This window comes from Microcaecilia unicolor, chromosome 11 (assembly GCF_901765095.1).
Source record: "Microcaecilia unicolor chromosome 11, aMicUni1.1, whole genome shotgun sequence".
In the NCBI taxonomy this organism is placed as follows: domain Eukaryota; kingdom Metazoa; phylum Chordata; class Amphibia; order Gymnophiona; family Siphonopidae; genus Microcaecilia; species Microcaecilia unicolor.
The window spans coordinates 196,413,634-196,524,308 of record NC_044041.1 but is presented as its reverse complement, the minus strand read 5'-3'; the positions used below and the strand labels follow the sequence as shown (position 1 = coordinate 196,524,308).

General features: G+C 45.0%; 2 protein-coding genes across 9 annotated transcripts; both read left to right on the top strand.

Annotated features, from left to right (window-relative positions):
- The first annotated feature begins 12,850 nt into the window (after window positions 1-12,850).
- Window positions 12,851-55,691, top strand: NCMAP (non-compact myelin associated protein). Of its 2 annotated transcripts, none has more exons than XM_030218560.1 (4): window positions 12,851-13,216; window positions 50,307-50,394; window positions 53,539-53,623; window positions 54,988-55,691. In XM_030218560.1, exons 2-4 carry the CDS (start codon window positions 50,319-50,321, stop codon window positions 55,127-55,129), a joined length of 303 nt encoding a protein of 100 aa, XP_030074420.1. In that variant the 5' UTR covers window positions 12,851-13,216; window positions 50,307-50,318; the 3' UTR covers window positions 55,130-55,691. The 2 variants fall into 2 exon arrangements, with proteins under 2 accessions (XP_030074420.1, XP_030074421.1); XM_030218561.1 differs by lacking the exon at window positions 12,851-13,216 and adding an exon at window positions 44,319-44,494.
- Window positions 55,692-58,094: 2,403 nt separating this feature from the next.
- On the top strand, window positions 58,095-103,299 carry SRRM1 (serine and arginine repetitive matrix 1). Of its 7 annotated transcripts, XM_030219331.1 has the most exons (19): window positions 58,095-58,158; window positions 62,444-62,533; window positions 68,628-68,750; window positions 77,613-77,783; window positions 79,390-79,502; window positions 80,192-80,389; window positions 82,114-82,308; window positions 83,844-83,963; window positions 85,528-85,802; window positions 87,696-87,773; window positions 91,386-91,472; window positions 92,813-92,951; window positions 93,871-93,912; window positions 94,822-94,923; window positions 95,676-96,149; window positions 97,537-97,744; window positions 99,288-99,497; window positions 101,688-101,835; window positions 102,143-103,299. In XM_030219331.1, exons 1-18 carry the CDS (start codon window positions 58,138-58,140, stop codon window positions 101,790-101,792), a joined length of 2,751 nt encoding a protein of 916 aa, XP_030075191.1. In that variant the 5' UTR covers window positions 58,095-58,137; the 3' UTR covers window positions 101,793-101,835; window positions 102,143-103,299. The 7 variants fall into 7 exon arrangements, with proteins under 7 accessions (XP_030075191.1, XP_030075192.1, XP_030075190.1 ...); XM_030219332.1 differs by having other exon boundaries at window positions 85,531-85,802; window positions 101,688-103,299; XM_030219330.1 differs by having other exon boundaries at window positions 101,688-103,299.
- Window positions 103,300-110,675: the final 7,376 nt, after the last annotated feature.

The window sequence follows — 110,675 nt, the reverse complement described above, 5'->3', positions numbered from 1 at the left end:
TCAAGCTCCCTACAGTAGCGAGTAAGTGCCCCCCTCCCCCACAGTTTATTCAGGATTTCTGGAGTGCTGCAGATAGTACATAACCTGTATTGTCTGTTCTGGATAATACAGAGGTTGAATAAGTATTTCCTGTTAATGATTTACTTTGGTTTAGAAGTTATTGAACTACCTGGTGGACATCAGTTAGAAGAGCTACTTTATGTTTCATCTGAAGAGGCGAGAGCAGATTCGGGAATGTTGTACCCTCATACCACTGTCTCTGCTCTTCACCTTGGATTAATGCTGGAGTTGGCTTGAGCAATAAGTTCCAGTTAAGTCTATAAACTTTGAGGAAATTAGTTCTGTCTGTAAGAAGAGCAGCTGCCTCTTAATCTACACATTGTCTGGAAAAAAAACGGGACCTCCAACATTTTTCCAAATAACCCAAAAACAAATGTGCTATTATTAAAGACTTATTACTATTGCTGACAGGTGTTACTACAAGATGCTGCAAAACCTGGATGATCCCTGTTTTCAAAATGATCTTATTCAGAAAGTGACAGCTAAGATCATAAGAACTTAAGAGTAGCCATACTGGGTCAGACAAAATGTCCATCTAGCCCAATATCCTGCTTCCAACAGTGGCCAATTCAGGTCAGAAGTGCCTGGCAGAAGCCCAAATAGTAGCAACGTTCCATGCTACCAATTCTGGGGCAAGAAGTGGCTTCCCCCAAGTCCACCTCAATAGCAGACTGTGGACTTTTCCTCCAGGAATTTGTCCAAAACTTTTTTTTTATACCCAGCTATTCTTTGGAGTTCTACATGGAATGTTGCTACTCTTTGAGATTCTGCATGGAATCTTGTCACTCTTTAGGATTCCAGAATCTTGCTATTCTTTGGGGTTCTACATGGAGTGTTGCTACTCTTTGAGATTCTGCATGGAATCTTGTCACTCTTTAGGATTCCAGAATCTTGCTATTCTTTGGGGTTCTACATGGAATGTTGCCACGATTTGGGTTTCTGCCAGGTACTTGTGACCTGGCTTGGCCACTGTTTGGAAAACAGGATACTGGGCTAGATGGACCATTGGTCTGATCCAGTATGGCTACTCATGTAAATATGGAGGACAGGTAGCTTAAGAGCGCCAAAGCAACATCAACTAGGCAAAGCAGATCCAGCCTAGAAAGGTCAGTTTTCAATCCAGACCAAATTGAAGAATACACAAACTGGGCTAGCATAACCTCAACCAGTATCTAAACTGGTCTACTTTAATCCACAATAAATATACGGACATAGCCCTAGCTAGGAGAGGCACAGCTGTATTGCAGACTTTGCCTCATCTGTTATCTTACCTCTCTGATCTGTTATCAATACTGTGGCCTTGAACTATGTCACCAGGACAAGACTGCTGTTGATTGCACCAATAAATTCAGATTTGTCACTTTCACTGCTGCCAAATAATCTTCCTGTTTCTTTCAAGGCTCAAGAGTTGAGATAGCCATCAAAGTCCAGGTCCCTGTTAGACTTTCTGAACTAGCAACAAGCCAAATTGGGACCCAGAGCCCAGGCTCTATTTCTCCCCTTGGGCGTCTGAAAATGAGACCCTTGGCAATCCTGATTAATCTGCAGTGCCACAGCACTTCATGCAGCTCTGCTATCAACCTTAAAGTTCAAAGATCTAGTGAGTCTTGAAGCAGTTTAATCTACCCCACCATTCAACTCTCTCTCTCTCTCTCTCTGCATCAAGATAAACTGGGGTATAGTGCCTCTAAAAGAGGCAGGTAGCTCAGGAGAGCAGAGATTCTGCCCCCCCCCCCTTCTCCCCCCACACACGCCCCTTCACTCCTCATTCTTACAGTCTAGAGGAATATCAGCAACACAAATGTATTAGGCAAATCTATTTTCTATGAAAGGTAGTTTTAAAAGAACAACAACCCCCCCCCCCCCCTTTATTACTACTTTAAAATAACATTAGCTATGAGACCCTGAAAGATGAATTCAGGCATCTCTGTCTGAAGCAGCCTGTCTGAGCACTGAGGGAGCAGAGTGCTGTAATTCTTACAAGTGTGGCCAGTCTGATTCCTTCAGCCTCCCTCTCTGCAAATGATTGTGAAAGAATTTCTCCATGCTTGATAGGTAAACCAGGCAAGCTGGAGCCCAGAACCTAGCCTGGCTGGCTTGCTACCCACTGTCAGGGAGACAGCCAAGTGACTTGGCAAAATGTCACCGGGGCAGTAGCTTCAGGGCAGAACCCTATCACTAATTGCAACTACCTGCGTCACACTGCCCAGCAGGTGCATTTTATCCTGAAGAGTGGACGGTCAGATCATCTGCCCTTTGTTTGCATTTTGACTCAGAGTTGTCACAAATTTCCTGGTTTAAGAGAGAAGTGCTTTCATCCTAGAAAAAGATAAGACGTGGGGTTTTCTTCTTCCTCATGCCTGACATCTTAGCAGGAGAACTCGGGTAAAGGATTCTGGGGCACAGTGGACCAGTAAACTGCGACATGCAAAACTTGAGATCCATATTCGAATCTCGGCATACTGTGTGACCTTGAGAAAAGGTCACTTAACTTCCTTGTTCTCTCTATCCTGTGACTTTATTTCCCAGGGCCAGGTTGCATGTGACTTTTATGTGGGACTAGCTGGGATTTTCCCCACATTTAAACTTGTCTCCTCTCTAAATATGTGCAATTAGCGTGCCTTAAAATATTTAGGGATCCTTTTACTAAGCCATGGTAATGAATGGCCTTAGTGTGCCTTTGTGTGGGTCATTCCCATGCACTAAAGCCATTTTTACTGCATCCATAAAAACCCAGTTTTCTATTTATTTCATTCATGGCTGTGTGCTAATGTTACCACCTATTTTGTACATGGTAAGGATGACCATGTTATCTGTGCACTAACCAGTTAGCGTGCGGTAATGTGGATGTGCTAACTGGTTACCACAGGAACACCCACTCTCCACCTCTGACACACCCACTTAAAAATACAAAAACTTAATTAGCGCGCAATTAATTATTTGTTGCATTTGTATCCCACATTTCCCCACCTATTTGCAGGCTCAATGTAGCTTACAGAGTACCATGATGGCGATCGCCAATTCCGGTATGACAGATACAGAGTGGTATTGTGTTAAAGTTCATGAGTGATAGAGAACACATTAGGTAATCAAGGAGGGAGAGTTGGGTTTTGTCCAGTTTTAGTATTAGTTTCATTGTGTAGCAGGGTTCAGGCGTTTAGGTTGGATCATTAGGGTATGCCTTCTTGAAAAGGCTGGTTTTTAATGATTTCCGGAAGTTTGTTAGGTCGTGCAGTGTTTTCAAGACATTTGGTAGTGCGTTCCATAGTTGCGCGCTTATGTAGGAGAAGCTAGATGCATAGGTTGATTTATTTTTTAGACCTTTGCAGCTTGGATAATGGAGATTTAGGTATGTGCGTGCTGATCTTTTCGTGTTTCTAGTTGGTAAGTCTATGAGGTCTGCCATGTATACCGGAGCCTTGCCGTGAATAATTTTATGAACCAGGGCGCAGATTTTGAACGCAATTCGATCTTTGATTGGGAGCCAGTGCAGTTTTTCTCGTAAGGGTTTGGCACTTTCGAATCTCGTTTTTCCAAATATAAGTCTGGCTGCTGTGTTTTGAGCCATTTGGAGTTTCTTAATGATTTGTTCTTTGCATCCCGCATAGATTCCATTGCAGTAGTCTAGGTGACTTAGTACCATTGATTGTACCAGGTTACGGAATATTTCCCTCGGGAAGAAGGGTTTTACTCGTTTGAGTTTCCACATTGAGTGGAACATTTTCTTTGTTGTAGTTTTTGCTTGGCTTTCTAGCGTTAGGTTTCGGTCGATTGTAACTCCGAGAATTTTCAGGTTGTCTGAAACAGGACGGGTGTAATCTGGGGTGTTTATATTGGTGGATTTGTTTGTGTTGTATTGAGATGAGACAATGTGTTTTTTCTGCGTTGAGTTTTAGTTGAAATGCATCCGCCTATGAGTTCATGATTTGCAGGCTGAGTTTGATTTCGTTGGTGATTTCTGTTATATTGCGTTTGTACGGGATGTATATTGTGACATCATCTGCGTAGATGTAGGGGTTAAGACCATGGTTGGATAAGGATTTGGCTAGTGGGGTCATCATTAGGTTGAAAAGGGTCGGTGATAGCGGTGATCCTTGGGGTACTCCACATTCTGGTTTCCATGGTGCTCCTATGTTTGAGTTTGATATCACGTGGTACGTTCTTGTGGTTAGGAAACCCTTGATCCAGCTGAGCACATTTCCGCCAATCCCAAAGTATTCTAGGATGTTCAGTAATATATTGTGGTTTACCATGTCAAATGCACTAGACATGTCGAATTGTAGGAGAAGTATGCTTTTGGCAGTTGCAATTAGCTTGTACACATCCCAAAACGAGTGCAGAATGCAGTAGCATGTCCTGTGTTAGTTTTTTTTTTTGCATGTTAGCGCCTAACGCAGCTTAGTAAAAGAAAGCCCTAAGAGAGAAGCTACACTGGCTCCCACTCAAAGAACGCATCACGTTCAAAGTATGTACCCTAGTTCACAAAATCATCCATGACGATGCCCCAGCCTATATGTCAGACCTGATAGACCTACCACCCAGGAATGCTAAAAAATCATCTCGCACATTCCTTAATCTCCATTTCCCCAACTGTAAAGGTCTAAAATACAAATTAATGCATGCATCGACCTTTTCCTATATGAGCACGCAATTCTGGAACGCATTGCCACGCAACCTAAAAGCGATCTACGAACTGACCAACTTCCGAAAACAACTGAAGACCCATCTCTTTGACAAGATATACCACAGAGGTCAACACATGTGAAACTCCCCACATATATCCAGAAATGTTTAACAATGCCTACTGTTATATTACTATCATGTATTCTATTACCATGCAACCCAAAATCCATCTGTAATACCAAATATCCATTCTCTTCTTATTTCCACTATCCATGATGTATCGTAAGCCACATTGAGCCTGCAAAGAGGTGGGAAAATGTGGGATACAAATGCAATAAATAAACCCCTTCGTGCCCTCGAAGTCAGTTTAGTACATATTTACCTAATGTGCATTAAAAAGTTTTATAACACAAAGCTAGAAAAAAAAAGTCCAAAATGACCCCCAATTTTGTTTCTCTGCACATCCTTACTCCCCCCCCCCCCCCCCCCCATATCTAAGTGAGCCACTGTAGTGACAGTCTTCAACCACAGATCACAGCTCCTTCCAGGATCTGGGACATCATTCACTGTGAGTTTGGCCAGCAGGTGTCACTGTTATGCAACCTCTAGGACCCCCTCCATCCAGGGGCTGTGAACATTAAGGATGAGCAGGGCAAAAATGTTGTTCTGTTTAGCTTCCTATGTTTTGGTTTGTTTTTTAAAAATATTTGTTTTGGGGCCATGTCATTAATAGCGTGTACTATTCCTGAAGAGAGTATGCTATTAAGGACTGAGAAAAAAACTTGAAATGGTGATGATGGGATGGGAGGGGGGGGAGGTCAGCCTAAAATGTAGGCAAAGCTCCCATGTTGTTTCTAATAAGGAGGACCTTGCGAGACTGGGAGAATGGGCGTGCAAGTGGCAGATGAAGTTCAATGTTGACAAGTGCAAAGTGATGCATGTGGGTAAGAGGAACCCGAATTATAGCTACGTCTTGCAAGGTTCCACGTTAGGAGTTACGGATCAAGAAAGGGATCTGGGTGTCGTCGTCGATGATACGCTGAAACCTTCTGCTCAGTGTGCTGCTGCGGCTAGGAAAGCGAATAGAATGTTGGGTGTTATTAGGAAGGGTATGGAGTCCAGGTGTGCGGATGTTATAATGCCGTTGTATCGCTCCATGGTGCGACCGCACCTGGAGTATTGTGTTCAGTACTGGTCTCCGTATCTCAAAAAAGATATAGTAGAATTGGAAAAGGTACAGCGAAGGGCGACGAAAATGATAGTGGGGATGGGACGACTTTCCTATGAAGAGAGGCTGAGAAGGCTAGGGCTTTTCAGCTTGGAGAAGAGACGGCTGAGGGGAGATATGATAGAAGTGTATGAAATAATGAGTGGAATGGATCGGGTGGATGTGAAGCGACTGTTCACGCTATCCAAAAATACTAGGACTAGAGGGCATGAGTTGAAGCTACAGTGTGGTAAATTTAAAACGAATCGGAGAAAATGTTTCTTCACCCAACGTGTAATTAGACTCTGGAATTCGTTGCCGGAGAACGTGGTACGGGCGGTTAGCTTGACGGAGTTTAAAAAGGGGTTAGATAGATTCCTAAAGGACAAGTCCATAGACCGCTATTAAATGGACTTGGAAAAATTCCGCATTTTTAGGTATAACTTGTCTGGAATGTTTTTACGTTTGGGGAGCGTGCCAGGTGCCCTTGACCTGGATTGGCCACTGTCGGTGACAGGATGCTGGGCTAGATGGACCTTTGGTCTTTCCCAGTATGGCACTACTTATGTACTTATAAATGCACATCCCTAGCGAATATTCCCTCCATGGGCTACCTAGAGGTAGCTGTCCAGATTTGAAGTTTCCATACCTACTAACCCAACTTAAATACCTGAACTCTGTAACACAGCAAAACTAACGTACGTAATGGACATAATGCAACTCTTCCGCTTTACGATTCCCTAGTGTGACCGTTCCACATGAACCTTATCTTACTACAACATCATTTATGTATTTGTTCACAGCGGAGTCTGCGAAGGCCTCTCCGGTATTATGTAAGCCACATTGAGCCTGCAAATAGCTGGTAAAATGTGGGATACAAAGTCAAATCGTCAAGATCCTACCTAAACCTACACTACCCAAATTGCAAAGGACTGAAATACAGAACAACCTACGCATCGGGCTTCTCCTGCATAAGCGCAAAACTATGGAATGGCCTCCCAAAAGCTGTGAAAACAATCCACAACCACCTGAACTTCAGGAAATCACTAAAAACCAACCTCTTCAAAACGGCCTACCCCAACGACCCCACGTAACCCTCTTCACCCAGCAACACAGCATGACTATGATCGGACTGGACAACACGCAATCTTCATCCCTTGTGACCCTCCACTTATAACTCATACGATCACTATACAACCTTGTATCTGTTATCAACCGACTGGGCAAATACCTTGACGGCAGTGGTGTACCAAAGGGGGGGGGGCGGTGGGGGCGGTCTGCCATGGGTGCACGCCGCTGGGGGGGTGCCGCGTGCCTGTTGGCTCTTCGTTTTCATGCTCCCTTTGCCCCGAAACAGGTTACTTCCTGTTGCGGGGCAGAGGGAGCATGAAAACGAAGAGCCGGCAGGCGCGCGGCACCCCGCCCAGCGGCATGCACCAGGGGGGTTCTTTCGCCGGGGGATCTGGGGTTCTTTCGCCGGAGGGGGAGCATCACGCTGTTCCGGGGGTTGGGGGGCACTGCGCCCGGGGGGCGGGGCGCATCGGCGATCTGCCCCGGGTGTCAGCCCCCCTAGGAACGCCACTGCTTGACAGTACTATGTAAGCCACATTGAGCCTGCAAATAGGTGGGAAAATATGTGGTACAAATGCAATAAATAAATAACAAATAAATAAATAAATGTTTAATCTTCCCTACTGTCTTCTGTTTTTTGTTGAACACTGCGATGCCCTTACTGGTAAATTATCTCTGTGCTGTGCTTTTCCTCCCCTTTTGTTTCAGTTCTGTTTTGTTAAGGTGTTGTACAAATGTTCTGTCGCTTATGACTCACTGACCTAGACACCACTGTCATCATGTGGTTTATCAAATATCCAAAATAAATAAATAACTAAGCAAAACCTAGCTCAGGAGCTGACCTGGACCTCCCACGTCGCAATGGGCGACACTGAGAAAGCAGGCTCCCAGCCTAAGGATATTCAGGGAAGTGAGAATTTCGAACATTTTATTGGTTATTCTGATTGCGGAGGTGGGGGTATGAGTGCTGAGTGCCAACTGCTGTTTTAAGATTGTTACTACATACCAACACCAGAACAGCAAAGTACATGACGGCAGATAAAGACCTGAACGGTCCATCCAGTCTGCCCAACAGTCACACTCATTAGCAATTCACGATTAAACCAACAATTAAATGTGGTATTAAATACCTGATCCTGCTCTTGTTTTGCCATTTCTGAAACAGAGACTATAGAAGTCCACCTGCCACTGTCCTTGTCTTTCAACTACTGGAGCTGCTTTTGAAGCCCTCTCCAGCCTATCCAAATCCATCTTGAGCTCCTTCAGAGGTACTTTGGGTTTTGCAGCGGGGGGGGGGGGGGGGGGGTGAGGGGAAGAAGATAACCTGGACAGTTGCCCTTGGCCCCGACACCATGGGAGGTCCCAAATCTACCTGAAACAAAGGAGACACATCCTAAATATGGGCTTTGGGGTTCCCTTCCCAGTGTCTACCCCGGGCCCCAGCATGTTTTTTTTTTGTTACATTTGTACCCCGTGCTTTCCCACTCATGGCAGGCTCAATGCGGCTTACATGGGGCAATGGAGGGTTAAGTGACTTGCCCAGAGTCACAAGGAGCTGCCTGTGCCTGAAGTGGGAATCGAACAGTTCCTCAGGACCAAAGTCCACCACCCTATCCACTAGCAACATTCCATGTAGAAGTCAGCCCTTATAGATCACCAATGTGGCCGCACAGGCTTCTGCTTCTGTGAGTCTGACGTCCTGTACGTACATGCACGACGTCAGACTCACAGAAACAGAAGCCTGTGCATCCTTCTACATGGAATGTTGCTAGTGGAATAGCAACATTCCATGTAGAATCTCCAATAGTATCTATTTTATTTTTGTTACATTTGTACCCCCCGCTTTCCCACTCATGGCAGACTCAATGCGGCTTACATGGGGCAATGGAGGGTTAAGTGACTTGCCCAGAGTCACAAGGAGCTGCCTGTGCCTGAAGTGGGAATCGAACTCAGTTCCTCAGTTCCCCAGGACCAAAGTCCACCACCCTAACCACTAGACCACTCCTCCACTTTAACACCAGCTTTGGCAGTGCCCAGCTAGGGCTGTGTCAGGGACATAGCCAGACAGCAGATTTTGGGTGGGCCAAGGCAAGAAGTGGGTGGGCACCAAATGTTCTCTCCCCCACCCCCACATCAAAAAAATATCTCAGCTGGTGGGAAAATGCTTCTCTCCAGTCTCCACCTTGGTAGTCGGCAGCAGGCAGGCGCTGAAAACTGAGCATGCGAAGGTGCCAGTATTGTGGGGAGCAGCATTTTCATTAGGCCTGAGCCCTAAGTGGGTGGGCCCCGGCCCACCCAGGCCCACCTGTGGCTACGCCACTGGGCTGTGTATCTTCCTAAAGGGTTAGCAGATGTGAAAAATATGACAAAACTGTCTGCCGTTACCCTTTATGGCGCTCCCTGAAGCAAACTTCCACAGAGCTGTCTCTTTTTGCTGTTGTCATGTTTTGGGCCCGTGATAAATGATTTTATGAAAACCTCAGGCTAAGGCTGCCAACCGGATCCAGATTCAAAGGACAGGGTTGAGCCAGTCCTGGGTTTACCCCAGTGCATGTTGGGACTTGCAGTCTTCCTTTTCTTAGAAAATGCAATGGGGGAAATCAGAACTACAAGTGCCTGCATGCAGCGGGGTAAACCCAAGACTGGCTGAACCCTGTCCTGCGAATCTGGATCCAGTTGGCAGCCTTACCTTAGGCCTACATTTAAAATTTTTTAATTGCAATCAAAATGTTTTAATCTTGCTATTAAAAGATCAATATCAGAGGCAAGCATCTCCCACCCGCAACTAACCAGGGGCGTAGCCAGACCTCGGCGGGAGGAGGGAGGGTCCAGAGCACAAGGTGCGGGGGGCACATTTTAGCCCACCTCCCCCAGCTGCTGACCCCACCCCCCACCACCACCACTTTCGACCCACCACTGCCGCCGCCAGCCTTAGTCTTCTTCAGCACCAGTCTCTGGCACTGAAGAAGACTAAGGCTGGTGGGGGTTAGGGACCCCCGCCAGCAAAGGTACCTGGTGAAGGTGGAGGGAGGGGGGTCAAAAGTGGCAGGGGGAATCGAAAGTAGAGGGGGCCTGGGCTAATTCTGTGGGGGCCCATGCCCCCGTGGCCCCACATAGCTGCGCCCATGCAACTAGCATATTCCCATGATGATTCCACCATTCCCAGCATCCCCCTTCCCATCCCTTGTAGCATCACATCTGCCTATCCTTTCTCCTTCACCCACCAGCATCTCCCTGTCCAATCTCTCTTCCCTCCCCCTCCCCCCCCCCCCCACCAATTTCAAGGGCAAAGACAGTGATGATGTCAGCTGAGATATTTATTTTTCAGAATATCTCAGAGAATACCTTCACTGTCTTTGAGCTTGGAAAAGAGGTCACTTAATCCTGTATTACCCCGAGAGAATTATGTTAGAATGCAGACACACACACAATTGGTGTGAAGATAAAACCTTCAGGGGTCCTGGCCTGAGTGATGTACACTGTCCAGTCCTTGAAAACACTGGTCATAATCACATTTATAGCTCTTGCTCAGAGGAAGGGAAAAAAAAAAACCCTTGGGTTTTCCTCAGCCTTTCACTAGCAGACTTTCAGCTGAGAAGTCATATAATAGAGTCTGTACAGGCTGAGAGAACATTTTAGAACAATTGACTCTCTGAATCAGCCCAGCTGAAGGACTCCTTTCTTTTTCTTTTCTCCCATCAGGAATCATAAGCCAGTGGTTTGCAGCCCCTGAGCCCCCTCCCCCCAGCCATCTCTAATAAGAGCCCACTGCCAAGTTTCAGAGGTGCCCCCCTCCTTCTCAAAAGATGAAATAGTGGCTCTGGATACTAATAAAGAGATGAACTTTACTGATTGGAGCGGGGGGGGGGGGGGGGGGCTGAGAACCAAAAGACGCCAGGGTTCTGACTTTGGGCAAATCACTCAAGGGACCTTTTACGGCAATTGAGCACAAAATATTGTTCAGAAGGAATGGATCCTCAGAAGCTTAGCAGAGATTGGGAGGCAGCACCGCTGATGGGAGGCGGGGCTAGGAGTTGGGAGGCGGGGCTAGTACTGGGCAGACTTCTACGGTCTGTGCCCTGAAAATGGCAGATACAAATCAAGGTCAGGTATAGACAAAAAGTAGCACATATGAGTTTGTCTTGTTGGGCAGACTGGATGGACCATGCAGGTCTTTCTCTGCCGTCATGTACTATGAAAAGGGATTCTTTTACTAAGCGGCGGTAAGCCCGCTTGTTAAACCAGAAGTACCGTCGGGTTACCACAGCAGCCTGGCAGTATTTCCCACCCCCAGCGTGTGCCATTTCCCGGTAGTAATCACTGCCCGGTTACCATCGGGTTAACGCGGGAGCCCTTACCACCACCTCAGTGGGTGGCAGTAAGTGCCCCCCCCCCAAAAAAAAATGGCCATGCAGCAAGTGCTTCACTTGCTGCATGGCCAGTTCTTTTTATTTTTTCTTTAAAACAACCTTTTACTCATTGCAGTAAAAGGGGGCCTCAGTGAGCACCAAAAACACGCACCGATGCCAGCGCAGGCCCCCATTTTGCCGCAGCTTAGTAAAAGGACCCTTAACAGAATTAGCGCATGCTAGATTCTAGGAAGCCAATGGGCTTCTTAGCACACGCTAATGTTCATTAGCAAATGCTAAGCTTTAGTAAAGCGGCCCCCAGTGGCGTACCAAGGTGGGGGCGGTCCGCCCCGGGTGCACGCCTCTGGGGGGGGTGCCGCGCGCCTGTCGGCTCTTCGTTTCCATGCTCTCTTTGCCCTGGAACAGGTTACTTCCTGTTCCGGGGCAGAGGGAGCATGAAAACGAAGAGCCGGCAGGCGTGCGGCACCCCCCCAGCGGCATGCCCCCGGGGGGGGGCATCGCACTGTTCCAGGGGGGCGCTGCACCCGGGGGGCGGGGCGCATCGGCGATCCGCCCCGGGTGTCAGCCCCCCTAGGAACGCCACTGGCGGCCCCTTAATCTGGGTCTGCGGCCTGTGTATTTTATAGGGAATCGTTTCACCTCTGTTTTGAGACCGAAGTAACAAAGTAGATGACGGCAGAGAAAGACCTGCACGGTCCATCCAGTCTTGCATGATTTATTGCAACATTTTGTGATTATATCCATAAGAGCACTTTGACCCCTGAGGCAGGCGCTTTCGCATCGAAACATGGCCCCTGTCAGGTCACTTCTCTAATAAAAGAACTGAATTTATCTGCAGCCTAAAGGCCCAGTGACAGTTGCTTTTTCTTGTTTCTGTTCAAAATAAATGCACATCTCTTTCAGTTAACGCTCCATTGACTCAGGGACAAATTACTGAGAGCCCCTGAATGTGAGAAAAAAAAATTATATATATATATATATATATATATATATATATATATAAGGCACTAAAAATGTTCCACTTGCCCCTTTGATTTAAAGTCAACTTGCAGCATTATTAATGGCAAATTTCAATACATTTTCACATAGAGGGCTTTATGCAAAAAATGTAATCCAACGAAATGACTTTGCAAAAAACCCACTTCAGTGAAAGTAGCGTAAAACGCCTGAAATTTGACACTTTAGCAAGTTTCTTGCGTTCTGTTTGTATTTTTGCTGTACTTTTCACGTTTCCTTGTCTGTTTTAATTATTTTGCTCTACTTTTCCGCAAAGCACGCGTTTACCGAGTCTTTTTAGTACATGGGGCCCTAAATCGGGCACGTAGAAACGATTCTCAGACCTTTTGCGGCTTTTCCTTTGGCCTTTATTTCGGAATATTGCCAGGCGGGCAATTTTCGTGGGGGGTGGGTGGGGGGGTAGGAATAAAGGTGCTTCCTGCACTGCTGAAGGCAATAAGGGCTGGATTTTCTTTTTTTGTTAGCACAGTGACACGATTGCTCTCCTCCTCCTCTCTTGGCTGGTTCAGAGGAGGGAACTGCAGCCGAGAACCTCCCAGTCCCAGCCGAGAGTCTGGAGAAACCAGAAAAGAAATATTACAAAGAATAAGATCAGATTCGGTCACCTGCACAAGGCTAGGAGTGGCCGAGCCGGTAAAACAGGATTCCACAGAGTTTACAAAAAAAAAACAAAACATAAAAGCGGCGATCTGTGCGCGGTGGATTCCGTCCTCCTGAAACCGCGGGATAATGCGCGCTACGGCCAGGAGGAAGAAGCGGTGCTGAGGTCGCTGATCGCTCGGATCCCGCCGGACGACAGGTGGAGAAGGATCGAGGGCAGCTCCGGCGCTTGGAGCGCGCGTTAGATTCCGCGCTTCCTTTCCGCCAGGTAAGGTTTTCGCGAGTTGTCATTGTTAAGCGGGTGATTTTGAACTCAGATTCCACTGTCCTGTGTACAGTAAGGGGGGGGGGGGGGGTGATCAGGTGTGTTAAGCGTAACTGAAAGACTCTTCTCGCCTTTACCCTCCCACCGGTAACTCATTTTACCTGTAAGCAAAGGACAGAAATCAAAGGAAGCTCGGAGCCCTTCCTTCCCCTGGGGTGTCTTTCGGACTCACCTCCATGCTGTGCTTGGGTGGGAGACCCTGGCCTATGGGAGTGGTCGTGTGTTGTGGTACCCCAGTCTTATCATTCCTAAATCCACTTCAAAATAGAGCTACACTTAACTTTTGCCTTGAGTCCCTGGAGGTCCATCTCTCCAGTATTTTAATGTACTTTGTAAATGCAGGTCGGTGCTGAACACCCCAAATATTGAACAAGCTCCTTCATTGTGCCCAAAGGAGGGGGTGATTTTATTGTGTTTGCACCCCCAATTTGAAATGTTGGCATCTACCAACCCCTACCTGCTCAGTTTTCTCACTAATACGCCCCCCAACTACTGCACAGAAGAACTGGAATCGAAAGTTAAAGCAGTGTTCTGTGTTTAGCTGATATTGTAAAGGGAACAAGACAGCTTGGGGGAGGGTTAATTCTGTAAGCGGGTACTTTAGCATACAAAGTATTTCTTATGGAATACTGAATAGAAGAGTAGGTACCATACTGTGATGGTCTGTAATTTGGCAGTGGGCATGTGAATGGGTGGCATTTGGGCAGAGAATGGGCAGTGCACAGATCTATCCGCATAAATTATAGAATAGTATGATTTATGCAAATTCCAGCATGCGTCTAGCCATATGCATGTATAGCACATAAGCACCGCCATACTGGGAAAAGACCAAGGGTCCATCGAGCCCAGCATCCTGTCCACGACAGCGGCCAATCCAGGCCAAGGGCACCTGGCGAGCTTCCCAAACGTACAAACATTCTATACATGTTATTCCTGGAATTGTGGATTTTTCCCAAGTCCATTTAGTAGCGGTTTATGGACTTGTCCTTTAGGAAACCGTCTAAACCCTTTTTAAACTCTGCCAAGCTAACCGCCCGCCACGTTCTCAGGCAACGAATTCCAGAGTTTTAATTACGCATCAAGCCCAGCATCCTGTCTCTGACAGCGGCCAATCCAGGCTTCAAGAACCTGGCAACCCCCCCCCCCCCCCCCCCAATAAAAAAATTAATAATGTTCAATGGACTTTTCCTTCAGGAATCTGTCCAAACCCCCCTTAAACTCCGTAAGCCCAGCCGCTGCCACCACATTCTCCGGAAACGAGTTCCAGAGTCCAACTACACGCTGAGTAAAGAAAAACTTTCTCCTATTTTTTTTTTTTTTAAATCTACCGTATTCTAGCAGTTATAGGACTGGTGTAAATGGTCATGTACAGATGTTCGAGTGTCCCTGCTACTTCTGCCAGTATTATATAGAGGAATAGGTACCTATATAGACTTAAAATAGGTGCCATAACCAGGGCCTATACGATGCACCCTATTATAGAAGTATCCTCTTATCAGTTAATGAGGTCTGCTAAAATGTCTGACAATCAGCCATAGGGGGGGAAAAACACATCCTGATCTTTGTGTTCTAGTTCCAATCTGCAGTAAATCCTATGTTATAAAGTGATTCTGAAAAGTGCTGTAGCTGGTTGCCTCTGGCCACAAACTGTTGCTACAAGTGGTTGAGTCAGATGATGGGGAAATGAAGATTCAGGACACTGAGGGCCAGTAGAGACAAGTTTCAACTAAACTGATGGGGAAAACTGGTGGGGAAAAGAAATCATATATATATATATTTTCTTTTTGTAAACCTCAGACCGGCCAGAGGTGGTCTGGAAGTCTCAGAGCAGGCCTACAAAAGGAATTCCCATTATCTTGACCTTACCTTCATTTTCATACAGCGATACCTCAGAAGGCAAGCCATGTGCACAATGTCAAAGATTTTGTGATAGGAAAGGGGGGAAAAATGTTTATGGCACTGATAAGCTATGGGTTAAGCTTATGGCCCTCTTGTAGAAAGAGGGATCCCCAAAAGCATGCATCCTTTAGGTGTCACAGGGAGCTCTTCTTTCCATGAAATACCAATTTCAGAGACCCAGACCCCAGAGCTATTGGCTGACAGGCAGAGAGCATTTATGACTGGGAAACCGGAAGTCGTGGCTTTTCAAGTGAGGCTGTGCACGGCAGAGTGTGAGATGGCAGGAAAGCATATTGGGGAATGTTTTCGCTAGAGGGTTATAAACAAAATATAGGGCCCTGTGTATTAATCCTTTTTCTTATAGATGCAAAGAGGCTAATGTGATAAGCCATGGTTAGAACTGTGATCTGAACCTCACCACATAGCTTCATAATGCACACATTAAAAAAAAAATATATATATATAATTTTTTTTTTCTTACATTTGTACCCCACACTTTCCCACTCATAGCAGGTTCAATGCGGCTTACATATTATATACAGGTACTTATTTGTACCTGGGGCAATGGAGGGTTAAGTGACTTGCCCAGAGAGTCACAAGGAGCAGCCTGTGCCTGAAGTGGGAATTGAACCCAGTTCCCCAGCACCAAGGTCCACCACTCTAACCACTAGGCCACTCAATGTGGCCGCGCAGGCTTCTGTTTCTGTGAGGTACGTGCAGGACGTCAGACTCACAGAAACAGAAGCCTGCGCGGCCACGCTGCTGATCTGCAAGGGCAGGCTTCTACATGGAATGTTGCTAGTGGAATAGCAACATTAACATTCCATCTAGAATCTCCAATAGTAGCAACATTCCATGTTGTTGTTACATTTGTACCCTGCACTTTCCCACTCATGGCAGGCTCAATGCGGCTTACATATTATATATACAGGTACTTATTTGTACCTGGGGCAATGGAGGGTTAAGTGACTTGCCCAGTCACAAGGAGCTGCCTATGCCTGAAGTGGGAATTGAACCCAGTTCCCCAGGACCAAAGTTCACCACACTAACCACTAGGCCACTCCTCCACTATGTCCAATTAGGGCTTTTTTTCAGGAGGTATTTGGTGATGCTGAGTACCAGCACCTTTTTCCATTCCTTGCTAAAACTGAACCATGGTCCCCAAGTGTTAATGAAAGAGCCCAGTCTCTGCACGCCCTAAGTGTGCCCCCCTCTCCCCTCAAGGGAGAAGCAGTGTCTTCAGCCAATCCCCACAGGCTTTATGGGAAATGTATATTTGCACGTTATGTGCTCTAAGGTCTGGCGCCTTTGTTGTTTGCTGCGCTAGACCCCCTCAGATCATTCTGCGCTGGTAAACATGGGCGTTAATGGGCTCCAGCGCCCGCGTTTACTTTTGATCGTCGGCACCTAAGTGCAGATTCTGTGGAGCAGCGTGAACTTTTTTTTTTTGCAATGGGCCCAAAAAAGGCTGTCGGTAAGGACATAAATGAGCTGAGAACTTCGAAAAGTTCCAGGCGATCTTGGGACTGCAGTAACTGGATAAAAACTGCGGAGGCTAACACAGAGGTGGACAACTTCAGTCCCCGAGGGCCGTCACCCAGTCAGGTTTTCAGGAGTTCTGCAATGAATATGCACTGCCTCCGTTGTATGCAAATTGATCTCATGAATATTGATTGTGGATATCATGAAACCTGACTGACTGGGAATCACTGTGCTAGAGAATTAAGGAAAAATGGTTTGGCGTAGTTGGTAGAAATTGGTGACATAAGTCATTTTCTCTGATCACAAGCTTTTAATCCACCTTGAGCTTACTCAGGAAATGAAGCCAAAACTGCTGTACAAAAGGAAAATGTTGCCATTTTTTTTTGTTACATTTGTACCCCGTGCTTTCCCACTCATGGCGGCAATGGAGGGTTAAGTGACTTGCCTAGAGTCACAAGGAGCTGCCTGTGCCTGAAGTGGGAATGAAACTCAGTTCAGTTCCCCAGGACCAAAGTCCACCACCCTAACCACTAGGCCACTCCTCCACTCCTGCCTTTTCTGCCTTGCCCTTGGTTAAGGTTGCCATATTTGCTCCCCGCCCCTGTCACATACCACCCCGCCCCCCCATCACATCCCCTAAGGGTGTCCTATCCTCTCCTCCCCTTACTGTTCTGCCCTGGTGGTCTAGTGACTTCTTCGGGGCAGGAAAGAGCTCCCTCTCTCCTGCCCGGAGTGGCTGCAGACTGTCTTGCTGCCTCCCCTACCAGGGCCAATTCAAAATGGCTGCCGAGAATGACCTTGCAAGACTTCTGCGGAAGTCTCGCGAGGCCGCCGCTTGAACTCTCGGTGGCCATTTTGAATCAGCACCGGGAGCTGGATGTAGCAAGAGACAGTCTGCAGCCGCTCTGGGTAGGAAAGAGGGGGCTCTTTCCTGCCCTGAAGAGGTCAGTAGACCACCAGGGCAGAACAGTAAGGGGAGGATAGGACACCTCTAGCCAGCCTGCCTGTTTGTTCGCAAATCCGGACAAACGGGCAGGCTGGTAAAACCCGCCTGGTTGCCCGGCCGTGTCCTCAGAAGGAGCACATGTCCGGGTAAAACTGGACCTATGATAACCCTACCTTGGTCAGTTCTTCAACTTTAGATGGGGTGACCTGAACGGGATGCAGAGAGATGAGTCTGCATAATAACTGAAATGTGTACCAAATGCAAAGATGCCCTTAAACGCACACTTAAAGCAAGAAAAAGGCTTCCTGCAAAATGCTCTGAAGTGTCGCCTGTCAGCAGGCGCTAATCGCACGCTATTTATTTAAAAAAAACATTTTTCAGGAGAGGGTGTGTCACAGGCAGGTAATGGGTGTGGAATTGTTAACCAAATAGTGCATTCACGTTAGTGCGTGCTAACTGGCTGGTGCAGACCTAACGTGGAAGTATTTAGCACTACTGCTTTAATTTCCCACGCCCTAAGGGAAATCTTAGCATGGGATCTGCAAAAGAGAAAGAAATCCCTATTAAAGGGACAACGCTAGAAATGGGCTTAGCACACGGGAAAGTCCCACATTAGCATGCGCTGAACGGACACATCTTACTTTCTACCCTAGCTGAGATAATATTTAACCATTTCTCTGACTTCATGTAGAGGAGTGTGGTAGCCGTGTTAGTCCACTCTTAAGGTTATCAATAGAAATCAAACAAAATAAAACATGGAAAAGAAAATAAGATGATACCTTTTTTTATTGGACATAACTTAATACATTTCTTGATTAGCTTTTGAAGGTTGCTCTTCTTCGTCAGATCGGAAATAAGCAAATGTGCTAGCTGACAGTGTATATAAGTGAAAACATTCAAGCATTACTATGACAGTCTGACAGGGTGGGAGGATGGGGGTGGGTAGGAGGTATGCATGGGGACATCAAAGCATATCATTGATATTCTAACAGGATGGGTGTGGATAGGTGAGGGGTGGAGAGAAATACAGCTTTATGGTTTATAATGGGCTAGGACCCCCAGATCCTTGTTAAGTCCTTTCTGTTGGGTGTTAAAATATTCAATCATTCTGACTTCAAAGGTCTTACGTTCTTGTATGGTTTTAAAGTTACCTTTCAGGATTCTCACTGTGAAGTCACTGGTACAGTGTCCTGGTCCTGTAAAATGCTGACCAACAGGGGTGGGAGCCCTACTGGCACCAGTATTGTTCATGTGATGTCTATGTAAATTGAATCTTGTCTTAAGCATCTGGCCTGTTTCTCCAATATAGCATCCTTCGTTACATTTTTTACACTGAATGATATATACCACATTGGAAGATGAGCAAGTGAAAGATCCCTTTATGCTGAATATCTTTCCTTTGTGGATGACTTTGGGGTCCTGTGAAATGTTTTGGCATAGTTTGCAACTGGATAAATTACAGGGAAGTGTGCCCTTCTGTTCCTTTTCAGTCTGTGATGGAAGTTTACTTCTGATTAGCTTGTGTTTTAAGTTGGATCTGACTTCATGTGCAACTTTCTTTAAATCAATCACCTTACTTTCTAACTCTTCCTACTTTCTTACCTAGCTGTATGCTACATCTTTGCTTTACCCTTCGCTATCAATTATAATGTTCTAGTACATATTGTGTTGTCATTGCAAGTAGTCTACTATGCCATACTTTGTATTGTTGTTCGAATATTTTTACTGCTCTAATTGCCTATTGCTCATGTTTGATCTATTCTTAACTGTACACCGCCTTGAGTGAATTCCTTCAAAAAAGCGGTAAATAAATCCTAATAAATAAATAACTAAAATAAGGGGCCCCCCCATAGTTTCTCGACGGTAGGGCCAGCCATGACAGCAAGATTATACGCTGTTTTATACAAATCTGGGACACACGTCTGCCTCTTTAGAGAACTGTTACTGTATATGTGAAGTTTTTTTTTTCTCTCTCTTTATGCAACTTGCTCTTTAGAATATTAAAGAAACATGATCCAGCCACCCAGAACAAGGTGCTTTGTTGTTGCCAAATTCTCAGATTCACAATCTCCCTTGCCTTCTGCTTCATTTAAAAATCACCGAGCTTTAAAATTTGAAACTGAGCTGCTGTGTGACCTTTTCTCTTGGGATGAAGCTTCGAAGGTAAACTTGTTAGAGATTAAAAAAAAAAAAGAAAAAGAAAACTCCTATTCATTACAGGTGACAATGACGTTACACACATCGCATTTTGTGTTTTACTTCCCATTTTTGTAAGTGGGGCATGAGTGAAAATCTTTTCATAGCCACAGAGTAATCACAAGATCATCCCGCAAACTTCTCAACCTACACTTCCCCAGCTGTAAAGGACTAAAATACAAGCAGACGCGCACGCCACCACCTTCTCCTACATAAGCACGCAATTATGGAATGCATTGCCTACAGACCTGAGAACAAATGACCAAACAACTGTCTTCCGCAAATCTCTGAAGAACTATCTCTTCAACAAAGCCTACAATGAGAACCGATAGCCACATTAGTCACCCCACCAACCCACTCAGTTAAAAAAAAATCCCACCGCCTATAATTACCCTAATCACCCCCTTCCTCCTTCTTTCTTCCCTCACTTAATTTCTACACAATACTAAATGTATCTGCTATCCTGTAATGACAATGTTTACAAAACTATGTGAGCCACATTGAGCCTGCAAATAGGTGGGATAATGTGGGATACAAATGCAATAAAATAAAAATAAATAAATAAATATTTACCAATGTTTACATTGGCAGAGGAGAGAGGATTGAAAAAGGAGTTCAGTTGTACGGGCCGTTTCTGCTTATGGGACTTTGCGGGGCAGTAATTCAGCTTTAGACCTTTGGAATACAATTGACCAGTGGCGTAGCAAGGGTGGGGCGGTGGGGGCGGTCCGCCCTGGGTGTCAACGGGTGGGGGGGTGCTCCGTCCACCCCCCCCCCGGCGCAGCGCCTCTCACTCCCCCCGACAGCTCCGGCCGGCACCTCCAATCTGCAGCGCTGCTGACTTTAAATGAAGAAAACCGTCTCTCGTCGTTGACCCTTCACTCACTGAGTCCCGCCCTCGAGGAAATAGGAAGTTATATCAGAGGGCGGGACTGCACTGCACTGCACCCCGGGGGGGCGGGGGTGCGCGCAGCGGCAATCTGCCCCGGGTGTCAGCCAAGCACGGAACGCCACTGCAATTGACTGCCCCACTGAGTGATTGAGTAGAACTCCATCAAGCTTTGGTACCCCCCCTTCCCCTCCCCCAAACATATCCAAGATTCCTGGCATAAAGGCTGATACAATGGCAATAGAAATACAATACCGCTGGATATGCCCTCTAACCGCTAAAGCCAAAACCGTCTTTTGTGTGGTTTGTCCGGATGATGGAGCTGAGGAAGAGCTGACACTTAGCCAGATAATTGCTGATATTAAGTTCTTAACCAGTTAAGGGGCCCTTTTACTAAGCCACGTGGAGGGGCATAATCGAACGGGGCCGGCCATCTATAAGGGCGGCCATATCTAATGACGGCCCCGCAAAACGGCATTCCGGACTGTATTATCGAAAGAAGATGAACGGCCATCTTTCGTTTCGATAATTCGGTCGGGGCCGGCCAAATCTCAACATTTGGGCTGCCCTTAGAGATCGCCAGCGTTAGAGATGGCCGCCATTGGTTTTCGCCAATAATGGAAACTAATGGCAGCCATCTCAAAACCGACCAAATCCAAGCCATTTGGTTGTGGGAGGAGCCAGCATTTGTAGTGCACTGCCCCCCCCCCTCACATCCCAGGACACCAACCGGGAACCCTAGGGGGCACTGCAGTGGACTTCACAAATTGCTCCCAGGTGCATAGCTCCCTAACCTTGTGTGCTGAGCCCCCCAAAACCCCCCCACAACTGTACAACACTACCATAGCCCTTAAAGGGTAACAGGGGGCACCTAGATGTGGGTACAGTGGGTTTCGGGTGGGTTTTGGAGGGCTCCCATTTACCACCACAAGTGTAACAGGTAGGGTGGGATGGGCCTGGGTCCGCCTGCCTGAAGTGCACTGCAGTACCCACTAAAAACTGCTCCAGGGACCTGCATACTGCTGTCGTGGAGCTGGGTATGACATTTGAGGCTGGCATGGAGGCTGGAAAAAAATGTGTTTTAATTTGTTTTTTTGGGTGGGAGGGGGTTGGTGACCACCGGGGGAGTAAGAGGAGGTGATCCCCGATTCCCTCCGGTGGTCATCTGGTCACTTCAGGCACCTTTTCAAGGCTTGGTCATGAACAAAAAGGGACCAATTAAAGCCGGCCAAATGTCCATCAGGGCCGGCCTTTTTTCCATTATCGGCCAAGGCTGGCCATCTCTTGACCACTCCCCCGTCCCACCATTGGTATACTGCCGACACGCCCCATGTGAACTTTGGCTGGCCCTGTGACGGAAAGCATGCCAATTCTGAACTAACGCCTGGCTACCGCGTAACCCAGTCCGTAATTTCATTTTTTACATGCGCTCACTATGCGTGCTACAAAATATATATTTTTTTTCCGGCGGGCGGTGCTAACTGGGAGGTAATCGGCATTGTACGTGTGCTGACGATTACTGCTCAGTTAACACGTGAGACTTTACCGCTAAGTGAATGGGTGGCGGTAAAGGTCTCAGGCCCAAAATGGACACGCGCCAATTTTCATTATTGCCACATGCCCATTTTCAGCCAAAAAAAGGCCTTTTTTTGCAGGTGCGCTGAAAAATGGTCCTGCGCGCGTCCAATACACGTGTCTACACCAGCGCAGGCCACTTTTCGCTGCACCTTAGTAAAAGGACCCCTAAGTTAACTAGCAGTCCAGTCCTTTAGCCAGTTTAACTTAACTGGTTGAAGATTGAATATTGGCTCTTATCCAAAGTACCAGCTGTCCGCACATACCCAGATATTTAATGCTGCTACCTGGATATGGACTGACATTGATCTGGGAATGATTTCAGCAGTGGGAATCAGCATTTAAAAAAAAAAAAAAAAAACACTGACCACTTTTGGCTGAATATTGACCAGTAGCTGTAGATCAGGGTTATCCAACTTCAGTCCTCGAGAGTCTCAATCCAGTCGGGTTTTCAGGATTACCCCAATGAGTATGCATGAGATCTGTTGGTATGCACTGTCTCCGTTGTATCCAAATAGATCTCATGCCATATTCATTGGGGAAATCCTGAAAACCCAACTTGGCAAGGGGCTGAGATTGGAAACCTCTGCTCTACTCCTAGATGGTTTAAAAAAAAAAAAAAAAAAAGATACAAATAAAAATCAGAAGATAGGTACAGTCCATCAATATTAACCAAAAAATTAGATTACATATTTATGGAATAACCAAGTTTTCAGTAGCTTGTGAGACCTGAGAGAATCTTGTTCAAGGGAAAGAGTTTCAGAAGCCAGCGTTAAACAGCAATTTCTTCAACTTCGACAACAGACACTTCAAGTAGGTGGTACATTTTTCCTTAAGTACCCGTGCAAATGTTTGGTCGGTTACCGGTCACAGAAATTTGTTTTTTACGAACCCTCTCAGTTGTTATCATTTGTTACAGCAAGACAAGAAGGAACTAAAGACACTTAGAAGCTCTAATATGAATAAACCGTCACATGTCCAGTTATTATATCATTTAAACGATCTTTTTTTTTTTTCTTAAGATCTTTATCCGCAAACTCTCCATAACGTCATCTTGGGATCCCAAATGAGGACTTATGAGAATTAAGAATAACAATTAATATTTTCTTTGAATTATATGTTTCCTTTAACCTTTTTGTATTAATTTCTCTTTTCTGTGCAAGTATTTTTGCTTGTAATTATTGAAAGAAATGGATAAATAAATAATTAAAAAAAAAAAAAAAAAAAAAATAACAAACTCATAAGGGAAGTGGCTAAAAAGTAAGCTTAATCAAAACGTGACACTAGGATTCAAACCTGCTTCTTCCACACAGGCACCTTGCGATCTTGGGAACTCACTTCACCTTCCTTTGCTTCAGGTTCTCCGCTTTGACAGGGAAATAACTTGTCTACTTGAACTTTAACCCACCTTTAGCTTACATTTGGAAAAGGCAAGTAATAAATCTGAAATCCAAATCTGTGTCAGAGGGGATGGAAAACCTTAAGGTAAGGAGTCCTCAAATCCAGTCCTCAAGGTCCACAACCCAGCCTGGTTTTCTGGATTTGCATTCGCTGCTTCCATTGCATACAAATAGATCTCATACATATTCATTGTGGAAATCCTGAAAACCAGGCTGGATTGTAGACCTCGGACTGAACTGGAGGACCCCTGCCTTAAGGTTTGATTCACCCAGATCCAGAGCTTAGGTCGGAGAAGGGGGTTCTCAACCGAGTCCTCGGGGCACACCAGTCAGAGTTTTCAGGGTATCCACAATGAATACACATGAGATACATTTGCACGACCCACCTCCATTGTATGCAGATCTATCTCATGCATATTCATTATGGGCATCCTGAAAACCTGACCGGCTAGATGTGGCCTAAGGACTGGGTTGAGAACCACTGGACTAGAGGGAGGAAGGGAGCAAGAAGCAGGATTCCACATATTAGAGGAAGCATTTGGACAGATGACTGTCCGAGCTCCTTCGTGTTCACCTGGGCCCTCTTCACTCAACATGTTCCCACTAGGTACATTAGTACGTAGATCCAATTCCTTTGGCGCAAGGGATTGTGACATATACTATGCTAAATGTTGCTCTTGTGCTCCCTCCCCACCTTTGGCATCAGTGCCTCTCCATTGGCATCGGCAACTGCTCTACCTTTTACAGTGCTGACAGCATGTCACTGTACCCTCACTTCTATACTCCGTGCTCGACTGTCAGCATCACCCCAGGTAACAAAAGCGAGAACAGGAAGTATCTGTTCTCGCAGTTATACCTATGGTGGAACCGGTGACTGTATAGAAAAGAGAACACAGTGATGAGAGCTGAAGCAGTGAGGCAGTCTTTTGGCCTCCTTTAGCATTGACACCCTCAGCCGCTGCCTCAGCTGGCTCGCTCCTTGAGCTGGCCCTGGTCTGTAGGGCTCAATGATAAACGAGGTGTCTGATCATGCTGTCCACGCTGCCCAATCTAAAAAGCAGCTGTTACACCATTTGGCCATATTGCTCAAAAGATTTCCCTGCCTTCTAGTCTTGCTTGGAACAGAGTTCAATATCTTTGCTTATAGTCATAGGAGTGGGGGAGTGGCCTAGTGGTTAGGGTGGTGGACTTTGGTCCTGAGGAACTGAGTTCAATTCCCACTTCAGGCACAGGCCACTCCTTGTGACTCGGGGCAAGTCACTTAACCCTCCATTGCCCCATGTAAGCCGCATTGAGCCAGCCATGAGTGGGAAAGCGCGGGGTACAAATGAAACAAAAATAAAATAGATACTATTGGAGATTCTACATGGAATGTTGCTATTCCACTAGCAACATTCCATGTAGAAGCTGCGCAGGCTTCTGTTTCTGTGAGTCTGATGTCCTGCACGTACGTGCAGGACGTCAGACTCGCAGAAGCCTGCGCGGCCACATTGGTGATCTGCAAGGGCCCACTTCTACATGGAATGTTGCTAGTGGAATAGCAACATTCCATGTAGAATTTCAAATAGTAGCAACAGTGGAGGAGTGGCCTAGTGGTTAGGGTGGTTGACTTTGGTCCTGGGGATTCCCACTTCAGGCACAGGCAGCTCCTTGTGACTCTGGGCAAGTCACTTAACCCTCCATTGCCTCATGTAAGCCGCATTGAGCCTGCCACGAGTGGGACAGCGCGGGGTACAAATGTAAACAAAAAATATATACGTTTCACTGTGCTTTCCAATAGCAATGCTACAGAAATAGTTGCATACAAGAAAGCAGATACGTCATCTTGTTTTTGCTTTCCTGTGTCTTGATTTCTGGCTCCTGTTCGTGGCTGGTCTGTAATTGTTCCCTCAAGATAATGTGGTCATCTGTGTACAGCTTCATGTTAAGAGAGTTTAAAATGTAATGGAGTGTTCTCTGAATAATGAACTCAGCCCTCCAGCCCTAGAGGTGGCAGGCTCTGTATCCTTGTACCTATCTCCCAGCAGCTAAAAATGCATCGGCGATTTGCCCCGGGTGTTAGCCGACCTAGGATCATCATTGTTGATAATAAAAATGTTTTTAGCTGCTTTTTAAAGCTAAGCAATGTTTCACCTCTATGCATTTCCACTGGCCAGGTATTTTTTTTTGTGTGTGTTACATTTGTACCCCGTGCTTTCCCACTCATGGCAGGCTCAATGCGGCTTACATGGGGCAATGGAGGGTTAAGTGACTTGCCCAGAGTCACAAGGAGCTGCCTGTGCCTGAAGTGGGAATTGAACCCAGTTCTCCAGGATCAAAGTCCACCACTGTAACCACTAGGCCACTCCTCCACTGTTGCTACTATTTGAGATTCTACATGGTGGAATGTTGCTATTCCACTGGCAATATTCCATGTAGAGGTCTGCCCTTGCAGATCACCAGTCGGCCCTTGCAGATCACCAATGTGGCCGCGCAGGCTTCTACATGGAATGTTGCTAGTGGAATAGCAACATTCCATGTAGAATCTCCAATAGTAGCAACATTCCATGTAGAATGTCCAATAGTATCTATTTTATTTTTGTTACATTTGTACCCTGCACTTTCCCACTCATGGCAGGCTCAATGCGGCTTACATGGGGCAATGGAGGGTTAAGTGACTTGCCCAGAGTCACAAGGAGCTGCCTGTGCCTGAAGTGGGAATCGAACTCAGTTCCTCAGTTCCCCAGGACCAAAGTCCACCACCCTAACCACTAGGCCACTCCTCCAGAGCTTAGCCTCCACAATTTGAAAAATCATAGCCTGAAGATCTAATAAGCTGACAGATTGAAAACCTGGGACATCGAGCAAACACTTATTCTCAGACCTTACAAAATGAGTAGGACCTGCGCCTTGCCAGAACCAGGGACGTAGCCAGACTTCGGCGGGAGGGGGTCCAGAGCCCGAGATGAGGGGACACATTTTAGCTTCCCCCCACCCCGCCATTGCCGACCCTCTCGACCCCCCCTCCCGCAGCCAACCCGCCGTCGCCTACCTTAGCTGGCGGGGGACCCGAACCCCCGCCAGCCGAGATCCTCTTCTTCTCGCAAAAGGCTTCCTTCTGTTTCTGACATCTGCCTTTTGCGAGAAGAAGAGGATCTCGGCTGGCGGGGTTTGGGGTCCCCCGCAAGCAAAGGCAGACGACGGTGACGATGGGCTGGCGGCGGGAGGAGGGGTCGGTCAGGTCGTCGGCAGAGGGGTCCAGGCCCCCCCTGGCCCCATGTAGCTATGACACTGGTCAGACCTGATGCCAGCCAAGGGGAACCTGCATTTCTCAGTGGCCCTTTTACCAAGCTGGGGTAAAAAAAAAAAAAAAAGTGCCCCGCGGTAGCAGCAGCGGCCATTCTTGCTGTGCATGGAGGTCTTGTTTACAGCAGTGGCTAAAGACCGAAAAAGAAATGGCCATACGGTAAGATTGCTCTTATCGCATCGCCTGCATTGAGGTGGCGGTAAGGGCTCCTGCACTGTCCGATTACTGCCGGGTAAACACCCTGCAGAAATATTTTTCAAATATTTCCACTAGCACCGGAAGTTCTGCATGCTGGGGGGGGGGGGGGGGGGGGGGGGAGGTGGAAATACCACCAGTGCCCATGCTGGGCCGGCAGTAGCTCCAAATCTGCGCATGGTAAGCCCGCGGTGGGCTAACTGCCACTTCGTAAAAGGGCCCTACCATGCTTTAAAAAAAAATCAAGCTAAGTACCTTAAATTCAATCCTGTACGCAATCTGTAACCAGTGTAGTGATGCCAAAGCAGCTGTAATATGTTCCCTAACTGAGGGCCCCTTTTAGCAAGCGGAGCTGAGCCCAATGTGGGCTTACCACTCGCTAAACAGCCCTGCGGAACTTCCCACCCCTAGTGCGCCATCATATCCGGTGCTACAGAAATATATTAATTTGTTGTAGCGCTGGAGTGTACCCGGTGCTAATCGAGCACTGCCGCCCCTGAAATGGCCGCCTGGCAAGTGCTTTACTTGCCTCATGGCCATTTCCTGCAGGAAAGCGAGACTTACCTTTTACCTGCTGCGGTAAAAGGGGGGCCTCGGCGTGCATGAAAAACACACGCCACCGCAGGCCCCCTTTTGCCGCAGTTTAGTAAAAATGGGCCTTGATTTACCTACAAGCAGGGGCATAGCCAGATGGCCAACTTTAGGTGGGCCTGAGCCCAAGGTGGGTGGGCATGGAATTCACCCCCCGGTCCCCCTCCAGTTTGCTCTTCTCGCCACCCCTCCCTGCCCACAGACCCCAAATATTAAATACTTGAGCTAGTGGGGATCCCCAAACCCTACCAGCTGAAGATTTCCTCCTCCTCCTCCTTGATGAGCCATCACTCTTCCAAACGGCAGCCGGCAGGACATGCGTGCTCAGTGCTTTTGCATGTGCGAAAACTGAGCATGTGCAGAAGGGCCGGTCTCAGCGTCGGCTCAAGGCAAGTGCTGCTGGCTGACATTTGGAAGAGCGCTGGCTGCCTAAGGAGAGAAAATCTTCAGCTGGCAAAGTTTGGGGATCCCCACAAGCCACAGCAAGAGTGCCACAATTTTGGGTGGGCCTGAGTCCAAAGTGGGTGGGCCCTGGTCTACCCAGGCCCACCTGTGGCTACGCTACTGCCTACAAGCACCCAAGTCACCACATTTTGAGCAACCTGGAGTGTCTGCAACATATATCCAGGCAAAGCAATCAACAGTGCATTGCAATGAAGCTACAATGTAGTAAATTTAAAATGAATCAGAGAAATTTTTTCTTCACTCAACGTGTAATTAAACTCTGGAATTCGTTGCCAGAGAATGTGGTAAAGGTGGTTAGCTTAGCGGAGTTTAAAAAAGGTTTGGCTGGCTTCCTAAAGGAAAAGTCCATAGACCGTTATTAAATGGACTTGGGGAAAATCCACAATTTCTGGGGTAAGCAGTATAAAATGTGTTGTACGTTTTTGGGATCTTGCCCGGTATTTATGACCTGGATTGGCCACTGTTGGAAACAGGATGCTGGGCTCGATGGACCTTTGGTCTTTCCCAGTATGGCAAAACTTATGTACTTATCAAAATGTGGAAAAACCATGGCTTGCAAAACTGACTGAAAATTCCCAGGTGAAAGCGAATCCCCCAGCCTGCGTAATAATCTCAGTTTGAAAAACACCGTCTTAATAACATAGCCAGTATGACTCTTCACCAACCAAACCCCTGAATACTTAGGGCCCTGTTTACTAAGCCGTGCTGTAGGTGCGCTAACGTTTTTAGTGCACACTAAATGGGGTACCCTAGGGGGCACTGCAGTGGACTTCAAAAACATACTCCCAGGTACACATCTCACTGTTGCTCCCTTATCTTGTCTGCTGAGCCCCCCAAAACCCATTGCCCATAACTGTACACCACTACCATAGCCCTTATGGTTGAAAGGGGCACCTATATGTGGGTACAGTGGGTTTCTGGTGAGTTTTGGAGGGCTCACAGTTTCCACCACAAATGTGACAGGAAACTGTGAGCCCTCCAAAACTCATCAGAAACCCACTGTACCCACATATAGGGGACCAAATAAAGTGGACCAAATTCTCGCCATGGACGCCCTTCTTTTTTCCATTATCGGCCGAGGGCGCCCATCTCTTAACCACGCCCCTGTCCCGCCTTCGCTACCGTTCCGACACGCCCCCGGGAACTTCGGCCATCCCGGCGACGGAAAGCAATTGGGGACGCCCAAAATCGGCTTCCGATTATGCCGATTCTGACGCCCCTGAGAGAAGGGCGCCCATCTCCCGAAAGATGGGGCGCCCTTCTCTTTCGAAAATGAGCTGGATAGTAACCCATGGAACTTTGTAAGTCTAAGTGCTTTGAAAATGAGCCTGAATGTGCCGTAAGATTAGCAAGGATTAAGCCACTCTCTTGCATGAGTTTCTTATGATTATTATTGTAGAGGTGGAGTTTCAGCTAATCTTGAATGTCTGGTTGGGACACATAATATCAAATGGTCTTAGGATACCTTAGCTAATAGTAGATGACTCACAGGTATTTCACAGACAGAAGTAAAACACCAGGAAGTTTCGTGCAAGTTGTCACACTGGAGCTGCAGTAGGTTAGTGCCAATTTGCTACTGGTATGAGAGAGTGCGGCATCCAAGAACTGAGGCCTGGGTCTCTCTGATACATTTTAGGGCTTGCATTGCACTTTGTAATCGCTTTGCATAGTGGAGATTTTGTGAAAGAAGAAAAGGCCGGGTCCACCCCTTGCCACTGGCCTTAGATATCCTGAGTGTGCTGATGACTAGCCTTGATTTTCAAGGTTTTATGAAGCATTCATATTAGATTTCTGGGAGCCCAGTATAGGCAACTTTTGACTTAAGTGCTGTCTTTTAAGGAGTGATACAAGTCCTCGCAATAGTATTTAACTGTGCCCCTGATGCAACCATTCTACTGCCGAAACGTGCTGAGCATCGATTAAAACAACTAAACGCTAGGACGACATTGACACACAGGGCCGCCGAGAGACTGGGCCGGGCCCGGGACAAGGCTGCCGCCCCCCCCGAGGGGGGCCCGGCGCCACAGTCCCACCCGCCTCCGGTCCGGGCCCCTTCCACCCAAACCCCCGCCAGCAGAAGTGCTGTATTCTGACTCCGGGGGGGTGGGGGGGGGCGGCCCACACAGACGCGCTCCTCTCAGCTGATCTTCACTGTACTCTGCAGGGTAGTGGTACAGTTGGGTACAGTAGGTTTTTTGTGGGTTTTTGAGGGCTCACCATATAATATAAGAAGTTAATGGTGAGTTGTGTACCGTCTGTGTGGCAATCTACTAAAAATGATGGCTCCTCCTACATCCCGTTGGCTTGATTTTGTGTGTTTTTCACTTTGCCTTTATTTTTTTAATGGTCCAAAAAGATAGACGCATGTGCAGGACGTCAGACGCACAGAAGCCCTACAGAGTACAGCGAAGATCAGCTGAGAGGAGCGCGTCTGTGTGGGCCACTCATGCCGGAGTCAGAAGACAGCATTTCTGCTGGCGAGGGTTCGGGTGGAAGGGGCCCGGTGGCGGTGGCGGGTGGGACTGCAGCGCTGGGCCCCCCCCTGGAGGCCCGGGCCTCGGGAATTTTGTCCCCCCTGTCCCCCCCTCTCGGCGGCCCTGTTGACACACACCAATATCAGAGGTTGCTTTTTTAAAGAAAGTTACATCCATGTACAGCCACCGGTTGGTTTGTGTTGCTGCTTCTGTTCCCGGACCTGTGATTTGCTGCAACTAGATGTGTCCCATAGAAAGGTGTGAGGGAACTGAAATTGCATTCCATTTCATCCTGCAGAATGTGCTGGTTCTTTTTATTTTCTTTGGCGCTGTGACCCTCAGGCAGAGGGTCACTGGTGAAACGGCAGCGTGTACAGAATTCAGTTGCATAACTTTTATCATCTTTCAACGTTAAGACCATGTAACTCCTCTCAAATCATCTGATTGGCACCGCATTCTGCTTCTGATTCTCTTGCTTACAAATTCCTTCACTCTGCACCTCCTCATTATCGCTCCTCTCTTCTCTTTCCCTGCACCCTTCCTCCTGAACTCCACGCGTCATCAGGTTTCTCTGATCTGTAGCCCTCTCCACCGCCAACTCCTTGACTTCGCTTGCTCCTTCCAATTGCTATGCCCGTGTGCCACCAACTCAGGAAGTCTGTCCCAGGATCAAGCTCACTCAACTTTCCATGTTCAAATCCGGTCTAAAAACTCACCTGTCTGCGGAGGAGTGGCCTAGTGGTTAGGGTGGCAGACTTTGGTCCTGGGGAACTGAGGAACTGAGTTCAGTTCCCACTTCAGGCACAGGCAGCTCCTTGTGACTCTGGGCAAGTCACTTAACCCTCCATTGCCCCATGTAAGCCGCATTGAGCCTGCCATGAGTGGGAAAGCGCAGGGTACAAATGTAACAAAAATAAAATAGATACTATTGGAGATTCTACATGGAATGTTGCTACTATTGGAGATTCTACATGGAATGTTGCTATTCCACTAGCAACATTCCATGTAGAAGGCTGCGCAGGCTTCTGTTTCTGTGAGTCTGACGTCCTGCACGTACGTGCAGGATGTCAGACTCACAGAAGCAGAAGCCTGCGCGGCCATATTGATGATCTGCAAGGGCCGACTTCTACATGGAATGCTGCTACTGGAATAGCAACATTCCATGTAGACTCTCAAACAGTGGAGGAGTGGCCTAGTGGTTAGGGTGGTGGACTTTGGTCCTGAGGAACTGAGTTCGATTCTTACTTCAGGCACAGGCAGCTCCTTGTGACTCTGGGCAAGTCACTTAACCCTCCATTGCCCCATGTAAGCCGCATTGAGCCTGCCATGAGTGGGAAAGCGCAGGGTACAAATGTAACAAAAATAAAATAGATACTATTGGAGATTCTACATGGAATGTTGCTACTATTGGAGATTCTACATGGAATGTTGCTATTCCATGTAGAAGGCTGCGCAGGCTTCTGTTTCTGGGAGTCTGCCGTCCTGCACATACGTGCAGGACGTCAGACTCACAGAAGCAGAAGCCTGCGCGGCCACATTGGTGATCTGCAAGGGCTGACTTCTACATGGAATGTTGCTAGTGGAATAGCAACATTCCATGTAGAATCTCAAATAGTAGCAACAGTGGAGGAGTGGCCTAGTGGTTAGGGTGGTGGACTTTGGTCCTGAGGAACTGCGTTCGATTCCCACTTCATGCACAGGCAGCTCCTTGTGACTCAGGACCAAAGTCCACCACTAGGCCACTCCTCCACTATTGCTACTATTTGAGATTCTACATGGAATGTTGCTATTCCACTAGCAACATTCCATGTAGAAGTCGGCCCTTGCAGATCACCAATGTGGCCGCGCAGGCTTCTGCTTCTGTGAGTCTGACGTGCAGGACGGCAGACTCCCAGAAACAGAAGCCTGCGCAGCCTTCTACATGGAATGTTGCTAGTGGAATAGCAACATTCCATGTAGAATCTCCAATAGTAGCAACATTCCATGTAGAATCTCCGATAGTATCTATTTTATTTTTGTTACATTTGTACCCTGCGATTTCCCACTCATGGCAGGCTCAATGCGGCTTACATGGGGCAATGGAGGGTTAAGTGACTTGCCCAGAGTCATAAGGAGCTGCCTGTGCCTGAAGTGGGAATCGAACTCAGTTCCTCAGTTCCCCAGGACCAAAGTCCACCACCCTAACCACTAGGCCACTCCTCCACTGTTGCTACTATTTGAGATTCCACATGGATACCTGAAATTTGTTTTTGACTGAAATTCTATAACACAACAAAACCACTGTCTACAGAGTGAGCAAACCACGGCCTGCAGCCTAAAGTTTCATGAAAGGACATTATTTGATAGGGTGATCAGAAATCCAGGACTATCCCAAAATCTCCAGCCTGGAACTGGGTAACTTGGCATCTCCGTGACCGCTCGGCAGCATTCTCCGCTCCAGGCAAGCAGGGAATTGAAGGTGGGTGTCCTCCTTGGGCAGTGTCAGGGCCCCAAACACTGGAGGCCCCAAGATTTGGCTGAAATAAGCATTTTCCAAGTTAGGAAATGGTGTTTCATGCTTTATTACCCTAATTAAGGCATCCATTGTACCATAAAAAGCTCCACATGCAGTGAATCAGGTCCTCTGTGACATATTTATTAGCTGCTATTAATCACAGTCTTAATCAAGTCAGTCGGACCTGGCACAGTCACAACCGGTATATGCCTCCAGCTGGCAGTTTCTCCTAACCCTTGTGCTGAAGGCTGGGCTGGGTGGCTCTGGTGAGCAGGTAAGATGGAAATCCCTATGGCTGCCTGCTGTAGGAGATTTGTAGATTTATTGTCGGGTGTGTACACAGTGGGGCAGGAGGCTGTTCGCAGAGGAATTGTTGGTCTTACCTTTATGAAAGGTTTCTGAGATGGGAGGGAGTGAGAGGAGGGGGGTAGTCAGTGGTGTGCTGGAGCAGGCTCTCACAGGCTCGCAAGAGCCGGTTGTTAAGTTTTTAAGAATTTTGGGAGCCGGTTGTTAAAGTAGGGCCCCTCCATGGCTACTTTAACAACTGGCTCCCAAAATGTGGGCTTGGGCCCCCTGCTGAATTCTCTTTTACTTTGCTGGTGGGGATGCTGAGCCTTGCCAGCCAAGTAAATAGACTACTGCTGCTCCCCGCTCCTTGTTTCCAGCTCTGGGCAGCAGGCTGCGACATCTCGAGCACGTGAGAGAAGTTCCAGCATGCTGCTCAGAGCAAGACGTTGGGAGTGGTGGCAGTCCATTTATTGGCTGCCAGCAAAGGTATGCCTAGCGTGCCCACACGAAGGGAGGGAGGAGAGAGAGGCAAGTGTTGCTCCCCCACCCCGGCCACCCCTGGCCCTTCCAACTGCAGAGCTGGCTACACCGGAGAAAGAGCCTGTTGTTAAAAATTTACCAGCACACCTCTGGGGGTAGTGAATCAATTTTGACAGGAGAGGCACAGGGAAAGCGGTGTATGGGGAGGGGGGAGCTCAGGCACAGAGTTTTAGAGGAGGAGTAAGTAGCCTTACCGGGTTTTCTTTGGTTCATCTACATCCTGGGGTGATGAAGGACCACAAAGCACAAGCAAGAGGACATAGTAGATGATGGCAGAAAAAGACCTGCACGGTCCATCCAGTCTGCCCAACAAGATAAACTCATATCTGCTACTTTTTGTGTATACCGACGAGTGAAGGCTAAACCCAGAGGCGTAGCTGGGGAGGGGGGAGGGGATGCAAGGGGAGCAGCTGCTTCTCCAAACAGATTTTGAATGAATCGGCCCTTCAGCTTCACACTGGTGCCTGAATTTAGAACCTGGCAGGGGCGTAGCCAGACACCTACATTTGGGTGGGCCTGGGCCCAAGATGGGTGGGCAGAAGAACTCCGCCCTGTCCCACAAGTGATTTGGTCTCTCACGCTCTCGCCTGCATGCCATATGGTCTCTCAAACATTCCCCCCTACCCCGCATACCTTTTAAATAGCAGATTTTCACCGGCAGCGAGCAGCAACTAATACACACTGCTCATGTTGACCCCACAGTCTTCCCTCTGATGCAACTTCCTGTTTCCGCATAGGCGGGAATACATCAGAGGGAAGGCTGGTATGCAGGAGGGACAGTTGTTGGGAGTTTTCGGCTGGTGGGGCTTGGGGATCCCTGCCAGACACATCATAGGTGTGCTGTTACTGGGTGGGCTTGAGCCCAAAGTGGATGGGCCTAGGCCCATCCAGGTCCACCCTTGGCTATGCCACTGGAACCTGGTTATGTTTCTGGCTAAACTACTTGCTCTCTCGCTTCAATCGCAATTTTTTTTTATGTTCTCGTGTGACCCTAATAACATTTTGCTGTGGTGTCCTGTCTTTGGCCAGATTATCAGGTTAATATGGCATGTCATGGGGAGGGGGTGTGAGGGGGAAGGAGCTGCAAGAGGACCGGCACGGGTGGGTTTTCATATCCCCACACGTTTGCAAACTCAGATGCATCATGCGGGAACAGGGTTGCCCCCCAAATTCTATAACACTGTGTGTAATTCGTTGGAACGCCCCGACCCACCCATGCCCCCTCCCATGAGAAGGTTAGGGCTCTTCAGCTTGGAGAAAAGGTGGCTGAGGGGTGATATGATAGAAGTCTACAAGATAATGAGCGGAGTAGAGCGGACAGATGTGAAGCGTTTGTTTACACTTTCAAACAACAACAGAACCAGGGGACACAAGATGAAGCTAGAATATGGTAGATTTAAAACAAATAAGAGAGAGGTTTTCTTTACTCAGCGTGTAGTTAGACTCTGGAACTCGTTGCCGGAGAATGTAGTGACAGCCGCTGGCCTTATGGAGTTTAAAGGGGGTTTGGACATTCCTGAAGGAAAAGTCCAAATTATTATTTTTTTTTTTTTGGGGGGGGGGGGGGGGGGGTTGCCAGGTTCTTGAAGCCTGGATTGGCCGCTGTCGGAGACAGGATGCTGGGCTTGACGGACCCTTGGTCTTTTCCCAGTATGGAGGTGCTTATGTGCTTAGAGATTGAAAATACAATATTGAAGCACCCCCACCACACACACACACACACACTAGCAGCAGTGCCCTTGGAGGGCACCCGCTCAGCCTAGAGGGAATTGTGCCTTCTCCCCCCACCCCACCCTAGATGACCTTCTAGCGTGCCTCATGGTTAAGGGAGCCTTGAGGAAAAGGCTTCCTTTGGATTCCCAGCATAAGGTTCACAGCTTCAGTGAATGGACAGCTAAAGATTTACTGTGGTTGGCTGAGCTAATGATATTACTGGTCTAGACCAGCCGAGAGAATATCAAATATGCTCATAAATACATATACATGACATCTTTTGTTATTATTTACACAAGACGCCTCTCATCAGTCTCCTAAAAAAGTCAACTTAACTGCTGGAAATTGTGTATTTTTAAAACCTCCTGTGTGTTGTGCAACCAGAGAACCTGGCCAGCCTGGTGCCAGCGCCTGCTTTGAAAACTCACAAAGACGCTCTTATGAAACGAAGGCCAGGCTTCAGCACAGAAGCCGCTTTGTCCTCCCTGGCTTCTCTTCCTGTACAGTTACCTCCCCGGCACTCAGTTTACAGACACTCAGTACCGTTTGCAACCAACCTTCGAGTTGCGTCTGATAATTAGATCAGGCCAGGACCTAGAGAGGAGGGCAACAGGGGCATTTGGCCCACCACTACCCCCTTGAGGCTGCCACTTGACTGGATATTCAGACATTGTCTAATTTACACTTTCCTCACTCATTTCGGTTATGCAGTGTTTTGCTTTAATACAGTTTACGCACTTGATTTTTTTTTTTTTTTGGAGGGGGGAGGGCTGGCAGTTTTCTCTCCTCTTTTGGACTTCTGTTTAGTTAGAACCAGCCTCTGTTGGCCTATGGCACCATGAACCTGCATTTGATACCCTACAGGTGGTATTTGCCTCCTCCTATTTTGCTTAAGGATTGTAGGAATAAGTCCTCCAGCTGAAAAATACAGACGGCTTACCTCTGGATTGAGTATGAGGAGCGAGTAAAGTGAATAAGACCGAAAATACTATAATGCCTTTGTATCGCTCTATGGTGCGTCCACACCTTGAGTATTGCATTTAGTTCTGGTTGCTGTATCTCAAAAAAGATATAATGGAATTAGAAAAGGTTCAAAGAAGAGCGACCGAAATGATAAAGGGAATGGAACGCCTCTCGTATGAGGAAAGGCTAAAGTGGTTAGGGTTCTTCAGCTTGGAAAACAGACGGGAGAGGGGGGATATGATTGAGGTCTACAAAATCCTGAGTGGTATAGGACGAGTAGATGTAAATCGATTTTTTTTTACTCGTTCCAAAAGTACAAAGTCTAGGGGACACTCGAGGAAGTTACATGGAAATAATAGGAGGAAATATTTTTTTACTCAACGAATAGTTAAGGTCTGGAACTCTTTGCTGAAGGAGGTGGTAACAGCGGTTAGCGTATCTGGGTTTTAAAAAGGTTTGGACAAATTCCTGGAGAAAAAGTCGATAGTCTGCTATTGAGACAGACATGGGAAGCAACTGCTTGCCCTGGGATTTGTAGTATGGAATGTTGCTACTCTGAGAGTCTGCATGGAATCTTGTCACTCTTTAGGATTCCAGAATCTTCCTATTTGTTGGGGTTCTATATAGAATCTTGCTATTCTTTGGGGTTCTACATGGAATTTTGCTACTCTTTGAGATTCTGCATGGAATCTTGTCACTCTCTAGGATTCCAGAATCTTGCTATTCTTTGGGGTTCTAAAGGAATGTTGATACTCATCTGCCCAGCCAAATATTGCTGTTCTACCCTGGTTTACCTCATAGGTGTGTCCTAATGCAGGTCTTTGTGAAGGTCCACCAAAGCGGAGGAACACTGAGATCCCACGGTATACTGACAGAGAGAGGCCATGGAAGAGGGAAATAGACCAGACTGACCAGGAACAAATGAGGAGACGTTTTTTGTTTTTTGTTTTTTTTACCCAGAGCAGAGGCGGCTCATTTACGCTGAACTTTCAAGTTTTCGACAAAGGTCTTTCTCAAGACCATATTTCCTCATCTGCTTTTATCTACGTTTATTGACCTTTTGATTGTTTTACATAATACTATATGAAGACTCCTGAAGCATGCTCGCTGCCGAAACACGGTGCTGTGTTGAGTTTTCACCAATAAATGTTTTACCATCATTTGAAGTCTCCTCATTTGCTCCTGGTCAGCCTGATCTATTTCCCACTTCCTTCATCTCTAATGCTGGTCTTTGCCATGCGCTAAGCTAATTTCTATCATGGCCATAAAATAGGCATTTTCCTATTTTTTTGAAGTTCTGGGTGTGCTCTAATATTGGCATTAGCAAGCGGCCATTTAAAATAATTAACAGGGGAGCAGGTACGCCTTCTATTTAGGAGATGCTAAGGGCTCCCACATTATGGATGCGCTAACCAGCATGGTGGTAGTGTCTGTGCATTAGCTGAACAGCGCTTCATGTTCTTCTCTGCCTCTGACACGCCCCTTCCAAAAAAAATCCCAAAAACCCCCCACTGTATGCTTAGGGCCAGATTCTATATATAGGGCCTAAAAAACTCCGCGCATAAAACATTTCTGACTAAGCGTATTCAGTAAGCTGTGCCTAGATTTAAACGCGGTATATAGAATACGCTTAGTCAGTATCCCAGCACCTAAAATGTATGCGCCTGCGTTTATACCAACAAAAACGTGGCATAAATCCCGGTGCGAAGATTTAGGTGCAGAGGACCATATTCTATAACTAAGTGCATAAATGTTCAAATGCCTATGAAAAACACCCAAAACCATGCCCATTTTTGCCTGCACGCATTAGAAGTTAGGCGCACTGCGTTACAGAATACACAGGGGCCCTTTCACTAAGGCGCGTAGGTGCCCACTCGCATGCAACACGCATCAAATTAGAACTACAGCCCGGCTACCGCATGCCCCGGAGCGGTAATTCAAATTTTGATGCGCGTCCAAAACGTGCAGCAGAAAATACATTTCTATTTTCTACCACGTGGCACTAACCGGGCGGTAATCGGCAGTGTACACGCGCTGACAACATCCGCCCGGTTTAACGCGTGAGACCTTACCGCTACGTCGATGAGTGGTGGTAAGGTCTCAGGCCCAAAATGGACGCCTGCTGATTTTTATTCTGCCGCACGTCCATTTTTGGCCCAAAAAAGAGGCCTTTTTTTGTAGGCGTGCTGAGAAATGGTCCTATGCGTGTCCAATACACGCGCCTACACAGGTCATTTTTCAGTGCACCTTAGTAAAAGGGCCTGTTAGTGAGTTGTGCACGTAAATTCTAATTATTGGCAATTAGTGCTCATTATTGCTTGTTAAGTGCTGTTAATGCTTCAGTACCAGTGCACTGATCTTGATCACGCTTTCATGAGAGGGAAGCCTTAGAGAAGTAAACCAAGCGGTCCAACCAGTAGGAAGAAATCTGAGCCCCTTGCCCTGTCCCTTTTCCCTTTACCTATTTTTAACTACTGGGTGGAAGACAATTTTCAGCTCAAAAATGTATCCAAATTGCTCCCCATTTTGTCTGTATTCTTTCAGGTTCGTTTAATGCTGCCTTGATTCATTTGCAAAGCAATACCGCTTTTAAATCATTCTAGATTTATACCCTGGATGTGCCATCTGAAAAATCTCACACTTTGGTGTGGTAAATCTCACTCTTTTGGATGGTTCACCTTTGGTATCTCTGCTGTAATTGTAATGCCGTTGTATCGCTCCATGGTGCGACCGCACCTCAAATATTGTGTCCAATTCTGTTCGCCGCATCTCAAAAAAAGATATAAAGGAATTGGAGAAGGTGCAGAGAAGGGCAACGAAAATGATAAAAGGGATGGAACGACTTCCCTATGAGGAAAGGCTGAGAAGGTTAGGGCTTTTCAGCTTGGAGAAAAGGCGGCTGATGGGTGATATGATAGAAGTCTACAAGATAATGAGCGGAGTAGAGCGGACAGATGTGAAGCGTTTGTTTAACAATAATAGAACCAAAGGACACAAGATGAAGCTAGAATATGGTAGATTTAAAACAAACAGGAGAAAGTTTTTCTTTGCTCAGCGTGTAGTTGAACTCTGGAACTCATTGCGGGAGAATGTAGTGACAGCAGCTGGCCTTACAGAATTTAAAGGGGGTTTGGACAGATTCCTGAGGGAAAAGTCCATTGAACATTATTTAAAACATTTTTTTAGGAGGGGGGTTTTGCCGGGTTCTTGAAGCCTGGATTGGCCACTGTCGGAGACAGGATGCTGGGCTTGATGGACCCTTGGTCTTTTCCCAGTATGGCAGTGCTTATGTCCTTATGTTTGCATGATCCCCTATTCCACGCGTCTGCATCAGGGCCACCTTAAAATTTGGGGCTATGGGCAAACCTTTGTGGATGGGTCCTCCCCAGTTCAGCGGCATCCTTTCCCCTCATCCCCATGCCAGCCCCACTGCTTCCCAATGGAAAGAAAGTGGCATAAAGCCACAGAGCCACTGTCTAGCCCACACACTGCTCATGGCTCTGCCAGTCCTGCCCCTTCAGAAGCACAGCTTAAATAGTGGTTTTGTGCCTTTAAGCCCGTTTTTTCTCATTGGGAAACGGCGAAGCTGGCTTCTGGGGGATGTGGTGGGAATAAAGAGGCTGCTGGACTGGCAGAGAGGAGGGGAGGAAGGAAGAACCTAGACCACAGTGGACCCTGTGCTCACGGTCCATTTTACCTATGGGCCCCCTGTTAAGCTGGGTAAAAGCAGACCAGGTCTGCATCACAGTCCAAAATGTCCAGTGGCGTAGCCACAGGTGGGCTTGGGCGGGCCAGGGCCCACCCATTTATGGCTCAGACTATAAAGAGTGATGTGATTTTTGTTCCCCTCTGATTCAAAAGTAAAGGAAATTGTCACAGTCTCTCAGGATATCCAAAAAGACAGAACTTTTTTTTTATTCCCAAGCCGAAATGGGTACAACATTTCCACAGCCAAAGAGACGTTCGCAAACCAGGCTCTCATTCCCTTGCAAACTATTTGCAAAATCAACGAACTTTCCTCTCTGTGCTTCACTGTAAGCCAGGGGTTCTCAACCCAGTCCTCAGGACGCACCCAGCCAGTCAGGTTTTCAGGATATCCACAATGAATATGCATGAGACAGATGTGCATGCAAGGGAGGGAGTGCATGCAAATGCATCTCATGCATATTCATTGCGGGTATCCTGCAATCATGACTGGCTGAGTGTGTCCACTGGGTTTGAAAACCTCTGCTGTAAGCTGATAGGGTCAGTTGACTTTCTTCCAATATTTCTTGATTTTCCCCTCCCCCCCCCCTTCCTTTTTTTCTCCTGGAGATTCTACAACGGATTTTCTTACCGCCTTTTCAGGAAAATTTCCCATGACATTTTCTCTGATCGCACAATGTTTTCCATTAGACGGCAAAGCAAGGTACGCTTTCCTGGTAAAGTGTCCAAAGCTCGATTTCAGATGAGAATATTCACGAGGTAGGCTCTGTACTTTTATTTTTGCCCAACCTCATACTCCAGCCCAGCATTTTCATGCCTAGAACAGCTCCAATACTCAGGAGTGATGAAAACAACAAGTCCATTGTCTACAGCTGCCAATTGGAAGTGGAACTGTGCCAGTATCTATTAATCAGGTTTGCATCTGTCCAGTGAATAGTTAGAAACATTTTTTTTTAAGTAGGAAAAAATATTTTATGTCTGCTTCTCTGTCAGGATGTTCACAGGGGTAAAGGGACTGTATTCACATGAATGCTGAAATGGTATACAGATTTTTTTTTTTGGTTTGTGATATTCTAAGGATTCCCTCCACTCCAGCTTTCAGTTCCTCTCTCATTGTATGTGTAATACAGTGCAGAATCTTTAAAAAATGATATTTCTCATGTTCTTTCCACCTTTCATAACAAAAATGCTTCCACAAAGTATAAGAGGGGAATTTATCAATGAGGGCTACTGTTATAGGGTTGTTTTACCACAGGTCCCAACTTGATAACTTGCTCCCATAATTAAAGAAAAAAGAAATTCTCTAGAAATAAAAATCACTGGGACAATGAAGCCATTGTGACCTCACTGATGAGGTTGGCTCTTATGGGTGGAATGAGGCATTATGACATCACAATCTCAGCTCTGGTTACCAGAGACTGAGGGCCAGATGCACAAAACCTAACGAGCCAGCAACATGGTTTTTGCATGGGTTAACATACATAACATAACATAGTAGATGACGGCAGTTAAAGACCTGTATGGTCCATTCAGTCTGCCCAACAAGGTAAACTCATATGTGCTACTTTATATGTATACCTGACCTTGATGGAATAAAGGTGTGATTACAACTTGATAGATATGTGTGGTTAAGTGGGGAGTAGATCTGGACCTACTAATGTGTGTATCGTATTAAGGAAAGGGTCCTAGTGAAGTATAGTGCTGCCTGTTAAAGCTTGATTTATCCTTGCCATTTTTCTAGCTGGTTTGATGAGCACAGGAGTTCAGTGAGACATGTACAAAATGGTTCTGCAAGCTCTTTTCCTGTCACGGTAGCAACTAACGAAAATTGCATGCAAAGCTATTATAATGCGCTAATTACTGTACAAATGTGCATGCAAAGCACATTATCTGAGCGATGCACAGAGTCAGTGGAAAATTTAACGGAAGGTCTGGAGCTGTCGGTCCTGACAGTTCTTCATTATTGCAAGTATTCCACAGCTGCTCCAGGGTCCTCTGACACTGCTGCAAGAAGAGAAGGACCAACAGGGAGAAACAAGACGTGCCAGAACAGCCCTGTTGTCACTCACCCTCCCAAGAACAAAAGCCTATCACATAACTTTGTTTAAGATCGCTGGCCGCCGCGGTGAAATGGGATTAAAGGCCCACCGCAGTTTTGAGAGAAAAAAATCAAAAAGCTACACCGGCTTTCATACACGCAGCTTCTTTGCGTTTATAAAAGCTGTATACAAGCGCCGCTCTGAGCATGCTCAGAACAGCCATGCTTAGCGATCGGCTGTTTTGCGCACGCTCAGCTGACCGACTGGCTTCCCCCCCCTATCAAACTGCTTGCTGCTTTTGCGAGCAGCTCATTTGCATACGAGTTGCTATGGGAATCGTTCCGTATTTCCAAATCGGTAATTTTTACCGAGGTAGAAATACCAGGCGGTTCTTTCCGGAGACCTTTGTGCATCCTGCCATGAAACAGTTCACATTAAAGGAGAGAACTTATCAACGTGGGCTACTGTTAAGTGGGGTCTTTTTAGCACAGGTCCCATTTTATGCGATACCTTGTGCTAAAATAACCCGACAACAGTAGCCCACGTTGATAACGTCCCCTAACATTTAGAGCCAGATACTATAAATGGTGCATTTATTTATTCATTGGAATTTATTAATCACATTTATGAAGAGATTCACCCAAGGCACTGTTGTGCTTCTAGCATAACATAAGGAAGGTACGTTTCCTTATTGTCTTGTCTTTTCTGTGCTCTTTCCCCCTCCTGACGATTCACAGGGGTCTCCATTTGCACAGTAGAGGTATCAAGGCCTTGGATGAGATTTTGTTGGTGGTGTTGGAAGCTTTTTAAGAGACTCTTATACCCTACTAAATGTTAGCTGGAGCTGTCCATGGAAAGGCCCTCCAAAACTGATTAGACGGCTGAGGGGAGACATGATAGAGGTATATAAAATAATGAGTGGAGTGGAACAGGTGGATGTGAAGCGTCTGTTCACGCTTTCCAAAAATACTAGGACTAGGGGGCATGCGATGAAACTACAGTGTAGTAAATTTAAAACAAATCGGAGAAAAGTTTTCTTCACCCAACACATAATTAAACTCTGGAATTCGTTGCCGGAGAACGTGGTGAAGGCGGTTAGCTTGGCAGAGTTTAAAAAGGGGTTAGACGGTTTCCTAAAGGACAAGTCTATAAACCACTACTAAATGGACTTGGGAAAAATCCACAATTCCAGGAATAGCATGTATAGAATGTACGTTTGGGAAGCTCGCCAGGTGCTCTTGGCCTGGATTGGCCGCTGGCGGGGACAGGATGCTGGGCTCGATGGACCCTTGGTCTTTTCCCAGTGTGGCATTACTTATGTACTTATGTCCTCTACTTGGCTCACTTTTATTACATAGAGCAGTGATTTAACCTATTGTGATGTCATAGTGGCTCATTCCACCAATAAGAGCCAACCTCATTAGTGATGTCAGAATGGCTTGATTGTATAGAATGTTTGTACGTTTGGGAAGCTCGCCAGGTGCTCTTGGCCTGGATTGGCCGCTGTCGTGGACAGGATGCTGGGCTCGATGGACCCTTGGTCTTTTCCCAGTGTGGCATTACTTATGTACTTATGTACCTACATGGAGACGAGAATACATCCTTATCCCCGATGAAATACACCCAACAAGGGCATTTCTTGCTTCAACACAATATGTGTGCCTTGTCATTTTACTAGGAAATAGTAAGGCGCAGCCTTTCCATGCAACCAAAACAATTATGTCAGCTGGCCTGTATTTTCAACCTGTGCCTCCAGATCCAAACTCAAATGGTTGCATCATCATTCCTGTTATGTAAAGTGTCATGCTATATGTACAGAGTCAAATTTAAGCTGAGCTTTCAATAGAACCAACCCATTTAATGGGCGTGAGCTCTCCTCTGAAAGGAAAACAACAGCACATTCATGTCCGAGGTTGAGTTTCTTTTCAGCTTTTCTCAGCTAGTCTGAAAGGAACATGAGCAGGAAAAAAGCATTCTTGCAACAAAGGTCTAGGAGAAAAGCACTGGAGAAAGGGTCTCCAAGCTGCTAAAAAAAAAAAAAAAAAAAATAGATCCGTGCTTCCCTTCTGGATAAATTTAAAGTAAGCTTGTTTTTCTTTCTATACAAGATCTGAGCTTCCACAAGAAGTACATAGATTTTGTGCTGCTTATGGGTAAAATCATTCTTCCATTGGTTTGCTCTTCTGTTGTGGCTGTTTTATGTTTCTGTATGTTTACTGTTGTTTGTGTTTGTGAATGATTGTTTATATTGGTTATAAGCTGCCTAGAATTGTAAATGGTGTGGGATAGAAGATTTTTTTTTAAATAAGTCAGTTTAAAAAACCAAATTTGGTAAGCTCTTCTTGTTCCCTCATCAAAGCCCCATGCAAGGGGTCTCATTGATAAGCAATGATACTTGCATATATCAAAAAAAACCTAAGGGTGGAGTCAGGGGGTCCTTCACTATAATGTAAGTTGTACAGTTCGTATAACCAAAAGATATAAACCAACAGAAAGCACAATGTCTCAGCAGGGGAAATAAAAGATGCATTTTTTTGTGTGTTATCCTTAGGGTTTGGATTGTTTTATGTATTTCTGTCTTGTTTTTATGCATTGTTTGGATTTGGATTGTTTTATGTATTTTCTGTCTTGTTTTTTATGCATTGTTTGTTTTCTAAGCAGTTTACAGTAATCACCCATTATCATCGCTCATGGTCCTGAGAGGCCATTCAGTCTGTGGACATTTTGAAAAGGTTAAATGACCTTTAATTCCATTGTTTTTATTTTCTCACACCATGAAAGAATCACCAACTCATCATCTGGTGACATCACAGGGGAAAAGGTTGCGCACTTTTGGAGCAGGAATAGTCAATCCGGGCATGTGCCTAGGACGTGAGGTTTTGAAGGGGCATTCAAACATGGAGACCTCCGCAGAGCACCCTTCCTCCCCCTCCCCCGCTGTCCTCTAACCCTGCCTATGGGCAGAGGCGTAGCTAGGTGGGTCGCCAGGGGAGCGACCGCTCCCCCAAACGGACTCCCAACAGCGCCGGTGCCTATTTTTCACGCAATCCGTCGTGTTTAAAATTCACGCCGAATCCACTCTCCGCTCCCCTCGTGCCCTCAACCTGGCTACGCTGCTGCCTATAGGCACCGCAGTCATAAATCAGGCCCTGTTCTGGAGTCGCTTGCAAGGCCCTGGGAGGCCAGTGTATCTCTCCCCTGCTGCTTTTCCTTGCTTCTCACAAGCAGCTGGATAGAAGAGCAGAGAGGAAGTGGCTTCAAGTCTGTCCACTGTTTTAAACCTCTTAAATGTACCTGGAATTGGAAAAGGTGCAGCGAAGGGCGACGAAAATGATAGTAGGGATGGGACAACTTCCCTATGAAGAAAGACTAAGGAGGCTAGGGCTATTTAGCTTGGAGAAGAGACGGCTGAGGGGAGACATGATAGAGGTATATAAAATAATGAGTGGAGTGGAACAGGTGGATGTGAAGCGTCTGTTCACACCTTCCAAAAATACTAGGACTAGGGGGCATGCGATGAAACTACAGTGTAGTAAATTTAAAACAAATAAGAGAAACATTTTCTTCACCCAACGCGTAATTAAACTCTGGAATTCGTTCCAGGAGAACGTAGTGAAGGTGGTTAGCTTGGCAGAGTTTAAAAAGTGGTTGGACGGTTTCCTAAAGGACAAGTCCATAGACCACTACTAAATGGACTTGGGAAAAATCTACAATTTCGGGAATAATTTGTATAGAATGTTTGTACGTTTGGGAAGCTTGCCAGGTGCCCTTGACCTGGATTGGCCGCTGTCGGGGACAGGATGCTGGGCTCGATGGACCTTTGGTGTTTTCCCAGTATGGTATTACTTATGTACTTATGCACCAGGAGCCAGTTCTGCTGTTCTTAGGGAAATTAACTGGTAAACCTCATAAGGTTTGTGGTGGGCATACATAGGAATCGGGCAACTGTGGCTTCTCGATAGCCAAATTTGAAAACCAGCGGCTTAGGTACACAACTCTTCTTGATCCCACCATTGTTAAAGCCGAGTGAAGCCAGGCTCAGGTTCCACTATACCTTTAAAATGCAAAATATGTTTGGATAATTGAATTGAAGGTTGCAGCGAACAAAACCGGCATGATTCTGTCTCTGGAGTCCTTTTACTAAGGTGCACTGAAAAATGGTAGTGTAGACGTGTGCTTTGGGCAGAATCATTTTTCAGTGCACCTGCAAAAAACGTTTTTTATAAATTTTTGCCGAATATGGCCGTGCATCCATTTTGTGTCTGAGACCTTACCGCCAGCCACTGACGCGGTAATGGGGCGGTAATGACCTACGCGCATCAAATGCCACTTGGCGCGCGCCCAATATGTGCGTCTGAAAATAAAAAATTATTTTTGGGATCGTTTATTGTTTACTTATTTACTATACCGTTTCTAATTGCATTGACAAAACAGAACGGTTTACAGAGGGACCCTTTTCAGTAAGCCGCATAAGTGTCTACGTGCACCCAACGCGTGCCAGAATGAAGTTACCGCCTGGCTACCGCGTGGCTCTTGCGGTAATTTCATTTCACAGCTTTTGGGAGGCCATTCCATAGTTGTGTGCTTATGTAGGAGAAGCCGAATGCGTAGGTTGTTTTGTATTTCAGTCCTTTGCAATTTGGGTACTGTAGGTTTAGGTATGATCTTGCAGACCCGACTCTATTTCTTGTTGGTAGATCTATGGGGTCCGTCATGTATCCTGGGACTACGCCATATATGATTTTGTGGACTAGAGTGCAGATTTTGAAGACGATCCATTCTTTGATTGGGAGCCAATGCAGTTTTTTTCAAAGGGGTTTGGCATTTTCGAAGCGTGTTTTGCTGAATATCAGCCTTGCTGCTGTATTTTTGGGCGGTCTGGAGTTTTTTTGTTAGTTGTTGTTTGCATTAAGATAGACAATAGACATTCTAAAAAAATGTTTCTGCTGCTGGGAACTTTTGTTATGTTCTGGAATAAATGCAGGTTTAGGCAAGTCTAAAACCCGATTACCTCTTCCAAAGTAAACAGTGTAGAGATAATGTATAAACGATTATGGTATAATGATTTACATACATAAATGCTTAAAAGTGTGCACAGCACAAGCAAATGCAGTGGTTCCCAAACCTGGTCCTGAAGGCACTCCAGCCAGTCAGGGTTCTCAGGATACCCACAATGAATATTCATGAGAGAGCTTTGCATGCAGTGGAGGCAGTGTATGCAAATCTTGCTCATGAATATTCATTGCGGGTATCCTGAAAACCCTGACTGGCTGGAGTGCCTTCAGGACCAGGTTTGGGAAACACTGAGCTAATGCATACTTTGTCGTGATTTATGCACATACTAGCCGTTAAGCCCGTAAAAACGGGCGAGGTTTCCAGCTACCGTCCTCGCCGCTGCTCCCTCCCCCCTCCGTGCCGGGGATGGGGGGGGAGGGTGGTGCGCGCAATGTTCGTTTCCAGGCTCCAGCGGCAGCGGCCGACTCCGTTTCCCTCTCTGTTCCGCCCTCTGACGTCATCACGTCTCAACTCGAGGGCGGGACAGAGAGGGAAGTCTCTACTGCGCATTTGCAGGTGAGTCGGTCACTTGCCATTCATATGTTTGATGCCCACATTCTTTATATAATCCTTAGCAATACCCAGCTCCAATCAATCCTTATCAATGTCTTTTCTATAGCACTTAAAGGGTTCTGAGTATTTGATCCAATACTCAGAATCCTTTAAGTGCTATAGAAAAGACATTGATAAGGATTGATTGGAGCTGGGTATTGATAAGAATTAGTTAATGATAACCCCCTCCACTAAGGTTGAAACAATACTGTTTAAATTGCGACAAATTCTTTATATGGCACCTAGAATTACACATGTTAAATTGGGCTAACGAGCCAATCAGTGCTGATAATTGGTGGCACGCCCAATACACGCAGCTACACTACCGCAGTCCACTTTTAACAACGGCTTAGTAAAAGGGCCCCTAACGCTTTAAACCGTGCTTTTGTAACCCTCTCCCAGAGCCACATCTAATCAGTTAGGTTTTCAGAATTGCCACCGTGAATATGGATAAGAGAGATCTGCATTCAGTAGGTCTACAAGGAATGCAGCTCCATCTCCTGTATGTTCATTCTGGCAATCCTGAAAACCCAACTGGTCAGTGGCGCCTCCAGCTGGAAGCCGGGAAACCCTGCTTCTCAGGGCCGCCGAGAGACTGGGCTGGGCCCGGGCCCTGCCCCCCCCCCCCCCGAGGTTGTCATTGTCGCCACCCCCCTCCGTCCACCACCGGGCCGGGCCCCCCTGAATTCAAATCATAGCACCTCACCTCAACCTCGCTCCTTGTGAAAGAAGCGCAGCAGCAGCAGCAGTCTGCAGATCGCCTCCCTCTGGGCCTTCCCTCCCTGTGTCCCGCCCTCGTCTGATGTAACTTGCGCGAGGGCGGGACACAGGGAGGGAAGGCCCAGAGGGAGGCGATCTGCAGACTGTGCTGCTGCACTTTTTACACACGGAGCGAGGTCGAGGTGAGGCGCTATGATTTGAATTCAGGGGGGCCCGGCCCGGTGGTAGACGGAGGGGGGCAGGTGGAGGGGACTGCGGTGCCGGGCACCCCTTGGAGGCCCAAGGAACTTTGTCCCCCATGACCCCCCCCCCCCACTCGGCGGCCCTGCTGCTTCCAAGCACCATTTTTTCCTAATTATGCTAAAAATAGAATTTGTCCTGCGTAGAAGCAGAAAGTTGTAGTGTACATCAGGGGCGTATCTGCTATGGGGCCACAGGGGCCTGGCCCCCGCAGATTTGCCCCTGGACCCCCTTACCAATGACACTCTCAACCCCCCTCCTCCTGCCGTCACTCCGCTGTTGCACCTCACCTCCCTTTGCTGGCGGGGGACCCCAACCCCCGCCAGCCGGTCTCCGTCCTTCCTTCCTTCCTTTGTTTGAGATTGGTGGTTTCTGACGTCCTGCACGCACGCAAAGGGAGGTGAGGCGCGACGGCGGGAGGAGGGGGGGTTTAAAGTAGTCGGGCGGGGGGGGAGTGGTGGCGGCGGCGTCTTCGTCTTCAGTGGGGGGGGGGATCAGTGCCACCGGGGGGGGGGGGGCTAAAATGTGCCCCCCCTCCTCGGCTCTGGCCCCCCCTACCGTTGAAGTTCAGATACGCTTCTGGTGTACATATATTTGAGCCGTACCGGATAGAATATTTTACTATTACGCCAAATACGAATAACAAAAAAATAACATTCATCCGAATACGAATAAAGGCCATTGAGCTTTAACACAATAAAGGAAGCAATGTGAAATCAGAGATCAAGTGTTTTATTTCAGTTGGATTTAGCACAGTAGAACCCTGGATTATTCATATTTGAATTTAAATCACTGTTCAGCCCAGTGGCGTAGCTACGTGGGGCCTGAGGGGGCCGGGGCCCCCGCAGATTCACCCCAGGATCCCACTCCCCGCCAGCCGACGTCTTCTCAGTCCTTCCTGCACTTCAATTTGTTTGCTGACGTCCTGCACGTAATTGTACGTGCAGGACGTCAGACTCAGAGAACAGTTGTTCTCTGAGTCTGACGTCGACGTGCAGGACGTCAGCAAACAAATTGAAGAGCAAGAAGCGACTAAGAAGAAGACGTCGGCTGGCGGGGAGTGGGATCCCCCGCCAGCAAAAGTAAAGGTAGGCTGCAGCGGAGGTGGGTTCACGGCGGTGGGGGGGGCGGCGCCGGGGGGAGGGCTAAATTGTGCCCCCTCCCCCCGGGCTCTGGCCCCCTCCCCCACGGAAGGCTGGCTACGCCCTTGGTTCAGCCAAATACTAATAATGTATTCAGGGCCAAATCGAATCAAACATGAATATTTGGTACAGCCTTATATATATAACTTAAAATTGTAATCTATCCTTTTTTTACCTTGTCTAGGCCGAAACCAAGATGTCCACTTCAGAAGAGATGGTGAACGGCACTTCCTTACCACCGACGAGGTCTCCAGAACAAATCATGTACCAAAGTAAGGACAGATTGAACTAGATTGAAGTCAATGTTCAACGGCAGGAGCAGACTGACCATTGGGGAAAGGGGGCAGTGCCCGAGGGCCCAGAGGCTCTACCCGGATGCCCACTGCACACTACAGCTAGGGTTACCATATGTCCGGATTTACCCGGACTGTCCGGGCAACTGGGTGGGTTTTGCCAATCTGCCCGTTTGTCTGGATTTCTGGACAAACAGGCAGGCTGGTGGGCGCCCGCCCGTCAGTCCAGAAATCCAGACAAACGGGCAGATTGCTAGCCTCCCCTCCCCTTACTAGTCTAGTGACCTCTTCCACCTTCGGAGCAGGAAAGAGCCCCCTCTTTCCTGCCTGGAGCGCTGCCCTGCATGCATCCTTCCTGCTCCTGATCTCGGCGCCGATTCAAAATGGCCTCCGAGAGTTGAAGTGACCTCGCGAGACTTCAACTCTCGGCGGCTATTTTGAATCGGCGCCGAGATCAGGAACAGGGAGGATGCATGCAGGGCAGCGCTCCGGGCAGGAAAGAGGGGGCTCTTTCCTGACCCGAAGAGGTACTAGAGAGGAGACATGATAGAAACGTTTAAATATCTCAAGGGCATTTATGTACAGGAAGAGAGCCGTTTTCAAATGAAGGAGAGCTCTGGAATGAGGGGGCATACGACAAAGTTAAGAGGGAATAGGCTTAGGAGTAATCTAAGGGTATTATTTCACAGGGGGGTGAAGGCGTGGAATTGCCTCCCGGTGGAGGTGGTGGAGTCGAGGACTGTTCCAGAATTTAAAAAGGCATGGGATAAGCATTTTTTTTTGTTACATTTGTACCTCACGCTTTCCCACTCATGGCAGGCTCAATGCGGTAGGCAATGGAGGGTTAAGTGACTTGCCCAGAGTCACAAGGAGCTGTCTGTGCCGGGAATCGAACTCAGTTCCCCAGGACCAAAGTCCACCACCCTAACCACTAGGCCACTCCTCCACATGTGGGATCACTTAGGAACAGGAAGAATTAGGGGTTACAGAGGATGGCCAGACTGGATGGGTCATGTGGCCTTTATCTGCCGTCATGTTTCTATGTTTCTATTAATAAAGTAAAACTTCACTTCCAGACAGCTCAAAATCCACTTACTCACCTATGCCTAATATATGGATTTACAGTTTTTTGTTTACACATATGAAAGGTTTCTTAGGGGCCCTTTTACTAAGCCTACGCACGCCCAATGCGCACCAATTCATAGCTACCACCCAGCTACCGCGTGGCCCAGCTGGTAATTTCATTTTTTTTACGCACGTCTGCTACGCGCGCCGGAAAATATATTTTATTTTGCAGCGCGCAACGCTAACCAGGCGGTAATCGGCATTGTACGCACACTGATGATTACCGCCCAGTTAATGTGTTAGACCTTACCACTAAGTGAATGGGTGGCAGTAAGATCTCAGGCTCAAAATGGACAGGCGTCAATTTTCATTTTGCCGCACGTCCATTTTCGGCCAAAAAGAGGGCCTTTTTTTTTTTTTTTTGCAGGTGCACTGAACTATGGACCTGCGTGCGTCCAATACTTGCGTCTACACCAGCGCAGGCCACTTTTCGGTGCACCTTAGTAAAGGACCCCGCAGAGAATCAGCGGTGCCAGGGTTTTAAATTTGCATCCTAAAGTCTTTTGATGTCTCTTGATATCTTAGCTCACTGCCATAGGCGCCCCGTATAAGAGGCTTGGGGAGGCTAAGCCTCCCCAGCCCAATCGTCGACTTCCGCTTGTGGTGCAGCCCACCCTCCCGCCCCGCGCATTCTCATCTTTTATTTCCGTGGCAGCGACGTCAATGAAGAAAAAGACTACAGGCTCGCCGCCAGCTTCTCCCTTCTCTCTGCACACAGTGTCCTGCTCTCGCGGAAACAGGAAATGCATCACCGCAGAAGGCGGGACACTGTGTGCAGAGAGAAGGGAGAAGCTGGCGGCGAGCCTGTAGTCTTTTTCTTCATTGACGTCGCTGCCACGGAGCGTATGGAGGTAAGCTCCGCCCCCTTTAGCCTCCCCAAACAGTTGGGCTACCGACCGTCTATGCTCACTGCTCTACCTGTTAGACCTCACCTAGTCCTAAAACAAGTGTGGAGTGGAACCATGGGTGACAACATTTTAAAGTGATTAGGCGTGCCACGCATGATATAAACTACCCCTCCAGGGACACAACGAAGGAGCTTGCTCAATATTGGGGGTGCTCGGCACCCTCTGACACCCGCAGAGCTGGCTCATTATCAGTGGAAAAGAACAAGGGAGTCGCCAGGATTCAGCACCTCGTTCTTTTCAACAAAATCCTCTATTTTTCTGTCAGATATGTTCACAGAACATGAAAGAGAACTGATATCGCAGCTGTTCTTGCCACTGAGGGGACCCACAACAAATGTATGAAAATAGAAGCTAAGTGTTTTCATCTTTTATGATTCTCTGTGCGAAGTACTTGCACATATCATGGGAAATGAAAAGAACTATAGTAGGCTGCTTGATAGCAGGGCTGTCGAGAAGGGGGGGGGCGTGGGAAGGGGGCAAAATTTCCCAGGCCTCCAAGGGGGGCCCAGCATCAGGGTCTCTCTCTCTTTCCTGGTCTTGACGGGACCCGAAAGATCGCATCCCGAAAGGAGCAGGAGAGAGAAAACTGCTACGCCGTGGCCGGACCCCCCTTGGAGGCTGGGGAGGGAGGACCCGGAGGAGCAACTCCAGCACTGCTCTTCTGCCCAGCTTTTCCTCTCAGGCGTGCACGCTCAGTTTTGAAACCGAGCATGCCCTGAGAGGAAAAGCAGCCGCAGGGGCAGGCAATCGGCAGAAGAGCAGCGATGCAGGAAGACGTCTTCTGCCGGCGGGGCCTCGGGATCCCCGCCAGCCAACAAGGTATCTCAGCGGGGCAGCGATCTGGGGAAGGCGGCCGTGATCTGGGGGCGAGGGCCCTGCCCCGGTTCAGTCTCTCGGCGGCCCTGCTTGACAGGCAACAAGAACTGAGTTATAGGCACCTGCCTAGCAGCTTGCATCAGCCACTTTTGGGACCTGCGGCCTGGAAACAGGATACTGGACTAGATGGACCTTGGTCTCATCCAGTAGGGCAGGCTCTTTTATGTTCCTGTGGAGATCAAATTTTCTCTGATAAAATGTTATCCTTTCACAGGCGCTGGAGCAATAGTAGCAGCTATCGTTATCGGGGTTATCATCATATTCACGCTGATTCTAACCGCAGTGAAATTGTACAACAGGTCTGTAACAAGAATGCTTTACTCCATACTCTCATTGAAGGTCATTAGAAAATTAGGCCCCCAGTTGGTGAGAGATTGTTTAAGTAGGATAGAAATGGGGCTGGCTTTGTTTTGCTTCTTCAGCTGATGAGGATGGAGATTGCTTTTACTTACAAAAAGGAGTAAATATTCAGTGGAGTGCCTACCTGCAAAGGTGCGTCTGCTGCCCCCACACACCGTGTTTGAATATGGGGGTCGTTATTTTATCTAGAGGCAGAGCCAGTTCTAGGTTTTCTGCCATCCTAAGCAAACAGTTTTTTGATTGACCCCTCCATGAATTTTACCCATTGCAAACGTTTCGTTGACATACATTGTATGCGCATATAGGGGGCCCTGTTTACTATTCTGCATTGTAGGTGCGCTAGCATTTATAGCTCACGTTAAAAATAAGTGTGCGCTAACACTACAGACACCCGTATATTCCTCCACTGGTGGAAACAAGAGCTGTGCGAGCAGTACAGGGTCAAATATGCGGAGGTGCAAAGTCGCAGTGGCATAGAGGACAGGGTGCTGGTGACAGTGGGCGATTCGCATAGGATGCAACCAGGGGCGTAGCCAGACTTCGGCGGGGGGGGGGGGGGGGTCCAGAGCCCAGGTGAGGGGGCACATTTTAGCCCCACCCCCCAGCGGCGCTGCCACCACCACCACCACCAACAACAACTTTGCCCCCCCCCCCGCCGATGACCCTCTCGATCCCCCCTCCCGCCACCAACCCTCCCCCGCCGCCGTTGCCTACCTTTGCTGGCGAGGGACCCCAATCCCCGCCAGCCGAGATCCTCTTGCTTCCCGTGCAAGCCTTTGTTCTGTTTAGGACGTCAGAGTCACAGAAACAGAACGAAGCCTTGATCTGAAACAGAACAAAGCCTTGCGCGGGAAGCAAGAGGACCTCGGCTGGCGGGGGTTGGTGTCCCCCGCCAGCAAAGGTAGCCCACGGCGGGGGAGGGTTGGCGGCGGGAGGGGGGGGATCGAGAGGGTCGTCGGCAGGGGGGGCCAGGACCAAATATACGGGGGCCCAGGCCCCCATGGCCCCTCTTAGCTATGCCAGTGGATGCAACTATAGCTTGCTACGGTTCCACTAGAAAACAGAACCAAGAGAAGATTTTTTTTTTTTTTGGGCTTCCCTCATCAGCAAATTTAAGGGGTTCTGGGATGAGGGGAGAAAGAAGAGGGTCATAGTTTCCTGTTGGAATGCACTGGGTCTGGCATCACAATTCTTCCTAAGAGGAGCCTGGGGTGTTCTAGAAGCTCTGTAGAGCCAGGAAAAGGGCGGTTGTAGTAGTTACCTGGCAGAAAAATGCCTCACCACCATATTGTCTTGTCTGCAGGCACACAAGAACGGAGATGGAACTGAAATCAAAAAGTACCAAGAAGGTTACAACTCCTAATTCAGTAGGACAGAGCAGCTTCACTAGCCAACCAACGTCATTGACGTCCATTCCGCAAGACATTCACCTGGCAAACAGATGACGTGGGGATCCCTTGAAGAAGGAACACGTCAACTGACATTCTGACTGAAGTTTCTATCGTTTTTTTTAATTGACTTTTTTTGTTCTTCGTAGAGTTGTGCCTGCATTAGATTACCAGCCGTCTTCTTCAGGCTTCTGATAGAAGCAAAAGACCAGATGGGGTGAGGGTGGGGAGCAAACCCCTACCCCTCCACACTCCTTGTACTATTTATATTTGCAATGTACCTCTTTACATTGGCTGCATGAACTGTGTCAAAAGAGTAGTGATGCTTTCTGTTCCTAAGGCTAACTAGGGACCAGTAGACGGAAGTTAACCCCCGCCGCTCTAGGTCTGTGACTGTCGAGGGTCTCCTACTGCTCGTCTGGTGAATTCCAAACAGAGGGACCTGTCTTTGCACCCTTGTGACGAGAGCTGCTGCAGCAGAAGGACCACATGTGAAGGCCAATTATACTTGCACCTTCAACTGCACAGGATTTTCAAATGAAATGGTTGCTATTTTTAGCATTAGACATTTTAAATTGTGCAACAAATCTGTATTTAAATTCATTTTGATTTTCGTGTTTCTAATAAAAAAATATTTTTTTTAACTTTTCAGAAATGTAATTAAACAGCTTGTACCTACCTATGTTATTTTTAAAGGTCCTTCCCCCCCCCCCCCCCCCTCTACTGTTGCTTGGATTTATTTTTTCAACGTTCCAGCAGTTGCCTCCTGCTCAGGTGTAGCTGGGGCTGGGATATGATGCCACCAACCTTTACGTACAACGACCTGGGGCATTTCCCCTAATGTATATCACCACCAATATATTTAGTCTGGACATTACAGTGATAGTCACTAGGCCTCAACTTTTCAAAATCATTGGGGATGCTAAACCCAATGGAAATTATCCTTCCCTGGACACTGTCAAGGAGTTTCTTCAATAGTAGGGGTACTCAAGCAGCCATGGAGCTGGCTCCTATGATGACAGCCGTGGACTGGGCACCAGAGCTCCTCCTGAAACCCTGCAGTTATGGGCTCTGAGGGGCCCTTTTACTAAGCCGCGTAAGCGTCTACGCACGCCCAACACATGCCAAAATGGAGTTACCGCCTGACTACGGTGTGGCTCTTGCGGTAATTTCATTTTTGGCGGGTGTCTGAAAATTTTTTTTAATTTTCTGGCTCGCATAGGTCATTGCCGCCTGGATTCTTTACCGCTAGGTCAATGGCTGGCGGTAAGTTCTCAGACCTAAAATGGATGCGCAGCAATTTTGATTTTGCCGCATGTCCATTTTCGGCAAAAAAAGGCCTTTTTTTTTTTACAGGCACGCCAACAAAATGGATCAGCCCACGCCCAGAACCCACACCTGCACTACCACAAGCCATTTTTCAGCGCGCCTTTGTAAAAGGACCCCTGAATCTGGTCACTACGTTTCACTGCTGAACAATGATCACAACTTCTCCTTGCCCCATGCCCGACCCAGTCTCTCGGCGGCCCTGCTGTAGAGAAGGGGACCCAGGCCCACATCCCCCTCTAACTGGTACACTTGTGGTGGAATGTGTCAGCCCCCCAAAACCCACCTGTACCCACATATTGGTGGCACTTCCGGACATAAGGGCTATTGCAGTGGTGTTCAGTTGAGTATAGTAGATTTTTGCTGGGGTTTGGAGGGCTCCCCATACACTATAAAGGGGTAACGGTGAGATGTGTACCTGGGTGCCCCACTGTGCTGCTGGGATGGTTGTTTTGCCAGTCTACTATGAATGCTGGCCGTCCACACATCCCAATGGCTTGTTTTTGTGCATTCTGGTTTGAAAAATGGCCATGTTCGCTACTGGATTTTTGGACATTTTTTCATATTGAAAATGCTCTCTTTATGTGTTAGTTAGACATAGAGGAGGATCTTATTATGTTTTCAATTTGTTTTGTTATTTCACAGGGTTTGCCTGTTTTATTTGTTAGCCGCACTGAACCCTCAAGAATTTTATATTATGTAATATAATGTTATACAAAAAAGTATTAGAGCACTTCAAAAATGCTGATCCATAAAGTATTATTTTATAACTTGGACTCCTTATTTGCCATAATTGAAGATACTTTTTTCTGGGGTGACGAGTAGAGGAATTGGCATCTGCAAACTATCTTAAAATTAACATTCAGAAAACCAAACTAGTATGGTGTGGGGATTATTCAAAAGTTGTTTCTGAAAAGATATCTCGTTCCTCTGGAGTTTCTGTAAAAAGTGATTCAACATCTAGGGTACTAGGATTAATATTAGATTCAAGTCCTACGTACAGACATCAGATAAGTGCTTTAGTAAAAAGCTTAGAGTTATAAAACCATCGTCGGGATTTTGGATAATGACACAAGCAATGTTGATTCCTTTACTTGACTACTGTAATTTTCTATATCTTACAGTGCTACCCCGTTGCTCTTTGGGTTATGTAAATTTAGTGAACTAAGGGCCAAGCAGCGGTCGGGCCACTCGCTAAAAAGGAAGTACTGCCGGGCTTCTCATGCTCAAATTCCAAGTCATTATTATTACTGCCAGGTGTATAGTAATATATAAAGGTCGACTAATAAATATCCAGGACTAGGATTGCCAGCAGGCTCCATCCAGAGATTCCCCCAGAAGGGTCGATCCAAAATCTAGATTTGACCCCATTGCGTGCTGGGACTTGTAGTTCCGAAGTCCAAACTGGCTTTGCTATGAAAAGCAAGCAGCCTACAAGCCCCTGCATGCAGTGCGGTGAATTGCATCATTCCTGTCGGGAGAATCTAGTAAGGCAATCGTATCCAGGACCTGCGCCTCGCTCCGTCCTATCAACACTGCCTCCCTTTGCCTCCTCCAGGCCGGGGTTCTTCTGGCCCCTCCCCCTCCCCCTCGGAGCGGCTTCCGTCCTCACGCGCTCCGCCCCCTTCGGAAGTTACGTCGCGCAGTTCATCGCCTCCCCCTCCCGGCTACTTCCGCCTCTTCTCCCCGCCCCTTTCGCCGCACGGCATTGTGGGAAGGCCGCGAGCAAGGAAAGCAAGATGGACGCGGGGTTTTTCCGCGTAAGTAGGCCGGAGAGGAAAGGCGCTGGAGGTGGTGGTGGTGGGCGAAGGGAGGCGGAAAAGAGGGGAGGAAGCGCGCGTTTCGGGTCGGCCGCGTCGCGCAGGGTAGAAGGGGGGATGCGCCTGAGGCCTAGTTTCTGCCTGTTCCCGCCCCCTCCCCCCCTCGCTTTCCCCAGTACGGAAAATGGCGGCTGGAGGGAAGTGGGACGTGGTCTGGTCCTGGTGTTCCGCCTGGCCGGGCCTTTAGTCTCCGTTACCACAGGAACAATAAGTGGAACCGGAGGGAGCCCGGACTGAGGGGCTCGTGAGCCTGACGTTTTGGCCATCTTTCTGTTCGGGCTCTGGCCTGGCCTACCTGCCGGTCTTAAGCTCTCTTGAGCAGGAGGGACTGTTGTACAGCGCTGCGTAACCCTGGCAGCGCTATAGAAATGCTAAGTAGTAGTAGTCGTGCACCTTCCCCTGACGCTTCTTTTCGCCTATTTTTATACATAGTAACATGGTAGATGACGGCAGAAAAAGACCTGCACGGTCCACCCAGTCTGCCCGACAAGATAAACTCACATGGAATAAACTTCCTGAGCCCCTACGTCTTGCCCCATCCTTGGCCACCTTTAAATGTAGACTGAAAGCCCACCTCTTTGACATTGCTTTTGACTCGTAACCACTCGCCTCCACCTACCCTCCTCTCTTCCTTCCCATTCACATTAATTGATTTGATTTGCTTACTTTATTTATTCTTTGTCTATTAGATTGTAAACTCTTTGAGCAGGGACTGTCTTTCTTCTATGTTTGTGCAGCGCTATAGAAATGCTAAATAGTAGTAGTAGTAGTAGTCATGCACCTTCCCCTGACGCTTCTTTTCGCCTATTTTTATACATAGTAACATGGTAGATGACGGCAGAAAAAGACCTACACGGTCCACACCCAGTCTGCCCGACAAGATAAACTCACATGTGCTACTTTTTGTGTATACCCTACTTTGATTTGTACCTGTGCTCTTCAGGGTACAGACCGTATAAGTCTGCCCAGCACTATCCCCGTCTAGGGTGTCCCAGCTCTGGCGTATTTGTCTGAAATCCCTACTTACATACTTGATGCTGTTAAGCAGAATCTGCTGCAAATGTGTTTTTATGTTATTTTTGTTGCATTTGTACCCCGAGCTTTCCCACTCATGGCAGGCTCAGTGTGGCTTACATATTGTATACAGGTACTTATTTGTACCTGGGGCAATGGAGGGTTAAGTGACTTGCCCAGAGTCACAAGGAGTTGCCTGTGCCTGACGTGGGAATCGAACTCAGTTTCCCAGGACCAAAGTCCACCACCCTAACCACTAGGCCACTCCTCCACACAACAACAACAAAAAAGTAATAGGTAACGGTAGGAAAAAAAAAAACAACAACTGTCCGGACTGCTGGTAGGAGAGAGCCGCCTCTAAGCCAGGCTATGTTTTTTTTTTTTCTCTTAGTGTTCTCCCATAGTGAACACAAGAATAGCCATATTGGGTCAGACCACTGGTCCATCTAGCCCAGTGCCCTACTTCCAACAGTGGCCAGTCAAAGTTACAACTACCTGGCAGAAACCCAAAGAGTAACTTTCTATACTACCAAACCCGAGGCAAGCAGTGGCTTCCCCATGTTTGTCTGAATAGCAGACTGTGGACTTTTCCTCCAGGAACTTTTCCAAACTTTTTTTTTTTAAACCAGAGACACTAACTTCACTTACCACATCCTTTGGAAACTGTCCAAACCTTTTATACCCAGACACACTAGAGAGTTGCATGGGGACAAAAATCTTACTCATCCCCACCTGTCCCCATTGGAATCTTACCCATCCCCGCAAGAATTTAACCTGTCCCTAGCCATCCTCACAAAAATGTAATGGTACATGAAAAAAATTCCGGTCAGCTCTCTCACTCTCTCTCTGGGTTCGAGCCATAGCACTGCAGAGGCAAGGAAGGAACAGAAGTTGGAACACTGTGGTGTGCACATGTAAGACCAGTCTCTGCTTAACTGGCACTGTGCTGAGAGGTCGCCACATGCATGCGCAAGTAGGTCAGGTGACATCTGATGCTAGTGCTTGTGTCAGAGCTGAGGTCTGCGCAGCCCGGGAGCAGAGAGGATTAATGTAACTTAGTAAGTGACAGCAGATAAAAACCTGAACGGTCCAGTCTCCCCAATAGTCACGCTCATTACCAGTTTATAATTAAATCAACAATGAACATGATATATACTTGATTATGGTCTTTTTTGGCGTTTCTTGGATATAGACCATAGAATTCCGTCCAGCCCTATCCTTGTGTTCCAACTAATGGAGTTGTCAAAGCCCTCTCGAGCCTATATGTTTTCTCATTTGCGGGAAACAGACTGTAAAAGTCGGCCCTAGTTCATCACAGCCGGAGTCACCATCTAAGCTTCACTCGACACATTCACACACACAAGAAGTCATTTTTAAGTTTTTTTAATAACTTGCATTTTCTAATTAGAGATCCACTGTGTTCATCCCATGCCTTTTTGAATTGTCACCATTTTTGTCTCTAGACAGCACTCAACTTCATACTCGGTAAGTGAGAGGCTGGCGCAAGTGCAGCGTACACTTCCATGGGAGCCCCATAGGAACGGCTTCCGTCCCCACGGGAACCCCACAGGAACTGCTTCCGTCCCCGTGGGTTCCACGGGATTCCTGCCAACCGCGTTCCCATGCAAGTCTCTATTCCAGTGCTTAACTATTTATTGAATGAAAAAACATTTCCGCCTTTATGTTTTAAAAGTATTTCCTTGTAACTTCTTCATTGTGTACTTTTTGAAACAGTAAAGAAAATTGATTCACTTCTACTCGTTCTACACCACTCAGGATTTTGTAGATGTTGGTTAAGTATGGGGATTTCTCTGCTCACTTAGCCCCAATCTCTCCTGCTTTAACCACTCTGTCACGATGCTTTGTAATAATATTTTTTTCACTAAGTTGAATATCTGACACTTCAAATGCAGATGTTAATTCCCTTGAATTCATTCACATCATAAATTTTGGTATTTTTTTCAGTTTGTATTTGTGTATGTTTAGTAGGCTGACTATACTGAATTGAATACATCTGCGATTGTCATGGGGCATTTCAAGAAAAATATTTTGTGTTTTTACATATATTAAAGTTACAGCTGTTAGTATAGCAGAGTTTATGGTGGAGTTTGATTTAATTAAGCAGGGATTCTCTGTCAGTACACAGTCCTCCACAGTGTCAGCCATATCCTTCGTTTGAAGATGATGTCTAGGAGGAATTTGTTGTAAACCTAACAGTGCAGATAAGGATAATAGAAGGTTTAAAGCAAATTAGGACAGTGCTTTCAAACTCTTATATTCCTACCCCTGCCAAAAACACGTTCTCTTCAGAAAAACATCTGGTTCCATTGAGATCACAAATTTGATACGCACACTTTATTGTGCCATTATCTGCTTCATAATTTCTAAAAACATTAAAGTATTTAGATTTGTTTAGCTGTTTATAAAAACATACTTCTGAAGTTCATCAAAATCTTACCTTGAGTGTTCTTGTGTTGACCATATGGTATTTGAAATAAGATGTGGTATTCAGCTTTATAAAGTTTTACAACGTCTAATTGAAAAAAAAATAATTGCCCCTTTGAGAAATAATTTTGAAAGAATGCCTTTCACAAACCCATGCACCTTTCTTTGAAGTCCTTTTACAAAGATGTGGGGAAAAGTGGCCTTAGTGCACCCTTGTCTTGCACTGAGGCTGCACTTTTATAAAATGGGCCAAGTTCCCAGTTTTTTTTTTAATTTAATTAATGGCCATGGGCCAATATTGCCATTAGTACATGGCCTTTAAAACAAATGCTATTTTATTGATTAGGATTTATTTACCGCTTTTATGAAATAATTCATTCAAGGCGGTGTACAGTAAGAAGAAATCAAACATAAGCAATAGACAACTACAACAGTAAAAATATTCAAATAACTGTACAAAGCATAGCATAGTATACTACTTACAATGTCAACACAACACATAATGGAACATTTTAATAGCATAGGGTATACATTTTGTAGGTGGTAAGAGCTCACTTGCTAATCATGCGCCAATCAGCATGTGGTGCACTAACTGATCAGGGCTGACACGCTCCCTTGCCATGAAAATGGAAATTTTTTTAGTGTGTGGTTTGTGCACGCTAACCTCAGACGTAATACAAGAACCCCTTTGTTAGGCACGTTGCTTGTAAGATGCTTTTGGAGGATGGAGGTGGGCTAAATGATAGATTTTTGTATTTTTATTTAGGGTACGAGTGCGGAGCAGGACAATCGTTTCAGCAATAAACAGAAGAAACTTTTGAAGCAGCTGAAATTTGCAGAATGCCTCGAAAAAAAGGTATTTATTGTGTTTAAAGCCCCAGTGACATCTACTTTACCTTCAAGTGGCCTTCGTGTTACTTACATCAATTGTCCCTCATCAGTCGCATGCTTGTGTCTATCCCTTTACTGGGGAGATTCACAAATGCGTCTATTGAGAAGGACGACTTGGATTTCAGATGTATACCTGCTTGTAACTTACCTTGAGATTGGATTTCTAAAATACAAGTAAATTACAAGTTTTCCCATTCAAATGGACTTTGTCTGCTGTACCTAAGGCAGTGGAGGGTGAAAGGCCTTGCTTATGGACACACTAAAGCCTCAGGACTTGAACCCGTTACTTTTAAAACAGGAAGAATTAGGGGTTACAGACTGGATGGGTCATATGGACTTTATCTGCCGTCACGTTATAGGACTACTTTTTAAATACATTGGAACAGTAACCTGCAGAATGCCTTGTGATAAAAATAATTTGATAGTTGTACCAATGTATATTGGGAGATATTAGCGCTCTTGAAATTTAGTTTGAAAAACAAAAAGTATCATAAGCAACTGTTTGGAAAACTCAAATTAACTGTACTGTACTCTTTAGCTGTAATCCCTTTGCGTTGCTAATTATACGGATGACATTGGAGCACACATTTTATTTGCTTGCTGTGGTCCATAATTGAAATCCTCCTATAGCGAACTTATTTTACTTATTTATTTAATTTATATCTCGCATCCCTGATCAGTGGCTGCACCTGTAGTGTTTGTACTGCCAGTGGTGTGTTAGAGCTGCCTCCATGACCGCTTTGGGAAGGCTGAAGGAAGGAGCTGAATCAGTAATTAGTTATCACTAAAGTCCACCTTCTATACTATCCTGCCTAACACCTTCCTTCTCTCTTCCGTGTCTTAATCTGTGTACATTACTAATTGTATCTGAGAATTGTATCTAACTGTATTTGATTGTATCTGGAATGACTATGTCATAACAAAACTCTGTAAGCCACATTGAGCCTGCAAATAGGTGGGAAAATGTGGGATACAAATGCAATAAAATAGATCAGGTTCAATGTGATTAACTGTACACATAGTGATGCAGGATAGTATACATTAAGTGGTAACAAGATAAATGAAGATTGACTAATTACAACTTGTTTTATAACAAATCCCATAGCATCCCTCCAGACTGGCACAGATGGGTTGTGTACTCTGACCAGCAGATGGAGACTGAGAACCTCAGACACCTATAACTATGCTGTGCAGCCCCCTGAGAGTCAGTAGTTTTCAGTCTCTAGAGGTGGGGGACATGGTCAGGCCTGTGCAGTCCTGGTCTGAGTTTAGAGGGTTTGCTTTGGAGGTGATTAAAAAAAATGTGTGCTAGTTTCCTCTCAGTAATGCCTTTGCCCCTCTGTCAGCTATACTGGGACTGAGGTCCACGGGGGCTTCTGTTGCCCCAGGGGTGTCACTCAGAAGGCCAGGTTCCCCCCCCCCCCCCCCCCCCCCCACCATACACATACATCCCTGTTGGGGATTCTCAGCAAAAGTTGCCTCAGCTGTGCTTCTCTGCTTTGGTGCAGACATGAGAACATAAGCATTGCCATAATGGGACAGACCGAAGGTCCATCAAGCCCAGTAGTCACATCACAAGTACCTTGCAAGATCCCAATACAATACATTTTATGCTGCTTATCCTAGAAATAAGCAGTGTATTTTCCAAAGTCCATCTTAATATAATGGCTTATGAACTTTTCTTTCGGGAAGATATCCAAACCTTTTTTTAAACCCCTCTAAGACAACTGCTTTTTATAACATTTTCTGGCAATGAATTCCAGAGTTTATTTACACATTGAGTGAAGAAATATTTTCTCTGATTTGTTTTAAATTTACTACTTAGTAGCTTCATTGTGTTCCCCCTAGTCCTAGTATTTTTGGAAAGAGTAAACAAGCGATTCATATATGCCCATTCCATTCCACTCATTATTTTATATACCTCTATCATATCTCCCCTCGGCCGCCTTTTCTCCAAGCTGAAGAGCCCTTGCCGCTTCAGCCTTTCCTTATAGGGAAGTCGTCCCATCCCCTTTATCATTTTCATTGCCCTTCTCTGTACCTTTTCTATTTCCACTTTATCTTTTTTGAGATGCAGTGACCAGAATTGCATACAATATTTGATTTGCGGTCACACCATGGAGTGATACAAAGGCATTATAACGTCCTCATTTTTGTTTTCCATTTCTTTCCTAATAATACCTAACATTCTATTTGCTTTCTTCATCGCCGCTGCACACTGAGCAGAGGGTTTCAGTGTATCGTCAACGATGACACCTAGATCCTTTTCCTGATCAGTGACTCCTAATGTGAAACCTTGCTTAGAGGACAGGCGGTCTGCCACTGAAATATAACAGGAAAAAAAAGTGCTCAGTCAAGCATGGAGAGCACTTTCAGCGCCTTAGGGGGTTTCTGCCTTCCCCTTGCAGTGCTCCGGTGGCAGTTTGGTGAGGTCTTGTGGGGGCGGCTGTAGTGCCTTAGCAGAGAACAGGAGTCAGAGGGGCCTAGTTCTTGATTCAGACAGACCATTTAAAGAAATGCGTAGTTTGCTCCGGGGAGTCGATATCGTCAGCAGCTGCAAGTACTGTGCACGCCAGGGGAACACGATGTCAACGATGGCAGCCTACCAAACTCCCTCTGAGCAGAAGGAAGCCCACAGGAAAATGGTGGGCCTGATGAGTCTAGCTGCGCCCCGGCTTTGGCAGAAACTGCCAACATTTTGTTTCCTCCATCAGGCAGTGACTTGCCTCTGCGCCTAGATATTATGGCTCCTTGTTTGAGTTAGGCAAAGGCTAAGGGCTTTCCAGGGCTACCTCCTGTGAATTTGTTGTAAACCTAACAGTGCAGATAAGGATAATAGAAGGTTTAAAGCAAATTAGGACAGTGCTTTCAAACTCTGTGTTAGCTATGTACAGGGCTTTTTGTTTGAGGAAGGTCTGGGCCCGATTTCTCCAGCTCCAGGGGACCCGTGGGGCAGGTCGTCATCTCTTCTTTCCCAGGCAGGTTTGGAAAATGAAGGACGTCTTGGAGGAGGATTTTCCTGTACCTGGACAGGTGTCTGGATGGTCTGACGAAGATCAGGATGATGCTGGGGAGCTAGTGGAGGGGGACTCCTGGATGGAGGAGTTGCCTCCTGGGAAGGATGCTTCCGTAGTCCAGGTCTTCAACAGGGATGAGTTGCAAGAACTAATCAGCCAGGTTGTCAGTGTCGAAGTTTGAGGAACACCCTAAGGAGTTGCTGCGTAAGGTGGATCCATTGCTGAAGGGCATTAGAAAGTCGTTCTGCTCTTTTCTCATGCATCAAGATGTCAGAGATTTCATCCAGGCCCAATGGAATTTGCCGGACTCACCTTTTCGGGTGGTTCACTTTATGGTGCATTTGTATCCTATCCTGGATCCCGATAGTGAGTCTCCCCAGCCTCTGGTGGTAGATGCTGTAGTGTCGGTATTCACCAAGAAGACTACCGTTCTGGTAGATGGGGGTACAGCTTTGAAGAATCTGCAGGATTGTAGAATTGAGTCACTTTTGATGCAGTCTTTTTTGATGTGGCAGCTCTGGTGGGTCAGGCTACTATATGAGGAGGTCTGGTGGCTAGGGCCTGTTTCCACTGGTCTGAGCAGGTTCTGGATCAGTCCTCAGATGATTAGTCTTTAGTGGACCAGGAGGTGGGCAAGATCAAGATGGGAAAGAATTCCAATAAAAAGGTGCTGCGAAAAAGAAAGCACGGTGACAGGTGGATTCTAACTGGACTGGTTTGGCAGAACTAGACGATCATTAATAGAATGGAGGGTATGGAATAGTAAGCGTTAAAAGGTAATCAGGGAGATCAAGCCTATGAGCTTTGAAAGTAAGTGTAAGCAACTTTAAAATTATACGTTTTTTTCACTGGAAGCCAGTGGAGTTTTTGTAACAGAGGGGAAACATGATCGAATTTGCACATATGACAGATAATTACACAGATGTCACTTTTGTGGTAGACTTGTAACATAGTAAATGATGACAGATAAAGACCTGCAAGATTAGTCAGTGACACATTCATCAAGAGTTGTGCAGTCCCCTTTGTAGACAGAACATGGTAAAACACGATTTGACAGCGCTAAAGCCCTTCGAGGAAAGCTGCACTGGCTCCCAATCAAAGAACCGGATTATCTTCAGAATCTGCACTTTAGTCCACAAAATCATCTACGGCATAGTCCCAGGATACATGACAGACCTCATTGATTTACCAACTAGAAACAGACTCGGATCAGCACGATCATACCTAAACCTACATTACCCAAACTGTAAAGGGCTAAAATACAAAACAACTCACGCATCTAGCTCCTCCTACATGAGCGCACAACTATGGAATGGTCTCCCACATGCAATGAAAACAATACATGACCACCTAAACTTCAGGAAGTCATTGAAAACCCACCGCGTCAAAAAAGCTTATCCCACCGATCCAACATAAATCCTCACACCCAGCAGCACAAGAAAATCTATGATCGTACCGGACAATTTATTATCCTCGACCCATGACGCCTGAAACACTTCTACCTGTGACCATAACACAACCTTGTATTTGTTATCAACCATAATGGCAATCGCCTTTACGATACTTCGTAAGTCACTTTGAGCCTGCAAATAGTTGGGAAAATGTGGGGTATAAATGTAACACACAAAATGGGAACAGACGACCGCTTAACTTCTAAAAATACAACAACAACAACGGCGGGTCTAATCAGGCAAATTGCACCATAGTGGAAAAAAAACGGAAGGGGGGGGGGGGGGAAGAAAGACCTCAGACTGGTGACACTTATCCAAATTAATGGAATTAATACATTTGTACACAGTCACCGTACTTCAATCACTGATCTTCAACCAACCACCTCCCTAGATGTTCGACAATGTCCGGTTTTTTTATTATTTTATAATAATGCAAAAAATATCAATACTCTCAGGACATGAGAAGCAAAAAAAGTCACTTATCTTATGGCAGCATCAAACTCGGGCATCCCCAACGGTCCGTGGCGCCAATCAAGGCTTCGTAAGGGGAAAGACGCCCTGCTGTAGAATAATGCTCAAGAGGCAAGTGACATTGTCCTGTCCTGCCATAAGCTCAACTGCGAGCACCGCAGGTTTTTTCCCCCACTATGGTGCAATTTGCCTGATTAGACCCGCCATTGTTGTTGTATGGGTATAAATGTAACAAATAAACATTGACATTGAGACATTCGGGCCATGACATGTGTAATCCCAATAGTAGTTTAGAACAGGAAGTGTCAACATAGAGCTTTATGTACCAGCTATGTGCAGCAGGAGCTACCGTTTTACATAACCACATCTAAAACATCAAAGGAGGCAACTCAGCACCTACACATCTTGTCTGGTGGCACATATGTAAGTTGACATTTCAGAACCTAGACAAGTAGGTGCAGACACTTAGACCTGACATTTTGGAAACCTATACATCTAAATGCACTTAACTATATAGGTTGCAATCATTTGGTACTATTGATTTTGGGGAGGGGAGAGAGCATAAGAATAGCTGTACTGCATCAGAACAATGGTCCATCGAGCCCAGTATCTTGCTTCCAACAGTGGCCAATCCAGGTCACAAGTACCTAGCAGAAACCCAAATAGTAACATTCAATGCTACTAAACCTAGGACAAGCACTGGGGGATTAAGGGGTGACCTCCCCTAATCCCTCTTGTAGCGTCCTGGCCAAAATCTATACAGATCCGGGAGCAGCTGTAAATCCACACACTCATCTCTGGGAACATAGGCGTGCATTCCCCTTCTGCAATCGAGAATGCGTGTTGGTCCCTCCCTAGTCTTATCGATCCTTCTTGCCATGTGCCAATATTTACGCTTGTAAATCACAAATAGGGCCCCTAAAATAAGGGCCAAAGTATTTTATGTTCTGTACATTTTCAATTTTATTTGAAGCAGCTTTTGTTGGTGTAAAAATGAAGTAAACTGTATTTTTATATTTCCGTTTGATTACATGTCCTGTTTTGCATGTAATATTGTAAATTGTTTTGAATTGCTTGATAAGTGGTTTAAAACTTTATTTTTTAAATTTTTTGCCAACAGGTAGACATGGGAAAAGTAAACCTGGAAGTGATCAAACCGTGGATAACCAAACGAGTTACAGAAATTTTGGGTTTTGAAGATGATGTAGTAATTGAGTTTATCTTCAATCAGCTAGAAGTGAAGGTAATACTTCTGGAGAAGATAGTCAATCTGAATGTATGACAATTGTTAAGCTGAAAGTTTGTGTAAAAATATGAATTTCTGTATGAAACATTATACAGTAAGGGTTTAAATTGCAATGCTTTGTCAGAAGAAATTCACTTTGTAGACTTTAAGGATGGAAGTTTAGTGAAGATGGTAGTTAGCAAGCTACACAGGTGAAAAAAAAAATCAAACTTATTGTTTTAATTTTGCTGTTACATGCTAAGTTACTTTGACAGCAATTTTCTAATGATGATGTGATTTATGATTTAAAAGGCCTGAACCAAAATGGAAGTTATTCCTTGCGCCTGAAGTATAGCACCATCACCTTATTAGGTCACAGCAGAGTGCGTGTCCAATGTCGCTCTGACCAACACTCTTGATGATGCAGTGTGTGTTTTGGAGGTGAGTTGTGTAAAGTGGCCGAACAAAACAAAATTCCAGCAAAAAGCACTCGGGCAAAGCTTTACACTGCTCTGAGGATAAACTGTATTGTAGTAGACCAAGCTGTGTGAAGAACTGAGCTTAACTCCGAAAAGGCAGGAATATATTGGAGTACATAGTACTCAAGTTAGACTGTTTATAATGGGTGGAAGGTAACTTTGGGTTGGGGTAATATCAGAATCGGTCTGTGTTGGTTTGTTCAGAGCAAAGTGATTATCCTTTTTAAAGCAGCAGTACTTCAAAAATTCAATGTACGGTTGCACCTTTACATTTTTAGTATCCATTCCTGAGGCTGTAGTTTCTGAACCTGGCCTGTTTGACTAGCTGCATGCATTGAAGTAAATCAGCGTGAGTCCGTACAGATCTTTATTTCTATTGGCCTGTTAGATTTAGCTTCGTCTATAGGCCACCTATCATTACATTTCTTGGCAGGTTACGTCTAACGTTTACATTAACATTCTACAAACTAAACACACAATATTTAGAGAGTATCAGCTATAAAGTACATTAAGAACTAAGGTACTCCAGTTTTAAAAAAGGCGCATCTTTAACGTCTTATGAAAAATTAAAAGCTGCTGTTCTAACCTCAGCTCCATTAGATGCAGGATTTTAAGAAATACAGTTCACTCTCTGCTTCTTGAAGTTCAGTCTAATAAAGAGAACCAGACTACACTGAGAACATTGTGCGGTGTCATAACTGTCTCTGTGATGGCTGAATAGTTGGAGAGAAGTTTGAAGAGAGGGTGTGGCTGTGGTGATCAACTTTTTTTCAAAAAGTGCAAAAACAGTGGATGGGGTGTTAAGAAATAAGGTTCAAAGAAAAGGCAGAGCAAAGAATGTGGTAAGTTTATTTTGAAGATTCTGGCTGGTAGTACTGCTGTTTTTTAAGGAATAGAAATACTTTATTCCTTGTCATCTATACCAGATCGGTCTAGACTAATGTGTTATGTCCATCTACCTGTGGATGGAGACAGAGAAAAGTAGTTCACCTCTTAAGGGTATTGTGCAGCCTGGAATGTTCAGTATTTGTCTCCAAGTGGGTAGTAGATAGATAATGTAGCTATTTATTTGTTGCATTTGTATCCCACATTTTCCCACCTATTTGCAGGCGCAATGTGGCTTATAATTTCCGTCATGACATATGCCATTTCAGAGTGCAGATACAATTGGCAATATATATAGAAACATCAATGATGTAATGAACAATTGGTAATTACAATGATTTGGGCTTTAGCTGTTGGCTCCTGTCTCAGTGGTTCTGGGTTACACTTAAGCAGGGAGTTATGGCTGGTGCATATGGGCTTTTTCTGCTTGATGGAGTCAGTGCCTGTCTGACACCCGGAGGGGCTGGGTCCATCACCTACCAGCTTGGGTAACACTTGTTGGGCTGGGTCCCTCCCCCGAAAGCTCCTTGGGTCCCTCCTGTTCCACATCTTCATGGGAAGCTGTGGACAGTCTTACCTTTTTGTCTCTATCTTTTCTGACCTTGCAGAGGTAAGTGGTTTGTTGGTTTCTGCTTTCTGGCAATGTCTGCGGCTTTTCAGCGGGGGTGTCTGTGGTTGTTTTCGTTCACAGCGGGTGACGGTCTTTTTCAATGGCAGTTCTTTTGCCCTTTTCAGAATTCTAGTCCGCATCCGCCGTGCTGTGACGTGACCCTCATTATTTATTTGTTACATTTGTATCCCACATTTTCCCACCTATTTGCAGGCTCAACGTGGCTTACGTAGTACCGGAGGGCGTTCGTCAACTCCAGTATGAACAAATACAGAGTTGTGTTTTGGAAGGATAAGGTTCATGTGAAAAGACACATTTAGGGAATTGTGGAGCGGAAGAGGTGTGTTATGTCCATTACAAGCTTTGGTTTCGTTGTGTTGCAGAGTTCAGGCATTTAGGTTGGATCGGTAGGGTATGCCTTTTTGAACAGGCATAATATTGTTTATTAGTACTATTTATAAGAGCGATATTGAATAACTAGTAAAAAAGCCCTGTTTCTGATGCAAATGAAACGGGGGCTAGCAAGGTTTTCTTCTGTGTGCATGTGGGAGTGTGTGTGTCCCTGCCCTCTCTCCCCTCCCCCCTCTGAGTCCTTCATTGTTACAGAGAGAGCGATTTGATTTCCTGCTTTGCTGTTTTCCTTCACTGTTTGTGTTAGAGAGAGAGCGAGGGCGGGGCAGACACTCATGGGGAAACCGGATATCTCTCCCCCTTCACACTTCCGGCTGGAGGCTTCATTTAGAACGTTGGTGGTGCCTTTTATATATAGAGATGTATATAAATGCATTCTGGGAACAATGATGGCTAATGGAAAGAAGCAGTAAAAGAGTTGGAGCCGAATGACAGGAACAAATCCGGTGGAGGGGAAATGAGTCAGCATGAGTTCAGTAAAAGATTTTATTGTGCCATTTTGGATGGTTCACTGTTTTGTTTTGCTTTTTTTTCTTGTTCTGTATGAAGCTTATCAACCAACATGTGCTTTGAATAAAGATGATTAAAACAAAAAGTTTGGGATGTTACTGAATTCTATTATTCTGTCTCTCTGTATTTCCAGTTTTGGCACAGTATAAGTTATCGCAAGGACAAAATATAAGAAAACCAATGGACTGCATTAGGAACTTACAGCCCATTTAAAGTTATGGTTAAGCAAATGAGAGATCTGCATGAACGAAAATATTTATTTTTATTATTTCGACTTAGGCAAACCACTTGTCCCTGAAACATGTTCAAAACAGAATAATCCATTTGTACAAAGAGATGAGGTGAAGATGTGATTCCATGTGCCCCAACGGAAGGAGAGTTTAACTTTACTTCCAATGTTTATAACACCAGGCTTCCCAAGGCAGACCACAACAGTCAAGATGAACCCACCAGTAAACAGGACATCCTCACGGCCATGCACTACTGTATTATATAGAACAGTGTAGAAAAATGAGCACAAATCAGAGTTTATAAGTGCTGTTTCTACCAGCTACAATAATTTTTGAAGCTGTTTTAGTGATAGCCTTTATTTCATGATATTTAAATCTATACGTGGTAAGTTTTAAAATAAATTAAAATGCTGTCAAGTAAAAAATATATATATATTTAATATATATATATATATATAAGTTATATATTAGTTTTAAAAAAAATGGAAGACGAGCTTGGAGCTTATATTTCCTTTTGGTTATGAGGACGGTCGGTTTTCCCGACCCTGGACAGAGGCCAGGTCTCATTAATGCCATGGGGTTGGTTTCCACTGCCTTTCTGAGCTGGTGTTCCTTGCCAGTCTTTGGCAGTGGCAGCCGCAGCTGGACCTGGAGTAGCAGCACCTTTGCGGGTCACACGGGGCAGTTTCTTGGAACTCCAGACAGTGTCCTCTCAGCCTGCTCAGGTGGAGGATTTTGTGGCTGCTGTCGGTGGTATCTCCGGATCCCTGGGTACTGTCATCCCAGGCTGCACTACTGCGATTTCACACTCTGTTGTGGTGGTAGTTGAACCTGTCCTCTCTTGGCGGTTCTAGGACCATCCTTGGGCGCATCGATAATCTGGGTCCATCCAGTATTCTGCCAGTTTTTCGGTTGTGGCCTAGGCCAGGTTCTCCCTTTAGGCTATGAGGTGTTTGTTGTCTGTGACCACTTGGAATGTCGGTGGGACACCGACTGCTGGGCATTTTTGCCTGCAGGTTTGGATAGTGGTTCTGTGGGTTATCTCCATGGCCATTTTACAGTGTCAGCTTAGGGGTCAGCCCAGGGGTCTGTTGGCCTGTATCGGGTCCTGGGCCTTCGGTATGGGGCCTTGTTGCGGCTCCCAGGGTCACTGGTGTGACAGTTGTCTGCAACCTCATGGGATTTTTGCCTCTCCCACTTTTGGTTGAAGCTTAGGGTTTCATTCTCTGGTGCCTTTCGGTGGCTCAGTCTTGTGTGTCGACTGTAGCACATCCTTGCGTTTGTGGGCCGTTACGAGAGTGTGGGGGACTGCTGAGCTATATCTCCTTATTGGCCTTTGGGCCAGATTTTGGCAGTATACGCTTTTTCATTTTTTGGCATCAACATTTTTGGAGCTCTGAGGCCTTCTTATTTGTAAGCAGCACTGCTTTATCTTGGCATGTGGGCTGTGATTCTGTCCCTGGAGAAGTGGACGCTGCTGCCTTCTCTTCTTGGGGACATGACCTCTCTTCTCTGGGATTCTGCTCATCCTCGCTTGGAACTCCACTCTATCTCTGCATAGTGAGTGTTACTCCGTCTCCGGCAGGTACTTGTGACTGGTTTGGCCACTGCTGGAAACAAGATACTGGGCTAGATGGACCATTAATCCGATCCAGTAGCTATTTTGTTATGGCCAACGGCTACATCTCCGGGGGGGGGGGGGGGGGGGGGGGGGGGATGTTCCTTTTTGGCAGATGGAGCACTGCTGTCCCTCTGTGGGATGGAGCAATGCCCCTTGTTTGCATGGGGAGCAATCCTTCTACTTAGCAAGTTGGGCGGCTCCTACTCAGTGGGGGGGGGAGGGGGGTGTCAGTGAGGCCCTGTTTCAGAGTGTTGAGTGCGATTCCTTTCCAGCATATGAACACTGCTCAATTGTCGCTGGTTGAGCACAGCTTCATCGCTGCAGGTGGATCTCAACTCCATCTCTGCAGATTGAGCATGACTTCTTGTCTTCAAGGGCGACACAGCCCCGTCTTTGCAGGTTCCTTCTCTGCGCGTGGAGCGAGGCTCCGTCCTGGCTTGTGGCACTGTGCTCTGCCTCAGCGGGTTGGGCACTGCTGCTCTTCAATTGGGAAGTTGTTCTGTCTTTGATTGGAGCTCCATCTCTAAACATTAGTGGTATGGCCCATATCATTATATAGGGTGATCTCCATATAGAGTGCTGTGCCATTCCTGCGTATAGGTCAATCTTCCTCCTTGCATATGGAGCGTTGCCCCTTCTCTGTAGGTAGCACATTGCTCTATCGCTGTATATAGAGTGATGCACCGTTTCTGCTTATCAAATGGGGCAGTGCTCCTTCTCTGCATATAATGCACTACTTCATCACCTCATGTAAAGTGAGACTCCTTCTCTAGGTATAGAGCGAGACTCCATTTCTGCATAGGGAGCACTGCTATGTATATGCATCTAGTGCATTACTCCATATTGGCACACAGAGCGAGTCTACAACACTGCATAGGGAATGATGCTCCATCTCTGCAGCTGGAGCAAAGCACGTAGAGCGCTGCACTGTTTATGCATATGGAGCGAGGCTATGTACATGGAGCGAGGCGACAGCTATGTGTGTAGAGCAGTGGTTCCCAAACCTGCTGCTGGGATGTCTCCAGGACCAGGTTTTTGGGAATCACTGGTATAGAGCGTTACTCCATCTCTCCGTTTGGAACGATGCGCCATCGCTACATCTAGAGTAGTGCTCTGTTTCTGTATGGTGAGTGCTGCTTCATCTTGGCATCTAGCGTGATGCTCAATCTCTGCTTTTAGGGCAGTGCTCCATCTTGACATATAGAGCAAGTCTACAACTCTGCATATCAAGCGATGCTCCATATTAGCATATATGGGTGTTGATCCATCTCTGCATGTGAAGTGAGGCACTCTTTGTGCATATACAGCAGGGTTCCATCTCTGCATATTGAGCAATGCTCCATCTTTGCACGTTGAACGGTGCTCCTTCTTTGCAGATAGAACAATGCTCTGTCTTGGCAGGTAGAGCAGTGGTTTCTCTCTGCATGTGGGATGTTACTTTTTCTTTGCATATTCAGCGGTGTTCTATCTTGGCTTACAGGGCGAGGCTCAGTCTCTGCACACGGGGCGATACTCCGTCTTTGCTGACAGAACGATTCTTTCTTTCGGTATGCAGAGCAATGCCTTATCTGTGCTTAGGGAGTGATGCTCCGTCTCTGCACACGGCGTGATTTTCGATCTTCATACATGGTGCTCTTCCATCTTTGCATATGCGTTGAGGCTGTCCCTTGTCTCAGGCAGCATGGCTCAGTCATCTCTCCATGGAGCAAGTCTCTTCTGGGCCAGGAAGGGAGCATGGCGCCCATTCTGGCCATGCAGTCAGGGTTCTTTTCCTCCCTTGGCTGTGTGGAAAGGCTCCATCTCTGATCAAGGTGAATTGATGCATTTCTGGAGGTTGCTGTCATTTCCGTTTGGCCTGTATAGATCAGCCTTATTGGGTCCAGTAGAGCTCTGCTCTAACCCTAGATGTGGAATGTGCCTTGGGCTCTGCGGTGCCATCTTTGGCTGTGAATGAAATCCCATGTTGGATAGAGAGCACGGTGCCATATCTGGCTGTGGGGCACTGCTTCAATCACAGTGCTACTTTACCACCTCAGTGTCATTCTTATCGCAGCTGGGCCTGGTTGGGCGTAGTTAGTCTGTGGGCGGTCCAATTAGCGGACCTGCTAACCGGCATGTCATTTGCTGCATGGTGCTGGAGTTCTTCTCAGAGTCTTGGCTTCCAGGTTTCCTTTTCCTGCCCTGGTTGCCCTCCTGAGCTCCTCTAGGGTGTAAGGGACTGCCTGGTAGTTACTTTGGTTCAATCATTGGGTATCCCATTGGTCCTGGTGGCTTTCATAGCCCCTTTCCGTGCTGTGGATTTGGTTGTTGGATGGCTTCGGTCTTCAGTTGATTTGTCTGCTGTTGTTTCTCCAACTCTGGTGAGGAAATGCTTTGCTACATCCCCTTTCCACGTATATCACCTCTTTGGTTGTGTCATTACAGATGTTCCGTATCTCTGGTTCATGGGGATTCCTACTACTACTACTTAACATTTCTATAGCGCTACTAGGGTTACGCAGCGCTGTACAGTTTAACAAAGAAGGACAGTCCCTGCTCAAAAGGAGCTTACAATCTAAAGGACGAAATGTCAAGTTGGGGTAGTCTAGATTCCTCTGTATGTTTATGGAGCATCAGCCTCTTTGCATCATAGCACACGGTGGGAGCACCTTGGGAGTTCTCTTTTTGTGTATATCTTGACGTACCAAGGCTTGGTTATTCAACATACTGAACATTCCAAGCTGCGTGATACCCTTAAGGGGTGAATTACTTGGAACTACTTTTCTCTGTCTCCATTCTTGTTTAGATGGACATAACCCATTAGTCTGGACTGGTCTGGTATGAATAAAGGAAAGAAAATAATCAGGTAAGAATATATTTTTTCCTTTGCCAGTGCAGCCCTGGTGAAGTGATCCACACTAATTGGCTAGCTAGTGTCCAAGCTGGGATTGGCCATTATAGTTTGCTTCGAGTTCGGTTTCTTAGTTTATACTGAAAAATATATATTGTTACTATTTTTGAAAGTATATTTTAGTGAACAGAAAATGCTTCTGGAGGGCCCTCATGCTTCTTATAATCAGGATATGCAGCTGGGGTCAGGGGAAGACATAGCTTTTATTCAACTCATTCCAGAAAGATAAGGTTCGTATGAGACTGTTTTAGTGACTCTTTTATTAGTCCATCTTAAGTGTTTTAATTCCCTGTATACACAAAGCATGAAACTAAAGCTTTGAACATTTGATTTAGAACAAAATTTTCTTTGTGGTTGTGTACTCATTATTGCTTGTTCGTCTCTTACAATTTAGATAAATGATATAACATTAAACTCAAGGTGGTTGAGTTGCAGTAGGGAGTCGGAAGCAAGCCAAGGGAACGTCTTTCTCTACAGGGGACTTGGCGATTCCAAACCCCCACTCCCAAGGTTCCAAGAAGAAAGAGAAGACACCTGGAATCTGTGCTTTGTACTCATGAGCTGTGCTTGTCTGATGGACCTTGTTGCTTGAAAATAAAATACCCTTAAAAATGAAAAAAACCTATCTGTGACGCTTTTGACCTCTTAACCCTTTGTGGAAAATACATAATGGCAATCTACAGTTCTGTGTGGTAACTTAATTATCTTACCATATAGTAGTCAGTGCAGACTTGGCGTTGAGTATCTTGTGTTTTGATGACAGTATAATGACATGCATGCAAAAAAAAAAAATTTGTGCCATACACTCAATGGAGACTTCACATTATTTGCAGTGCTAGAGAACTACACAGCTTCAGTCTGTTGAACAGATTGGTCTAAAGCTTTTGACGTAAGCAAGTGCCACCTACGTTTTTACCATTTAAGGCTTCCAAAGACAGTATGATTAAGAATTTATTGTAGTTTACAGCACCTATTCAAACTTTAGGCCCTGAAATCATAGCGGCTGCACAGTCCGAAAATAGCTATGACCTCCACAAAGGATTAACAGGCCACTGATTTTCCAGAAAGATAAGATAGTTTTAGCTAAGGTAAACTATTTCTACTGAAATCACTGAGAAAAATTTAAGCTAGTATTTGTGTATATTCTAGTTGTGATAAATTTATTTAGAAAATATCTATTGTGAATCCTAAAGAACCTTTTGTGTTCCAAGTAGCCTGTATGTTGTCTGTGCTCTCTTTTACAGAATCCAGATTCTAAAATGATGCAGATCAACTTGACTGGTTTCTTAAATGGGAAAAATGCCAGAGAGTTCATGGGAGAGCTTTGGCCCCTGCTCTTAAGTGCACAGGAAAACATTGCTGGAATTCCCTCTGCTTTTCTGGAGTTAAAGAAAGAGGAAATAAAGCAACGACAGGTGGGTGGGATCTCTGCCTGATTTTGTGTGCCTTGTGCTTACACAGGATAAGAATCGCTGGCACGTGTGTTGACAGTAGAGCATTTGCACTGGGTGTAGTATTTTAACCATATTGAAATCACGTGTTATGGTTTTGTGGGCACCGATATTTCTAAAGAATTAAAACACAGAAGGCTGATAATTGCCAGTTTCTAATAAAAGGTTATCAATAGAAATCAAACAAAATAAAACATGGAAAAGAAAATAAGATGATACCTTTTTTATTGGACATAACTTAATACATTTCTTGATTAGCTTTCGAAGGTTGCCCTTCTTCCTCAGATCGGAAATAAGCAAATGTGCTAGCTGACAGTGTATATAAGTGAAAACATTCAAGCATTACTATGACAGTAAAATAGATACTATTGGAGATTCTACATGGAATGTTGCTACTATTGGACATTCTACATGGAATGTTGCTATTCCACTAGCAACATTCCTGCGCAGGCTTCTGTTTCTGTGAGTCTGACGTCCTGCACGTACGTGCAGGACGTCAGACTCACAGAAGCAGAAGCCTGCGCTGGCCACATTGGTGATCTACAAGGGCCGACTTCTACCTGGAATGTTGCTAGTGGAATAGCAACATTCCATGTAGAATCTATAGAAATCAAACAAATAAAACATGGAAAAGAAATAAGATGATACCTTTTTTATTGGACATAATACATTTCTTGATTAGCTTTCGAAGGTTGCCCTTCTTCCTCAGATCGGAAATAAGCAAATGTGCTAGCTGACAGTGTATATAAGTGAAAACATTCAAGCATTACTATGACAGTCTGACAGAGTGGGAGGGTGGGGGTATGCATGGGGACATCTGTCAGACTGTCAAAGTAATGCTTTGATGTTTCTCTTATATATACTATCTGCTACCACATTTGCTTATTTCCGATCTGACAAAGAAGGGCAACCTTCGAAAGCTAATCAAGAAATGTATTAAGTTATGTCCAATAAAAAAGGTATCATCTTATTTTCTTTTCCATGTTTTATTTTGTTTGATTTCTATTGATAACCTTTAAGAGTGGACTAACACGGCTACCACACCTCTCTACTTAATAAAAGATCTAAAACAGTGTTGTTTGTGAAGTAAATGGGTACAAATTCGGTTCATCTGAATTTGAGATTTTACCAGAACCATACCTAGATTAGAATTTGATTTTTGTGTGTTGACTGAACTTGAGAGGCAGTCAGCATATCACTGGTTTGTCATGTGCTGGTCAGGGTAATACCCATGTAGTTAGCTGTGCATCTTTTCAGTTTAGGAATTAATTCTATTGAACCCACTACAATGCACCAGCTTTAAACAAAAATAGTATTTAATAGAAAACAACCCCACTTCTAAGCTTATAGCTCTGTATTTTGGAGTCATTGGCTGTTCCTGGGGAAATCTTTAATCTTTTGTCTCAATTGATTTTGGCACAGAAAGTTTCAACAAAACATTTCCATGCCATAATATAACCTTACTGGCAGAATTTGGATAATTTTTAGTAAGTGGAATACCAGAAAAAGCTCAATTTATACTTGCATGCCAGAGCGTATTGCTGGATTATGGGTATGATCCATTTTACAGATTGAACAAGAGAAGTTGGCATCTATGAAGAAGCAAGATGAAGACAAGGACAAGAGGGATAAAGATGATAAGGAAAGCAGAGAGAAAAGGGATCGATCCAGAAGCCCTAGAAGGTAAATAACAAAAACTAAAGAGGAAATTCATTTTCCCTGTTTTATAAGGCATAAGGGTGTGAGAGAACAGACACGTGATATCCAAAATTGAATACTTTGGTCCTTATTGTTGTGATTAACAATGGGGGGGAGTGGACCTTCTTATTAATCTAAGCTCCAGCGTAATCCAAATGAAAAAGGCATCTTTAAAAATATATTTTTTAAAAATATTTTCACCCAGCATCCCACCAAGTTAGTAATATCCTTCACGTCTTGGTTTGAGTGTGATATCCACGAGTAAAAAAAAATCTGGGCAGGTTGGTCCTCACTGTTGTAGGAGCTAACAGAATGGAAATTTGACAGTATGTGAATTTGTCCCAACAGTCAGTACTGACGGGTGTAACTCAGCAGGCTGGTGTTCTTTCCTTCCAAAAGTAGTTCTCGGAGAAGGTGATTAGAATGCGATATGGCTTCTTTGTATTTTGTATACCGTTTTTTAAATACAGATGAGATACTGCTCTACAGAAGTGGGTTCGGAGAAGTGGTGGTGTGTGAAGTTAAATCTATAGGAAAAACACCAGTTTTCTTACAATTAAGTGATTTACTGACAACAGTGTAGCTTAATTTTATGTGGAGCTCCATGCTTACCTTGGAAAAAAAAATATTAAGTGCCCTGAAAAACAACATTTGTATTGATTTATCTAAATAAGGCGCAAGTCTAGATCCTCATCAAGACGAAGATCCCCAGTCAAGAGAGAGAGAAAGCGCAGCCATTCTCGATCTCCTCCCCATAAAACCAAGAGCCGGAGTGCGTCCCCAGTGCCTGAGAAAAAAGAACAAGAGAAGCCTGAACCAGAGTCTTCAGTCAAAATGAGAGAGCCGTCTATCCAGGAGGCAACGTCAACCAGGCAAGTGCAGTTAGGACATGTGCTCAGAGCGGAACATGTGAAGACATTGAAAGATATAGTTCACTTGTAATGTAATTTACTGATCTGTTGGAGACCTTTTTACTTGTGGAAATACAGTGAAATGGCTTTATAATGTGCTTAATACTGGACTTGTTAGAGTGCGGACTATCAGATGTCAATCTATTGAGTTTGTGTAATCCATCAGGCTGTGCTTGAAATCTTGTTTACTCTAGTATACTTTTACTTTCTATTAGAACTGTACATTAACGCGTTTTAACGTGATTAATACGTAAAAAATTTTAAGCGCAATTTTACTGCATTAATCGTGTCAAGCTGCTTGCTCCTGGTTCCACTACCTATCTTCCAGACTTCCCTGATGCTCCTGCAGCTTGTTTCTCCCCCCACCGCTGTACACCAGCAGCCTTTTCTCTCCTGTCACCCCGTTCTCTGGCATCTCATCCCCACTCCCTCCTGAACTTCCCTTGTGCACATGGTGGCATTAAGCACAAGCTGCTCCGCTCCTCTGTAACCAGAGCCCGCCTCCTCTGATGAAACTTCCTGTTTCCTACTGCAGGAGTAAGATGCTAGAGAGAGGGGGGACTCTGGTTACAAAGAGTGGAGTAGTGTGTGCTTAATGCCGCCGTGTGTGCAAGGCAAGTTCAGAGGGCTGCGCGGAGTGGGGAATGAAAGGCCGGAGAACACGGAGTGGCAGGAGATAAAGGCTGCCAGTCTGTGTGTGAGGGGGGGGGGAGTGGTAGGAGAGAATAAGCTGCAGGAGCATCGTGGAGGGAGGGGGATCAATGGTAGAGAAAAATATATTCAGGAGAGAGGAATAGTCTAGCAGAGAGTCACAGGGTGGTGAGAAGGAAATGGCTGTCGGTGCTGGGGGGGGGGGTAGGAGAGAATGCGGCGTGACTGGAGAGAAAGCTGCTGGGGAAGAAGAGAGGAGGAGAGAAGGAGGCTGTGAAAATAGTTCAGAGCACAGAGGAACAGAACTAGAGATGGAATAAGAGACGGATGAGGGGAGATATGATGGTCTACAAAATCCTGAGTGGTGTAGAACAAGTAGAAGTAAATCGATTTTCCAAAAGTACGAAGACATGGGGACACTCGAAGTTGCACAGAAATACTTTTAACTAGGAGGAAATATTATTTCACTCGACAAATATTTAAGCTCTGGAACTCTTTTCCGGAGGATGTGGTAACAGCAGTTAGCGTATCTGGGTTTGAAAAAAAGGTTCGGACACGTTCTTGGAGGAAAAGTCCATAGTTTGCTATTGAGACAGATGGGGGAGGCAGCTTCTTGCCACGAGATTGGTAGCATGGAATGTTGCTAATAATTGGGTTTCTGCCAGGTACTTGTGACTTGACTTGGCCACTGTTTAGAAATAGGATACTGGGCTAGATGGACCATTGATCTGACCCAGTATAGCTACTTTTATGATCTTACGAAAAAGGTAAGAGAAATGATTTTGTTTTCAGTTTAGTAGCTAAAGTACAGTATGTTTTGAGAATTTACACCTGCAGTCTATTTCATACCTATACAGGTGAAAATGTGAGGGGGACATTTATGATTGTGTGATTAAGAATTTTAATCGAGATTGATCGTGCGCTTAAACCTTTTACTCGATGTGCAGCCCTACTTTCTATTATTGCGAGACCACATTCTTAGTAAACCTTGTGTCTTCTTTTAAATACTGTGTTTTCTCCCTTCATTTCCACAGTGATATAATCAAAATTCCCAAACTTGAACCTGCATCAGATATGAAAGATGTGTCTCCAGAACGAAATTCCAAAAAAGAGAAAGAGAAAGAGAGGCCCCGACAAAGATCTCGGTCCCGCTCCAAATCGAGGTCACGATCTCGTTCGAGATCACCATCTCATTCCAGACCTAGAAGGCGTCATAGGTCACGATCCAGGTGAGTTGAGCTGATTTGGAATTAGAGGAGAAATTGTGTTTCAAGTTTAGCATATTAGACGGTATATGGAAACAAGTCTAATATTAACGGTTTTACTTGTATATGTATGTTTAACACAAGCATGTTTGGAAGTAATTTAGATTCCTTAGCATCCCTCCGGACCGGCCCAGGATTGGACTGATGGGTTGTGCTCGCCTTCCAGCAGGTTGGAGACTGAGAAAAAACTCTGACTCTAGCGAGCCAATAGGAGCCCTGGTCACGTGACCCTAGCCCCAGTATTTTCTCAGTCTCCCAGCAGGTAGGAAGTGAGCCCACTAGTCTCTCTTGGTTGCTTTTTAGCCTTTTCTCTTCTATTTCTCTGTGCCACACGCCTGTTGGTCAACATTTTACAGGATCAGGACACTGTACCAGTGACTTCACAGTGAGAATCCTGAAAGGTAACTTTAAAACCATACAAGAACGTAAGACCTTTGAAGTCAGAATGATTGAATATTTTAACACCCAACAGAAAGGACTTAACAAGGACCTGGGGTTCCTAGCCCATTATAAACCATAAAGCTGTATGTCTCTGTTGATCACCCTCCCCTCACCTACCCACACCCATCCTGTTAGAATATCAATGATATGCTTTGATGTCCCCATGCATACCTCCGACCCACCCCCATCCTCTCACCCTGTCAGACTGTCATAGTAATGCTTGAAGGTTTTCACTTATATACACTGTCAGCTAGCACATTTGCTTATTTCCGATCTGACGAAGAAGGGCAACCTTCGAAAGCTAATCAAGAAATGTATTAAGTTATGTCCAATAAAAAAGGTATCATCTTTCTTTTCCATGTTTTATTTTGTTTGATTTCTATTGATAATCTGTGCCACAGGAATTCTTTGGAGGCTTGTTAGAACTTTCAGCTTTATTAGCTTTCAGCCTCAGGGGTATACTTGGGTGTCCCGAGTCCCTCCCCCTTTTCCTCCCCACCTCCCTTCTGATGATTCAATTTCTAAGGGAAGGGTTGCCCTTTTGAATAGCAGAGGGTTAATACCTTTGGGAGAGGCAGCCAGGTTAAAATTAACTAAATAAATTAATAAGGAGTTTTCTTTCCCCATTTCTCTAACGAGCAGGCAGCTCTGGTTGTTACAGTTGTATGTGTGCTGGCTGTTTGAAAAAAAAAAAAAAGATAAAAGACACTGAAAAATTCAACAGCGTTACCTTGTTCTTGCTGGCCTGTTTGTTTTCGAGGGTGAATTTCTAGTTTAGTGCTATTTGACAGAGCGGGGCCCTCCTTTATAAAAAATAAAAAAGGATTTTTGGCGCGAACTGCGTATGCGCGTGCACAGTATTTTTAAACAAGCGTGTTTGGAAGTAATTTAGATTATTACGGCTATACTTTGGCAGGTGTCATGAACTGCTTTGTTTGGGGACTGGATTTTCAAGCTCTCAAAACTAGAGTATTGGCGTTAACATAAGGTTCAGAATGTAGTCTCTAAATACAGTAGAGAGTAAGAAACTGGAAGGCTCTATTTTTTTTCCTTCATAGATCATACTCCCCTCGAAGGAGGCCAAGTCCCAGGAGGAGGTCGTCGCCTCGCAGAAGAAGCCCCCCAAGACGTATGCCTCCCCCTCCTCGACACAGAAGAAGTCGAACCCCGGTTCGAAGGTAAGATCCAGCTAAAAGGGCTGTGTGAAATCTAAGCACACAACTTTTTTCTCTTTCTAACTTGCTTTGTCTCAAGCATGGTAAGCATTGTGCACATTTTGAGATTATGAATTAGAATGAAAGATTAGGGACAGATTAAATGGTATACATATAATTTTCTGAGCTTGGAGACTAGTATCCAAGCTAGTAGTCATGAGGTTTTAGAGGCAGTTAGGTATAATTTTATTTATTTATTAATTACATTTGTACCCCGCGCTTTCCCACTCATGGCAGGCTCAATGCGGCTTACATATTATATACAGGTACAAATAGTATATGTAGTCCCTACTAGAAGAATTTGGGAACTGCCACACATGGAGACCAAATCTAGAAACGAGATTGTAGCAAGGTGGGGTACTGGATGGCATGTCCCCGTTAGCTGCCAGACAAGAATTCGGTCACCCTCAAAATTAGCAGCATTGCTGGAACGTTATCTGTGTGCAGAAGTTTGTACAAACTCATTTGCCCAACATTTGGTCTCTACAGGAATTTAGTAGAAAATGCCTTGTAAAGATGGTGACATCCCTTCTGCATCTTAGCCCTCCATGGCCCCAGGTACTAAAACAAGTACCTGAATATAATATATAAACCGCTGTGATTGTAACATCGCCTTTCCTCTTTACATTTTGCTGTCTAAAAGAACTTTTTAGATGAGGGGACTCTTTACTGCCGATCTTGCAAGGCGTTGCTTTTTGAGCATTGTGCGATAGTTAGACGGCTTTTTATTTTCCCACCAAATGAGAGGGTTTTCCATTTGCAGTTTCATATACAAGGTTTTTATTTAATAGTGTATTGACAGACGCATGGTTTTTTTCATAGACAATCTTAAGACTGCAAAGACTCCTGAGGCAGGCCGGTTGGCCGAAACACGGCCGTGCCAAGTGTTTTGAGCTACACAATAAATCTGGACTTTTTATACATTGTCTAGAGACCATATTCTTGTGTCATCTTCGCAGTGTCTCTTGTGATTTTGAGTGTGTGAAGACTTGTGTTCTTCTGTGTTTATATCGAGTTTAGACAATTACCCAGGGTATGGGTTCCTCATAGGGAAATGCATTTTAATTTAGTGTGCGCAGGATAATAGGTATGCTAAAATTTCCAGGGGGCTGAAACAAAACATTGTGGGATTGAGTTTATTTGTTTGTTTGTTTATTGCATTTGTATCCCACATTTTCCCACCTATTTGCAGGCTCAATGTGGCTTACAGAGTTTTATGACATAGTCATTCCAGGATATCAGATACAATTAGTAATATACAGAGATTAAGAAAGGGAAGAGAGTTTTAGTCCAGCCATAGGTAAATATGTCTGGAGTAGCAATAATAAGGATTAATGACATAGCAACTGAAAAATCAAGGAATCCAGCCTCTCATTTAAGTGAGTTCATTATTGAGTAGTTTTTCTAGAGTGAGGCCTGGTACAAAAACCCAGACTATACCTGTGCCAGACAGCTTGGCGAGTGTGCATGTTTTGTACAGGCAATTTTGTGTATTCCTGTGATACATTAATGCTTGTTTCATTCATAGAAGACGTCGCTCGTCAGCCTCTCTATCTGGCAGCAGCAGCTCATCCTCATCCTCGCGTTCACGGACTCCTCCACCCCCGAAGAAACCACCCAAAAGAATTTCGTCCAGCCCACCCCGTAAGCCTCGCCGATCCTCTCCTTCTGCTAGCCCTCCCAGGAGGAGACACAGACCATCTCCGCCCCCAAGCCCACCTCCAAAAACACGTCGCTCACCATCCCCGCAGCAGTCACGTGCAAGGAAAAGCCGTGGCTCCATGTCCCCAGGAAGAGCTCCAGGTATGCACTCGGAGCTCATTTCCCTGCTTTCTTTTGGTGTGCAGTTTGCTGTGTATTTCTTGCTGGTAGCTTTTGGGGTTTGTTATCCCTCCCCCCTTAGTGAAATGCATTATGTTGCATCAAATATTTGCTTAATTGTGTGCACTCGGTGCTTACTGAAGAGCTGCAAAACATGTTTTGATATTGAAACAGTTTTCTCATGAAAACAATCCTGTAAAGGTAACACCAGTTTGTTACAACTGCTAACTTTTATCCTAAAGACTAGCCGAGATTGGGTGGCAGAGCCAGTGGTGGGAGGTGGGGCTGGTGGTTGGGAGGTGGGGCTAGTGCTGGGCAGACTTATACGGTCTGTGCCGGGGCTGGTGGTTGGGAGGCAGGGAAAATGCTGGGCAGACTTATACTGTCTGTGCCAGAGCTGGTGGTGGGAGGCGGGGCTGGTGGTTGGGAGGCGGGGATAGTGCTGGGCAGACTTATACGGTCTGTGCCAGAGCCGGTGGTGGGAGGCGGGGCTGGTGGTTGGGAGGCGGGGATAGTGTTGGGCAGACTTGTACGGTATGTGCCCTGAAGAGGACAGGTACAAATCAAGGTAGGGTATACACAAAAAGTAGCACATATGAGTTTATCTTGTTGGGCAGACTGGATGAACCATGCAGGTCTTTTTCTGCCGTCATCTACTATGTTACTATGTATGACTTTGAATTTGTATAACTCAGGTTTCGTAAAATTCATCCTAACATACCAGATTGTGGCAGATAAAGACTGGCATGGCCTATCTAGTCTACCCAGTAAGTTGGTTAGAATTGTGAACGCTACCCTGTTCAGGTTAGCCTCTTCTCTGCCCCCTAAATCATCTTAAGAAAGGTGTATGCTTACAGTGGGGCGTAGTTGCACATTTCCCCTTTCCTCTATTCACAGGCTCGAGCATATTGGCCTGGTGAACATGGTTGAATGGCCATGGTATATGTCTTGTTAAAGTAGCAGGGGATTTGTAGGATGGTAGGGAATGTATGTGGTGTGTATGAAATCCATGTGATATACATATTTAGCTCTTTATTTGTAGGGATCTATGGGTTGGATGTCAGGACATGGGGCGGTGATTATATCTCACAGTGTAGGGGGACATGAGTCAGGATTGTGGGAGGGAAGATAAGGAAAGGTGGGGTGGCAGGATGAGCACGGTGGAGGTGTGAATGTGCTGTAGGCTTCTTTCCCTATCTTGAACTCGCTCTGTTTTTTTCCTCCCTGCCCTCTGCCACCCTCTCTCCTGTACCTTCACCTTGATTTGCCATCCCCTTGTACTGTCCCCTCATTCCTCTTCCACCCAACCTTGTTCTTTCCACCTGCCCCTTCCTATTTCATGTTCCAAAAGTGAAGTCAAAACTGTGGAACATAGCAGTTTGAATGTGGATGTATGTGGTCCACCGATGAGAAGGAGTGTTGCCCAGATCTTAAAAATGGAGAGTTGCTTGAACTGCAAGTTGGGGTGTGATGATGCCAGTGTGTTGCCCTGCTGTGGAAAGTTGTACTGAGGCTATTGTGCTTAGTAGAGGTGGTATAAGTTTGAAGGGTGTTTGTTTTTCCTTAAATGCACAAAATATTCAATAGAAGAACTTTTTTCTCCTCTTCTCCTTCTTGGTGGTCGTAAAATCCTTGAAAAGGTAACCCTAATAATATCCTCCTTGACTTCTAAGCATATTAATTGATGATCGTACATAGTCATTCTGTGCTTACTTTAGGTTGTGGAGGATGTTACATGTGTTTGTGGGTCTTAAGTTCTGTAGTCACATGTTGAACAACATTTTTGAAGGTGCTTTGTATAAAATCTGCAGATTCATAAGTTGTGTCCCCTGGAAGTTTCTCAACTATGCTGTTATGCTTTTTTTATTTTGGCAGCAAAACACAAAGTTACTGAGAAAAGAGCATCTCCTTCACCAGCACCAAAATCCAGAAAAATTGACCTCTCTGATTCAGGTAAGGCACTGTATAACATTTTTCTCTCCTTTAGAACCCCACCACCACCACCACCCTCCTTCCACTTCCCAGGTACCATTTCCTTGTCAGCTCTCCAGACCGGTCGAGCACTGACATGTGGGTTATGCTCGCCTACCAGCAGATGGAGACTAAGAACACACTGTTCAGATCTGTAGATAAGCCCTGTGCCTTTCCTCTGCTAACCACTATGTTCTCAGTCTCCAGCAGATGGTGATCGAGCAGCCTATATAGTCTGCAGCTGGTCGGGTAGGCCTGTGGGGGTCTAGTTTTCGAGTTCCTCCTGTTAACTTTGGCAGCCTGGGAAAGTTTTGGCTTGCATACTTGGGGGGGGGGGGGGTTATAAATACCAACCAACTTAGCTGTTCTTCCCTGGGACATCTGGTGGTGGGGTGGTTGGCCCATAGGGGCCACAGTGACCCCTGGGGTGTATACCCAGGTGACCAGGTCTCCCTCCCCTCCCCCCGGGAGCCTGGAGAGCTGTCCGTATTCAGCAGCAACTGTTTGGAGCTGACATGCAAACAAAAAAATATATATCAAAACAAAGACATGGATTGGACCCCGCTGAGTGGAGTTTCGGTCAGGAGGCCTTCGATGCAGTCATGCGGGATTGTGGTCTTCTGGAAATGGACCTCATGGTGACTGCAGTCAACGCCAAGGTGCCCAGTTTTTCAGTAGGTGGAAGGATCCTTGGGCGGAAGGCATAGATTCCTTGATTCAGCCATGGCCTCAACAGCACCTGTTGTGTTTCCTCTGTGGCCTCTTTTGGGCTGTGTGCTTACGACACGCGAGGTTGGCGATTCTCGTGGCACCGGATTGGCCTTGTCCATGGTGTGGGAAATTGGTTCACCTGGTGGAGGGTCCTCTGCCTCCCCTCGGGGACCTGCGTCAGCTTCTGGTTCAGGGGCCAGTTATCATGTTGGATTTGTCTCTGTTCTCGCGTACGGCCTGGTTCTCGAGAGGGTGCGGCTGCGGAAATGGGGTTACTCCGTGGGCTTAATTGCCACATTGTTGAGATCTTGTAAGTGTTCTGGGTTTAAAAAAGGTTTGGACAAATTCCTGGAGGAAAGTCCATAGTCTTGTTATTGAGACAGACATGGGAAGCAACTGTTTACCCTGGGATTTATAGTATGGAGTGTTGATGGACCATTGATCTGACCCAGTATGGCTACTCTTATGTTCTTATGCATATCTGTGGCATACGTGAGAGTCTGGCAGATATTTTATGCCTGATGTCAGGAAATGGGACTTGATATACTTACTGCCTTTTTTTTGCCATGCTATTTTGGTCAAGTTTTTACTTTGTTTTCATCAGGAAAGTCTTTAAGATCAGATTTCTCCAAATGTCTGAATTTGCAGTTGGTATCTTCGGTACATTATGTCTTTTCTCAGGTATTGGGAACGCTAATGTGGAATGCCTTGCTAGGTCAACTTCGCCTGACTACTAGTTTCCAGCAATTTAAGACACTATTAAAAACAGTTTTTTGTTCAAGCCTTTCTTTGATATGTAGTACAGTGTTGGAAATTATTACATCACACTTTTTGAAAATTATGATAGTATTTTAGGTTATATTTTTGTTAATTGAGGATGTTTTTATTTATTTTAGTACATTTATATCCCACATTTTCCCACAAAAGCGGGCACAATGCGGCTTACAAAATTACAAAAGTTACATATCAAAAAGGGTAATAACTGTTGGAAACAGGTTCAGTCAAGAGGAAGAAGGTGTGGGCTGAGTGATGTAGTTGGGATAAGCCTTCTCAAACAAAGTTTTTAAGGATTTCTTGAAAATTTGAAGATCGTCTAACTCCTTTAAGGACCTTCGTACACTGTTCCAAAACTTAGGGCTGACATAGGTGAAGGATGAAGAAAGGAGCAATTTATATCGAACAGATTTATAGCTTGGAAAGCGTAAGTTCAGGTAAGATCGAGCAGTCAAGGAAGCATTTCTGGATGGCAGATCAATCAAATCTTCCATGTAGGCAGGGGCCTCCCCATAGTTGATCCTGTGAGCTACCGTGCAGATTTTGAAGGTGAGATGAGCTAAAATGGGGAGTCCATGCAGGTTGAAACGAAGAGGTTCTGCATGTCCAAAGCGTGGTTTGCCAAAAATAAGTCTAGCAGCTGTGTTTTGGGCAGTCTGCAATTTTGTCAGGAGAAATTTTTGACTACCAGCATAAATACCACTGCAGTAGTCTATATGGGAGAGGACTAACCAGTGAGTGAGAGTACGGAAGAGGTCCCTCGAGAGGAATTTCCGGCTACGCCGCAATCTCCACATGGAGTAGAACATTGGTTTAGTGATGAGATTAACCTGGTTGTCCAATTGCAAGCGAGTGTCTAACAAGACTCCAAGGATTTTCAGGGTTGACGAGACTGGAAGAGTAGAATCCCCATTGACAAGTGAAGTCGGGATAACCTTGCTGTGCTGGGACGATAGGACTAGACGCTGGGTTTTGCCCTTGTTGAGTTTAAGTCGAAACGCTGCTGCCCAAGATTCCATTATGGCAAAGCTGGCAGTTATTTTGTCGGTGATTTCAGCAAGAGTCGTTTTGAAAGGGATGTAGATGGTTTTGTTTTATATTGCTGTGTATGTTTTAAAGCAAACCACCTAAGTTATAGGTGAATTAGAAGTATTTAAAATAATGTCAGTGTCCAATTCAAAGGTGGTCCACAGATATGCGGCACCTGGAGTTTGGGGGGAAGAACTACTACTACTACTTAACATTTCTAGAGCGCTACTAGGGTTACGCAGCGCTGTACAGATTAACAAAAAGGACAGTCCCTGCTCCAAGGAGCTTACAATCTAATGGGCGAAATGTCAAGTTGGGGCAGTCTAGATTTCCTGAATATAGAGGTATGGTGGTTAGGTGCCGAAGGCGACATTGAAGAGGTAGGCTTTGAGCAAGGCTTTGAAGATGGGCAGGGAGGGGGCCTGGCGTATGGGCTCAGGGAGTTTCGGTTGTGGGGCATCTGCTTTGTGAAATATATACCGGTTAGCAGCGGAAAGGCACAGGGCTTATCTACAGATATGAAAAGTGTGTTCTCAGTCTCCATCTGTTAGTAGGCGAGCATAACCCACGCGCCAGTGCTGGACTGCTCTGGAGGGCCTAAAGGAAAGAAAATTAGCAGGTAAACTTTAATTTCTCCTTAAGTCACGGCAAGCAAAAACTTAATTGTAGTGAATGCTCACTGGAAACAGGACTTCAAAAGCTATGCTAGCTATGATCCTTGTCTAGAATGATATATTTGTCATGTGACTCTGGAGCTGAGCAATAAGTTGCCTAAGCATTAAGGCAGAACTATCCAAACCTGCCCTGGGGACTCCATAGCCAGCCACTAGATCTCCAGTGTATGCAAACTGATCGCAGGCAAATTAATTCTGAGTATCCTGAAAACATTAGGAGCTGTGAGAACAGGTTTGGGAAGACTGCCTTTAAACTACCTTGCCAGTGGCAGGGTCTGTCTCATGACATAGAAGCATTAAGACGGAGCCATACTGAAGCTCTTGTCTTTGAATGCATCACTTCTGTTGTCACTTTTTTTTTCCCTCCGCAGCTCACGTTTGTTTCCTAAATTATTTGGTTTTTCAGAAGATGAAAAAGGTGGGAAAATGGGTGCAGCGGACTCTGTGCAGCAGAGGCGTCAGTACAGAAGGCAGAATCAGCAGTCCTCATCTGGTATAGTGATAAATTTTTTTTTTTTTTTAATGCTTTTTATATGCAGCAATTAGACCAGAGATGGACAATCTATGGCCTTGCAAGCCAGAATCAGTCTAATGCAATTCAACAATTGACCTCACACCAAGCAGCCAGAAGACAATTTGCAGCAGCCCATGAAGCCTGCAGTCCCTCAAACTGCACCACCTTCCCACAACCCTGGTTCAGGAACATGATCCTCTGATGCCCCCAGGGCAAAATAATTTGCCCACCCCAGAGTTAGGAAATGGCGCTTTACTGATCGTTTGAAGTTCAGTTAAATATATTGGCGCCAGTAAATGAGCAAGAAAAAGTTCTACATGGACAAGCAAGGGATATGCCATCACTTGCCTGGGTAATGTTTATGGCAGCTCCTGCATCACTCTCTTGTCTTCAGAGAGCCCCCATTTCATGTGTACAGTCTCGCTGTGAAAGTAAGACTTCTGTTTACCAAACAAGCTGAAGAAAGATTAAGGAGGCTAGGGCTGTTCGGCTTGGAGAAGAGACGGCTGAGGGGAGACATGATAGAGGTATATAAAATAATGAGTGGAGTGGAACAGGTGGATGTGAAGCGTCTGTTCACGCTTTCCAAAAAATACTAGGACTAGGGGGGCATGCGATGAAACTACAGTGTAGTAAATTTAAAACAAATCGAAGAAAAGTTTTCTTCACCCAACGTATAATTAAACTCTGGAATTCGTTGCCGGAGAAAGTGGTGAAGGCGGTTAGCTTAGCAGAGTTTAAAAAGGGGTTGGACGGTTTCCTAAAGGACAAGTCCATAAACCGCTACTAAATGGACTTGGGAAAAATCCACAATTCCGGGAATAACATTTATAGAATGTTTGTACGTTTGGGAAGCTTGCCAGGTGCCCTTGGCCTGGATTGGCCGCTGTCGTGGACAGGATGCTGGGCTCGATGGACCCTTGGTCTTTTCCCAGTATGGCATTACTTATGTACTTAAGCTGCTGTTTGAACACTTCAGCTCCCAAATAGCAACCTTTAAATCTTCAAGAAAGCCTCCCACTGAATATTAAGCTTCTAGCTCATTTTTAAGGAAATTTAAGCTATCTTGTCTCCATTAATTTGTCAAACAAAAGTTTGCTTTGTATTGGTTCAGATTGAAAGACACTCTTGACAGTTTAAGAGCTTGGTAGGTCATGAGAATATAAAAGGACAATTTTTTTAACAATTTTGTGCTTTCTATTCCTGATATCTGAAACCACCACAGAGGTGCCTTGTGTTTATATTTCGCCTGTGGGCTAGTTATGGGAAGCTGATAAACGTTTATTATGTACTTTTTCTTTTCCTTTTCTCCTTCAAAGATTCTGGATCATCATCATCCTCAGAAGATGAAAGGCCTAAAAAATCTAACGTGAAAAATGGTGAAGTAGGAAGACGTCGACGGCATTCTGCCTCTCGGAGTCCATCACCACGAAAGCGACAGAAAGATTCTTCCCCTCGGTAACTTGCTTCCCATGAACTCCACCTCTACATTGCTGCTGGACCCCACAGCACTGCCCGTGCAGAGAGGGAGGGAGGGAGGGAGGGACTCAGCAACCCGGGTGTAGTATCGCTGGGCAAAAAGGATAGCTCGGCCACCTCTTGCCTCCTGCTCTATTCCAGTTCCCTAAAATAATGCTCCAACTGAATTTTAAACTAATCAGACTTTAGCCTAGCTGGCTCTAACATTTATTCATTTATTTATAACATTTGTATCCCACATTTTCCCACCTATTTGCAGGCTCAATGTGGCTTACATAATTCCGTAAGTGGTGATTACCAGATCTGGATAGGAGAAATACATAGTTGGGATAAAGGGGGGCAGATTAGGTTAGGTTACAAGAGGAAAGTTCGTCCTATGATAAGAGCTAAAGGTAATAGGTTAAACTTCATTCATGACAAAAAAAAGTTAAACTTGAACAATTAGGATCATTAAACTGGAAATCAAGATAATTTAGCAAGACAGTTGACATATAGAGAATACATGCTGTGTAGTTGCGTTATGTTAATTTGAATCCAACCAGACCAAGACTGCACAGGATAACTAACCTGCTGGCTGGCAGGGAGCTGCACAGGATACTTCTAGGATGGCATTTGAAGCTAGTAGTTCTTAGTCTCCACCTGCTGGTAGGTGTGCTCATACCCGGACTGGTCTGGAGGGGGCACTAAGGAATAAGAGAATTCAGAAAATCCCAGGACAAATGCAGAGAAAATTCCGCTGTTGAGTAATGAACAGGAAGGGTAGTATGTAAAGAGACTGGAGCTTGCAGTCAATATCTGCAGTCATGATCAGTGCATCTGATAGGGAGAAGCATCCCTGTGTTTAGAAGTCCATATACATTGTTAAAATAGAATGATTTTTATTTTTCTCTGCTTTCAGGATGCAGTCAGGAAAACGGTGGCAGTCGCCTGTTGCTAAAAGGTAAGAACTGAATTTTGATTCAGACACAAGTTTCTTAACCTTAATGTAATTTAAAGAAGTTTCCTTAAAAGCCAGTTTGCTAGAAGCATATACGTTTGCAGTTCTTTGTAACTTTTTACATGTACTTAAAGTGGAAATGCCTCAATTTCTAATCTGCTTATGCTGATTAAAATGGGCATTTAATTTGTTTTTCAAAATGCACTCAGATGGGTTTTGGGGAACTTTACGATGAAATTAGGGTAGAAAAGATCTTTTAATCTATCTTTTATTAAAATCTTCAGAAAGGGCAAGCAATGGCAGAGACTCCAAATTAATTCTCTTGGCTGCAAATGATACTAGAAGGAAAGAGCAAGATGTTTCTAGAAACATCTCATGCAAGTTCACTTTTAGTACATAAGACAGAGGTTGGTGAAGGGAAGCACAGGAGAGGTTTCCTTCTGCTCCTCTTGGACTATCAGCTCAGTTGGAACTAGCTTCTGCTACATGATAGTATCATGAGCTTTAATTCATAGCTATTTTTCCCTCTACTCAATGTTTGATGCACCGAGAATACAGTGTCTAGGTGGTCACGTTCCGTGGTGGGGGACACCAAGGCTTCCCGTCCTTTTTCAGGAATTAAGAATGCTACCTCCAAAGCATCTCTAGCCAATACAAGGAGCAGAAGTTGTATCCTAGAATCAAGTGCAGGTCTCTCATAATGCCCTCTGGCTAACTCCTGTGGTAACGATTTTAGACTTTGTGCCATATAATTTAGACCTATCTCGGAACTGAATCACTGATAACTTTTTATGTAAAGGTATTGGCCAGTCAGATACCCTTTTGTTGCTTTAAGGGACTTGTTAATGATAGTTGCAGTAAAATACAATAGGGTAGCACATCTCTTACTTATGCTCTGTCTCCTTTATTTAGGAGGAGGAGGAGCCCATCACCCCCTCCAGCCAGAAGGCGGCGCACTCCTTCCCCTGCTCTACCTCCAAGGCGACGTAGAACACCCTCTCCACCAAGACGCAGGTAAATGTTAGCATTACTAATACTGTGAACCTTAACCTTTGAGATTATTAATGTAATAGCATGCATTGATTAATAGTAGTGAAATTCTTTTGTATGTCCTATGTCCCACTTTGCGATTTCTTTGTCATTCCTATGTTAGAACAGTGTAGTTGTACCAGTAAAATTTAAGTGCCAGATAGTGATTTAACTACGAAACCACATGTTAATAATATGGTAAAAACTTTATTTTGATATATGCAGGTGATGGCATATATATAGACATCACCCCCCCCCCCCCCCCCACAGTAATAATAAAAAAAAAAATAATCAGTATACTGGTTTTCTAGAGGGTATGGATGGGTTGAGGTGTTTGGCTTGGTTGATAGGTTTGGTTTGTTACGTTGTAAGCCATCTGGATACTCTTGTGGAGGCCAACATATTATATTTAAATGATAGTAATCGAAAGCATCTGATTCTAGGAGTTTGCATTGTGAATTCTTGTTTTCTGTGGCAAAAAATTGAAAGAGCCTGTGCAGTATATTCCCTCCCCCCCCCCCCCCCCCCCCCCCCCCCCCCCAACACACACACACACGATGCACTTATGAATTTCATTGTTCCTTTATATTTCTTGGTATTTCTCTTCTAAATGAGCACTGCACATGAAAACCTGCAAAGCTTTTTAAGAGATTTTTTTTCAGGTTGTGCTTTCTCTATACTGCTAAACTATTTAGGCAATCTAAATCTTTTCTCCCCTCTCAATTATGGTACTCTAGGTCTCCATCTCCTCCACGCAGACGCTCTCCTTCTCCTCGGAGGTACTCTCCTCCAATTCAGAGGAGATATTCTCCTTCCCCACCTCCCAAAAGAAGAACGTCTTCACCTCTGCATCACCCTCCTCCACCTCCGAAGCGAAGGTCATCTCCCTCTCCTCCAGCCAAGCATCGAGTTTCACATTCTCCACCACCAAAACAGCGAAGTTCTCCAGTGACAAAGAGACGCTCCCCTTCGGTGTCTTCAAAGCATAGGAAGGGATCACCTCCAAGCAGGACCATTCGTGAAACTCATTCCCCTCCTCAAAATAAACGGCATTCACCCTCTCCACGGCCTAGACCTCAGCGGAACTCGGTAACGCCGCCACCACTTCGGGGACCTTCTCCGTCCCCACCACGAAGACAGCAATCCCCATCTCCAAGCACTAGACCTATCCGCAGGGTGTCGAGGACTCCAGAGCCCAAAAAAACAAGCAAGTAAGATTGTGATTGATATGTCTAAAAGGCATTTCTTAGAAGTAGCTCTTAACCTGGAATGGTTTCCTTCACAGTAGACTTTTTTTTAAAAGAAGTTGCACATCAGAATAAGACAGACGTTTTAAACTTTTCAGTGAGGACAGAAAATTGTATTGGAAAAGAATTGTTAGCCCTCTGGAAGTGCAACTGGTTTTGTGCAAACATACATATTCGTAGATGTGGATCATTTGTGTATTTGTTTCAGAAAAATGTTTGCCAATCCAGGAAGCAATCCTTTTTATCAACTAGTAAAAAAGGCCCGTTTCTGACACAAATGAAATGGGCGCTAGCAAGGTTTTCCTCGGAGTGTGTATGTTTGAGAGAGTGTATGTGAGAGTGACTGTGTGTGAGAGAGAGAGTGAATGTGCGAGTGTGTGTGTGTGACAGAGAGAGAGTGAGACTGGGTGAGAGAGTGTGTGTGTGAGAGAGAATGAGTGTGTGCAAATGCGTATGTGAGGCACTGAGAGAGAGAGTGTGTTTCACACAGATACAGTGTGTGCGAGAGAGAGAGTGTGTGTGAGACAGACTCTCTGTGAGACTGAGTGTATGAGACCAAGAGAGTGTGTGAGTGACTGTGTGACACATAGAGAGTGAATGTGATACAGTGTGAGACATAGTGTGTGAGAGAGAGAGAGAGAGAGAAAGACATTGACTGTGACAGAGAGAGAGTGTGTGTGTGACAGAGATACCTCCCCCTCCCCCTCTCTGGTGTCAGCCCCCCCCCCCCCCCCCCCTCTGGTGTCTGAGCATTACTGTGCAGAACGCTGAGCTCTGGCTGTGCTTCAAGGAACTGACCAATCCTATTTAATAGAATGCACCTCCAACATTCTGAAGCCAAGAAACCTCATGTGCTTGGTCACTTCTGCTTGTGACCAACCCGGAAGTACGTGATGTCAATTCAGGAGATGGATACAGAGAGCAGGAATGCCTCAGCCATGCAGTCAGCTTCAGAATGTTGGAGGTGCCTTTTATTACATAAGATGTGCCGTTATGCCTACTTGTTAGATATATAGAGAGTATATTATGCAACCCTAGGTACCTAATGAATTAATTAGGTCAGATACAAGGTTTTATGTCTATAGGATCATCTTTTATTTCGTCAACCGTATTGAAAAATCACATTTATTTGTTCCTCTCCCCATGCCCCAGTGCTGTCAGGCCCTTATCGAATGCTGAAGAAACAGCAGTGTTGCACTTTGAGGTCAAGTTGTAGAATGAGAATTGTTTTCTATCATTGATGGAGATAAAGAATTTTGAACAATTTAAACTGCATATTCATGGACAGTAGTAACCGTAATCCTTGAAATCAGCAATAGCCTCAAGTTCTGATCCTTTATTTTTACTGAAGGGCATCACCAAGTCCACAGCCCGTAAGGAGAGTGTCTTCATCCAGGTCTGTGTCGGGGTCACCTGAGCCAGCACCTAAAAAACTACAGCAGCCACTGCCGCAGCCACCACCACCTTCTGCAACATCCCCTTCCTGCTCCGCTAACTGGTCCCCTCCTGCCCCTGTGAATAAAGCCAAAAGCGCCTCGCCAAGCCCGTCTCCTGTAAGGGTGAGTAATATAGCTCCGTAAATGAAGCTTCTGTATTTGTGTGGATTTGTCCAAACAATATGATTAGTAACAGCGTTATTTTTAAGATTACTCAGAAAAGGAGAATTAGAAATGTGATGAAAATTAACCACAGTCTGAAATATTTAAAATGCTCACGTTTAAATACCTGATGACCTCAGGGTAACTGTAGCTTTCCTCTCTGCCGAGGAAGGTGTATCAAACTTGCCCCAGTGCAAGAATGTATGTGGGTTTTGCATCAGTCTGGCCATTGTGGTGGTAAGCGATTATTCTGTGAAACATCCCAGCCTGGCTGGTCGAAGGACTCGGGTGAATGGGGAGGGAATGAAACCCAGGGCACTCTGCTGCCAAATCATAATACCCACCTTAATATTCTGATGGACAGGAACTGGTAAATAAACTTTAAACATTCCTTGGAAACATGGGAATTATAATACGGGTTTATGTACCAGATGAATTATCAAAATACCTTTTTGCTACTAGTGCTGTGACAGATTCAAAACCAGCTGCCATCCTGTCTGAATTCTGTGTTCCAGTTCTTTTCTACTATTTTGTTTAGAACAAAAGTTGCACCCTTTGAGGGTTGCTTGTTTTTTGTTTTTATTGATTGCTGTTTGGTTGGCGTAATAGCTCAATCCTGCCTATCCTGCCTCTTTGAGAGTGGAACCTGTCCAATTCATGCTACTACTACTACTTAACATTTCTAGAGCGCTACTAGGGTTACGCAGCACTGTACAAATTAACAAGGAAGGACGGTCCCTGCTCAAAGGAGCTTACAATGTAAAGGACGAAATGTCAAGTTGGGGCAGTCTAGATTTTCTGAGTAGAGGTGTAGTGGTTAGGTGCCGAAGGCGACGTTGAAGAGGTGGGTTTTGAGCAATGATTTGAAGATGGGCAGGGAAGGGGGCCTGGCGTATGGGCTCGGGGAGTTTGTTTCACACATGGGGTGAGGCTAGGCAGAAAGGGCGGAGCAGGGTACTGAAAGGAGGGATTTGTCTTGAGAGCGGAGGTTACGGGTAAGAACGTAAGGGGAGATGAGGGTAGAGAGGTAATGAGGGGCTGCAGATCGAGTGCATTTGTAGGTTAGTAGGAGAAGCTTGAACTGTATGCGGTATCTGATCGGAAGCCAGTGAAGTGACTTGAGGAGAGGGGTGATATGAGTATATCGGTCCAGGCGGAAGATAAGACTTGCAGCAGAGTTCTGAATGGACTGAAGGGGGGATAGATGGCTTGTTTGAATTTTCATGTATTTGTGTTCTATGATGTGACATATTTTACCATTAAACCACTTTGGGGCTGGATTGTGCCTAAGCAAAGGGCAGTATAGAAATACAACACTAAGTTGTTTCATGTCCTAGTTTCGAGAAGTAGAAGTAAAATTAACATGATTGGTTCTGGGTCTATTAAAGATAGTTCCTGCATTGATAACATTTTATTTCACTAAGCTACAGTTGAGAAGATTGGCTTAAAGTAAAAATTGCGCACAAATTGTCATCCAGAACTGACATTTTGGTTTCCTTTTCAGACTTCCGACCAGGAAGGTGGGGGCAAGAAAAAGAAGAAAAAGAAAGATAAGAAACACAAAAAAGAGAAAAAGCACAAGAAACATAAAAAGCATAAGAAGGAGAAAGCAGCGGCTGCTGCCACTGCCGCAGCTACAGCAGTCACTACCCCAACCGTTGCAACATCCTCTTCCGAAAAGATAGAACAAGAAGCTGAGGCACCACCCAAGAAAGTAAGGACGAACCACATTTTGTTCCATCACCAGACTGAGTGGGGGGAAAACATTTGCTGAAGGGTTGAAAGAATTAGCAACATCTTGCTATATAAAATTTGAAGTGAAAAAAAAAAACCGGATAATTGAGGGCTTTGGGGAACTTCATCCTCATAAAATGGTGTTCTCCATAATAGTTGGAACAAAAATAATTTTGATAATTCATTCTGTAAAGTCATGACAGTCACATGGATTCTAAATTTTTCACTTATAGAATAATGTTGTACCAATCTAATTTGTGTGTATAAAGATCGGTGCATAATTAAAGCAATTGTTTGGACAACTAGAAGTCACTCTGTGCATTGCAAGAAGCAGAGCAGTTTTCTGAATTGGTTTTCATTTGCTGTTAATGAATCTCAACAACAGTTCCAATTGCACAGATTAGTTGATTCAAAATAGAGCTGTTAAATTATTTTTTTTATTTATTTAATATGGCGCAAAAAAATTTGACACTATCTCCCCTCTCCCCAGGGAGAACATTGGTTACCTATACAATACCGGATTGCCTTCAAGATTATTGTAACTACTTTTCATGTTCTTCATTCTGGTCTCTCTCTTTTCTTATTTAAAGACCTTATCCTTATTCTGCAACTCATGCTTTGTTCCTCTCGGCAACATCTTTTAGTGGTACCTTCATTCCTTCAGTTACGCTCAAAACTATCAAGGACCACATCGTTCTCAGTTGTTTGCCTATCTCATAAGTACATAAGCACTGCCACGCTGGGAAAAGACCAAAGGTCCATCAAGCCCAGCACTCTGTCTCCGACAGCGGCCAATCCAGGCCCCAAGAACCTGGCAAAAACCCAGAATTTAATAACGATCAGTGGACTTTTCCTTCAGAAATCTGTCCAGACCCCCTTTAAACTCAGCAAGGCCAGCTGCCGTCACTACCTTCTCCGGCAATGAGTTCCAGAGTCTAACCACGCGCTGAGTAAAGAAAAACTTTCTCCGATTTGTTTTAAACCTACCACATTCTAATTTCATCTTGTGTCCCCTAGTTCTATTATTGTTAGAAAGCGTAAACAAACGCTTCACATCTGTCCGCTCTACCCCACTCATTATTTTGTAGACCTCTATCATATCACCCCTCAGCCGCCTTTTCTCCAGGCTGAAGAGTCCTAGCCGTCTTAACCTCTCCTCATAAGGTAGTCGTCCCGTCCCTTTTATCATTTTCGTCGCCCTTCTCTGCACCTTCTCCAATTCCTTTATATCTTTTTTGAGATGAGGTGACCAGAACTGAACACAATACTCCAGGTGCGGTCGCACCATGGAGCGATATAACGGCATTATAACATCCTCATGCTTGTTTTCCATCCCTTTTCTAATAATACTCAACATTCTGTTCGCCTTCTTAGCCGCCGCAGCACATTGAGCGGAAGATTTCAACGTTCTAGCCACGATGACTCCCAGATCCCTTTCTCGGTCCGTAACTCCTAAAGCGGAACCTTGCATGACATAGCCGTAATTCGGGTTTCTCCTTCCCACGTGCATCACTTTGCACTTGTCGATGTTGAATTTCATCTGCCATTTGGACGCCCAATCCCCCAGTCTCACGAGGTCCTCTTGTAATCTTTCACACTCCTCCCGTGACGAGACAACCCTGGATAACTTTGTGTCATCTGTGAATTTAATTACCTCACTAGTTACTCCCATCTCAAGGTCATTTATAAACATGTTAAACATTTCTCTTCACTGAACTTTCATTCTTAATATTTAAGGCTATTCTTAAGCTCATAAAAAAAAAATCTAAATCATTTGCCCCTGAACCTAAAGAATGAAACAATGATGTTATCTCTCCCCTGCCCCTTCGCTACCCCTTGCAGCAAGATTACCCTTTCACTGTCTTATAGACTCTTCTCACTCCCTTCCCCACCTTGTGTCCTTCCACGTTCATTTTAACTATTATTTACTTTTTGAGTTTATTTAAATTTCCCATCTAATCTCACTCACCTCGTTTCCTTCCTCCCATTTCAACCCTAATATTTTTAATATGTAAGCCGCTTAGATTTTTGTTTATTTGCGCTATGTTAAATAAAATTGAACTGTGATTCTGTCTTCAGTGTATTTGGCCTCTCGGCCCTTGGTGTTGCTAATTTTGCAAGGCGTTGGCCTTTGATCCACAGTGTAAAAGTGCTTCCGTTTGCTTTGCAGGAGTCTGAGAGTGAGGCAGAAGAGAACCTCGATGATTTGGAGAAGCACCTGAGGGAGAAGGCATTGCGTTCGATGAGGAAGGCTCAAGTTTCCCCGCAGTTATAGGCACGGCCAAGTGGAACATTTGCTATAATGAACATTCTATTTGGTTTGTACTCCGAATTCGATTTCAAAATTGCTGAACTGTGTTTAAGCTTTAGGATATAACAGTTGTTGTAATTGCTGGGTTGAGGCTCACCATGTGACAGAAACGAAAGCAGAAAGGGCATGGGTTTACTTTGCAAAAGCTGTCCACTGTGTATTTTGTAACATTTTGGTTCACTTGACATCTTTTCCATCAGTTTTGGCCATTGTAAAAGCCAATGGTCTTGAAGAACTTTTCAGGCCCGTTTTAAATAGAAAAAGTTACCAAGATGTATTTTAAACACCTTTGCTCGTGTCATTTTTTTTGACAGTTCCACCACACCACCTTTCATCTGACTCCACAGTACAAACCCTCCAGTACCTGAAGGACTATGCTTTTGGACGGCTGAATTACACTTTTTTCAGTTGCTTGTTTTTTTCAAGTGAATTCAGGCACTGCTTCTAGGTAGGACCGTGTGAAGGGGGCACATGTTGGCTGCCAGGACACTGTGGATTTGTATTAATGCAACGCGTTGATTTGGAACACTGGAATTTCATTTGTATTTTATTAAAGGATTTTTTTTTTTTAACAGGAAAGGGGTTGCCTGGGGTCAAGAGAAGTTCCTTCAGTTTGTTTAGTGTCATGCCCCATTCATATTTGCCTCATCATTCTTTTGGATGGTATAAATATAATCTTTGCAAGATAAATTACCTGACCCTTGCCTATTGTCATGTTTGTTCCATGATTTTGTGTTTGATTTTTTTTTTTTTTTATTTTAAAGAGAGGCTATAAAAAGCTTGTGGATTAAACAACATTTTTCTTTGTTTCCTAGTGCATCTCGTTCATGCCTTTGTTTCTATCTAGCCTTTAATTCCTGCAGTCCCCAGAATACCTATCACCACACATTCCTCCTGTGTTAGGGACCACATTAGTCCATCCAGTGGTGGGTAGGGAGGGAATTTATGGCCTATCTCTCCATCTTTTGCCATCTGTCCCAGCTATGTGAATAATGGAGTAGCCTGATATGCATTAAGAGTTGGCTTAATCTCCTGTGGCTCTCCTAAGGTGGTTCTGAACCTAGTCGGTATCTCTTGTTATCCGGGATAACATCTAAACTTAGCATCCTAGATTCGAGTTACTGACTGAGCTGGGAACATCTGATGTTACCATTCATCTTCCTTAGATGAGACCTCGTCTCTCTGATGCCAGTGGTTCCTTAAAGTATTGTATAGATGTAAAAGGAAAATGCCTTTTCGTCTTTATTATCACCTAACTTATTTTATGATTTGCATTCTTATAATTTTAAGATGTTTGGTGGGAGAGGGAAGTCTCCCAACATTTCCATTTGTAAAACCGTTCTTGATGTCAGAGTTGGCAGCTCCTGTGATTTTTGATGTGAGTCGGGTCCTATGGAAAGGTGGTACAAAAGGCACAGACAAAGACTTTATTCTGTAATAACTGCAAAAGAAACATTAAATGTTAATTTCTAAAGAGGTGTACTCTTATTCTCCAGAGCATCTGTTTTGATTTGGTAAGTAAAAGTGTAGCGATGGGACAAACAGCTGTTTTTCTCTAGTTGTAACATTTTGGCAAATACTTGGATCTGTTTTTAACTTTGAAAAATTACCATAGGCAGTAAGACCAAATGGTAAATATCTAAGCTTTACACTTCTATGTTGAGAAAGCTACTTTGGCCTTGGATTTCAATTTTTGGTACTGTAGGTAGGTGATGCTTAGACCCCATCAGGAAGTAAGTAGGACGTGAAAGTGAAAAGGGAACTGCTGTTCTGTCCCCAACAGATGGCAGAGCTGAGCAATTGTAATTAAGCTGCAATGCAGTTCTGTTTTCTAAGGAGCTCTGTAGAATGGGGGAATCGCAAGCTGCTTTCCATGCAGATTGAGTGGGGAGTGATGGAGAAGGGGAGGAATCACTTTGTGACACTGGAAAATTCCCAATTTGGAAAGCCTTATGTGAGTTCTGACAGCTACCCAACACAGAATTTCCTTGTTCATTCAAAGTGTCTTACTTGGCACTTTCATTATTTGCTCTGCACTTTGAAGTTTTTCTGACAAATTTACAATATAACCATTATCCTTAGCTGTGGAAATCTAGGTTCTTATCTATTCTACAGAAGTATTGCCATACTGGGACAAACCAAAAGTCCATCAAGCCCAGCATCCTGTTTCCAACAGTGGCCAATCCAGGTTACAAGTGCCTGGCAAGATCCCAAAACAGAACAATACATTTTATGCTGCTTATCTCCAGTCTCGTGTCTTTACCAGGCTCAGTCTGGCTCAAACACACTTGAATTCTGTCTTTGTTTTGGTTGCTGTGTACTGAACCCTCTTTCAAGGATTATCTTGTGCTTTTTCTGAGCATCCCTTCCACATTCATGTCATGGCCTATCTCTTCAGGTTTGTTTTCTATGAAAAATGTTGCCTGCCAGTATATTCATAAGTACATAAGCACCGCCATACTGGGAAAAGACCAAGGGTCCATCAAGCCCAGCATCCTGTCTCCGACTGTGGCCAATCCAGGCTTCAAGAGCCCAGCAACCCCCCCCCCCCCCCCCCCCAAAAAAAAAAAAAGTTAAAGTTTTTAAATTGCCTACTGAAAAAAATGTCTCCACACTTAGGTTAGTTTTAAAAAAGCAAATGTTTTAGAAGCACTATTTGCGCTTTGCACAGTAGTTAATGTGAGATTTTGATTATGCCTTTGTTACACAGGCAGAATGAACGGCTTCCCTTCCAATTATTAGACCTGATGCTGTGAAATTGAGCTTCTTTGATGTCAGAGACCATTTAGAGGTGAAATCCAAAAGGCATGCTTAACCTCCTACCTATGGTTATACATTGATACAGCTAACCGTTTACCCGCCAATTGGAAAAAAAAATTATTTACCATATTTAGGTCTGGACACTTTTATCTTTACCTCACAGCAGTCTGCTGCTTTTTCATTTTTCCAGTGTGACCTAAACATCCCATCTATAATCCTTTCTTGCAGTTAAATACCCTTTTTTTTTTTTTTTACCTTTAGTTGACTGTTCTAATACATGGCCTGATTAATAATTCCCAGATCTGAAATTGATCATGTCTTGGTACATGTGACGTTTAAGGAGGAGGTGATCCACCGAGGTGGTACATGTGAAAGCACGGTGTGAAATAGGGATGTGAATTTGTTTTTAATCAAGAATGAAAAAAAAATGCAAGAACAGGCTGAAATAAGGCAACAGTTTGTGAGGGTTTTTTTGTTTTGTTTTTGTTTTGCATTCATTTGTAAGTAATGTGTGGTATTTGAAAATGGTGTTTACTAAAAGAAACACATATATTTAAAAAAGTGAGCTAAAATGTAAACATCCTCCCCCTTCTTAAATAAAGCATGACTGCTGGTGTGAAGATAGAGCCCCAGGTAATAAAACTGCCTTTAAAAATCAGGGCTGAATTATTTTCATGCTAGTTTAGTTTCTTAAGAAAGATGTGAACCAGTAGTAGTGCAGTAAAATACAAATAGTTATATTGGAGTAAGCTTTGCTTCAATTTTAACCCTCAACCTTTATCTATCCCTCCATTTTAAATTCAGAGGCTCTCTCTACCAATATAGCAGTACTTACCCAGACTTGGGAGTAATCTAAGGAAATACTTGGGTAATGATAGGTGGAGGTGAAGAAGACTGTATCTTAATTTCATTAAAGCATGGGACAGACAGGATCTCTTAATAATAAGAAGCGATAGTACCCTGTTTCCCCGAAAGTAAGACATCTCCCGAAAATAAGACCTAGTAGAGGTTTTCCTGAATTGGTAGATATAAGGCCTCCCCCGAAAGTAAGACCTAGAAATTTTTTGTTTGAAAGCAGGGCCCCCCCCCCCCCCCCCCGCCCTCGCGGATGTTATGTCAGGCAAGGGCGGGACACGGAAGGAAGGAGTGGCCTGCCCTGCTGCTGCTTGCTGCGAAGGTGAAAGGCGTTTAAGGTTAGTTCCGGGAGCGACGGAGGGCGGGCAGGCCAACCCTGATGCTTCCTGAAAAATAAGACAGCCCCTGAAAATAAGACCTAGCACATTTTTGGGGGCAAAAATTAATATAAGACAGTGTCTTATTTTCGGGGAAACACGGTAGATACCATTATTTTCTATGTAATTACTGAGTGTAAGAATCTTTGGAACCAGGTTCAGTGCCACATTATCAGACTAGCAAGACCTGAGCAGATCTCAAACATAGTTGTTCTGTGGTTAGGGAAAGCCAGCTGCTGTTCTATGTCTGTAAGGCAATGATTCCCAAACCTGTCAGGCTTTCAACATAACCAAAATGAATATGCATGAGAGAGATTTGCATACACTGCCTTCTTGGTATGCAAATCTGATACGTATATTCATTGTGGATATCCAGAAAACCTGACAGGCTCGGGTTCCCCCAGGACAGGTTTGAGAATCACTTCTGTAAGGGCTCACTCACCTCTGTAGGTGTGCTTAGGGTTTTTTGTTTTAGGTTTGTTGATTTAAATCTAATTGTTTTTGTTTCTGATGATAGAGACAAACTTTGGGAATCTAGGATGAAGTGGAGAAGTGCAGTTACAATATATAAATCACTTTTAAAGGATAAACGGAAAGAATATGCTAAAGAAATTGGAGATACCATTATTAATCTCAAAAAAGTGTTTACCTTGGTACATTTCTACAAGAACCCTAAGGCTTCTGTCTCTATACCGTCTGCAAGTGAGCTGGCTGAATAAGGGTAAGGTTCAAAAAATCTGCCAAGAATTAGAGAACCTTTTTCAGCTGAGATATGCCATGTAATGAGGGAGTTCCATCAGATTGAATTTGGGATATTTTTAGATTACCAACTTTGAAAGAGATGAGTATTCTATTCGATAGATACAATTTGGGTGGTTGTCCAAATTATTTGCCTTTTCTTTTTTTCTGGAGTGCCTTAGGGTATGGATTTCTGACATGTTAGTACATGGAAACTTGATACAGTCCTTTTTTTTTTTTCGACTGGTAGCCTGCATCAGGAGTCTTTAAATAAAATGCAACACCATCAAAACGTCAATAACCGTGGGTTCAAACAATGTGGTCTTTAGAAAGACCTTTGCGTGAAATGGTTTTGACTCCTATCCCAAAGAACCCTAAGTAAGGACTTCAAGACGTCACAAATTTTTAGACCTGTGGTATCTATCTCCTTATAAAAATTATAGAAGGATATATATCTACTCCGTTACCACTATATTTGCAGAAGCATGAGCTATTACATTTTTTGCAGTTGACGTTTCGTGGACAGTATGTACTGAAACAGTTATTGAGACATGGGCAGATGGAAGGTCTCTGCTGAGTTGAGGTCTCATGGCAAAGCCGTTACAGTTGATTTGTCCTGTGCCTTCGACTTAGTAGACCATGACATGTTGAATGTCTTCAGTACGTTTGGGGTAGGAGGTAGTGTTTTGGAGATTTCCTGAGTAATCATACCTATTGTGTTTGATATAAGTCCAATTTTTGGAAAGCAAATTGTGGGATCCCACAAGGGTTCCCATTGCCTCCTTCATTATCTGATGCCCTAGTGAATTCTTTGGGACACTAAGTCGAGCAGGGTTTGTCTTTCAGTTATGCTGGCATCATCTCTGTATTGATACCAGCTACAGAATCAGTAGAGAAAGTATCTAAACTGGTAAAATGGATTATATTGTGATATTGGAGTTATGGATAAGATCTCATTGCTTAAAACTGAACAAAAAAAAAAAACTAAATTCTTAATGATAGGACACTCGGAAATTTGGGATGACAACCGCTTGAAATTGAATAATGCTAGTTTTAAGTTTGAAACCAATTTAAAAGTTTTGGGTGTTACGATGTCTAGTTCTTTATGTCTAGAGGCCCATCCAACTGCATTGGTAAGGAGAAATTTTTTTTATTTATTTTTTTTAATGAAGAAAATTGGTGGTCCAAAGTTTATTAGAGTAACTTGACTATTGTAATATTTACATTTCTTATTAAAAAAAATTACAGACGGTACAAAACATCGCAGCCAGATTAATATTGTCTGCATATGTTAGAGAGCGGGCTACATGTTAGAATTAATAGGCTTTCCTAATTTTGATAGGCCCAGAATTTCTTGGAATCCTTTATTATTACACTATCCAAGTTGCAAGAATGTTTGAAGTCAGTTTTTTTCAACCTCCTTTTCTTTTCTGGCTGCTCATGTTCAGCTAAGAATTGTAACCATTTATGGCCACTTTAGAAAACTGTTAAAAACATTTTTTGTTTCAGAAAGTTTTATCTTGTTAATTATGTGTTATTACTTGTAATTCGTCAGGGTTTGTCAGAGTTGCTTTTTTTTTTTTTTGGAGGGGAGGGGAGGGGAGGGGGGGGGGGTAATCCACATCAAACTTGGTGGTTGTTGCACACTCTAAGAATAAATTGTTAATTTAAAGTAATGTTGCCCCAAAATGAATGAACTTCAGAAACGATTACCTGCTGCAAGACAGAAGCCCTTATGCATTCATTATAATGGTTTATCTTGAATTTGTGTAACAAAAGTCCCAACACATATTGGGCAACCAAAATGGCAAAGGAAGGGGAGTAGCAAGGAACTGATGCTGGTGTCACATGGTTATCTTTCTGGATATAACTATCCCACAGGTTCGGGAATAGTGGGAAGAACTCATGGAAAGAAAATTATCAGGTAAGACCTAATTTCTCCTTGTGATGTTGTATGTCATTTTAAAAAATGACATGACATCTGTATAGTAATTAAGTCCATAAAATCAACTCAAGCATAATTCCAGCTCTTCAGTTCTGGTGTATTGTGGTTAGCTTAATAAGAAATCTCCTAGTGGTAATGCGGAAATTAGCTTCAGAGGTGACAGGTATGGATGTGCCTACAGATAGGCCAAACATTTGTGGCTCATTTTGGGGGGAGGGGGGGGGGTGACTTTTTCTCTGGTTTCCATACTTTTATTTTCAGTTCATTTTACACTTTCGTGAACCAACAAGGTTTTGGCCAGTACATCGTTGGAAATTTGGCCTGTTTGTAGGCCTCAAGGATTGAACTTGGCCAAGCCTGCTGCTCTAGGTGATCACTGATATTCCTTTGGTTAAAGATCTGTAGGCATTTACTCCTTTCTATTTTTATGTTTAGAAAATGAATTCAATACTGTCTAGACTAATTTGCTCCTGAATCTACTTAGAACCTCATATTATCACCTCTACTTTGAGAATTTCCTTTTCACTGAAAAATGTTTTCTCTGTGTTTATACCTTTGAGGTCTTTGAATGCCTCTACAATTTTCCCCCATCCCCTCATAAACTGATGAATCCATTGAAGTTGATGAAGTTATAGTAAAGGAGTGTCATTCTCACAGTAGTTGAACGTTATAGAGGTATATAAAATAATGAGTGGAGTGGAACAGGTGGATGTGAAGCATCTGTTCACGCCTTCCAAAAACACTAGGACTAGGGGGCATGCGATGAAACTATAGTGTAGTAAATTTAAAACAAATTGAAGAAAACCTTTCTTCACCCAATGCATAATTAAACTCTAATTCATTGCTGGAGAACATGGTGAAGGCAGTTAGCTTAGCAGAGTTTAAAAAGGGGTTAGACGGTTTCCTAAAGAGCAAGTCCATAAACCATTACTAAACGGACTTGGGAAAAAATCCACAATTCCAGGAATAACATGTATAGAATGTTTGTACGTTTGGGAAGCTCGCCAGGTGCCCTTGGCCTGGATTGGCCGCTGTCGTGGATAGGATGCTGGGCTCGATGGACCCTTGGTCTTTTCCCAGTGAGGCATTACTTATGTACTTATGCTATAAAGTGGGTAGGTCTTCCAGTAGTTATGAAGAGCCACAGCTCCTGAATTAAACACTGTACCTTTGAAGAGGATACAGTGAGTTGGTACATATTGTATGACTGAAGGAAGTTGAGTGCATTGGACTCAGACACTACACAAGCACCATTAAGAAACTCCCCATTCCAAAACAGTAATGTGTCAAGATCAGAGAATGTTGGGTTATAGTATTCGTTTTTTCTCTTGGCTTGCAATGCCACCACTGACATGGAGATTAGTCATGAGGTTTTCTGAAGTCAGTGACGAGGCAGAGAGATTTATCTTCCAATCTCAGCAGTGGTTTTTAAAAAGACAAAGCAATCCTTCAATGCAATCTAACTATGCCCTCCTAACAACCTATACTGGGGAATAAATTTCCCTTGGCTACCCTAAACTCTCTTCCGTTCTTAAAATATAAGGTTAAATTCTGTGCAGTGAAAAAGCCACACTGAGGCCACAGTAATCTAGTGGGAGGACTGGGGTCGAAGCCCTGCTGTTCTAGTTAAATGCAAAAGCCAAAGCAGAAACATTGTACTGTAGGGTATTTGTGTTGTTTTTAAGATCTGGTTAAGCTGTGCAATGAATTGTTTTGTCTTTTCAGCAGTGATAGCTCAGCTGCATTGTGCTATTCAGATGCCACTCAAACCTTGCTGTGCACCAGCTAACCTATATTCCAAGTGCAGTGAGGGGGTGAAGAGACAGCTTTGTTTGTATGTATAGGGAAAGGGGGGTGGGAAGTAAATGGGGGTACTGTGGATGTGTGGGGGGAGATGGGTAGGAAAAAAAATGTATGCCCATCAGTAACCATGCCGTTTTATTACAGTTGCAGGTTAAGGTTTGATACCCATGTGGTGAAATCCGATTCATGAAGTGATTAGATTCAGTAGTTTAAAAAAACCTACAAGGAACAGTTCAAATGCCTATTATAGAGTCAAGAGACCACCCCGTCCTGTCAGCCAAGCCTATCTTTAGGTTAGCTGACACAAAGCTTTGGCGGTGGGGACTGTTTGTTCCAAAAGCCCTTCTGAAGGAGCATTCACAAACGTAA

Coding starts and splice junctions, on each gene's coding strand:
- NCMAP (XM_030218560.1), top strand. CDS start 50,319: ATGTCCACTTCAGAAGAGATGGTGAACGGCACTTCCTTACCACCGACG. Junction 50,395..53,538: donor AGAACAAATCATGTACCAAA/GTAAGGACAGAT, acceptor ATCCTTTCACAG/GCGCTGGAGCAATAGTAGCA. Junction 53,624..54,987: donor GCAGTGAAATTGTACAACAG/GTCTGTAACAAG, acceptor TCTTGTCTGCAG/GCACACAAGAACGGAGATGG.
- SRRM1 (XM_030219331.1), top strand. CDS start 58,138: ATGGACGCGGGGTTTTTCCGC. Junction 87,774..91,385: donor AATTGACCTCTCTGATTCAG/GTAAGGCACTGT, acceptor TTGGTTTTTCAG/AAGATGAAAAAGGTGGGAAA. Junction 91,473..92,812: donor GAATCAGCAGTCCTCATCTG/GTATAGTGATAA, acceptor TCTCCTTCAAAG/ATTCTGGATCATCATCATCC.